The sequence below is a fragment of the Podarcis muralis genome, chromosome 9 (assembly GCF_964188315.1).
Source record: "Podarcis muralis chromosome 9, rPodMur119.hap1.1, whole genome shotgun sequence".
NCBI lineage: Eukaryota > Metazoa > Chordata > Lepidosauria > Squamata > Lacertidae > Podarcis > Podarcis muralis.
Genome location: NC_135663.1, coordinates 60553201 through 60697379, shown reverse-complemented (window position 1 = coordinate 60697379; position 144179 = coordinate 60553201). Strand labels below are relative to the sequence as shown.

At 41.5% G+C, this 144179-nt stretch overlaps 4 protein-coding genes and 1 long non-coding RNA gene across 16 annotated transcripts in view; 3 read left to right on the top strand and 2 right to left on the bottom strand.

Moving 5' to 3' along the window:
• Positions 1 to 48546, bottom strand: part of PDS5A (PDS5 cohesin associated factor A) — a 52361-nt gene extending 3815 nt beyond the window's left edge. The window contains exons 1-32 of one of the 5 annotated variants that reach the window (XM_077934377.1): positions 48452 to 48546; positions 46967 to 47137; positions 32271 to 32474; positions 31585 to 31671; positions 31105 to 31202; positions 29468 to 29603; positions 28200 to 28280; positions 27016 to 27156; positions 26544 to 26659; positions 25368 to 25462; positions 24735 to 24880; positions 23189 to 23340; positions 21297 to 21410; positions 20017 to 20098; positions 18980 to 19028; positions 18747 to 18886; positions 17432 to 17547; positions 16932 to 17037; positions 16007 to 16167; positions 15005 to 15128; positions 12480 to 12638; positions 12243 to 12311; positions 10615 to 10751; positions 9045 to 9168; positions 8399 to 8603; positions 7998 to 8112; positions 7046 to 7178; positions 5493 to 5612; positions 4275 to 4337; positions 3399 to 3544; positions 2397 to 2502; positions 1362 to 1717 (exon numbers count right to left, since the gene is read on the bottom strand). In XM_077934377.1, the coding sequence (XP_077790503.1) occupies positions 1362 to 1717; positions 2397 to 2502; positions 3399 to 3544; positions 4275 to 4337; positions 5493 to 5612; positions 7046 to 7178; positions 7998 to 8112; positions 8399 to 8603; positions 9045 to 9168; positions 10615 to 10751; positions 12243 to 12311; positions 12480 to 12638; positions 15005 to 15128; positions 16007 to 16167; positions 16932 to 17037; positions 17432 to 17547; positions 18747 to 18886; positions 18980 to 19028; positions 20017 to 20098; positions 21297 to 21410; positions 23189 to 23340; positions 24735 to 24880; positions 25368 to 25462; positions 26544 to 26659; positions 27016 to 27156; positions 28200 to 28280; positions 29468 to 29603; positions 31105 to 31202; positions 31585 to 31671; positions 32271 to 32474; positions 46967 to 47137; positions 48452 to 48466 (4067 nt within the window). In that variant the 5' untranslated portion in view covers positions 48467 to 48546. Of the gene's footprint in view, positions 1 to 1357; positions 1718 to 2396; positions 2503 to 3398; positions 3545 to 4274; positions 4338 to 5492; positions 5613 to 7045; positions 7179 to 7997; positions 8113 to 8398; positions 8604 to 9044; positions 9169 to 10614; positions 10752 to 12242; positions 12312 to 12479; positions 12639 to 15004; positions 15129 to 16006; positions 16168 to 16931; positions 17038 to 17431; positions 17548 to 18746; positions 18887 to 18979; positions 19029 to 20016; positions 20099 to 21296; positions 21411 to 23188; positions 23341 to 24734; positions 24881 to 25367; positions 25463 to 26543; positions 26660 to 27015; positions 27157 to 28199; positions 28281 to 29467; positions 29604 to 31104; positions 31203 to 31584; positions 31672 to 32270; positions 32475 to 46966; positions 47138 to 48026; positions 48283 to 48451 lie in introns of those variants that run through there. The other 4 variants (XM_077934375.1, XM_028744826.2, XM_077934378.1 and 1 more) reach the window with 4 other exon arrangements.
• Positions 48547 to 57976: 9430 nt separating this feature from the next.
• On the top strand, positions 57977 to 86245 carry N4BP2 (NEDD4 binding protein 2). Of its 6 annotated transcripts, none has more exons than XM_028745035.2 (19): positions 57978 to 58112; positions 59826 to 59867; positions 61147 to 61327; positions 61846 to 62192; positions 62815 to 63979; positions 64978 to 65105; positions 65571 to 65659; positions 66222 to 66298; positions 67258 to 67413; positions 67992 to 70138; positions 71012 to 71097; positions 71582 to 71627; positions 74285 to 74514; positions 76547 to 76665; positions 77450 to 77585; positions 77837 to 78025; positions 78928 to 79096; positions 80299 to 80422; positions 81850 to 86245. In XM_028745035.2, the coding sequence occupies exons 4-19, from the start codon at positions 61964 to 61966 to the stop codon at positions 81893 to 81895; spliced, it is 5136 nt and encodes a 1711-aa protein (XP_028600868.2). In that variant the 5' UTR covers positions 57978 to 58112; positions 59826 to 59867; positions 61147 to 61327; positions 61846 to 61963; the 3' UTR covers positions 81896 to 86245. The 6 variants fall into 6 exon arrangements, with proteins under 6 accessions (XP_028600870.2, XP_028600868.2, XP_028600869.2 ...); XM_028745036.2 differs by having other exon boundaries at positions 59826 to 59905; XM_028745033.2 differs by lacking the exon at positions 59826 to 59867.
• An 8186-nt stretch (positions 86246 to 94431) lies between these two features.
• On the top strand, positions 94432 to 117523 carry RHOH (ras homolog family member H). 3 transcript variants are annotated; one of them, XM_077934373.1, is made up of 3 exons: positions 94432 to 94636; positions 101270 to 101347; positions 114988 to 117523. In XM_077934373.1, exon 3 carries the CDS (start codon positions 115178 to 115180, stop codon positions 115751 to 115753), a length of 576 nt encoding a protein of 191 aa, XP_077790499.1. In that variant the 5' UTR covers positions 94432 to 94636; positions 101270 to 101347; positions 114988 to 115177; the 3' UTR covers positions 115754 to 117523. The 3 variants fall into 3 exon arrangements, with proteins under 3 accessions (XP_077790499.1, XP_077790500.1, XP_028600874.1); XM_077934374.1 differs by lacking the exon at positions 101270 to 101347; XM_028745041.2 differs by lacking the exon at positions 94432 to 94636 and having other exon boundaries at positions 101108 to 101347.
• Positions 103245 to 127451, bottom strand: LOC114604680 (uncharacterized). Its single transcript, XR_013394278.1, has 3 exons — positions 127212 to 127451; positions 121524 to 121698; positions 103245 to 103710 (listed from the first exon to the last, which is right to left on the bottom strand). It is a non-coding gene; the product is annotated as an uncharacterized LOC114604680 (long non-coding RNA).
• Positions 127452 to 129331: 1880 nt separating this feature from the next.
• On the top strand, positions 129332 to 143367 carry CHRNA9 (cholinergic receptor nicotinic alpha 9 subunit). The gene is made up of 5 exons (XM_028745039.2): positions 129332 to 129733; positions 131218 to 131363; positions 134687 to 134841; positions 137095 to 137627; positions 140784 to 143367. The coding sequence occupies exons 1-5, from the start codon at positions 129676 to 129678 to the stop codon at positions 141353 to 141355; spliced, it is 1464 nt and encodes a 487-aa protein (XP_028600872.2). The 5' UTR covers positions 129332 to 129675; the 3' UTR covers positions 141356 to 143367.
• The last annotated feature ends 812 nt before the right edge of the window (positions 143368 to 144179 follow it).

The following is a 144179-nucleotide window of genomic DNA, read 5'->3' as shown; positions in this document are numbered from 1 at the left end:
ACATGGATGGGGATGTCAAGGATTTTTTTTTTACCTGCCTCTCAACTTGCGTTGAAGAAAGCCATCAAGTTGCATAACGGCAGGTGAGTACATAGGGGACTAGAGTGAACCTTTAGGGTGCCAGTTGCCCATTCTTTTTTTAAAAAAATGTGTTTTGATTTTTCTTATAAAGCATACAGGATAAAAATAACGATACCTAACATTAGGGAAAACAAACCAGCTGATTCCACCAATAAGGGAAATAATAGTTCGTCTGTAGTAATATTACAGAATGTCTCTGTTTGATTTGTACTATTCAGCCCAGAGTTCCTGACCACAGTTGGCCATGTGTATCCAGAGGACAAACAAGCAATACTATGTTGCCTATTCTTAACAAGTAGGGACAGGAGTAGCTCGTATGTTTGACTGTCTGGATCAGGGGTCAGCAAACTTTTTCAGCAGGGGGCCAGTCCACTGCCCCTCAGACCTTGTGGGGGGACAGACTATATTTGGGTGTGGGTGTGTGTGTGTGTGTGTGTGTGTGTGTGTGTGAATTCCTATGCCCCACAAATAACCCAGAGATGCATTTTAAATAAAAGCACACATTCTGCTCATATAAAAACACCAGGCAGGCCCCACAAATAACCCAGAGATGCATTTTAAATAAAAGCACACATTCTACTCATATAAAAACACCAGGCAGGCCCCACAAATAACCCAGAGATGCATTTTAAATAAAAGGACACATTCTACTCATATAAAAACACACTGATTCCCGGACTGTCCACAGGCTGGATGTAGGAGGCGATTGGGCTGGATCCGGCCCCTGGGCCTTAGTTTGCCTACCCATGGTCTGGATTTTGGCAAGATCAGATCTCCAAGAGCTGGCCACTCTGCCGACTTATCAGCAGCCACTGCTGCTCTGAATATTCCATGTCAGCTGGCTTTTTAAAATGGAGAGTCTTTTGCTAATTGGTCTTCCACACTCCTTGACCCTGATGTTCATCTGCATTTGCATGGGGGGGGGGAGGATCTTATGAGGGATGTCTTTTTAACCATGCACACATATCTCTGTGTTAAAGAAAACCTGTGTTATGCAAATGAATTAGCTGCATTTTTTGAAAACATGTATTGCTCAGCAGTTGGATTTTGTGTGTGGTGGGGAAGGACTAAGGCTAAGTAAAGAGGAATTAAAGGGCACAAATAAACAAGAGACATGTGACGAGGGAGGAAAGCGTGCGGGGAGCAGTGTGCAGGAAAGTGCAAAAGAAGTTCCGTGGAGATGGTTAGGATTTACTGTGATGTCACTTGGCATTTCTGGCAAATTATAGCCAGTTCAGGACAACTTCCCAGAGAAAGAAAGCAGTGTATTTTGTGTTTACCTTTGTAGATCAATCTGTCTCTGTGCTGGTACTGCTTTTTTCGATGCATCTTGCTGTTTTGGTGCTTTGGCATTGCTTGCCTCTAAACTCCCTGGACCTTCCTGGCTGGGTGCTGCCCTTTTCCGCCCCCTACCAGATGGTTTACTTGTTTCAGCATTTTTTGCCATGGTGCCCTGAGATTCAGACTTGGGAGGACGCCCTCTCCTCGGCTTGGGAGGGGCAGGCTGGCCCGATTCATCTGTTTTTTTCTCTTCTGACTTTTGATGAATATTTTCTGCTCCGGCGGCTGTTGCAGTTCTTTTCTTTCCACGCTCAGTGCTAACATTTCCTTGCGTTGCCTGATCAGAGTTTATCTCCTAGAGGGGGTGAAATAAGGCTTAGTTTGTTGTCAACTGAATCCCTGACAGTCAGGTGGCAGTTATATCTGCTTCAAAACCTTGCAAGCATTTTAGAAAGAAGTTTCCAAGGGCAGCTACAGCAATAACCTTTCAAGTACCACAAAATAATCGGTCCAAGGGGACATACTGTTGCAATGGGGAATTCTCATTCCCCAAAATATAAAGCAGCATTTGGGAAACTCGTTATAGAAATACAACCAGCTTTGAAGTATTATTTCTCAATGTCGTGTCTACTGGCTTAGGTTTTCTACTTAAATTAAAATCCAACTTAAAACATTATGGGCATGAAACAAACTATCAGATGATGGCATGACAAGTCCTTGCATAATATTATTTAATGCGCTTTAAAAGTTCTCTCTGTACCACACTCAAGAGCAGCTCAACTGGAGCCAAAACATAGTACAACAACATTAAAGCAGGATATTTGAATAAATAAGGAAAATCTTGCTATCAACTGCTAAGCTGACTTCTTCCGCCTTGTTGGGAAACTGTTGACGTTCTCAATCTGGGATGTGTTTTCATGGAATGGCAAATAAAATGCAACAGTTATATTAAAATGTTAGTCACCAATTCCTGGATACATTTTTTAGCTGGATTACCTAAAAGTAGAACATGCTTTAAAAAATTTCAACCATACCTTGTTCTTTACAGGTTCTATTTTTGCTGGGGTGACAGAAATAATTCTCACTGGATTTTCATCATTTTCACTGACACCAGTTTCTGATATGTCTGAGCTCTGCTCTCTGTTGGAAGAATTTTAAAAATCAATGTAAATTTGTTTTCTGTTAAATTATGGAAGGGAAAGAAATCTATTTCCCTTCTTTAAGCCTAATTGGTAAAAGAACTGATCAAGAAGGTAAAAGAACTGATCAAGATTTCTTGTAAACTGGTTAATGCTAATGCAAAGGTTTTAATATGCCCCTGCCTGTGTGCTGGATTGTGATCCTGCATTAACTTTTTAAATTCATTATCTCCTTAACTACAGCAATCCCCAGGGTTGAAAGTGGAAGATGTTATTTAAAAAACCATGCATTTAAAATAAATTCTACCCTGAAATACTTAATTTCAATGTTAATCCTAATATTTAAAAATCCACGTGAACATAGATATGCACTCAATCGGTTCTGTTGTTTGATATTTAGTTTTTACACATTAATAACTGCTGATATATACTATTATTGTACTGTGTATTTTGGGTCTATGGACCACAATAAAGCTGTGTGTGTGTGTGAGTAAAAGAGTTAACAATTTGAGAAAAATGTGCAACTAGCAATGTGAACTTCATCCAAACCTCATTAGATATAATGCTGCAACTACATAAAACATTCTAACAGGTAATACAATTGAAAGCAGATGGTGAGACCAAATATATAAATGTTCATTTCAAAATTCAAAATGGAGGTGAAGAAGTGATTGGCAGACTTAGTTCATTAAAGGACTTGGAATTCTAAGAATTTGATATTCCTTTATGACACTGAAAAGTTTGCAAACTCTGAATTTTAGAAAAATAAAATACATAAACTGAAAAATAGCAATTTTCCACATAATTAAGAGAAGTAAAGTACAATCCTATATTGAGAGAATCCTTTAACATAATATGTTTTTAAAATCTGAATTATATTGCTGAAAAGTGTTAGACCTTGATTTGTTTCCTGCAGGAGAGCTCAGTTCAGAGTTTACGCTATTATTGCTTCCAGTTTCTGATCCTGCGCTTCGGATATATGGTCTCCTTCCAGTTGCAGATAAAGGTTTATTTACAGCACCTAATACACCAGTTGGTTTGGGCTAAAATGAACAAGAGCAGGCTTATTTAATAAGTTTGAAATACATGCAAACACACAATTCACAATGTATAATTTTATTTTTTTTAAAAAAACTCTACAATATATAAAATGGCCCCTTGCATTTTGGTCTATAAGACATATTAATTGGATATCATTAAATAGCTGCAGCTACAACTAGCTCAGTGAAAATTCCTGAACTTTATCCTACTTATAAATGTGATATAGCTCCAAGGTTATAGTGAAAGGCTTCATTTTCCCCACAACCTCAAGTTCACCACATGCCTAAATTATTGAGGTACAAATTGTCTCAGCATTGTTTCTCCTTACACTGCGTTAAAATGTACTCAGAGATTCAGCAGAAAGCATACATTTTTAAACCCTGTAGAATGAGAATCCCAAAGTCACAGCCCATAATCAATACAAAATCCTTACACCCTTTACATAAAAATAAAAGTTCTTGTTTGATCTTTGTGAAGCTGACCCACAACCAACGAATTAGCTCTGAAATCAAAGGGGCTAAGGCGCATTAGGTGAACCTGTAAGTAATTTAACAGTGTTGTCCTCTGCACTCTGAAAAAGTCCTACAGAATTCAATGGGATTTAGACTCAAATAAATAGAGCCTAAATGGGTTGCACTGAGTTAGTCATGTATACAATTTTATCATTTTTCAGAAACTGAAAGGGTTCATTGTTTATACAATGTGTCAAATAAAAAAAAGTAGAAACAACACCTTTCCGGTTAAGAGAAGAACTCTCATCTCTTCCGAAATGTAATTCCTTTCATTGCAAAAATCCTTTGGGGGGGGGGGAGAGAAAAAGAGAAGTTATTTAGTATTTTCAGGATAGATTATGTAATTTGACAGGGAGCAGAGACTCTGAAATGCTTTCCAGTTTTCAAGAACAAGTGCTTCTAAATCAGAGGTGAGGAACGTTTGGTCCTCCAACTGATGCTGACGACAATTACCATCATCCTGGCCACTGTCCATGTTGGCTGGGGCTGATGGACATTGGAGTCCTAACATCTGGTGGACCAAATGTTCCCTACCCTTATTCAAAATAGCTCCTCCCCCAAATAAACTTTGTTCATAAAACAGGACCGCAACCCAAGAAGTGTGAGACTTGTTTTATGAGCCCAGGGTCCTGGTGGGGTTAAACAGTGAATTGCATTTCAAGCAGAGGAGCATTTAGAGGCCTTTTCCACTATGTTCCAACAGAGAGGAAAAAACCTGTCTTGTCCAGCAGGGTTTTGTTTTGTCATTTAAGTTAAAACTGGTATCTTGGAAAGAAAATTATCTGCGGAACCTCTGTTTTGCATTATTATTCTATGGAACATTTTGGGGAGATATTCAAAGGTCATACTCAGAGCAGACTCACTAAAATAAATGGATTCAATGCGTCTATCCAAGGATGATTAAAACTGGGTAACACCTTAATACAATACATATTGGTTTCAACTGCTGCTAGCCACCCTGAGGTGCATGTAATCACTATAATAACAGGATCTAAACTCCTCTATAAAAGCTAAATCAGAAAACTAGGCAGTGAGCTCAATGTTCAAAAGTGGCCCACTAATGCAAGGTCCTAAAGCATATTTAAGGAATATGCACTAAGCTAAACAGAGTAAACTTTTGTCCCGTTAGGAGAGTGCTATTAAAAGTACTACTGATTTTGCATATTATAGACACCTGTAGATTTAATTTCTTTAGCTTGGCACTTTCACTATAATCTAGTAATGGCAGATTCAATACTGCTGAATGTCCAAAGAATACGACCACAAATAAGTTTTAAGAGCAATTTTGTTTCACTGGAGAGGAAAAGAACATGGCAATAGTAAGATAATTATCTAAATAGGTAATTTAGAAAATACAACCAAGAACAAAGTTCCCATATTCAAAGGTATGCTTAAGTAGAAGAGAACACAAAAAGATTTGTTTGTTCTATAAAATTACCTTTTCAGGTTGCGTAAAAAATTTGGTTGGCAATACAGGATCCTTTGGAGACTCTGCATTACATAAAGCACTTTTGCTGTTGATTACACACAGGGCCACATCACATACAGTATAGAGTTTCTGTGGGAGGGGGGAATTGTAAAAGGACTTTAGAAATCACTTTACAACTTAAAACAAATGGAACTATAACATATAGAAATCAGTATGCCAATTACATTGCAGACTTATTTTATGCTTTTTAAAAAAAAATTGTAATCCCCATAGACATATTATTTTCCAGTGCAAATCCTGCCTAATTTTCTACACTTTACTTTTGAACAAAATGAAGCAAGCTTTTTCTAAATTTTACAAACACACAGGACTAAGGACTAAGTAGCTTGCTGTAACAGCTAGTCCTACTCAGAGCAGAGCTACTGAAATTGAAGAATATGATGAAGAGGTTAGTTGAATACAATTCCTAGCTTCTTATTGTTTCAATAAATTAGTCCGTCCCCCCCCCACAGTAAGATGGTGTTTTTTTAAAAAGGTTGTAACATAAATTGATTACAGCTAGTTATATTTGAGAAATGTGATATCTGTGATCCAATCCACACTTCCTGAACTAATGTGCAGATCGGCACATAATTATCCTTTGTATTTTGCACTCCTCCAAATTCTGTGGCAGCTCTTTGCTCAAAATACCCCTACCAAAACATATTAACAATGAGTATTTCAGGTAATATATGCTTAGAAATGAGTACATAGAGATGAAATTGTATTTTATAAGAAGATATGTAATGAAATATGAATTTTTTGTGTTGATTTTCAGATAAACATGGAAGTGGAACAGGATGGACTTATGAATAAACATATTCAACAGTGACCTCACAGGCAGCAAAAGCTTCTTCCCAACTCTGTTAACCAGTGGCTAACCTTTACCCATAGCAAGGTAAGAAAATACTGAAACTTAGGTGGGAAATTCAGAGACTGCAATGTGAAGCCCCTAACAAGGCCTCCCTTTATGGCTTATGAGCAGGTTAGAGGGGGAAAGTCACTCCTCTCGTTTGATCCCAGATTCGGCCCATAACATTAGCCAATGTAGCTGATTTAGCACCTGTGCTGTGGCTGGACCATATCCTAGCCAGTGAAATAGATCAGCAAACTGCTGCCATATTAAGTTGGGGAGGAGAGAACTCTTATTTGTGCCAAGTGCTCAGAGAAGGGCCCCAAGTAAGAGGAGATCCAGGGCTTCCCCTTCTGTGGAATTTTTGTGGTGCTTGGCTTCTTTTGCAATCACAAAACAAACATTCAACGTGGCAAAGGAAGAAGAGGAGGAGGAGGAGGAGGAGGAACAAAGGAAACAAAAACAAGATTTTGCTTGCTTGAGGACAACTACATTCTGCTGGATTAACTCTTTTGCTCTGTAAAGATGAGATTGCTAACACAAAATGCTTACAACTAAAATTCTCTCTGGAGAGAAATGAGATTCTGGCTTATTGCTTGCTCTGAAGCATTCTGTCCATCTTGTTCAAAAACTGACTTCAAAACCAATCTCTTTCCACCACATTTCTTACTTCATTGGCTTTTGGCTCATCTGGAGACTGTCCATCCCGCGTAAGTCTGATACTTTCTGTCATCTTTTTCATGAAGGCATGGCTGTTGTTTTCATTTTTTGTCATTAAGACTTCCAGCATGAACCAAAGGCACCTAATGAAATCAAAACACCCCAATGCTAAGAGTTGCATGTAACACCACTAACAACATTCCCCAGAAAGAAAGCATACTTGAGTCTGAAAAAACCTCCCTTCCAGCTGGAAATGCTATGTCCCGGTATCCCACAATGCATGATTTTAGCAATACAATAAACTAGAAATTTGACCATCCCTACCCACCCAAATTAGGGCAAAAGGAGGGAATTGCAAGCCACAGGAAGAAGTCCTTAGAAGTTCTACAAAGCTAGGAAAAGGAATGCGGGGGCAGGGGTTGAAGCTTTGGAAAATATGGCCTGGAAGCTTAGTAAGTAGAATCCTCTCAAATTTGCAGATCCTGGTAATTTGAAAACCAACCCCCCCTGCCCCCAAATTAACAACCATGATTATCCAAAAAGGGTAGCCATCATGGAAACCAGTCTCCATCCAGCAACAACAGTGTGCTCAAGCCTGCTGTCATATAATTTTTCAGGTGATAACACTTTCTTCAGAATGCATTGAGGACACATGATGCGGTTCTCTCTACTGTGGAAAACAGGCAGGTCTGGTCCAGTAAGCTGCCTGGATGGCAGACTGCCTTTGAATGAATGTTGTTAAGTGTTCCTGAGGAAATCCTAAATTTGTGTTGTGAACTGCCCTATGATCTTCGGATGAAGGGTGATATACAAATTTAACAAATAGTAACAATTGTGAAGTTGACAGTAAAAAATGGGCATTGTTCTCTTTGTTAGAACTGCGAAATGAAAGTTTGGGGGCTGTTATCTATCCAACATCTAAATTAGCATTTTTCAAATATCCAATACAGAATGACACATACTCTTTGATATCACGAAGCTGATCAACATCTTGAGGTTTTGTAAAATCTGGATCATGGGCCAGCAAGTGAATCATGTATGGTACCACATATTCAGGCAGCAGGGATAGCAGCTTTTCTGGAATAACATAATATAAACATGTTCTAAGCATAATGTAAAGACACATAGCCAACACCAGAGATTTTGCTATTTTGCTATTATGCAGGTAAGCAATATAGCTGTAACACATTTTACAAAAATATTGTGAAGCTAATTCAATTGTGTGATTATTGGAAGATTTAAGGAATGACCTCTCAGAGCATATATGAACACAACTACTATATTCTTCAACCACAACCAAAAAACAGAATTTGAAATAAAAATGCCACAAGATACAATTTTACTTGCAAGCAAATTTACTAACCATTGGCCATGGGGTTCTGTTTAATGTACTCTCGCCGTATACTTATATTTTTAAGTAAGCACTGTCTTGCATGTGCTCTCCTTTCTTTTACGGGGTCTTTGGCACACAATGCAAATATTGCCATGTACTCCAATGGGAGCAGTAATTTTACCAGTGCTTTATGCAGCTTCTGAGCAAATATCTGCCTCACCTGGTAACATTCATCCTGCAAGAGAGGGGGGGAAATGGGACAAGTGCAACTGAGCAACTAAGCAAATCATATGGGTGTCAACAGAAACAATTCTGTGAAACAGTAAAATATGCTTGCAGACAGTGCAGTATCTGCAAAGTTTAAGGCAGAGCTTTCCAAACTTTTCATGTTGGTGACACTTTTTTAGACATGCCTCATTTCACAACACAGTAATTCAGGTTTACTAGCAAACTGGAGGTTAAACTAACCCCTTTCCAGTCCCGGGAGAAGTGCAAGGAGTGTCCACGTGACACACTGCAGCCGACACACTAATGTGTCATGACACACATTTTGGAAAGCTCTGGTTTAAGGAAAGAAAGACAGGTAATCTTAGACTAAACAGTAGCTTTATGATAGGGAATGTGCCCTACCTTAATTAACTGTTCCTCTCACAGCTCTTCAAAGACAATTACTTACGTTAATGACCAATGCACAGAGTTGGAATTGCTCTGGGGTAATAATTTCGTGATAACAGGGCTCCTGTGCAAGCTTCATTATGGCACTGCCAGCAGCCAGACGTAGACGGGACATATCAGATTTGCTGCATACAAGAGAAGACAATCATCTCTGTCTCTCAGAAGACAACCTTTTGTCTAAAGATGCATAAGCAGTATGAAATTTCTAGAATTTCACGGAAATGTCATGACTTCTAGCTGAGTAACTAACTTCCTGGTCACCATGCTGTAAACATTACCATGTAAATTTTACACACACTGCAACATAGATGAGAAAACTCATCCCAAAACACACTGTGAGCTGCCCACAAAAATAAATAAGTATATAAATAAAGGACCTACCCATGTGATGCTGACACAAAACCCCTGCACAAACACTATGCAATAGAACCAAAGATCATTACCCCCCCCCCAAGCTCTCTCTCTTCCCCCAACTGCACAATGCATAGGACAAGTGACTCATCCAGAATGTAAACGAAATGTGAAAAATACTCCATGAATTTAAAGTGGAAACACTATATGTACATTTATTTGTCTGTCTGGAACACTAGAAAATGTTAAAAACAAACACACAAACAAAATACTGTATTTTTCGCCCTATAGGACGCACCGTCCCATAAGGCGCACCTAGTTTTTTGGGGGGGAAATAAAGGGGGGGGGAAATTATTTTTCCCCCAGGCGCGGGGCTGGGGCGGGGGAAGCCCGAGCTTCCCCCGACCCCAGCCCCCAAACAGGCAGCTCTCTGCAAGCTGTGGGAGCCCAGCGCTGGCTCCCGCTGCTTGCGGAGAGGTGCGCGAAGGCTGGAGGCACTGAGCTCAGCGCGCGCAGGCTTCAGCATGCAGGCAACTCTCCGCAAGCAGCGGGAGCCCAGCACTGGGCTCCTGCTGCTTGCGGAGAGGTGCGCGAAGACTGGAGAGCGAGAGGGGTCGGTGCGCACCCCTCCAGGTTTCAGCTAAAGCCTGCATTCGCCCCATAGGACGCACACACATTTCCCCTTCATTTTTGGAGGGGGAAAAGTGCGTCCTATAGGGCGAAAAATACGGTAAATGTTTTATGTCCACTCTTTCAGATCTAATAAGGGAAAGAACAATTGGTCTTAACTGAAGAGAAGATTTATAAGGTGGACGATGAAGACACTTCAACCCTCCCTGCTGTGGTCTGCAGTTGTGCTAATTTCAGACTGCCGCCAAGGCTTTATTTAAGGGTTCCCTTTGTTCTGCTGTTTAAGGGGTTACATTATTTATTTTGGGGGCATGTCATCAGCCAGGGGGAGGTAGGCAGGTATGTTCAGATTTCTTTTCTAGGTATGTACATTGATTATTGCTGCTTGGCGAGTCTGAAAAACTAATTTAAGCCTGCCTACCACAATTCTGTGCTCCTGCCTCCATCATGTGATGAGGGAATTACCCAATCCAGTGGCTTCATCATCCACCGCAATAAATTCTATATACACAGCTCTTGCTTCTGAGCAACTTGATGGATCGGGACATAAATATGAACTGTTATCAGTGAAAATTTGGGGGAAGTCTTACCTAATTCTTTTCTGTTCTGTCAAGTCTCCTTCGCTGACCAACATAGCTGATAGTAACCGGAGTGTTGAATTTGCAGATTTTGACTGGTTATTTTTCATACCCAAAAGCCAACGTACTAGAAGTTTAATTGCTTGAACCTATTAGCAGATAAAATCAAGTCATTGATACTTCTACCAGCATTACTAAGTATATTTTAGTTCACTGCCTATGATTTGAGAGCCTCCTCTATTGAAATATCACGACTGAAAATTGTATTCACATTCAATTTCAGAATAGAAAAAAAACCTGTGTGAATTTCATGTTAAAAAAGGGTCACCAACCTTTCCGGACCAGTGGGCCCATTTCTAATTTTGAGAAAAAGCTCTGGGTGCCAGTCACAAAACGGCTGCCGTAAGTCAGAACACAACACGGCTGCTACGGCATAAAACAAAATTAGAGAGAGTGTGGTCACTGCTACTTCCTTCACCCCACTTGGACAAGCTCATGCTTGCTGTGGGATGTCAGCTATGTCTTCCTGGTTCTGACTCTGGAGGTGACACAATGTTTTCCACACACATAGACAATGATCCTGTTGCTGACTAGTAACAGCAGGGAGCCTGAGTATTGGGGGGAAATACAAGGTGGCTACACCACTCATTTATTCTTTCAAACTCAGCATACACACCTACAGACCACAGGAACACATGCATCTCTGCCAAGCACATCTCCCTCTCTCTTTCTAAGACCACAACATACAAACAAACCACACATGCATATATCCCTCCCTCTCACACATACACACCACAAATATCTTAGGCTACACATAAACCCATCCCTTCCCTCCCTCCCACATCTCCCCCCCCCCCAGCCAAGTGCATCTCTCTCAATCACACATGGACAGCATACTTGAGCACCCACACATTCAGAAATGCCCCACCAAGGGTGAAGGAAGCGCTTGCAATTTTAAAAAATCCCTCCCGACCCCATACACAAGGGTCACTAACTTGGTGCCCAATGGCACTGGGTTGGTGATTCCTGTGCCAAGACATAACACAAAAATCGGATTGGAAAAAAGGGAGATTAATACTTTTGCAACATGCTTCTCGCATTTTCTTTCAATTTGCTTTATCACATATTTGAATGTATGTATTCATGTACTGTAGAAACAACTGAAAAATGTGAACTTGTTACTTAAGACAGGTAATTCCATTTTTAAGACCGTAAAGCCTTCTAGTTTTAAGAGATGGTTATCTAGATTCTAAGCATTTATTCGTTTACTTACCTTGTTCCATTTTCATTTACATAAAAGTAACAATAAGAATTTTTTTAAAAGCTATTTCATTATAAGGCAAGAAGCAAATATCACATCATTTCATGTGTATTAGCTGAACAGAGATTAAGTAGGCATTTGTAACAAATTAATTACACCAACTTTGAAGAGCATTTAATGAAACAACCCTTTATCAGCAAATAAAGAGCAAAGTACTTGTACGACCAGACATACTGAAACTCATTTTTTTTGCAGGTCGATACGTTACAAAGGCCAAGCTATACTGTTTATGTTTATATTGACAAATAGATTTAATACTGTTGTACATTTTTGTGAGAAATTGCTATGCCTTACAGTTAAAGGTAAGAAACTAATGTACCTTTGCTAGAACTTCTGGAGAAACCTCTTCATCTGGGGACCACAATTTCCCATTTTTCTCACCTGTAGACTGCAAAGATTTATGCATGATTGATAGCAATTTTTAAAAATGCACAAAAGAATTTAAAAAAGAATTTTAATATATTTTGCCTTCATCTTGCAAGCTCATATAGCATCAGATATTTACATAACATTCTTCATTCTCACCATAAAGTCATTATATCGCTCTGAGCCTTACCCTGTCATTCATCAGGAGATCTTTTACAATGAAATTTGCAACTACGGATTTCATTGGTGATGCAAACTGGTCTGGTGCCAACATGGAAATGTGACCCAAAGAAACTAATGGTGTTATAAGTTGCTCTGGAACATCAGCATTCAAACTTCTACTTAGAGGCTGGAGGAGGAGAGAGAAGAATTATTGCACATTAATGTACTTCCAAAAGAAAAATACTAACTTGTATAGTTCTGTTACAAATATATATCTCAAGAAGACCCAAAATGCAGTACAAACTCAGTTTCTTACTCAATTTAATATACTGGTATGAACCAATATATTAAAAATCAAATACCTTAAGCACTCTACACCAAGAGAGCAACTTGTTCCCTATATCCCATCTTATTCTCAGAAGCGCTTTATGCTACACCATCTGCAATTGGGTAGAAGAGTTCATATCCAATGAGCTCCTTGGAGGAAGGGTATGATAAAGACATGGGATATGGTCCAATGTAATACAAGTGGGCATTTGCTCATACCATGGGGCTTCTCCTTCGTCTGTCCCCCCACCTCAAAATCTGCTCTGGAATATTGAGGGAACCTCTGGAACAGATTGGAGGGTGCAGGGGGCTTCAGGGGGAGATTAAAGAAACTGGAAGTACAGTTGCACAAGCAGGCACACATCACTCGAGGTAAGCGAACAGTTTGGGAAGGCTCAATTCACATTCCATTTTGCATCTTACTTTTGCCCCTTGGGCATGAGTGTGGAGTTGGAGGTTAATCAGAGCAGTATGTCATAAATATATATGTCGAGTTCCACTGTGACCTCTCACTGCTCAAGGAAGACATTGTATTACAGTGAATTGTAGCTTTTCTTGCCCCTTTAAAATGGGTGCAGGGGTCAATCTGGGAGTCAAGTTGCAAATGGAGAATTATATGTTAACATACATACCAAGTTGTGTTATGGTTCCTCAGTGCCCAGTATCAAATTATAGGGCTTGATCATCTTTCCTGCATCCTTAGGTAATGGTTATGGGGCAACATTGCATTATAACATCTAGAGCTGTGTCCAGAACGTGCACATTAAACTTCATTAAACCAAAGGCTTTGCTTGCTTGGCAAGCAGCTAAGTACACAATTTGTATACTTCCTGTTAAAACCCTAAAACTAAACAAAGTGCAGTACTGAAACTGAGGAATGGGTTTGGCATGGTCTTTTTCCTACTTTGTCTTCAATAGTCAAATTCATTAGTAAAGGTGTAAGTAGATAAACTGAACTTTCTAGAATTCATAATGTCTGAATGGTTTGATATTCAAACAGGAAAACACATTTGAATCAGTTCTAAGTGAGTAGAAAGTCTTGCAGGATATGACAAATTCAGGGAGGATACAGCTATTGATGGCTACTAGTCATGAAGGCTATGTTTTGCTTTTGCTGTTGGAAGCAGTATGGTAATATCTACCTACCTACCTACCTACCTACCTACCTACCAGGCTAGAAATCGCAAGTGAGGAGATCACTAGTGCACTCAGATCCTGCTTATGGGCTTCTCACAGGGATCTGATTGATCCCTGTGACAACAGAGTGATGAACTATATGAGCCTTGGTCTGATCCAGCAGGGCTCTTCTTATGTTGTAAAGTTCTTTCTATCACCAGGTGTCAAAAGGGCATGCTGGCATGAAGAACTCTTCCATTCCATCAAGACACTATAGAGGTGAGGAATAATGGAAGGCTTGAAGTGTTGTTGCAACTTGAATTGTATCTGAAGAACTTACCGAGTGAAACCACCACTTGTCAAGAGATGTTTAAGGTAAAGGTACCCCTGCCCGTACGGGCCAGTCTTGCCAGACTCTAGGGTTGTGCGCCCATCTCACTCTATAGGCCGGGGGCCAGCGCTGTCTGCAGACACTTCCGGGTCACGTGGCCAGCGTGACAAAGCTGCATCTGGTGAGCCAGCGCAGCACACGGAACGCCGTTTACCTTCCCGCTAGTAAGCGGTCCCTATTTATCTACTTGCACCTGGGGGTGCTTTCGAACTGCTAGGTTGGCAGGCGCTGGGACCGAGCGACGGGAGCGCACCCCGCCGCGGGGATTCAAACCGCCGACCTTTCGATCGGCAAGTCCTAGGCGCTGAGGCTTTAACCCACAGCACCACCCGCGTCCCATACAGAGATGTTTATCAGCTATCAATTACGTGCCTTTAACTGACTGTATTATATGCAGGTTTATTTAAACAGAAACAAAGTTCAATACTGGTGCGATCAACATTCCTGCTACAGTAACACACCAAAACAAAAATAGTTTCAATACATTGACAAATGTGCCCTTAACTTTCAGTGCTTCAGCCAATCAAATAAAGCATTAGTTAATTTTGTAGTACGTCTAATGGAAGTAAAATGTTGCTAACTACTAGTGGACCCTGACCACTTCTTGAAGTGTTATACAGTACATTCCTTGAAAACCCTGGGTTGTTAGAATAATTTCAAAAGGTCTGATAATTGTGATTCCATCCTTTCATGGCTTTTAAGAAGTCAGACAAACCTACCTCAAAAATCTGTGCAAGCTGAACTTCTTTATTTGAAAATATGGCATGTATACAGTGGACAGCTTGTTTTGCTTGGTGAGGTGTTCCTCTCTTTGCTTTCTGATGCAAAATAGGAATAAGGGTTCTGTACAGAGTTAGCACAAAAAAAATTATACCAAAAATAAATTCCTGTAATGTTTGCCGGAAGTCAGTGCAAGATTTTTTTGAAACATAGAGAACCACCAAATAAAATTAAATTAAGAGCACACATTATTGGGTGGAAAGGTAGTTCAAATGCATTGGTCATTGACAACCCCCACCATCATCCACATGAAATGGGATGCTAGATTAAGAGAGATCCAAGCATGGCTCTTTTATCGTCTTAAGACATACATGAGCACCCAAGGTTCACCGTTCTCCCCAACCCAGCAAAAAATGTAACTACAAATCAAGGCAGTGGTTTTCAACCAGTGTGCCGTGACACCCTGGGGTGCCTTGAATGATGGTCAGGGGTGCTATGGGCAACACTGGCCTCTGTCCCTTTTTCTTTCCTTCCCTCCCTCCTCTGATGCCCTCTCAGCTTGCTTAAAGCCAAAGCCCTGGCTATAAGCTCCGCAGGTAAATGGTACCTCTGGAAGACATCTCTTTTGGGGAAGGATGGGCAGCTCAGAGACCAGGGGTGGCAGCAGTGACTGCCTAGAGGACTCCCAAAGAGAGAGGAGGGGAGAGGAGGCTGAGGGAGCACTCCACAGGGAGGATGTTTGAAACAGGGTGAGAGGCTGCCAGCTCTGCAGGCAAGGGGTGACATAACTGGGCTCCTGAGCCCCACAGGGGTGCCGCAGAAAGAATGCAGTTGGTCAAGGGAGCCGTGGACTCAAAAAGGTTGAAAACCTCTGAATTAAGGGATGCAATAGTAATGGCCAATGAGGTTATATGTATCTGATATTAGATTGTCTAATATCAGAAAGCTGAAAGACAAGACAGTACCAACAGGATTTATGGTATTTGAAGAAATGCACTCACGATCGTATCTGGGGCAGATCAGTTTCTATTTTGTGCCCAGTGTTTCTGAATATTTGAATGGCTGCCTCTGCTACTTTATCATCTTCCATCCTGAGGCACTGCAGGAGAGATTCATACGTCTCTGCAGAGTGGAACGAGGTAGGATGCGTGAAAGACAGAACCTATGGACACATATCAGAACGAATTAGAAAAACATTCATGAATGAATCCTGAATATCTGGGAGTAGGGCAGGGTATAAATCTAAATATAGATTCATTTCCCTTTGTGCTTGTCTCAAAGGAAGGGGTGGGAAACACTAAGATTATCTTGTGGAAGTCCCAATTCTTGACTTTCAGAGTTTATTATTTTTTAATAACATTTTTGCATTAGCATTTCAAATTTTACAAATTCTTTTAAACAACCCTCAGACTAAATCTCTCATATCGATTGACTTCCCATCCACACTTCCATGGTGTTCTTTTCTTATCTTATAAAGCTGCTATACTGCTTATATTTTACTCATTATATTTTGTCTAATTTTGTGTTGTGCCACGGCCGCCTTGACACCCATGAGAATTGTTCAGTGCCCCCAGGGCAGACATTTTGTACCTCAAGCCCACAGCACTTTCTCAAAATTTGAACTGTGACCACTCATCCAAAAAAAGGCTGGCAACCCCTGATCTAATCCATCTACAGACAATGCAATTTATTGTGCTAATACCTAGGACAACATACATCTAAAATTCACTGCATTATGCAATGTACAAAGAGATTAAAAGGGATTGTAGCTGGCCCATTCCATAGGTTTCTTCAAGTGAATGTCAGCATTTGAAGAAAGGTTTTAAATGTCAAGAAGCAGCACTGACTCTTCAAAAGAATACTGAAATGGACTGCAGTGTAGTGAATTTAGAAGTATTACTAAACAAGTAATTTTACAGACAGTACCTTGAGAAGTTCAAGCCCTGAACGAATAGCTGTATCGGGGCTTACACCCTCCTCTTCATCATCAGCTGTCCCTTCTATTGATTTATTCATCAGCTTTACTAATGCACTAAGAAAAAAATGGGGGGGGGGGCTTAAATGTACACTTACTGCTTACATATTATGCACACATTCAATCTACTATTTCTTTGTAAAAAAAAAAGACATCTATGTAACCAAGTCAGTCTAATATTCCAGTTTTCTTCTTAATATTGCTTATTTTCCAATAATCTAGAATATTATTGAAATATTCTTATTTCAATAAAATTTTCAACATACCTTCACCGTTGTTCAATATGCCATTTTATTTTTCAAAGCAAATCTTATTTTTTATTAATTGGTTTAAACTCATTCCTAACTACTTTGAAGTGTACAAATCAGATTTTAAAAGAAACTCATATTAGCAACAGTAAAGAGCTGCCTTGCAAAAACACTAAGATGGGACAGCTGTCAGTCAAGCTTACCTGATGGCTTCTGAGTCAATGTGTACAGGGGCAATTCTTTCCAAAAGAAATTTTACCATCTCCAGGAAAGGATTGGTTGGCTGTTTAGGATTAGCAAGTTTCCGTGCAATCTCCCTCTGAATAAAAGAAAAGGATTAAGTTATGACAAATCTGCAGTAAATTTGTACAAGCAATACTCTGAATGAGACAAACAAACAAACAAACAAACAAACAAAAGCCACACAAGCTCCATAACTCAAATACTGCTAGGTAAAGGTACCCCTGCCCGTACGGGCCAGTCGTGACCGACTCTAGGGTTGCGGGCTCATCTCGCTCAAGAGGCCAGGAGCCAGCACCGTCCGAAGACACTTCCGGGTCACGTGGCCAGTGTGACGAAGCTGCAACTGGCGAGCCAGCACCAGTGCCGCACACGGAAACGCTGTTTATGTGAACTATGTGTGAACTAGGTACAACCTTCAAGCATGAATGACTATTTTTTTTGTGGGGGGTTTCCCACCCCCCACTAATGGCTGGAAGAAGGGGCAAAAGTTATATTAAAGTATCACCCTTTTTAGACTATCTCTCAGCTTTCAGAACTTGGGAGAGAATGTCAGTGAATCCTCTGCTCTAGTGGTGTGGTGATCATTGATAGGTCAGCCCAAAATAAAGTTACCTGTCCTCCATAAATTTCCTGTCCACAGCAAGACAGCAAGATTTTATCATGGTGGTTGACCTGGTGTGTTACTGAGACACAAGTGACTGAGCTGGGCAGATCACCTTTATTTTAACTGTGCCACACCGGGGTATCCAGTGAAGCAGCAGCAGGCAGATAAAAGTACCGTATTTTTCCATGTATAAGACTAGGTTTTCTTACTTTAAAATAAGGTTTCAAATATGGGGATGTCTTATACACAGATAGCGCATATGCCCATTTTCTAAATCTGGGGTCCCCAAAAGTAGGGGGCGTCTTATACACTTGAAAATACAGTACCTTCTTCTCACCAGAATAGGGGCCTTCTCAGGAGTGGAGGAAAAGCAATGTGCTTATGCACTTATTTAAACTATAGCTTATTTTAAACAACAGTTTAATATTTTGTGTGAACCAAGCCAGTAAAACTTGCTTGTGGGTAAACATTTAGGAGTACCCAGGCATGTGTATATACACTTCCTAAGGATTTCCCATTATCAGGAGCATCCCTGACTTCTTGGCTCATCTTTCTGACCCTTCCTACCATGTCAAAGCCCCATATTTTTATTGTGGTATTCCTGTTCAGAAATGCATAAAAGAAACACAGCCTATCTATACTGGAAACAATAGTAAAAACCTGGTTCTTACCACACAGACATCTGCTTGCTTACAGGAGCAGGTAGGACTGATTAATAGTTCAAGCTGAGAACGAAGCTTCTCATCATCACCAAGAACCTGATTGAACTTTTTCACAAAGTCTTGTGCCTTCCCAGGATCAGGAAGATTTTCTATAGAATTGAAATTCAAAAAGGTAGTTTATAGTAGCAGCTTTAGTTGTACTGAAAAACAACAACAATGTAATACTCATCTACAGATCTTACTTGCTATGGTCATCAGCTTTCCAAACATAGCAGCACTGTTTGCTTCTGACTGAAAAGAGAAGTTCAGAATGAGCATTTATACAGAAAGTTTCGCATACCAGAATTGCTTCTACTGTTGCAGAATCTCTCTTCTCTCCCCCCACCCCACATTGGTAAATGGATACAAGATTACAAATACACGATCATCAAATAAAATAATAAACAAATAAATGTTTAGCATTTTGCTATCCCATAAAAGCCGATTTCCAACAACAAAGCAGTCCTAACCTAAAAGCAGGCAGCAGTAGAATTTGATGGAGCAGCATAGTCGCCACCACATCCACAGCCCTACCAGTCACACTGGCCAGGGCTGGCATTCTGAGTGGGCACAAATTGAACTGAATGCTGTCAAGTGACTACAGTGAAGCTGAATTGGGATCCAGTGAGTCCTAGGCCCACTCAGCCTCTCTCTCCCCCGTTTTGGGCTTTCTGTGGACTACCGTAGGTAGGAATCATGCCAATGACAGGAATGGGAAGATCTACACCAGAGGAGTGATGCCAGCACAATAGTGTTGGGCTGTGCAGAAGAACACATTTGCTCTATCCCACTGCCCCCAAGCCAGCAGATCAGGAGTTTGGATTGCAGTGTAAATTACCAAAAAGAGATACTTTTGTCTTTTCCTCAAAAAACCCAAAGGAAAATGCTAAATATTATTTAGTGATGTATTATTCTGATTTATTCTATTAATTGTTGCTTCTAGTTTCTTCTTTCAAGAACATTAGAAAATTTTAAGGCAAGAAGTCACTGATTATAAAGGATCGACAACAAATATTTCTGAGCAAGAGTGGACCCCTTCTTTAAAGTTCCATTAAGATACTGATTACTAAGTTCTGAACTAAGAAAAAGGCAGTATTAGAATTTGAAATTTAAAAAAAGAAAAAAAAATTGAAATTAAGTTTCAAACCATCGTTTAATATATTAATTCTAAAATATATGCAGATGTGTTACAAAGCATTAAATGTAAAATGAGGCAATTAAGTTATTGTGAAAACCGTACAGTGGGTTGCTTGTGCAAATCTAGTAACTCCCGCACGTGACTCCTAAGCATGTTCTGGCATTTCCACATTTCATTCAGTGCCCTAAGCATAAAAGAAATGACAAATGTGTTAAAATCTGAAAAACCAGCGTGATTCTAAAAATACAACATTGAGTCCCAAGCTGACTGTTCTTCTATCACATTATCTCTTGTTGGCCCAATATCCTGCTCTCAATAACTTCTCCAGCAACAAGTCTGAACATATATTATGCCTTCCCACCTTTCAGCTGGTTTTTAATCAGTGTGTGCCTGCACATGCAAGCACACACACACAAAATTCATTGAGCTCTTTATTCAACTAGTAATTTCAAAATACCATGTCTTAAAATTGAAATACAGAAGCTAACCTTGAATAAAATACAACTATTGACAATATACTAGCAGTGAACACTGGTTCTGTGCATACTATGAACTATGAGGAAAACTGAGGTGATTCGGGGAAGGTCCTCACGTTTCTGAGTCGGTTTATGCTGTTAAGAATATATCATGAGGTGGAACAGGAACTCCCTAAGCTTTTGTGTGTTCTGTGGTCTTGACAGTCCAAAACTGTACAATCATGTATCTTTCTTTCTGACAAACAAACTCAAGCAGACTGGAGTACTGTCTAAGTTTTAAGAGGAAGGGTGGTGGAGGAAAATGGGATAAATCTTTATTTTGTTGGCTAGGAGGACAATCCCGCCCCTGTCTATTTTAGGGATTTATGCTATTTTTCTACTACCCTCTTCCCTATGATTTCTACTGTATCTGCTCCATATTGGTGAAATCTGCCCTTTTTCTTTGTTCTAAAAAAAATAATAAGCAAGCTACAGGAGCTTTCTGTCTATGATCAGGACAAGCTTAATCCACTCTGGAGGACCTGCTATGCTTGCAAATGTCATCCTCTTCTAAGAATAGAAAATAAAGTTAAAGTTGTGTTATGATCCCACATAATGGGGAGGGGGGCCGATTTAATTCTGTCCTAAATAATGAGTTCAATTGCAAAGGCACAGAGGGCACTTGAAACAGATAGGGCTGCTTCCCAAAGCAACAGATATTGATACGAATTGAATCTTATGGCCAGTGTACACTCCTAGTAGACACCCAGTTCAGCAAACTTAAACAAGTTTGCTAATCTTAACAGGTCAACCAATACGTAGTATTCTGAACAGTGAGGCATTTCGTTTTTGAATCTCCTACATAGTGTGTGTTTAAGGCGACTGCTAAAGCGCACTGAGAACTTCCCTGTGTAGAAGGATACTCACTTAACAGCATTTGGGTCTAAACTAGCATACAAATAATATAAGCACTTCATCCGCTCTTCTGTTTCCAAGTTATGTGGAACAAGATACTGAGCAAAGATTTTCTCCACCAATAATCTGCAAAGGAAAATAAGTTGACAGATTTTGTATTTTCCAAAATACTCATACTTTCGAATTATGAGCATAAGCCTATGTATACCAGGACATCATCCTCTCATTTCCACATTATCTGCTATCCCAAAACAAGCAGGTTTGGGTGGATCTCCCTTGGCAGTTCCTCCAAAAACCTCTGTCAAGAGTTGGGGGAGCCTGCTGAATGCGGAGGGGCTGAGGGGGGTGGAGTCACTTTCCGCAAGTATGAGCTCATGGAAGGAGCCTCTCCCAGTTTTCAGCAGCCCCTCTCCCCCACCATGACACAGCTCACTCTTTGATAAGAGTGAGGCCCTTGCAACCCTCAAGCAAGGATTTTCAGCAGACTGACTGGTGGAGGAGGGGGAAAGATAGTCACCTTCTGGCAACCCCCTTCTACCAACACTTCTCAGGATCTAAACCAAAGGAAATATTGTATCTGCTTGAAAGACTGTAGAATACCCCTTACTATTATAGATTATAATATTAATATCAGTAATGGGAATCCTCACTATTAAGGTATAGGAATTAACTAGCCCCTGTAGTTCATCTGGAGAAAACAAATACACTTCTCGGCAAATTCAACAGTGAGATGCCCTGAAAACATCTAATAAAAGGACAAAGTAAAGAAGCCACACACTTTTCCTTTATGAAAATAGAGAATCAGCAGAAATTACCAAGAGACTAAAATTCCATTTTTAAAAAGGAATCTTACGACAATGTACTATCACAAACATGCATTAGGGAAGGATGCTACTGTATCTAACCTTCGTTACATATCTTTAAGAACTAGGCAAAAACATTCTTCTTTTCCCAGGCCTTTGGCTATTTAAAAATCTTATGGCCTTTTAAACTTTAGGGGCGGGTAGCGTTTGTGTGTGCTACTATGTTGTGTAATTTTGTGTTTTGATACTGTAAACTGCCCTGTGATCCTCGGATGAAGGGCGGTATAGAAATTTAATAAATAAATAAATAACACACGCCCCGATTATATAATTGTTTGTATACAGACAAAATTAATCTATGCTGCATAGGAATGTCTGCACCAGGGTGTTTCTTGCAGCACGCTAGTATTCTGCAGTTCTTCCTTTGGAAACCATTTAGAACAATTATATTCTGTTGTTCTATCAAGATCCTGAAGATGGCCATCGGAAGAAAAACATACAAAAGATGTGAAACACAATGGGTCATTTCAGACATCAATAATCCCTGCTTGCAGAGTTTAATAACTGTGGCATGCCTTAATGTCTCAACTGGACGAACTATTTAGCACTAACCAGAGATTATTATCACCAAACTGGTTTTGATCCATGGTTTTGAAGCAACTCATGGTTAGTGATGACCATAGTTTGCTCAATTAAAGTATCCTGGCAAATTACCATCATCTCAAACCATAGAATGGAGAAAGGAATATGTAAGCCTATAGAGTTTACCAATTACCCAAACTATTGTTCAGCAATAGCTCCATGCTGGCCAAATTGAGCCATGGGAAATTTTATTTACGTTTCTTTGGAACAGCAGTTATTTCGGAGTACTTTTGCCACCAGTTAAAGGCTTATTTACCCTGGATTTCCCTGATCATTAATAAGGGTCTTGGCTGCTCTTGGTTAATACTTTTGTGATGTTTTTACAGGTACTTTTATTGGATTTGTGCATTGTTTTACATTGTAATGTGATTTGTAATTCACTGTATTGAAAAAGAAATAGGTTTAGATAAATAAATTGGATATTGTGCCACATGAGGAAATGGCTTAACACTGACTTACTTGTCATCAATGCTATTCTGATAATATATGTGCAAAAGTTTATCCTTTATCCAGCTCACTTTCTCTGCTGCATCTTTTCCAGCTTCGGCATGAAGACAGTATTTCTTGTATAGCTGGGCAAGACCCATCATTGCTTCTTTTCTTACTCGCCACTTAAAAGGGAAAAAAGGAAAGCATTTTTAGGTTTACAGGATTACATACTCTCTTTTTCTTATTTAATGAGTGCCCTTGATCTGTTCAAAGTGGGGTGGTTTGTAATTACCCTTTGGTGAATATTTTGGAACCTTTATTTTTAAAAAAACCATTTTAATTGTTTTTCTTTCATCAGTCCCCCTATTTTTATCCCCGCCCTTGTTATGGATATAATAGTGACTTCTAAGAGATTTTGGGGTTTTTTACTAGGTGAATGTGTTTAAATTTTCTTACTTTTCCTAATTTTTAATACTGTTTTTAAACAAATTTTTAACAGTGAATTTCTGTTTACTATCAGGTGACACAGCATATAAACTATTGTTTCATAATATCTGGCAAAATAGACTGTGATGCAGGATACTGTTTTTTGTATGTTATATGAGAAATGGGATTTTTGTGACTTTGCTAGATCACTGAAAACCTCCCAATATTTGTGGTTATAGAATCTCATGGATTATAAGATGTTTTTGAAATGTATTCTACCTATGATATTATATACCACAACTTAGTAGCTTCGAATTTCCCTGTATGTTTTCCAATGACTAGAATGTTTCTGAAATATCTAAAATGTAACTTACTATGGAAGAACCATCATTATGGTTTTTCCTCTTTTTCATAGCCTGCAGGACCATAGAAATCCAAAAACATTTTACTTTTCCCAAAACAAAAGCCAGACAAGAACACTATCCACAAAAGTAACCCTGTTCGGTTTTGCTTACTTTGAAGAAAGCAGACAGGACTAATACAATCTTTTGTCTAAAATGTCATTGTAAGTTTCTAAATAATTAAATACTGAGAATAGAAACTGACATTTGGCAGCTTAAATGTCACAACAGGTCAGCAATCACTTTTACTTTGAAAACTGTCAATGTGGTGATAGTAAGAACAAGTCCTGATGTGATGCAGATAATATAGCATTTAGACAGGACGTGTTGCTGTTACACTTTTTCAGCATGCAGGATCACAGTCTCAGCCTGGAGTAAAAAGGGATTCTGAAAGTTGAATGAGCATTTCAGTAACTGGTTTTTGTCTGTTGTTGTGATGTGACGTGCAATGAAAAAAACTTAAAATATCCATACAACTTTGAAGCATGAAACTGCTAAATTTTCACAGTTTTATTCTGTTATAGGATTTCTGCTTCCACATGAGAATTCCCTTCACCCCCTGTAGTGCCTGGTACAGCCACAACACCTGCTCTGGAAGTTCCCCTGATCCTCTAGCGTAGATTCTGGGGGAACACAAGGGACTTCAGAGGAGAGGAAGGGGAGGTCCTATTGCACAAGCAGAAATCCACTCATGTGACACTGGTTGTTGCCCTATGAGTTTTAACATTATAGCATTCCTTTCATCTTACCCTCTTGTCCAGTGTTCTCTCTCTGACAAAGCCAAGTAACTGGTCATTGACTAAAGAGAGGTCCCTCTTGCCAGCCGTTATTATTGTAACAATGACATCATGTCGAATGGCTTCTTCTGGATCATGTGACCTAACCTTTAAGTACTCTAATACAAAAAGAAAACATTGTCAGTTTTATGCTTCTGGCTTGGTTTCAATCAAAGAACAACAAATTAGGAATACTAAATGCCTATCCTTAGCCTACAATTGTAAACACACGAGTTTAGGGAGAGATTAATATTATGACTTCAATTAGGAAAGCAACTGAACAGAGGAAAGTCATAGATTCCACTTAATGAAAGGCCTGCTGTGTTAAACTAAAAATTGCAAGAATATTAGAAATGATAAGCTACTCCATTTTGTATGCTGAGTCATGCAAAATATCAGAACCACCACACCAGCTCCAATTTTATATGAAAATTTGCCTTGAACAATCCTTCTAATCCTTCAACTGATTAAAAGAATAATCAAGTCAAACATTTATATATATTATAATTATGTTAGTATTTGTCATGCCACCATGTTATGTACATGAACTATTATCTTCATGCTCTTCTGTCTAATGAATCTAATCTAGGAGATAAGAGATCTTACCAGTGAGGTCTTTTGCTAAATCTGGATGGTTCATTAAACAATGGCTTGCAAATTTCACGCTTTCTAATCTCACAGGAACATGGATATCATTAAATCTGGAGAAGGGGAAATTAATTTACAATTATAATAGACAAATAAACTTAGTATGTTTTCATAAACTCCATCATTTCAGAGTGCAACACATTATGACACCATAAGGCAAAGCAAACTCAAAACAAGTAGGACAAAAAAGTATGGTAATCCTCTGAATAAAAATGCAATAAAATGCATATAAGGTTACATTGAAACAGCTAAATGTATTGTCATTCGCTTGACCCCCTAGGGGAGAGCAGAACCTAACTAACTAGTTTACATAGTAGTGCTGAAGAACCTCTGCCCATTTTTCTCAAACCACACCCATCCACCTTCACAGCTAATTTCCTATGTATGCCAAATGTGGCTGCAAAGAAGCAATCAGGAAGTTAAAGTATGCTCCTGATTGTTCCTTGGCAAGCATGGCTTGCTACTGTTATTGATCAGCTTAAGTTTTCCATTTGCACGTGCAGTTTAAGCCCAATGGTCTTCAAAGGGATTTGCTTGTTGGTGCCCCTCACCTTTCAAAGTTGGCCCGTAGCCACCTGTGCTATATATAACTATCAAAAACATAAATGCTACTACTTGTATTTAGTGAACATAGTTATTCCAAGGAAACTGTATACTGTAACAGCATATAAAGGCAGCAGGGAATACAGTGGTACCTTGGTTTAAGAACAGCCCTGTTTACAAACGATTCAGTTTATGAACTCCGTAAAACCAGAAGTAGTGTCCCAGTTTGCAAATTTTACCTCGGTCTAAGAACGGAATCCAAACGATGGAAGGGCACCAGCGGCAGGAGGCCTCATTAAGGAAAGCGCGCCTTGGTTTAAGAATGGTTTCGGTTTAAGAATGGACTTCCGGAATGGATTAAGTTCATAAACTGAGGTACCACTGTATACTATTAGGCAAGACCTAAACTGAGCTTTGCTTCAAGATGTGAACTCCAGTCCTATCTGAAAATAGAAGTAGGTCTAACAATATGTAGCAGATAACCATGACCATATGAAAATAATTACAGATTTTTTTAAAAAGAGATGAATGGTAGGAAGAGAGCTGCTTTGAGAACAGAACAATTAAAAACACGTTTGTATGTTTTCTCACCGGCCAAGAAAGCACTGCCAAAGCGGACGGTTCTGCGTTGCGAGGTCAGAATCCTTAGAACCAAATAGCTTAGCTAAAAGGCGAACAACAGCTAAACGTTCCTCTCCATCGTTGCTCTACAGTTTGAAGACAACAAAAAACAGAATTGGAATTAGATACTATCAAAATGAAACAAATATACAAAAATCAAAGTCATGTTATTCAACTATTGGATTCTTGCCTTTTGAAAAACCAAAGCAATACAAACAAGTATTTCAGCTCACAGACTCCTATGAAGAGCTCTCTCCCTCTGTATTATGAAACGCCATCTTAAAGCCATAGAGCATGCAAAGCTACTGTTTCAGAAACATGAGCCAAAGCACCACTAAACAGGTGGATCAAGTTGCTTGGTTTTTTGGAACCTAAACTGTTGTTACAGCCTTATGCTGAGGACCTCCACATATGTTAATATTAAATAACTAATTTCACTTACCTTCAGTTTGAACTCAAGCTGTGGCATGACGGACAGCAATAAATTAGGATCAACAGCAAAAAGCTCCTGAATTAGATCAAATATATGCTCTGACAAGTCACTTACAGAAGACTTTCCTAGTACCAGGACCTGGTTAAAAAACTAGGAAAAAAAGATATTATTAATAAGGTGCTTTTTTAAAAAAAAAAATGAATAGAGATCCACAAATTTTGGCTGGTTTTTGTAGGTAAGTATTTGTGCTTGTCACCAATCTTGTTTGTCCCACAAACTGAAGGAAGGGCAGGCAAAGCCCGATGTCTGACATCAAGCAGAGCTTCAGGGGGACTCCGTAACAGTGAAACATGCCTCCAAAGCACATCACAAGGTGAGCTTCCACGTTCTTGTACTATGGCAGGCTACAGGGTAGGGGGGGGCATGTTCAAGGACACAACAAAAGCCACTGAGATTGCCTGCCCAGAGCTGCAGGAAGGAACCGGAGTAGGTTGCAACAAATCCTACTTAAGCGCATTAATTTTAGGGCATAACTGCTTTGCAGATTCCAATGTTTAAAACCAGCTTTCAACTAAACCAGCTTTCAGACTCTTACAGAATTCACTATCAGCATAAGCAGTGTTCCAGCAGGAGACATTCACATAATTCTATGCCCACATGGACATGACTCATTCTCTGTCTGTGCTTCATCAATATTATTTGCTGAGTGTCTTCTAATCAGGAACTTGCCTGGCAGCCTGTGGAAAGTAGCAATAGCCTACAAGCAACCAGGCAAAGCCCCATGTCAAATTCTCTGTCTCCTACCAGGAGAAAAAAGTCCAATGTTCAGCCACCACAATGTTGCCCTGTTTCCCCCAATATGCAAATACAGCATATCAATACTAGCAACAGCACAATTCCATATGCTATATATCTGTCAACAACACGATTGTTGGATTTGTCTTCTCTGACTGAAATAAGGAAAGGGAGAACAGGATGTGCACTGAGAGTAGCAGAGCCACATTATCCACTGTGATTCCATAGCTGGGTAGACACAGAAGAGGACTGTGGCTGCTGTCCTAACACAGAGAGAAAAGGGGAAAGGAAAAATCCTATTCTGATGCTTTAAATTGATTCAATCAAACAAAACAGTGATATATCAAAGCAGTTAAGAGGGTGGCAGTTAATAGTATGTTGATGCATTTATTACTTACATTGGCAATGCATGGCTCAATGGTCTGGACCGTCCTTTTCAACAGGACTTTTGAAAGATCAAATGCCTGTTTATTAAGGTTCTAGAATACAGAGGGGGAAAATTAAGAGGAAAAAATCCAGCTATTTGTTAGTGAGCAGCATAAAATAGTATTATTCATTCTACAGAAATGGATCAGTTTGAGCAGAAAATAAACCAAAGGTTCTAAAAACTCCCTCTTATACGAATGTCTTATACATACTTCTAATTAGCTAAAATATGTCACTTAAAGTTTTATATAGCAACTTATCTTTAAAGCAAAACATTTTAAATGTGAAATGCACTATATAATGAGCATATAGCTCATAATATTAATCTTATTAAGGTTAATATTTGCCTTGATGCCGAAATAAAAAATACATAAATGACTGGTGTAAGGGAGAACAGATATATATCCCATATAAAGCAAGGCAGGGGTTCTGTTGGTACAAATTCTTTCTCCCAGAATGGAGTGATCCTCACATTCACATACGCCTTCACTTCCCCTGCCCCGCTTTTTTTTTATATACTCAAAATAGTCTTAAATCCATTATCTGAACATTCAATTAGAGAACAATATTTCACATTTTCTAATTCATATCTTTGAATAGAAGCAATTGTTTTATCTAGTCTGGCAACCCTATTGATTCACAAGTTGTCAAGTGCACACACCCAAGATTAAAACATGGCAAATTTCTAGGACAGCTGTTTCCAAGCCGCCCACTAGATGTTGTGAACTACATCTCCCACCATCCCAGTTTAATTGGGCATGATAGGAAGGTGATGGGAATTGCAGTCCAAACCATCTGGAGGGCACTAGGTTGGAGAAAACTGCCTTCTTCTTTACCTAGCTTCCCATTTAATGACTTCCCCTGTTCTGTTCCCATGAAGCCAAGCACTACCCAGCACCTAACCTAAACTGAATCTTGAACAGATTTGTTGGGTCGCAGGAGAAATGTTGTATGCAGCCTACAGGAAGAAAAGCAGAGGGCAGACATACCTTGGGCTTCTCCAAATCAGCACACTATAATTGCTCAGCCCCAGCATCTCTCCTATGAATCAACTGAGTACCTCTACATCCAGAATTGAGGAAGCAGCAACAAGGTATATGCACAGAGGGAACAAGGAAGGACAAAGGAGGGAGGGAACAAGCAACTTTTGCAGTTCTCTGGACAAAACATTGAAATGGACACAGAAGTAAAGCTATGCTACTGAAGCACGAGTGGGGAGAGGGTTGTTGTTGTTTTTTACTTTGCAAACCTTGTGGGCAGGGATGAGGTTGATAAGAATTGAGTCCAATAGTTCTTGAGTAACTCCATCTCCTTCCATGATGATAGAACTCATCAAATCTAGCATGTGCATTTGTACTTTCTGGTTGTGGCTATTGCTAAATATAACATCAAAATTAGAATACATTGATTTAGCAGGACCAATATAACCAACTAATAACAGATCCTTGTTACTAAATGACACAATTAAATCTCACTCCTTTAACATATATCTGTTAATAAAAGCAATTAGGTCATTGTAACTGACATTTTCCTCTTGAGTCACAATTGGTCACATGATGACCTCTCCCTGACCAATATACCATGCTGGGAAGTATCTTGGATGGAGATTACACCACACTAATTATTCCTCGGTTTATTCCCTTAAATCACACCGCCTCAATACAGCTTTGTATACTTTAACAGTCTTGTTTCCTTTAATGGCAACATTAATTCATTATCTAAATCTTATTTTTATAATGAGGTGAGGAGGGTATCTATTACAAGAGTTCCTGAGGGAGTGTTGTGCTAGTTTGCGCATAGAAACACAAACTCCCAATGGACTCCCAGTCAATTCAGAATGAGACTACCCAGTGTCAGGGTGATGGTCAGGTTTTGCTCCCAATGAAACAATGCCTCCAATTGTAGCATTCCACTAGATTGACAGAAGTAGGCCCCAAGAGTACTTTGACACAGAACCCGCACACGCTGCCTTGTTGTGCAGAGGAGAGGGGGAGTGAGCCCAAAATTTGACACCCCTTACCCAGCCCTCCTGCTACCTTCCCAAAGCTGGCTAAGCAAGGCACCAGGCTTTGAGAAGGAGGTGTGAGACTCAGGCATGGTCCTAGACCTAGAGCAGTCACACCTCCTTCCCAAAGCTGGGAATGTGCTAACTAGACTTTGGGGAGAAGGTGGGTGGATTATAGGACCCTGCCAGAGCCCTCACACTTCCTTCCCAAAGTGCAGCACCTCATTTCCTGGCTCTGGGAAGGCGGGGGGGGGGGGGGGTCAAGTGTTGTTGAGGGCCGCCAAAAAAGCACTGAGGGCCCCACATGTTATGACTGTCCTGGAATAGAGGAACTAAAATTGTCCCCAGTTCTGTGGGAAAGTAAATTTTGCCACTCCTCCAACTGTCTTGCCATTTAGAGCTCGGGTCTTTTGTCCCACAAAATTTAATGGGAAAGATAATGAACAAAGCCCTCTCCAGTTCTCATTAATGATCACATTAGACTCGTTGTAGAACTCTGAAAACTAGCATTTCTCTCTCTCTCTCTCTCTATATATATATATATATATACACACACACACACACGTGCATGCACACACACACACTCTCAACATAAATATAGCTATGGGTGACAAGGTACAGTTCTCAGCTATATAACTATAGCAGAACATAGAAAAACTGCAACTCCTAAGGTACTTTTTTTAGTGTTGCCAATATTGATTTATAATATAAAATTGTAATAAATCTTAATCAAGTAATATTTCTTTCCTGGATCACTAAAACTTTAGACAATCCTGGAATACATAAACCGCAATTATATTATTATTTCAACATGTTAAAGTTTTTAAGTTGCATGCAAGGATTGCACAAGAGGTCAAAGTAATCCAACTTACTTGATAACTGAAAAGAGTGTCCTAAAAAGCTGGATAAAAATTTCATTGCAATCTTCCAACTCAAAGCAGATGTTGTAAGATTTAACCCAAGCTAAATTCTGTAACAAAAACAAAGCATTAAATTACAGTTTTGATCTGAACTGTGTATACGCAAATGTTGATAATATACATTAAAATTTCAAAGTAGTCTGCCAGTATGATCAACTAAGCAGTTCTGTTAATTAATTAAAAGGCCAAAACCCTAATTTCTAAAGTCAGGAAACATGGATTTATCCATTTATGTAATCTTTTGCTCTAATAATATCCAGATAGCTTCACAGGTTGACATATCTGGATGTCATCAATATAAATCTAGCATCAGAGCCCGAAGTTTGGTTTCTGTAACAAGCATATACACTATTAAACTGCAACTTTCACAAGTCAAAATTCCTTTGACCACAAGGAATTAACATGTGTAAATAAAGTATAGGAAAAAGTTACCTCTAGTAAGTAGAAGTATCTGTTAAATTGGGGGCTCTTTGTATCCTCCAATCCTTTTAACTGTCTTGTAATAAACAAGAATATATCCTGCAAAACAAAAAGGAAGTGAATGTTTTACAGATGTACTCTGATATGTTAACATTGCTAACTGTATAGTTCAAGTTCTTTATATTATAAATATAATAATCGCTATTGGGGAAGTTTCACAAAGGCCTTGTTCAGACTAACAATGGTTTCAACAAGAATAAGCCCCAACAAGCCTTTCACACTTCTCCAACACAGACATGCTCATGGCTTCCACTTCCACTTTTTATTAACCACAGGTTGTCAATATATGTGAACCCGAACAAATGGTGACTAATCTTAACTATGGTTTGCACTAACAAGCTAAATACAAATGATGGGTTACAAATGATGGCTTGTTTCTATAAATCATAGTTAAGATTAACCAGTTTAGGGTGAATCAGAACAGTAGTGAAAGTTTTTGAATTCTTTTGTGCAAATGCACTAGAGAGGGGCAAGCATGCCAACCTGAGACTTATTGCAGTATGATCTCATAATGAGAAACCATATTTTTATCATTACGTCCAAAGGAGGCTAACGTCTCAGTCTTTGGTGCAGTGAGACAACCCATGAATTTCCTGAATATACAACTGAAATGGGTTGAGATTATTCGCAAAGTTTACCTTGAGTTTGTCATGGGAAGTATATGGTGCTTCTGGGGCATAAATTCGAAAGATATCAGCCAAGCAACATGCTACAAGGAGACGGACATCTTTATTGGGATTCCTGAGGAAGAATTCTGATGCAAGGTGCAAGGCTAACGGGAGATATTGTTGTTTCTCATCTTCTGAATCCTGGTCCATGTCCATAAACGTTTTCACTACCATCTAGGAGTAAAAATATGAACACTTCTAATTTTCATTAAGCATTGCTCTCTCCAACTTCTACTGCAATCAACAATTTATTCAACATATTGACACTACAAGTTTATATAACATACACCAATTCAGTATTTGTTAAGCTTCTTTTATTTACTATTATTTACTGTTATTCGTTACACAGGGTAGGCCTGAAGTATGCACAAAATCTGCAGTACAAAAAAACTCACATGAAAAACCCAAGTGGAGACCCCAAAAATAGTCTAATAGTAACGGAGGGAGGAAACGGACAACTGGATGGAAGGGAATAGAATGCATGGCTGGAACAAGACAGAAAATCGTAGACAAAGGGTAGACAGAACCATCTCATTGTCTTGATAGTTCACACTTTCTGATTCACACTGAGATGCTACTTTGAAATGTCCTCAGAGATGGAAGAAAGCTACCTACAGATATCAACTGAAAAATAAAGAATTTACTAGAGCTGGTACTAAACACAAGAGTGTCCATCTCAACCTTACAAACACACAAGCAAACATATCCCAAAACTGCCTGATTAGGAGGACCGAGTATGCTTAGTAAGCATGAAATGTTGACTGATTGTTGCGGGAGGAGGGATAGAATTAGGTGGCTGGGACCTTGAACAACAACTCTTCACAGTACAATATTTTGTTGCAGAGCCCTACTTGTAAATACTAATTTATGGAGTTTGTTGAACTTTCAAGTTATTGCTCTGATTTCTAGAGGAAAAGAAATGTTAAATACCAATGGGTTAATGATCCTTTAATTCTGATTCATCTAGATGACTAGGAAGAGTCCTATCAGAAAAACTACAACAACTGCACAACAAGGCCACAATAGCAGTATTTCTCTCATGCACAGTCTACTTGACTATCCTTCCCCTATGTCTTAATTGAGATTAGCAGATTTTCTAAAGAATTAACTGTTGAATAACTGCACTAAATAACACTGGTAAATTACTTTTTTGTAACTTGAATTCAATAAAGTAGATACTGATTGTTGAACTATGTAATTATTTAATTTCTACTAAAAATATTTTACAAGACATTTGTGCTTTCTGTAAACCAGGATATCAAGGTTCTGTGGGGGGAAACACCCACCTACACAAAAACACAAGCCAAATACATACAAAAAAACCACTAACTTCTCCCTCATGTTGCACTATTAGGAATTTGGGAATACCGTACAAACATTATAAGTAAGCACTAGTAGATCACTAGATTACAATTTGTAATGTTATCAAGACATGCAACAGGATTAGTTAATATTTCTTTTACAAAACAGCATGTACTCATTAAGCAATAAGCACATGCCTGTTTAGAATGTGTTACAAAGACAACTCAAACAGATACGTTTTGAATATCTGGACACTTTGTTAATTATTTCTCCCCTTTAATAATGTTTGCTTTCTACAATGTCCACCCCCATTATACACGATCCAAGTGATTATTTTAACTGAGCAACAATTGTGTGTAAAGCAATCTAACACGGCCTCATAATTTGCTATTCACCTGCTAGCTTGGAACGAACAGCCAAATGGCAAACAGCCCAAGCAACATGTGTGCCACTCACAAATATTATGCCAAGTTCACGTTTGCAGGTGATGTGTGCAAGTGCTACAAATATCAGCTACCATGTCAGGTTGTACATATGTCTCAATCATAATTTCCCCGAAGAACTACTAATTCTTGAAAGCAGAATTAAGTTGGAGCGCACATCAACAGTTTAGTCTGGAAGTAACCAGTTTGCTTCAATTCACTACAACGCTCAGCTTCTGAACTTGAAAAACTGAAAGAAAGAAGTATGCCAAATTTCAATAGCCAAGATATGGTTACCCAATTTGGCACAATGGCTCTTGAGATTAAGAAGCAGGATTTTATATGCTTGGATACCACAGGACCCCATTTTGAATCAAGATGACGGATCAAATTTTTCAAAACTTTTTCAAATCTACACTGATTCTCAGTGAGAGTTACTGTTGGCTTCTCAGATTCCCAACCCATACCAGGCACTCTCTCCCCCCCCATGCCTTTATTTGAATATTACTAACTTCAGAAGGACGCGGGTGGTGCTGTGGTCTAAACCAGTGTTTCCCAACCTTGTGCCTCCAGATGTTTTTGGCCTACAACTCCCATCATCCCTGACTAGCAAGACCAGTGGCAAGGGATGATGGGAATTGTAGGCCAAAAACAGCTGGAGGCACAAGGTTGGGAAACACTGGTCTAAACCACTGAGCCTTGGGCTTGCCGATCGGAAGGTCGGGGGTTTGTATCCCCATGATGGGGTGAGCTCCTGTTGCTTGGTCCTAGCTCCTGCTAACCTAGCAGTTCGAAAGCAAGCCAAAGTGCAAGTAGATAAATAGGCATCGCTCCGACAGGAAGGTAAACGGTGTTTCCGTGCGCTGCTCTGGTTTGGCCAGAAGCGGCTTAGTCATGCTGGCCACATAACCTGGAAAAACTGTCTGCGGACAAACATCAGCTCCCTCGACCAGTAAAGCGAGATGAGAGCCGCAACCCCAGAGTCGTTCGTGACTGGACTTAACTGTCAGGCGTCCTTTACCTTTTAACTTCAGAAAGGCTACATTGGGCACCCTCCAAAAGGCCCCTTCCCCTGGAAATTATATTAAGGTTCCATTTCAGTTTCTACTGGGGGGAGGGCAGATAGAATCACTAAACATTGTGGCAAAATGAAACTTTGATCCAATCTACTGGCAATTTGATTTAGTTTAACTTTGTAATTCCTGGTAAACATCTACATATTTCCCCACAAGGGACATCTCAGTCATCAGACTTTATGTTGACTAGCCACTGGGCTGAGATCCCTTGTGATTTCACTGCAACTCAGTGGTGAGGAAATTGAATAGTAATTAATGACAGTTCACAGCTCACAACCTTTCTCCTTTGTAATTTAATGCCTCTTCTGTCTAGCCATATTCATAATGAGTGTTTGAAATTAGCCAGCCGCATTTTGCACCTGGCTTTAAACAACTTGTGACCAAGTGATGATGCCTGGGTACCTGGATGGCACTTGACGTCTCCACCATCAGGAGGTGCATGTCTGGAGTCATTGTATCTGGGCTGTTTTCACACATCAATACCCCTTCCTGTAGAATTCTATCAGTTATATTTTATCTGCACAATCTGAATGAATATTTGGAACCAAAATGCTTTTTCTGTGCAGCCTGAGCAGGAGCAGTCACCATCCAGAAAAAGAGGTAGGAAAAGGCCAAGATATATGTGGATTGTCCCTGGATCAAATGACTTTTCAAGTTCTCAAAGCTCTTAACCTAGCTCACGGTTGTCATCTGAACTAGCCAGATGCTTAACTGAGAATCAATCACGCTGGTCCATCATTTGAAAAATAAGATTTTAGAGCTGTCTTGCCCCAAAATGGCAACTAGACATTCCCTTTTGGTGACCGTAAAGAGCCATTTGGTGACTGTAAAGAGCCACTGGGGCCTAGCTTATATATCTGAGTTTCTAACAATGAAAACGAGATCACCCTTTTTCAGGAAGTATATTCCTATACCTGAGTAAAGGTATATATTTGCATTAAATATAGCAAAAGTAGTATTTAAATTATGTTCCGTGAGAAGTCTGGTGCTCTGGGAGAAGAAAATACATTGTACATCAACTATTTAGGGAGAACAACCTATTTCAAGCAACATTGCCTTCTGATATTATTTTGAAATAGGACTGCTCTCATTGCTCGGAACAAAACCAAAACAGATATAGTTCTGGGGCATGTGCAAATTTCCAATTCAAAGGAGATTCTTGGTAATGAAACCCGCAAAGTTCCTCAAATTAATTTAAGCCATCAATTAAAAGAAAATCCTATATGTAAATACTGTGTATACATTTTTCACATATTGGAAGTATGTAAGCTAACAATGAATCTAGATGAATGAATCTAATTTAAAAACAACTAACGGTTGTATCCAATGCTGTGCCAGCATGGTTCCACATGGAACTTTTGTTTCCTCTCCACCCCCAGGCACCTCCTACATCTTCTCCAGAGGGCCCCCAAACCCTTAGGAGCAGACTTTGAGAGCAAGCAAGAGGCTGGACTGGACAGAAAGTGGAAGCTGTGTTGCACAGAAATATGTTGCATCAGTAGGGCTGCAGTGTTACACATGATCCTAAAGCTTGCATGGATAAAACTTTGTACTGTTTTCCAAAAAAACAAACAAAAAACACACCACCCCTGCATACTGGTGTTCAGACAGGTCATGCTCAGGAAAGGAGAACACACTGTCCTATCACATATGGGCAGAAGAGGAGATCCATTAAGAAGACTTTCTATTCTATTTGAAAGTTTAATTGCTGTTGGCACTCATAAATGGTTTGGTAAGACTACTCTTACGTTTTTTTCATAATCAAGGACACAATGATTATGAAATTAATAGAAATAAATCAGCAGTAAGAAGTAATTAAGTAGGTAAAATACTTAGTGATTCATTTTTGGATGGGCACGAGACAAGTGATGTGCTAGCATGTACTGTACTTGATCCATTACAGTAAGACTAAATGGGGCACTTTGTAGTGCTAAAAATATCTTCCTCCAAATCCCAAGGGAAACCAGAAGACGAAGGATATGAAGAAAGTATTTTGAATACACACTTCACATCCAAAAACAGAGAAAAGTGGGTGCCTACCCATTTGATATCAGGAACTATTCTGCCACTTTATCTTGCTGGGTGGTAAGCCCAACTCTGAGGAGTTTCACTTCAGAGTGTAGATGTGGCCTCCCTGAATGCTGCATGCCATGCAGAAAGCTAAGCTAGAAATCTTTTCCATTACACAAAGCTCCCTGTACATAGAAGCCTAAATGTGTCCAGAAGCATTCAGTCATGAGAGCACCCATTTGTAGTCTGAAGTGGTACTGGTTTACCACTTTAGTAAGAAGCAGGCCTTAAGCTCAAACAACTTTTTACTGCAGAGATTTACTACAATAAGCAGCAGCTGGGTCCTGTAGAGCAAAGACTCCTGTGTACCTGTGAGGAGGGACAGCACCAAAGGTTCTACATATAAAGGACACACCAAAGTCTGTAAGTGACACAATTTCAATTTAAGAACTAATTTATCCAAAGCAAAACATCGCTAGATGCGGTAAAAAAAATAGCACCCTGAACAATTTGGTATCATCAGCAAATCTGGCTACTTCACTGCTCACTTCTAACTCCAAGCAATTTATGAACAAATTACAGTGGTACCTCGGGTTAAGTACTCAATTCGTTCCGGTGGTCCGTTCTTAACCTGAAACTGTACTTAACCTGAAGCACCACTTTAGCTAATGGGGCCTCCCGCTGCTGCCGCGCCGCCGGAGCACAATTTCTGTTCTCATCCTGCAGCAAAGTTCTTAACCTGAAGCACTATTTCTGGGATAGCAGAGTCTGTAACCTGAAGCATATGTAACCTGAAGCGTATGTAACCCGAGGTACCACTGTAAAAAGAACCGGCCCCAATACTGATCCTTGGGGGACTCCACTTTTTATATCCCTTTAATGAAAGAACTATCCATCTATTTCTACTCTCTATGAGAGGACCTTCCCATGATTCCTTTTTAAAGATTGGGATTACATTTCCATTGTGCTATTTTTCTGGAAAAAGAGTTGCTGGAACTCACCATGAATGCCTTTCTCTTTCTCTTAGAATGGCAATGGCACCCACTGAAGAGGTGCCGGAACTGAGTTCTGGAGAGTTCCCCCTGAAAAAAAGCCCTGCATTTCCAGCCCTCAGGTACGGAAGCTGATAGGACAAGTTACATATTTTTGTTAAAAGATCAGCGATTTCACTTTTGAAATCTTTAAGAACTCTCAGATGGCTGCAATCTGGACCCTGTTATTTGTCAGTTTTTATTCTGTCAATAAGGCCTAGGATTTTGTCTCATCATGACTATTTGTCTTAGTTCCTCAAACTCACTTCCTGTGAAAGTCAAGGGAAAATTACATGGCATCCAAAATTATTCAGGAAGCATTTCCTAACCTTGTCCTTGCTACTGTCTTTTGTCATGCCAGGGGACAGCTTCCACCAAAATCCTGAGGTAGGGAAATGGAGTGGAAGTGAACAACTGGAAGTTGCTCAGTCTATGATAGAGTTTTATGTAGTACACAAACTAGCAAAAATAAATAAATAAATAAAAATGTGATGGCATTTTACACAAGATATTCAAAATCAGCTTTGCAAAGTCATTTGTCTTCCAGATGATGTCAACTCAGAACTGCTGTTCCTTTAATTTTAATAAGTGTACATATGACGGTAGCCTTAGAATATTAAGTCAAGCTTAATTGGAGATGAAGAGCAAAATATTGTTAGGCTTCACTAGACTAACAACTCAGTTTAATCCAGGCACAGGCAAACTCAGCCCTCCAGATGTTTTGGGGCAACAACTCCCATCATCCCTGACCACTGGTCCTGTTAGCTAGGGATGATGGGAATTGTAGTCCCAAAACATCTGGAGGGCCAAGTTTGCCTATGCCTGGTTTAATCCATGCTAATATTTTGCTTATCTCTTTCCTAACTGCAACACAACATAAATGTAGGAAAATAGGTTAGAAGCAGATACAAAACATTAAAACTTCCTAAAAAAAAAATATAAATCTGGTATACTACTTTAACTTTTGGTATATGAAGGGCCCTGTCACATGGTTTAAAAGAAAATACTATTATTTTTTCTATTTTCCCCTGACTCTTACCAACATAAGAAAACTTCAATAGCTGGAATGAAGACTCAATCATTGCATCAGGAAAATAACATTTTTATTTTTGCTTACTTCATTGTACCAGCTGTTGAAACCAGTAGCTGTATCAACTTGTGCAAAAAACACAACAGATCAAGAATGTGGGTCAGGTTTTGACCTACGGCATGGATGGCTTATTGGCTCAGTGCCAAATTTATCATTAAAGGTCTGGATTTCCTTGAACACTTCTGTAATGAATTTATATTTTGTTAAATATGGTGCATGCTATATTTAATACCCGTTACATATTTCAGCTAGGTAAAAGATCATTTCTCCATTTTTGTTAAGTTCTCATGTTTCGGGGGGAAACTCTTTGTACACAAATAACTGGCACATGTAACTGTTGAAGCTCCTGTTTTGAATTTAGTACATCCCTTTATTGTTGCCCTTACTGTCCATTTCATTGCATTTTTATATGACATGCTATTGTCAGATGACTGTTAAATTAATCAACTGAAATGATATAGCCTTATGTCATTTGAAGATGTATTTTTAAACAAATCTATTTTCCTTCTTTTTTGGTCTTATTTCTTATAAAGAAAACATTCTTGCATTTACCAAACTTTTTTGAAGACCAAATGTAAGCAAGTACTTTAAAATGATATCCATATTAAGTATCAATTAATCAATCTTTAGGGACGCAGGTGGTGCTGTGGGTAAAACCTCAGCGCCTAGGACTTTCCAATCGCATGGTCGGCGGTTCGAATCCCCGCGGTGGGGTGCGCTCCCGTTGCTCAGTCCCAGCGTCTGCCAACCTAGCAGTTCGAAAGCACCCTCGGGTGCAAGTAGATAAATAGGGACTGCTTACTAGCGGGAAGGTAAACGGCGTTTCCGTGTGCTGCGCTGCCTCGCCAGAGCAGCTTCGTCACGCTGGCCACATGACCCGGAAGTGTCTGCGGACAGCGCTGGCTCCCGGCCTCTAGAGTGAGATGAGCGCACAACCCTAGAGTCTGTCAAGACTGGCCCGTACGGGCAGGGGTACCTTTACCTAATCAATCTTTATTGCAGTCAAAGACCAGACAACAAAAATAACATAAACAACATGTACTACAACAGCATCAAGGGGCAGACACGGTAGACAAAATAGAAAATTCCCTATATACTTATTTACATTAAGTATTAAGTATACCATCCTAGATATATCTGTAATTTCATGCTAAAACACAGGTTGTTGTTCACATTGTTACAATCAGAGAGTTACCTCAAAGCTGCCTTAAAAAAAAGAGAGATGCAATCAACTAAGTCCTACTCAGAGAAGACCCGTGGAAATTAATGAATCCAAGTTAGCCATGTCCATTAACTTCAATAGATTTACTCTGAGTAGGACTAGCACTTAATAACACTGTGTTTTCAGAAAGCAGACTATGATAAAGACAATGACTTAAAAGATCACAGAAGAAGCTGAACAATTTAATGCAGTTGTCACTCCAAATATATGGTTGCTGCATATGTTCAGTCTTTAGGGACCCTGCTTGCTTTTTGACACTTTTGCTTATGTTGCCAGGAGACTATCACAGTGGTGCTGCTGCACATGCAAGTTTGCCATTATAATTACTGCTGTGCATATGACAAGAATGTTGCTATAGCTGATGAAATACTTTCATTTCCAGTACACCTCAAAGACTCGAATGAATTAGTCTAAAAGCATTTCCTTCAGGACCAATGACATAATGATGCTCACAATCAGGAATCTATTTAGAAGCACATACGCACAAATATAATCAATATGCTTTTACTTCCAGACTACTGTTCTGTCCCAGTGAAAATCAGGCGGCTGACTAGTGCAAAATGAACACAACTTCCAAGTAAGAAGACGGTCACCCACACTCTGTTCTACTTGTTTACACTTCACTTCTCCTAACAAGGGACTAGCTAGGAGCCTGTTTCATAGCTGACATTGCTCTGCACATCAATCTCCAACACTGGAATATTAAACAGTGATATGGTGACTTTATGCATGGTCCACATTTATTCTTCCAAGTCTTGTCTTTAAATTATTACAGACAGGACGGAGGGGAAACAAACCAGAGAGCAGTTACATGCAAAGAGTTTGTGACTGGAACACTGGTATACCTAGCCCTGACGTTGTACCAAGGCACAGAGTTCCCAGTGAATGAACCAAACCTCTTAAAAATCAAGGAACTTGAAGAGCAAGCTGAGTCCCCTGAATCCAATGCTGAGGATTCTTCTGAGGTGCCCTCTGGGCTGGTACCTAAAGATGAACCCATGAGACTGGATCTCTGCCTCCTTGTTCTTGATTCTAATCTCCCTGCACTGCAGCCTTGAAGAGCTTCCTGAAATATTTGGGCTGTTGGACCTAGACTGATCCTCAGTGCCTGAACCTGCTTTGTTTGGACTTTGCTGCATTTAAAACGCTTGTACATTGGTGAGTACCTTTGGTGAAAGGCTTAATTCTCCTGTAACTAGGACACTAGCCCCTAAAGGAATCCCCTGCATGACAAACACATTTAGAAGACCTGCAGAAAGTGTTTAGTGAGTTAAGCAGTCTATTAATTGACTGTTTAGTGGTAAATTGTTCAATCATCTACAAAAATACAACATACTCTAATGTCTATAAGTCTTATGAAAAAACAACTGTAGTTGCAGTAGAATGCAGTAAGTGTTGAGAATTGAGTGTCCATAAGCAACAAATGTTTACCATTACCACATGGCACTATTGGCATAATAATGAATCACATGACTTTCATTTTTAGGTCTGAGGAATTAAATTAGATAGCCAGCATTAAAATTGAGCCATGCTCAACATAAAGTAAATTACCCCATCAACTGAGACATGAAATTAAGCTCTAAATTCCTTAGAAATTTTATCTAAATAAATGATTATGAACTGCTAATCAATTGCATTTAACATTGCCATTCACAGTTGGAACAAGTGATAGTATTGTTAAGAATTCTTTCTCAATTAAAGCAATCAGCAACTACTAAAATGCAGATGTTTTACAGCCCAGAACCCTCTCAACTAAAGTGTGAAAAATGGATTGCTCCTAGTTGTTTCTTTACCACATACAGACAATGACCACTTTGTACATGTTCAAAGCACACACACATCGTCACATACCCAGAAGTAGCAGGAAAAGGGAGCAGAACAGAGTGAGCTTATATGCACTCTGCTGTCGCACACGTTGACCCAGAATGCAACCCCCCCACAAATTTGGACTTGCCTGTATATGGTTCCCATCATTATTTTATGTGCATACACATTTCCTTTGTACCACACTACCATGTCTTACCAATACATTTCTCTGTGACATCCTTTATCAGATATATCTATCCATATAATTTACATTTTTAACCACCTAACTCAAGCATGCACAATTACCCCTTTTCCACATTTTCTATCTTCTCATCATTTCAGTCAGTAGAATTCCCATTTCCTACAGCTGCATGTCTTTGATTAACAAAATACACAAACTTTAATGCTTGTGTTTCCTGTGCCTTTTAGCCACACATTCCTTGTGCCATGCATCTTACACCCACCCACCCATCCTCTCATATGCCTGCCTTTTCCTTTAATACCATTCTTTCATGTTCATCTTTAACAGACATAATTTAAGCCAGAAAGCCTGGAACATGCAAAGTAACAATATAGGAGAGTGCCTCTGATTATGTGCGAAAGGCACACAGTATTTCTCAACCTTGGGTCCCCAGATGTTGTTGGACTACAACTCCCATCATCCCTGAACTCTGGCCTTGCTAGCTAGGGATGATGGGAGTTGAAGGCCAAAAACATATAGGGACCCAAGGTTGAGAAAGGCTGCTATAGAGTATACAGAACAGTAATCTAACCCAACAGTGTGACAAAACTCTCTGCTCAGAGTACTATATAGTGCAACAAGGGAAAGTTCCGCACATGTAGTAGGCTTGTTACCTTATCCTAATGAATCAAAAAGAGTTTCAGCACTCACAACTTCCTCAAACCTTCATAAACCTTATCCCCAAATTGTATTTGTTATCAAGATCCTGCAAATAGGTAGAGAGTGACAAAGGAGTGGGGTAGTTGGGGACGGGGAGAGAAACCATAGTCAAGCCAAAACAAAACAAAACACCACACGCTGTGCTTCTCCTTCTCCCAAATGCTTCTTGTGAAAATGCTGACCCCAATTTCATCATCTGCACATGGAGTAGCAAGTTGGGGTGTTTGTTTCAAGACTGGTTCTCACCAACATTTTAACTTAGTTGAGAACTTGAATCTTCATATCACTGGCAATGCTAATGTTATTAACCAGTGTTGCTCAAAAGTATGCCAACATTTTTATGGTTGACTTAAATTATTTTTGCTCAGCTCATGTCCCCAGATGCATCCTTTACCTGAAGCATGAATATGACATCATCATCTGGATTTAAAGGCAGGATGACCTTGAAAAATTCCCTCTGGATTTCAACAGTTTTCAATCATCAACAGCCTGACCCTGGGAAAGTGCCTGCAGAATGCTTACTTCTAGGACGCTACTGTGCAGCTACACTGAACATGTAAGAACCATCTTATGAAATAAACTCACTGGTGTTTACATGTATCTGCATGTTTCTGACTTCCACCCAGAACATGCCAGTGTCCTTGCTTACAGGATGTCTCCTTTTTAAAACTACTTACAACAGGTAACATAACAGAAATACAAACACAAGGACCACCAGATGCAAACTCTGTTCTCATTTTCATTTTGGCAACATAATATCCAAAAGAACCAGCGAGAACATCAGGAACTCATTCACCCACTCATCTTCCAAACTGCAATGACTGCCTCTTTTTTACGTAAGAAAAACTGGACAGTCACTTACACAGATGAAAAGGACAGAAATCTTGCATCAGAACTGTCAACATTCAGAAAGCGGTGGAAGATTGTCTCAATCCCTCAGGCTACTTCGCCAGCAACATGACCATTACCATTCTCCAGTAGCACCTTAGAGATCAACTAAGTTTGTTCTGGGTACAGTATAAGCTTTCGTGTGCATGCACACTTCTTCAGATACCTGAAGAATCTGAAGTATCTAAAGAACTGTGCATGCACACGAAAGCTTATACCCAGAACAAACTTAGTAAGTCTCTAAGGCGCTACGGGACAATATTTTATTTATTTTGACTGTGTCAGACCAACATGGCTACCTACCTGAATCTATTACCATTCTCTTCCAAGAAACTGCAAAGGGAAACTGCCATGTGAAATTACTAAACTGAATCAAAGAATTTTAGAGTTGGAAGTGACAACTGCAGGAATCTTTTGCCCAACATGGGGATCGAACCCCCGACTCTGATATTAAGAGTCTCATGCTCTACCAACTGAGCTATGTTTATTTATTGTTTCATTTAACAAACCAACTTTTCTTCAAGGAGATCAAAGTGTACATGGGTCCTCAACATTTTATCCTCATAACAACATTCTGAATTAGGTTTGACTGAGTGAGACTGGCTGACCCAAGGTCACTGAGTGGGAATTTGAACTTAGCCCAAATATGACACATTAACCACCACAACATATTGGCTCTCCACCTGCAGCTTCCACTCTCCTCTTATGTGCAAAGGAAGGGCAGAACAGAGAGAAAGCAAGTCAGCCAAGTCTTGCCATGGCTCATGTCCAGTCTAAATTAAACTTCAGAATTATTGGCTGAACCTGGACATATAGGGATCAAAATTTCATTGCCCTTAGGGATCAAAATTTCATTGCCCTTGGGAAAGGGAACATAGTAAGTCAGGCCACAGTTATATTAGAACCACAGGCTCAGCAAAAGGAAATTTATTTAAAACACACACAAACACACATCTTAGCAGGTTGCTAAGTAGAGAACTAATAATTTTATCATGAGTTAAAAATTATGGAAGGAGCCAACACAGCAGACCTTTGCAGGAAAGACATAGAAACACTTTAACTTCACCAGAAAACTCCCCCACTTGTCCAAAATTAGTATGGAAACCAGACAACATGCCAAAGATACTGTAAACTGTTGAAGAGTGGAAGAGGATCAGCATTAGCAACAAGATGATACAAGAGCTAAACTTCAGGGCCACTTTCAAGAGACATGCAAGCACAGTAATGCTACCTAGTTAAAGTGTCCAACTACAACATTAACAGAAGATACTGATAAACAATAGCTACAATATGAATGTAAGACCAACTGTCATTTTAAGCATCTGTATTTGCTCCAGCTTTGCAGACTATTCTGTTACAAGTTAATTTAATTGTTTAAAAGGCGGTCAGGACAAACCCATGGTTTCTATTTTGAAATATACTTATTTGGGATTAATTAAAACCAAACTGAAACATACAAACTACACATTTCACTGTCATGTAATCTGTAACTAATGACAAGATAGTGTTTTCTCTTCCGTTTGCCACAACTACCTCATTGGCAGCTCTCTCAAAACTTTTCAGAATACAGTATGGGCAAAACAGAATTCAAGCAAAACTTCAAATGATGGTGCCGGGGTGAAACATATTGGTTTCCTTCTAATATAGTATTAACTATAATATAGTATTAACTATGACAGCACTTGGATATACATGAACTACTACCAAAATCCTGACCAGACAACTGTGCAAAGGGAGACATTACCATGATGACATAATATACACAGTGTTTGTTTCTTATGGCTATTGCAGTCTTTCACTGTTGCAATGTAAGAATAGACTCACATTAAAACTACAATCAATAAATAAATCTACTCACAGTGTGTTAATGAAACTGACATGTTGCCTTCCCAGAACCCTAACGCCTGAAAGTTTCCCAGAGCTTGTAGGTCCAGAGGACTACAACTCAATTGCCCAAACCACTGTCAATCTTTCCCTTCTTAGGGAAGCAGAATGCTTACATGTCCAGTTGCCTTGATAACCAAGCTCATGCATCCCTCTTCACTGGAGCTAAAGGCTCCACTGGATTGCATCCTGGTTGACATAAGAACCAAGACCCTGCTTCCTTACCAACATTCCTATGGCAATCCATCAATGATCTTTCCTTTAGCCTTTCAATGAATGATCTCACCCTTACTTCCCACTCTCTTTAGTGAAGTGTGTGACATCCCAACACCAAACAGGCTTTTGCAGAAGGGGGGGGGGACGCTACAAAAATAAGCAGGAAGATTCATTGTTCACCTTCCCAATATTAACTGCAACTGATCAGAAACTTTGGGAAGAGTAGCTGTCATTGGCAAGGCTGTGAAGAGATCTGTGGAGCCCCAATATATGATTCAAGAACATCTACATTCAGCAATTACTTCCTTAGATGTGACAGCATATAAAGCATTCCTAAACGTATCCCATCAGCATCTCAAAAGATTATAGTGACTTTGTGAAAAACAGCTATTTTACAATCAACAGGAACTAGAGATAATTTTATGTAACAGTTTGTCAACCAAGCAATGCTTGAGCTATGCCACATTTCTGAAAAAAATAGAACAAGAGTTCTTAAAAGTTATATAAACAGTCTCCTCTCGCCTTTAAACTTTAGAGATTTTTCTACTAGCTTTAAGGATCATAAGTGTCCTATCTCCAAAAAATCATACTGGCATCCCACAACACTCTTGAAAATGAAAGTAACGCTGCAGATGCAAGAGTAAAACAACAGCGCAATCCTTAAGCAACAAAGCAAGATGAATCACTGTGACAATAACATCTCAAATCTTTCGCTTGCTCAAAGCCAGTAAGACAATGGGTGGGAGAAAGAGCAATGGGAAGAGCGCAGAAGAAAACCTGATGAAGGGTGTATTTTAAAATGAAGAACAACATCTTACCTTCAAACGTTTGACTACTTCATCGTTCGTTATTTTATCTGTGATCTCCTTAACTCCAGGAGGGTAGAAGATGATTTTGCCGTCGGCAGGAGGCTTTGGTTGGGTGGATGGGAAATCCATCCTAGTGCTGCTGGTTATAAAGTTTCCTTCTCCACAGTCCTCTACCGGCCCCTATCGGTCAGAAAACAAAAGTTCAGCGGAATAGAGGCGACTTTCCGAACCTTTTTTCCCCTTCCCTCCCCCATTTCTAAACCTCGATTCAAAAGAAGGCCCCTGTGTTTCGCAGCGGCGAGGCCCAGGGCTTAAAGTCCGCCTGACCGGGGTCTCCCCGGATCCCCACGCCAGGTCCAGCCCGGCGCTCTCCCTCCCTTCCCCTTTCATTGGGCGGCTGCTCCGAAGCCCAACACGATTACTTTGGCTGCCTCGCGGTTCACAATGAAATGTTAACATTTTTTAAAACAAAAAACAAAAAATAAAGAAAAGACGGAAAGATCGCCTCTCCGCGCCCGGGCGAGAAACGGGTCTGCGGAGAGGAGAGAAAAATAGAGCCGATCCCGAGACAGGCACTTCTTCCACCGAAGCCAGGAGGCGAGGCCTAAACAGTTAGGCCTCAAAACTATCAGGAGACGGGGAAGCCGACCGGAGGAGGAGGAGGAGGAAAGGGAGTCAGGCGGAGGGGGGACCCCGAAAACAACGCAGCCCCAGCCGGCCACCCCATATTCCCCCCGCCCAGCCAAATCTTAAAACTCTTTCCCTCCCTGGCCGGGCCTGGCCTCCCCGCCTCAGGGACGGCGCTGCTTCCCTCAGGGGAGGGCGCAGGCCACTCTCCATCCACTTCTCTCAACTTCCACCTCAGGACCCCCTCCTGCAGCCCCTCGCCTCGTGTGAACGCCCGCCTCCGGCCCAGAGGGTCTTCCCGGCTGGTCGAAACGCGCCACGCCGGCGGGGAGAGCCGGGGAGGAAGGCGATGAGCAAGCGGCGGCAGCGGCAGCAACAAGAGACCCGGACCCCAGGGGCGGCCGCCTCGCTCTCTGGCTCGCCCGCCCGCCTTTTTTTTTACCTCATGCAGCTCCGGAAGGTGCAGCATCGAGCGGCCTCCGGGGGCGGCTGGAGCCGTGGAGGGAGGCGCGGGAAGGGGCTGCCGCTCTCGCTCCGAAGACGACGACGACGGCCGGCGCCCTGCCTCGGCGACTCGCTCGCCTTCCCTCCCCCCACCGCGGCGGCGGCGGCGGCCTCAGTCCCGGCGGCGGCTGCTCAGGCTCTCAGGGAAGGAGGGCTCGGGCAGAGCGTGCGCCTGGCTCGGCCGCCTCGCCCGCGGGGAAGCAGCGCCGCTCCCTGGCCGGCCTGAGGAAGAGCAGCCCAGGAGGAGGAGGAGGAGGAGAGTCGGCCGCCGCCGCCCCCACTATACCGGCTTCTCCGAAAACCGCCTCGCGTTTCCGCGGAGCCTGAGGGAGCCCAAAGGTGTGCGGCTCTGCCTGTACCTACCCGCCGAAGTCCCATGCCGACGACCGGTTTGCCCTCACGGTTTGCTGCTCCCGGGTCGTGCGCGCGCGCGCTGGCGCCGAAGGCTGAGGCAACTCGTTTGGCGCCAAAACCAGGCGCTGCCGTGAGGCGGCCCGCAGCCCTGTAGGAATAGCTGGAGGGGCCAAGTGCGCCTCTTTTTTTAGATATATAAAAATTTATTTACTTGGTTTTCAGATTAAAGTCTTAAAATCACATAGCCAACATACAAGATTCCAAATAATCTCCTCCTCCCCTTTGTGGGTCCTATTGTTAATCATTTCTCTCACATCTTTTATGATGATCCAAATCTTTGACATCTCCCCTTATGTCCAAAATTCACAAGTGTTCCAGTCCCACTAACGGTTTTACGTGTTTACGATGGTTTTTAAGATAAATTATAAACTTTCCCCATTCCTTATTAAAATTTTGTTTCTTGTAAAAGTTGTTGCTTTTTCAACTCTTTCTTTCTTTTGATATGCATTTTGTTGGATGAAAAAGCCCCTCATCACTGCTTTACTTGCATCTCATACCACTTTCAAGTTTGTCTCCTGATTCAAGTTAATTTCAAAATAATCTCTTAATTTCCCCCCTTCTTTTTAAAATTTTGGTCTTCCTGATTTTTTATTCTTCCAGTCATTTTTGCCATTTCGCCATCATCCATCAACTTGATCTGCCATTTTTCTCTGGTCAGGTCTTTATCTTCTTTCCATCTCTGGGCCAATAACATCTGTGGTTGCATACATGAATAGTCTTTTCTGCTTACTTGCGATTTCAGGACCTTGGATTCCTAAAATAAAGGTTTCGGGTTTTAGAAAAAGTTATTTTCAAGTATGCCTCCTTTTTACCCCCAAAGTGTACTTTAAACAAGGTTGTGAAAGCATCGCTGACACGCTATGTTTCCGAGTGTCGCTGCTATATATGCTCTCCCTTAGTTGGGGTCAACTGAGCAGGATCCGGCCGTTTTCTCTCCTGAAAGCGGCTTTCTTATGCTTTGTTTTGTTTTTAAGGCTGCTGCAATATGTTATGTGCAGAGTGTGTGTGTCCCTGTGGAGCTCAGTGGGATTTATTCCAGAGTAAACCACTGAATCATGTTCAAGATGGAGGGCCATCCAATTGCCTCTGCAAATGCGACATTATTGCTTGTGTCCAATGCTAGGGCTAGTCTAGAATAGACCCGTTGAAATGGAGAGGCTTCATGGGCCCATCAGTTTGAATGCAGCTATTCTGAGTATAAAGTACTGTAGCTGAATATACCCCTATAGGTGTATGCACTATATACCTCTATATAAGGTAAAGGTACCCCTGCCCGTACGGGCCAGCCTTGACAGACTCTGGGGTTGTGCGCCCATCTCACTCAAGAGGCCGGGGGCCAGCGCTGTCCGCAGACACTTCCGGGTCACGTGGCCAGCGTGACAAGCTGCATCCGGCGAGCCAGCGCAGCACATGGAACGCCGTTTACCTTCCCGCTGGTAAGTGGTCCCTATAGGTTGGCAGGCGCTGGGACCGAGCAACGGGAGCGCACCCCGCCACGGGGATTCGAACCGCCGACCTTTCATCGGCAAGCCCTAGGCGCTGAGGCTTTTACCCACAGCGCCACCCGCGTCCCATATACCTCTATATACACCCAGTTGAATACACGAAGGGAGATGGAGGCATAATAAAATGAACTCAGTATTCAGGCAAGAATGTTACTTGCCCCAAAATGAAAAGAAGCAGATGTCCAGCAAAGGAAGTATGGATACAAAAACTTATGGAATATGCAGAAATAGCGAAAATGACTGGAAGAATAAGAAATCAAGATAACTTTTTTATATATAAAAGAATGGAAATGGTTTATTGAATATTTACAGATAAATCGTAAAGAGATAAAAACATTGGCAGGATTCTTGTAATAACCTGCGGTTTCATAAGAGTATATATTTAAAGAAGATGAGTAAATGAGCAAATTAAGTTAATTTGGATATGCAGAAGATATTAAAAATAAATTTAAGGAACCGCAGAAAGAGGGGGAAGGAAGTCAAGTTTTGAAATGTCAAAATGATTGTAAAATTAGTGAAATGTAGAAATGTATAAACTTGAAAATTATTTTTTTTTAAAAAAAAAAAAGACCTGTGGGGGGGAAAATGAACTCAATATTCAAAGCTTATAGATGTGCATCATTTTGAAACTCACATTATAATTTATGCACACAAAAAGGAGAGGATATAAAGATTTGAAGCACCAAAGATCAAAGCCGAACGCACTAGCAAAATTGAATTCTTAAGGTTAGGATTTAGAATGGTTTCTTGAAGATCCATAAAGTCAATTCCTTCCCGGAGTTTCAATGAGTTTTCTACACGATTGCCTTCACTCTGATCCTTTGAAGGTGAAATTGTGGCACCGCATCTGGGCTGCTCTAAATTGTGATGTTCAATCCAGATACAAACTGAGTGGGGAATTAGGTTGTATGGAACACTTACTAATGGATAGTTTATTTAGGATCTGTATGCAATTTTCCTGTTAGATTTAAGATTGTGACTGATTTGGGGCATCTTGGAATCCACAGTGTTTTTATAGGGAGAAGCTGGCTTGTTCAGATGGACGCTGACAATGTAATGATAATGTATATTATGTGTGTATTATGTTCGTGTCTCCCTTTTGGTCAGAAATTGTCCTTACAGTGGTACCTCAGGTTAAGTACTTAATTCGTTCCGTAGGTCCATTCTTAACCTGAAACTGTTCTTAACCTGAAGCACCACTTTAGCTAACGGGGCCTCCTGCTGCCACCGCGCCGCCAGAGCATAATTTCTGTTGTTATCCTGAAGCAAAGTTCTTAACCTGAAGCACTATTTCTGGGTTAGCGGAGTCTGTAACCTGAGGCGTATGTAACCTGAGGTACCACTGTACTAACTTTGTTTTGGAAAAATTCTTATTTTGAGATGTTCACGTACTTTTAAATTATATTCCTGTGATGTGGGGTCCAACAGACGGACAGCAAAAGTGGATCCCGTATGTAAGCCCTCATGGTTGCATATATAAACGTACTTCCAGCTTGGAAGGACAAACACCCACCATTCATTAGTTAGTGGTCTGAAGATTTAACACATCTAAACTACTAATAACAGGTAACATCACAATAATACAAACACAAGGACCATCAGATGCAAACTCTGTTCTCACCTTCATTTTGGCAATATTAAATCTAAAAGAATCACCCAGAACATCAGGAACTCATTTACCCACTCATCTTCCAAACTGTGATGCTGGCAGTTTTGTTTTGTTTTTTTACGTAAGGTTAGATTTGTAAGTGTGCTTAAAAAAAACTACCATCAGGGCTCATATTGGCTTTCGTATTAATAACTACCCCTTAAAACATTTCCCCTTCACGCTATCTTATGAAATCTATGGAGATAACCACATTGGGAGGGAGAAATGTAACTTCCTCCATTTGTTTTGCAGCACAATTTTGTGTCATTCCACATGTAACTGACCAGCCTGCAGTTTATCTCTTATTCAGGTTCTGATTTTAAAATATGGTTTTCACACGTGTTGCAGTAAATTCTATTGAACGTTCATAGCACACACACCTTATGGAAAATAAATCCAATCTGCCTATTACTTGTTTTCTGTTTGCCAGGAGCAGCTTTGGAAATGACAATCAATTGATAGGAAGAGAAATAGCTGCAACTGCAACTGTGGGATGTGTGTATGTGAAGTTCCTTCTTCATTCTTAAACTGATTAAAAATCTAATTGGCAAGACAAAGAGAAGATTGATTATGTGAATATGTTTGATTAAAAAACGTTTTTGGTGTGGATTAGTACATTATTTGTCCATGAATGATTTACAAGTTGGTGATGAGGGGAACAAGAATGGATTAATACTGCTGTTGAATATTTTTTTGTATTTAATGGGTGAAAGAGTTTATTAGTTCAACTGAATATTAATTCATTTTATGCATTAAATGATCATAGCCTTTTATAATTAAATTGTACAAGAATGCCACTTATTCCATTCCTTTGCTCTATTTTGAAGCAAGACAATCAGCAGACCAGAATGAATAATCCCAATGCCTACAAATAAATTAGGGTTTTGAAAGGAAACTCTGTTGTGGGTTATTTAATCCTTATTTATTCAATCAATTTATAGACTGCTTAATATAAAAAAAAACCTAAGTGGTTTACAAAGCAAACAGCATAAAGTCACACAGCTAAAATACATACTGGCCTAGTTTACAAGGCAGACTAAACCAAACTATAGTTAAGTGTGAATGAGGAGGCAAACGGGTACTCAGGAAATAAAACTTGGCTGCTTTGTTCCTTTCCTGTTTTTGCTGCTGTGTTGTTACCCAAAGCTAAGCCATGGTTTGGCTTAGTGTGATGTCCAGACCAAAGCTTGTTTCCTCCAAACAAACCTTAAGTAGTAAGCCAAGGACAAACCATGGCTACTGTTATGTACTGAAGTTCTTACCCTTGGCCAGCAGGGGGATACTGTAGATAGTTATGCAAATGAAGGATCGAAAGTGACGTTAAGTGATTGGATAGTTTGTATGCAAATGAAGGATCGAAAGTGACGTTCAGTGATTGGATAGTTTTAGAAAATGGCAACAGTTACATTGTTCTGGAGCTCCATATAAGCAGGCTGACTGAGCTCCTCAGTCAGTTCTGTTCCAGCTTACAAATAAAGAGCTGCTTTGGAAGAATCGCTGTGTCGTCTGATATGTTCGCCCACAACTTAACAGCTACAGTTTGTGATTTGTTTGGAGCAAGACAAACCATGAGCCCCGATTCAGTTGAGCCCAGATTTTCTTCTAGTTGGGAAGGTGGGGGATGGAGAGAGGCCATAAGTGGAATAGGTATAAATATATTTGGACATAGCAAGTATACCTGGTGTTATGTTCCTGTTCATATGTTGTGAACTTAAAAGTTGACAATCTTTATTACTGTGTAAAGTTCTTTACAATGTTCCTGACATATTTCAGCTTTCTGGATTTATTTTTCATCTGGCCTTCAGATATGAAAGTAGAGTCATCCATGTGACAAAATGAAAAGTATGTCATTTGCAATAAACTTTGCATTTAATTTTAATTATTCTAAGAATGTCAGGTAAAATGGTCGGGCCTTGCGCATGTTCACTTCATCAAATCATGCGCTAGTTCTCATACTATCTGTTGTTGTTGCTGCTGCTGCTACATGTTATAGTCTCCATCATCTAGGCTAGGGCAACAGGTTGACAAAGGCTGCTGTAGAGTCTCAGGAGTTGAAGCAGCCCAGGAAAGGAAATGCCAATAATAATAATAATGGAGAGCTTGAAGTTTGACCATAGTCACTGCTCCCTTTTGTCTCCTCAACACCTAACTGTAAATGTAAGTTAAACCCAAAATTTCTGCAGGGCAAAATTATAAAAAAAGCTCAACAACTCGCATGTTCATCAAATCTGGCCCTTTGAAAAAAGTTTGGACATCACTGAAGTAAATGGTTGTTTCCCCAGTGCTTACTTAAGAGGTAACACACTTGTATATGAATACATCTTATTTACATATAAAACTGCTGGTTGTGCTATTGGGTGCACTCTACAGTTGCTTTTTCTTTTCTCTTTATGGCTTTTATTCTTATAGGATTGAAGGATCATCCAAATTGTCCTCAGGACGCCCTCCAGTCCTGTGATTTTGTAGCTATGAGATTGGATTCTGCTGAAGACTGCTAAAAGAAGTCAAACCAGTTGTTATGTAAATGTCCCTGCCTAGTCTCGTATCTCTTTGCATATCTAAAGAGTACAGGTAACTGGTTTTCCCAAAAGCCAGGACAGAAGGGGGGGGGGGACATCCTCACTCACTTGGGTGGAGTTGGTTGACTCCAGTGTGCCAGGCAGAACAATACCCCAACCGCTGACCCCACAGAGCCTTGGGGGGGGGGTTTGCAAGAGCCGGATAAGTCATTGCACAAGCAGAAGTCATTGTGCAGAGGCAGTAATGCTTCTGAACAGTTGGAAACCACAGGAGGGGAGAGTGCTGTTGTGCTCAAATCCTGGTTTCCCACAGGCCACTGTGAGAATAGGATGCTGGACAAGTAAGTGGAAGGGGCAAGGTGAATATAAAATGAAAGAATGGTACAAAGAGGTGTGGGGTATAGCTATTCATGATAAATTAACCTGTACTATTAAGCTAAGACGGGGAATAGGCAGGAGAAATGATTTTGAGGATATACGGAAGGCATTTGTAGAATTTGCACCATTAAAATGGAAAGCGGTCAAACCATCGCGAGAGGCAATGAAATTTTGGGAGGTTGGAATAGTTCCAATGGAATGGTCTCGGGGGTGGGGCGCACATTTTTATTTTTATCTATTTATTATTACTTTGTTGAAATTTTAAAAACCCCTCAAAAATAAATAAATAAATTCAATAATAATAATAATCAGGAAGAACTGTCCGACAGCAAGAGTGGTTTGACCATGGTACAGACTCCCACAAGAGAGGCGGCAGCCTCTCCTTCCTTGGCAGGTTTTCAAGCCGAGGCTAGACCACGTATAAACGCCAACTCCTCGAAAAATTCCATCAACGGCGTCTCCAAAATTTTTTACACATCACTTGGGAAGACTGGTGAACTAATGCCAGTGTACTGAAAGAAGCAAAGATCATCAGTGTCAAAGCAATGATTCTTCAATATCCACTTTGTTGGACTGGTCATGTGTGGATGCCTGATTATGGTCTTCCAAAGCAACTACAGTGGAACCTCGGGTTAAGAACTTTATTCGTTCCGGAGGTCCGTTCTTAACCTGAAACTGTTCTTAACCTGAAGCACCACTTTAGCTAATGGGGCCTCCTGCTGCCGCCGTGCCGCCGGAGCACGATTTCTGTTCTCAACCTGAAGCAAAGTTCTTAACCCTCCTTATGGGGTCTTCGCTGCGAGATCACATTCATCCGGTGCTATACCAGCTACACTGGCTCCCGGTGGAGTACAGGATCAGGTTTAAGGTGCTGGTTTTAACCTTCAAAGCCCTATACGGCCTAGGACCCTCGTACCTACGGGACCGCCTCTCCTGGTATGCCCCACAGAGGAACTTACGGTCTTCAAATAAAAACATCTTGAAGGTCCCAGGCCACAGAGAGGTTAGGCTGGCCTCAACTAGAGCCAGAGCTTTTTCGGCTGTGGCTCCGATCTGGTGGAACGCTCTGCCATAAGAGACTAGGGCCCTGCGGGACTTGACATCTTTTCGCAGGGCCTGTAAGACAGAGCTGTTCCACCAGGCCTTTGGTCAGGGCGCAGCCTGACTCCCTCCTTTGGCAATCTCTACAAAGCTTTAGTCTATGGTTGCCATCAATTTGTATTTTAATTAATTTTTAGAATGTATTTATAATGTTGTACTGTTTTAGTGTTGTTAGCCGCCCTGAGCCCGGCTTCGGCTGGGGAGGGCGGGATATAAATAAAATTTATTATTATTATTATTTATTATTAACCCGAGGTACTATTTCTGGGTTATGGAGCGTATGTAACCCAAGGTACCACTGTACAGTCATACCTCGGGTTTAATGTGCTTCAGGTTGAGCGCTTTCAGCTTGTGCTCCGCAGCAACCCGAAAGTAACGGAGCTCGTTACTCGTTACGGTTTCGCCGCTTGTGCATGCGCAGACGCTCACTTCGCGCCTGCGCAGAAGTGGCAAGACGTGACACGCACAGATGCGCCGTCGCGTCTTACGTTCCATTCAGGATGTGAACGGGGCTCCAGAACGGATCCCGTTCGCATCCCAAGGTACCACTGTACTCTATTCCGAACTTATAAATTGAAAGTGTAATGCTGGTGGTCAACAAAAGAGGTTTAAAGACTCTCTCAAGGCAAATCCAAAAAAATGTAGCATAAACACCAACAACTCAGAAACACTTGCCTGTGAGAGCTCCAATTGGAGAACAGCCTTTACCAAAGGTGTCACAGGCTTTGAAGACACTCGAACTCAGAATGAAAGGGAGAAGTCTGCGACCAGAAGGAGGAGTAGTATCAGGAAGAGTGGATTAAATTTAATGATTACTTAGTTAAATATGTTAAGTTAAATTAACTGAAAACAGCTTGCAGATACTTAATTGGCTTAGGATTTTATTTATGTTAAGTGATGAATTAATATGTTTAATTTCATAATGTGAAGATCTAAGGATGTTAATGTTTAAGTTAAATTTTATAAGAACTGTGATTTAGAAAACCGTTAAAAGGATATGGAATGAAATTCAACCATGGGGAAGCAGGTAAGTACTTAACAAAGTTAATAAGTGTAATTTTCAATAAGGCTATGATTTATGTTTGTTTGTCTTGTGTGTTTGTTTGTTTGTTTATAATATTGTGAAAACCAATAAAAAAATTTGAAAAAAGAAACAAACAACCGTGTTCACGGAAGACAATCTTACTTGCCTACGAGGGATCGCCAAAGAAGGAAAGAAGAGGACAGGATCACACTTCAAAACGACCTTGACAGATTAGAGAACTGGGCCAAAACAAAGAAGATGAACTTTAACAGGGAGAAATGTAAAGTATTGCACTTGGGCAAAAAAAATGAGAGGCACAAATACAAGATGGGTGACACCTGGCTTGAGAGCAGTACATGTGAAAAGGATCTAGGAGTCTTGGTTGACCACCAACTTGACATGAGCCAACAGTGTGACGCGGCAGCTAAAAAAGCCAATGCAATTCTGGGCTGCATCAATCGGAGTATAGCATCTAGATCAAGGGAAGTAATAGTGCCACTGTATTCTGCTCTGGTCAGACCTCACCTGGAGTACTGTGTCCAGTTCTGGGCACCACAGTTCAAGAAGGACACTGACAAACTGGAACGTGTCCAGAGGAGGGCAACCAAAATGGTCAAAGGCCTGGAAAGGATGCCTTATGAGGAACGGCTAAGGGAGCTGGGCATGTTTAGCCTGGAGAAGAGGAGGTTAAGGGGTGATATGATAGCCATGTTCAAATATATAAAAGGATGTCATATAGAGGAGGGAGAAAGGTTGTTTTCTGCTGCTCCAGAGAAGCGGACACGGAGCAATGGATCCAAACTACAAGAAAGAAGATTCCACCTAAACATTAGGAAGAACTTCCTGACAGTAAGAGCTGTTCGACAGTGGAATTTGCTGCCAAGGAGTGTGGTGGAGTCTCCTTCTTTGGAGGTCTTTAAGCAGAGGCTTGACAACCATATGTCAGGAGTGCTCTGATGGTGTTTCCTGCTTGGCAGGGGGTTGGACTCGATGGCCCTTGTGGTCTCTTCCAACTCTATGATTCTAAGAGGAGAGGATCCAGCCCCGCCCCCTGCATCACACGGGGTTGGACTAGATGACCCTCGGGTTCCCTCCCTGGATTCTCCGAAACCCAGCGGCGTTTTTCTCTAACTGGGAAGCCCCGAGGCCTCTTCCTTGCCGCCGTCGCCTCACACTTCCCCTCCTGGAAGTAGCCCGGTGTGAGGCCTAGGCCGCCCCTGCCTCGCGGCGCCTGTGCCCGCCCTGGACGCGCGGCCGCCGCCGCGCCGCTCCTCCCGAGCTGCAGTCCCGGGACCGGCCTTGGAGAGGCGCTGCGTCCCCGGCTTCGAGGCCTAGCAAGCCCGCGAGCCTGTGGATCCCTACGCGACTCGCGCCTGGCCGAGAGCAGCGCAGGCACGGAGACGAAAGGGTCGGAGGCGGCCGCCGCGGCCGTGAGGTAAAATCGAGCGCGGGGGTCTGAGGGGGGGGGGGGAAACAGGCCGCTCGCCTCCCTCGGCCGCCGGACACCTCGGCCGCCTTCCTCGGGCCTCGTTCCGTCCCCTTTGGAGGCCGGCCGGGGAAATGCCTCGACGACGAGCGGGGCTCACGGCTTCTCCTCAGCCCCCTTCCCTTTGTCTCGCCTTTGCCCCCCCCCTTTTTCCCAGCGGCGGGAGCGGGGCTTGCTCCGGAACTCATGGCCTCTGAGCGTGTGCAGAGTGCCATCGCTTTTCGCCTCGCCGCTCCTCGGCCCCGCGGCTTCCTCCTTTTTGCTGGAAGGGAAATGTTCGCGGGGATGTGGCAAGGGAGGCTGTCTGTGTCTCTATTCCACGGAGAGGTGTTTGTTTTGTTGGTTTGTTTTGCATTCTCATTTATTTATTTTTAGATTTGAAGGTGTGCGAATACTTCAGAGGCTCATCTTCAGAGTTTTCTGCCGGCCCCTAGTCTTTCATAGACCGAGCTCGACCATGATAAAACCAGCAGATACATTTTCGGGATCTGGATTTTTTTATCAGAGATCAAGCGCCTCTTCCCTAATTGCTTGTCAGTGTAAAGGGAGGTGTATAAAAAGCTGGAAACATGGCTGCAATGAAAGGAAAAAAATCATTCCAAGAGTTGCTACGTTCCGTTGCCTTGACTATCTATTTTGGGTTTTTTTTGCAAGTGTACAGAACTCCAAAAGTTCTTACAACTACCTAATTACAGTATAAGGCATTTTTAAATTTAAATGCTAGAACTGTAGTACAAGGAAGACAAAACGCAAAGAGTGCCCGATTAGTATTTCTCTCTCACATTATTTTGTTTAAATTTTGAGAAACACGTAGTAAGCTTTAAAGCACTTTTCAAGTTTATTTATTACGGAAATACTTTCATTTGTATGCAGCTTTTCCATTTAAATATGCTCAGAGCTCACAACAGAACATAAATTCCAATCAATAAATCCTTACAATAACGATTAATTACTAAATCATTTCAAAAACTACCCAGCCAGATGGGTGGGGTATAAATATTGAAATATTAATATTCATTATTAAATAACTTTATTATATGAACATTATATAACATTTAAAAAATCACCCTAAAAGCATATTAATTAATGACTAATCAGTGCAATTGTAAGTGCACAGTTTGTAACAGCTTAAAATAAGCACATGCTCATCCTGAGTTTCAGCAGAAAGCAAAACAACCCCCAACCAAAAAAAGATGTGTTTTCCGGTTATTTAATATGTGGAGGCAACAAATGACCTTTTAAAAACAAGTGACACATTTAAGACCAGGTTTTAATTTTGTTGCCAGACAGGTCGGGTAGATAACCATGTTGCAATTAAAACACTCAAGTCCTCAGATGATTCATGTAGCTGGCTTGTAAAGATGGAGAAGAGGAGCCCTACTTTAAATTGTTTTGCCTTTTTAAAAAGTTTCTTTCCCCTGCTTGATGCTAGCTTGGGTAATAATTTTTAGGAGGGGTAGTTGAACACTTAGTCATGTAAACATGCAAAAGTTCACTTCTCATTGTTTTTTAAAAGTAAGTTTTGAATAATCTGTTCCTCTTCCCCAAAAGTCTAAGAGGTAGCCATAATCTATTGAGTAAATAAGCCATTGTAAAACAAGAGTCATTTGATTAATGTTACATAGTTATAAATCAGCGAAACATTTATGTGTTTTTTTGTAGGGGAAACACTCTTGGGCAATAGATACATCTGTGGAAAACATGGTAATTTTATGACATGATCTTAAAGTTATATTTTCCAGGTTTATATTCACAGATACTTTGTGTGCTTTTGTTAAGCTGCCATGCTTGATGAAAAGTTCATAATAGGTTTTTCTGCTAGGAAAGCAGCAATGAGTGAGAATGTTTTACACGGATTACTTTGTGAGTTCTGTTGGTGCTAAAACAAACCTGTGTAAGTGGGCTCAAGGGTAAAACTCTGAACTCTTAATTTGCTGCACTAATGCATGAGTCATCATAATCTGTTAAGCAGACACCTCTCTACAAGTAGATTCACTCATTATTTAATTTAAAAAGTTTTAGTCTACCTTTCAGACTCTCACAAGGCAGTTTACAAAATTATAAAATTCATAAAAAATACAATTATGAAAAACGTAAAAATTAGCAGTAGCTAAATATTTGTTTCCAGGTGCAGCACAATTCACAGGCATACTTTTTTTCAGGTGCAGCACAATGCAGGGTTAAATTAAAGTGTCATCAGGGTTGTTCAAGGCCACCCATGATAAGGCTATGTGTATTTGTCTGCAAAGGGTGTTCAAAAGGTGTGGAGCTACTATTAAGAAACCCCTGTCCCAGAGAATTGCTTGCCTAATGGTTCTGACTGGTGGATTGGGCAGGCTTATGCATGTGTAGGTTATCCTTCAAATAACGTGGTCTCGAGCCATGTGGTCTCGAGTCGTGTCCGACTCTTCGTGACCCCATGGACCAGAGCACGCCAGGCACTCCTGTCTTCCACTGCCTCCTGCAGTTTGGTCGAGCCATACAGGGTTTTAACATTCAAAGCCTTTAATTGGACCCAGAAATGATTAGGCTGCTTGTGTAATCTGAGTGCCCAGATCACATAAGTGTTCTAGCCGCTGCAGTTCTCATGTCCCTCCAAAATGCCACATGTCAGAGGAAATGTTGAGTCTGAAATAGCAGTTTCAGCTCGATGGAAGGACTGAATGCCATTGCAATAAGGTATATTCTTGAATGAGAATGTTTGGTCTAGGACAGATATGACCTACGTGTAGCTATCAGAGAAGAGCAATGCATAAAAACAATTAATATGGGATAGTTATTGGGAGGAAGATGGTTAACATTCCACTGCTGAATATAAACAACTGATTTGTCTGCAGCTAAGCTCCCCAGAATTGAAGGGTGTGTGTGACAGCAGATCCTGGCAAGGAAAAAATTAAATAAAAATCCACGTCTGTATATACCAGTATGCTCTGAATTTAATTGCATCAGAATTCTGAGCCGTCCTGATTTTTTCTTGTTGCAGGTTAATGAACCTTCATGAACAAAAGGAGCGAACTCCAGACTGGATGATACACACAGGAGTTTTAAACAGAAGTGTGGCCTGATGTAGCTTCCTGGTGTTAACTTTGTTTTGGCAATTTATCCGAAACTGATGAAATGTGGAAATAGAGGACCAGCTAATTTTATCTTTATCAAATTTAAAGGTATGCTCCTGAAAGTGAGTAAATATTTGCCCCTTTAAAGATGTTATGTTTGACTGTCACAATATTGGTGTTTAATTCCTAAAGCACTCTTGTTTTCTGTGTACCCTGTACTAATTAATGTGTGCTTTAGTATAGTTTTGCTATACTAATGTAGTATGTGTTGTCACAGCATTGATACTATGGATAATCCTGTGAAGCTTGCAGTTTTGTGAATGCTTACTAAGACCTGAATTTAAAATATCTGCCATACAATGTAGAATTTAGGCACCACTCTAGAGTCTGAAATGTTCTTGAATTTTGTTTATTATGAAGATTGTATTTATTATGACTTTTGGCAACTTGATATATGGGATGAAGAGCATTAGCAGCCTGTGCCAATAAAATGTTTTTCACTTACAGTTTAGAACTAGACTTTAGAGTTTTTAAAAAATAAAGAATGTCACATCTTTGGTGTACACCAAAGAGTTTGGAAAAAAGTGACTCAATTGCATGTTTGAAAATACTTGTCTTCCTTCTAGGTTCATTGTTTCTGAACTGAATATGTGCTGTGTACAAATGACGCTGCCTTGCTCATGACATAATCAGTGTTATGTAGACGAAATAAAATTCGAGGGAAAATATATTTTGGAGAAAAAAATGCCAAAGAAAAAGAAAAATCTTGGTGTGAGCCCATCAAGAAAGAGCATAAACTCAGAAGCGACGCCTGCTGCATCTGCCAACTTGGTACCGCCTTCAGTAGATCTAACAATGTTACAAACACCGCATGGGATTGATAAAGAAGAACTCTTCAGCAGTCTTTCAGAAATGTTTTCTGACTTGGATCCTACTGTCATTTACATGGTGCTATCTGAATGTGATTTCAGAGGTAAATCAAATTCTGTTAATATTGTCAGCATTTGTGTTTAACACAGTGATAAGGAGAGAGAGGTGATAACATGGGGTATCAAGGACTGGAAGCCTGAACAGCAGGAACACTCTATATTAGGACATTTTGTCACAACAGCCACTTGTTAATAATCAATGCACAAGTTCACAAACTACTTCCTAATAGTTACCCCAATTAGCTCAGGGCATTGCTCTTTGGCTCTTCTTCCTACAGATTTGCTTACCTCGTACTGGCACTAATTATGTTACACAGCCTGACATCAGGCATTGCATCTTGGGGAATCTAACATAATGGCTGGGTAAGTTAGTCAATGGAGAGCAGAGCATAACTGAATGTTGGTAGCAGTACCATGCTACAGTTCTTATGACAGAGAGGTCAGTGATGGCTTTTCTGAGCCCTAGGGCCTTTGGCAGGTGCCTGACTATATTGATCCGTGTTGTTGGCACTGCAACTGGGAACTTTCAGGTTGTCTGAAGAACAAGGTAACCTTGAAATAAATCTTAAATTCAATGTCTATTTGTACAATGATCTTTATACTTTCTGTACTTTAGAATGAGTTTCATATCGCTTCCAGTGACTGTGCTTTTTCTTCATTTCATAGTTGAAGACACTATGGATTATCTGCTAGAATTGTCTACAGCTGCTAAGGGAATAACATCTTCACCACATGTCTCAGGTTTTGATTCCATATCTGCATCATTGGTTGGTGAAAATCAACCAAGCTGTGTTACTAATGAAATAGAGGGCCAAAGTTCTGCTGCAATAAAAAATGTGAAATCTAGTGAAGAATCAGAAAAGTCTTCATCATCTGAAGAACTGGTTTTCTTGCCGTGCCATCCTTTTGAGAAATATAATCTAAATAGTGAAATGAAGGATTCAAAAAATGACCATATCTCAGGCAATCTGTCTTTGGCTTTGGACCACGGTAGCTCTGATCAAGTTAAAGAGTTATCTGGGTGTGCAGAGTCCTGTTTGGGTTACAATACTGTGCTTTCTTTGCAGAAAAAGGAAACAGACAGTGAAAAATTAGAAACCTCCACTTCTTTAAATCCAGATTGTGACAAACCCTCTGAAGTAGTTTGTGGAAAATCAGGCATTCAGACAAATGATGTGGATATTTTTGCACAAATCCCAGAGAACTGTAATTTACCTGAAGTTGTACTTGACAGTGGTGCAGTTCCAGAAGTTGTTTTGGACCTTACAACCCTAAATGACGTGTCTGCTCAACACTGCCAGGGGATTGCAGAATTTCAAAATAGTGTGGTTGACAATTCTCGTTCTTGTTCACACAAGACTGAAAAACAGGGAAACACAGTGACTGTGTGTAATAATTATTATAATACTTCTGTTCCTGACCTATGTGCAGAATCCACTTTCAAACTGACACCTTTTACAAATGTTGACCAGTCTCAGCAGATGTGGAATTCACAATTTTCTGTGCTTCAGAAACAGTCTCAGGAGTGTACCTGGAACCTAATGGCTCCTGTCTTTTATCCTCAAAATGCAAGCCATAGCTTCGTAACTCCAGTCGCTGTCAGCCCTGGGAAATGGAGGCCTGCTTCAAACTCTAGGAGTCTTGGGAAAATATATTCTTCTCAAACAACTTCACAGTCTTGGGACAGCAAATCCTCTCTGCCGAAAATGGACATTTCTCAAGTACACCAGCTTCCTGTTTGTCACATGATGAGAAGAAAGATTCCTCTCGCAGGTCATGTGCTTGTTCTTCTTAGAGGGGTTCCTGGATCAGGCAAATCACATTTGGCAAGGTAGAGTATTCATAGATTTTTCTTTAAAAATGCATCATTTCTCACACTCATGTATGTGCATTAACTGTGACTTTGCATTATGTGTATACACAGACACAAACCTCTTTTCCATAATTTTCAAACCCTCACTATCTTTTTATCTATGGGGGAGGCCACTGTTTTGTGTCAGTTAAATATTATAATCCATGGTCAACTTTAGGAAGTGAGAGAGGATTGCTCTGGATAGGAGAGTGTGAAGGAGCATACATTTCCAAAGCTGATTTCCTGGTTTGCATGGTTTTTATATAGCGACTACACTCCTGATCATGTGCTTTGACACCGAAAGTTGCTGTCATCATTGTGTTGCATTGTGACAGCCCGAGAATGGTGCTGTGTACTCTTGGCTTTTTTTTATATATCAGGAGGACAGAAATAATGTTTGAAACTTTCCCCAAGATTTAAAGTAAAGGTAAAGGGACACCTGACCATTGGGTCCAGTCGTGGCCGACTCTGGGGTTGCGGCCCTCATCTCGCTTTATTGGCTGAGGGAGCCGGCGTACAGCTTCCGGGACATGTGGCCAGCATCACTAAGCCGCTTCTGGCGAACCAGAGCAGTGCACGCAAACACCGTTTACCTTCCCGCCGGAGCAGTACCTATTTATCTACTTGCACATTTGACGTGCTTTTGAACTGCTAGGTTGGCAGGAGCAGGGACCGAGCAACGGGAGCTCACCCCGTCACGGGGATTCGAACTGCCAACCTTCTGGTCGGCAAGCCCTAGGCTCTGTGGTTTAACCCACAGCGCCACCCATGTCCCCAAGATTTAGCTACTTTTTAAAGTTAAAACGTGTGCCACATAGATAGCACAAGCCCTGATTTAGAATGGCTTATCCATATTACTACACAATGCCCCTCTCTCCCAGCTGAGGCTCAAAATCGTGTGTGCACAATTAAAGAGAAATTTAGAGTGGGGAAGGGAGGGTAGATGATTGATTCAGCATTTTTTTGTTTTTTTGCAGGGCTTTGCTTGAGGATAACCCTGGTGGTGTTATTCTTAGTACGGATGATTATTTTTACCAAAAAAATGGACAGTACCAATTTAATGCTGATTGCTTAGCAGACGCGCATGAGTGGAACCGGAAACGTGGTATGTGCTAGATGAAGTCGAACAATTGTTGATTAAGAATATTGGAATCTATAAATAGAGAAGACTTAATGAAGTTCTTGTGCCAGAATTGAGGCTTGCCTATAAGCACATATTAAACAACAACTAACTGGGTTGGATAGGCCAGAGGGCCAGATCCTGAGCTCTCCCTCATAACACAGGCTGTTTTGACAGGTCGACAAGACAGCCTACCTGTCAGTCACCTGATGTCACCATGATTACAAACTTTGGTCATACTTCTGGCCATATTGCTAGTATTGTATATTGAATAGTTGAACGTAGGTTCATATATTTTAGTGCATATGACAACTTTGAGTATTTTGAGTGTTTCTGCAGTGGTTTGTCATGGTTATGCAGTGCTTTCTATAATTTTCTTTTAACTGAGTTAACATAAAAATGCTGGTTTTATTAATACATTAAAAAAAAAATTACTGGTATGTTTTTCAGCCAAAGAAGCATTTGAAAAAAGCATCACTCCAATAATCATAGACAACACAAACACACAGGCTTGGGAAATGAAACCTTATGTTGCATTGGTTAGTATTCCATAAGTTATTATTGTTGAACCAAAAGCCCATTAACATTTTCTCTGCATATTTGTAGACAGTATGGAGGTATTTGAGCTCATGCTCTCTATAGGCTGTTGAGATGATGGGGGGGGGGGGAGATTGAGTTGGCCTAATGCTTTCACACTCAATGCAGTGAGGATGGAGAAGCAGAACATGAGCTCAAGACATACTTTCAGTCTGCCTGGGTACAATTGCAAGAGCAAGCATCATTTAATGGAGCCCAGATATTAGTCATTTGGAAAAGCTGCATGTTTACTCAGAAGCAAGTCCCACTGAGTTTAATAGGGCTTACTCCTAAGTAAGTGTGTTTAGGATTACAACTATAAAATCTATAATCTTAGATCTCTTATATAAGCACGAGACATTTATTATGAGTGCTTACGTTGTACAGTTTTGATGAAGATCTTGTTCTTTGTGACCAGCAATGATGGTGCGTGAGATGTGTTCTGAACTATGACTTGGTTCATTTTTAACTGTATTCTTAACCTGCTGAGGGATGTATCTCAAGCGTTTTTACACTTTTATTCAGTCCCAGGAACACAAATATAAGGTTATATTTCGTGAACCGGATACCTGGTGGAAGTTTAAACCGAAAGAACTGGAAAGGTAAAAAAAAAACCCTCACGATTCTGTTATAGCATATTTGAAAAGAAATAATATCTTCAGATAAATGAGCTAGTAGGAGTGAGACCAGCTTTTATTGAACCCCAAAATGCAAATGCAAATTATAGGGATTGCTGCAATACTATGAATTGTTCTCTCTTTTCTTCCAAGAGAACCTGTGTGATTACTTGGACTAATTCATTTGCGAATTGTACCTTTAGTTCATGTAAAGCTTCAGTTGCTTCAAAAATATTCTGTGGCTGTCAGCTACAGAGATTCTTTTAAAGAGCCTCAAGAATAGATACTATTATTCAAGCCCATTATCTTCATTGGTTAAGGATAGGGAGGTGGGATGTTGTGACAACATGATCTTCCATATATAAGTGGCGAGCAAAGTAGCACCTAATAACTGTATTTTGTTTCTCCTTTTTCCTTTATAGTTTTTAGTTTTTAGATTATTGTTTCTTTCTCTGGTCCATTGCTAATATAAGTTAAAAGTTGGCACGGGCAAAAAAATACCCAAGAAAATCTACTCTTTCTGGCCATTAATTATTTCCAAAGCTATAAGAAAAGTGGTTTAAAATGTCATGATTTGTAGCAGTGGGTTTTTCCACATTTAGCAAGCTGTTCCTAAATAGTCAAGTAGAAATTGAAAGTAAAGGGTGCCAAGATCTATTTTACCCAGTTTGGAACTCTACCTGTTTACTACTTTTTATTTATTTATTACTTAGGCAACGTGATATGGCAGTGTAGGTTTTCATGTTGCACAAACCTTTATTTGCTTGTTTATGCACCATCAGCTGTTGGGAAAATTCTCAGTACCTGCTCCTTAAATTGTAACACCACGGAAAACAGCTTCAGTTAAATGTTTAATAGTTGCCTCAAATGTTTTCAACCAAAGTTGGAATATGCCTTTTACTGTGAGATTCATTCTCAGATATTCTGTTCTTTTTAATGTTCAGGCGAAATATTCATGGCGTATCAAAAGAGACGATCAAAAGAATGTTGGAACGATATGAACGTTGCCTGACTGTTAATTCAATTTTGAATTCTTCAATCCCAGATGAATTGAAAAGTGCCACCTGTGATGAAGTTCTTCACCACAAAAAGGGAGAAGGGTAAAATTAAAGTATCAAAAGTATTGAAATACAAAACTTCAAGCCAGTTTACTTGGTTAGTTAATGATGCTGATAATGCCAAGGTCGCAGGTTCAATCCCCATGTGGGGCAGCTGCATATCCCTGCATTTCAGGGGGTTGGACTAGATGATCCTCAGGGTCCCTTCCAACTCTATGATTCTATCTATATCTGTAAAGTGTGAAAGCAAATGTCTGTGAGTCTAACTAAGACCTTATATCACAGAATGTGCTGAACTTTCAGTTTCAGAAGTAGCATGGAACTTCAGGTTTTATATATCTCCATAATCTAACAACTTCCACTTTGACTCCTTCCCTTCAGCATCCAGTTATCATCTTAATAATATCCCAGTTACATCCAAAAGAAGGTATTGACTCAATAGAAGTCCGTGATTTTTTTCCCATCTTGGCCCTTCTATCTTTCTAGGAATATGTATATAAATACTTCAATATATATTAGAAGATGTTATGACTTAAACGCTTTAGCAGAAGTAAAGATGATTAAGGTGTGCATTTTTTCCTTTCAAGGTCCATTTTAAAAATCCATTGTTTAATTTACAGGAAGGAAGATATGCCTCATTATGGGAAAAACAAGGAACATTTTCCTTCACCTTTGAAATGCATAGAATTAAGTATGGAAGATAAGCATCAGTCGGAGAAAGTTACAGTGGAAAATCAGACTCTCCTGAATAAAAAGAGAGAACTGGAGCATTGGGTTCAAGACTGTACTTCTAAATGTAATGTCTCTCTGGAAGACATAGATCTCAATGCATCATCAAGGACAGACAAAATTGATTCTACTCTTGAAAAGATGGACTTGGTAAAGTCTGAGGAAAGTGAATTCTCAAATTCCAGTGAAAATATTCAGAAGTACAATAACAAGGACATAATAGCTGAAGTTGAAGCAAATCAGTGTGCTGAAGTCCTAACAGAAGCAGAGTTAAGACTGACAAAAAACATGAATAAGTCAGATTCAGGCTGCGATAAACCGGTAGGGCCAGAAACAGTAAATTTTGTGGGAGACTGGCCAATAGAACAAACTATGGGGCAGAGAGTGAAAAGAGCTAGAAGGTCAGAAAAACTGACTATAAAGAATGGCAAAGAGGATAAAGGTCTAAGCATACCCAATTTTGATGCATTAGCAATTCTAGATGAAGATGAAAAGGTAAATCCGGTTAATATTCATGAAGAGGAGCTGCCACTTTCGCAGAGTAAACAGGAAGATATTAAACAGCCCTCTGCCTGTATGTCTGTTGATGATACGGAAGAAGATGCATCACGACTGCTGATTGTAGGAGACTGGCCTGTCCAAAACTCTTTAGAGCAAAGACAGCACAAAATGAAAAGAATACTTAAGAGAAACACTGGTGAATCAGAAGAGATTATAAGTAGTCAATGCAGTATTAACGAAAGTACTCTGAACACAGTAACGGTACTTCCTACAACATCTGCAGGTGCTGGAGAGCTACTTGTCTCATCAAAGAAGGAAAGCCTTTTGGCACCTGAAATCTCTGGCTCTGAAACTCTTAGTGAGAAAAAGTCTGTGCAGAACAAAAGGGCACGCAAGCATCATAAATTAGCTCTAACATTTACCAACAATTTGGCCCTCAGTAAACCAGAGGAAGAATTGTGTCTGTCTAATTTTCTGGAAGAGAAACCTGATGAATGCATCATGGCAGAGGCCAATAAGTATTCGCAGACGGAGCCCCAGGATTTTGCTCTCCTGTGGAGGCTTGAAAGGAAAATTATTGTTTCGGAAGATACCAAAGTATTAAATGGCAGACTGGATGGATTCATACCAAAAGTCATTCATACTGCTTCAGAAAAAATACCATATAAAGTAACTTATGAGAAAAGCACATATGTGGAAGAAAGTGAACTTGTCAACATTGATGTATCTGAGAATCTGAATATTTTGTGTAAACTCTTTGAGTCCGTTTCATTTGATGCACTGAAGGACTTGTATGAAAGATGTAACAGGGACATTGATTGGGCTACAGGGATCTTGTTAGATTCTGCTGAGAAGTTATGCAGAGATGATGAAGTTGGACCCTTGCAGGAAGCACAGATTCAGCCTTCTGGCAAGTCTCTTGACTCTAATGAAAATGCTGGTTATAGAGAACGACTTGCAGATTCTGAGGAAACCACTCAAGGAACTGTGTCTTCTAGAATTGGTCAGGATTCAGAAATAACAAATCTCTCTGTTGATGATGGAGGTGATGAAGCTTCCACCGTTAAAGATGAACACAACTTTTCAACTGCTTCCCCAGCAGAAAACAAACAGTTAATGCCGTCTGCTCCAAGAACTCATGTCGAAGAATCAGGAAATGAGAAACCACTTTTAGATACCACACATACAAAAGAGATGAACTCTGTTATTCTATCAGAAAATGAGCAGCCGAACAAGATGTTGCATACTGAAGTGGAGTGTTCAATTATAGAAGAGCTTCCATCTCATCTAATACTTACAGAGGGCTCTGCAAGCAAGGACAGCAAATTTGAGGTGGATAAAAAAATGAATTGTAAACCAATGTTTCTAATTGCAGCAAAAAATGAAGAAAACAAAATACCCAATCAAGATAAAAGCAAGTTAGTGAACCCCACACCTGTATCAAAATCTGTGAATATAAATTCCCTAGAACTGGTCTTACCTCCTGAACTAGCCATTCAATTAAGTGAAATATTTGGACCTGTTGGTGTTGATTCAGGTAATAAAACCATGATTTTTTAAAAAATGCTAGGAGTTAAAAAACCCAAAAGTATTGGTTATTTGAAGCTACAGCCGTTGATAGATATTAGAAAAAAGACTCACCCGTATCTTGGTGGTGGTCAGACTCGGTAGTGGTCAGCAGTTTTTACTCATTTTGCAAAATCTTCCAAGTCATTGCTCTGTTTTCCACCATATGAGTGAATGGCAGCCATTCACTTACATAAAGTTAATTAAAGGTCTATATTTGGGAATGCCAATAGGGTAGAGATTTAAGGTGCCCCTGTTAAGTCCAGTTTCTAGACAAGCGATAGATCGTAGCTCAGTGTAGAGCATTGAGCTCTGCCTTGAATCCAGAAGGTCCTAGGTAGGCCTAGGAAAGACCCTGGGTTGAGAGAGAATCCTGGAAAGTCAGTCGTTGTAGACAATATACCAGCTTTCATTAGTCCCAGCCAGCATGACCAGTTGTCAGAAATAATGGGAAGGTGTAGTCTGGCAACGCCTGGGGGGGCCACACGGTCCCTATCACTGGTCCAAAGTCTGTCTGTCTGATTAGCTTCATCATCTCCATATTCTCACTTTGGGTCCCTTCCTTAGTGAAATTTGGACCTGGTCAAACTGATTTTTGTTGTTGTTTAAAAATACTCCTTTGAGTTAATTTATTTCCTATTCCACGTTAGAATCGTGGTTTATAAATTAAGCTGTGTTTCAAAGTGGTGTTATATTGCTCTGTTTTGAGACAGATTCTCTGAATTATTTCAGGAACTGATGCTTTATCCTACAAAAAAGCCAAGATATTTGATTAAGAATAAGCTTGGCTGAACTACATTTAATTTGTACAGTGTTTTAACCTCTAGCTTTTTTATTCAATAAGGATCTCTAACTACTGAAGATTATGTGGTTCATATCGATCTGAATTTAGCCAGAGAAATTCATGAAAAATGGAAAGCATCTATTACAGTAAGTCAGTTTCTTTCTAAAGACAAGTCTATGGCATCTTATGCTTGCATTAAAAAGCACTGGTATTTATTTATTAGCTGACCCCTGTTAAAATATTTCTCAGAATTTATAGTGCATGTAAATAAGTGGCATGATTACACTGAGGTCACATATACTCCAAATAAAAGTTCTTAAACATACAATCAAAATTTTGAACCAACTAACTTTTTAACTTTTTAAAGAGGAACATGTCAAAGGTCTGATTCATGTGCTTTTCATGCAGCCGCAAGATAACGCAGGCAGAAAAACTTAGTTTAAAAACATGGTAAAATGTTTATAAACAAATGGTCTGGGCTTGAAGTGATAAGCATACAACCTGAACCTGTTGTAAACTGAGTACAGTTGTCCAAACAAATTTTATTAATCCTTTTTTTAAAAAAAACTAATTGGAGATTCATTAAAACTTAATAATATGATTAATTGAATTTAAAATGTTTTAATTTAGAAGCGACAGAGGAGAGAAGAGGAGCTGCATAAGCTTCTTGAAGAAGGTAAGCTTATGTTCTAATTAACCACTCTGGGCCTCCCATTATTTAGACTGGGTGCCCTTTTAGATGTGCATCCAGATTCTGATCACCACATGGTAACAAATACAGCAGGAATGGCAAAGTTATTCAGTCTTCAAAGTCATTCTATCTAAAATAAATATAGCAGCACATTTGTTGTCATATGGGTAATCCCATCTTATCATACAACCACCTTAGGAGGTAGGGTTTCAGTTTAAATTGCTCACAGATAGGAGAGAAAGAGGGGGGGTTTGCTGTTCCGAATTTGCAATTATATTATGAGGCTGCAAGCCTATGTTGGGTAAAGGAATGGATAGTTTTGGAAAATTCAGATGTGTTGGACCTGGAAGGATTCGATGTTAGATTTGGCTGGCACGCTTATTTATGGCAGGATAAAGAAAGGGTGCATAAGGGATTCTCCCACCATATTGTCAGAGGAGCGCTGCTAAAAGTATGGAATAGAACTAAAAGATTGTTGGAAAAAGGCATACCTTGGTGGATATCGCCGGTTAACATCTCATCAGTGATAAATGTAAATGGAAGAACCCAAAGATGGACTTACGAAGATCTCTTGACTAAATCGGATAAAGGGTGGAGAATTAAATCATATGAGGAATTAAAGGACAAGTCAATAGGGTGGCTACAAGTTCATCAAATTAACGCCCTATGGAATGAACACAAAAAAATAGGGATGAACGAGAAAAAATCCAAATTCCAGGTGGAAATATTAGAAGGGAAAAGTAAGCTTTTATCCAAAATGTATAATCAATTACTGGATTGGGAGACTAAGGATGAGGAGGTGAAGGAGGTCATGATAAAGTGGGCCATAGATTTGGGATACAGCTTAGAATATGAGAGATGGGTGAAACTTTGGACCAAGGATATAAAATTTACAGCATGCGTTAGCCTCCGAGAAAACATAGAAAAAATGATGTATCGTTGGCATATTACCCCCGTTAAGCTAGGAAAAATGTATAAAACTGGAGACAAAAGATGTTGGAAATGTAAAAAAAAAGAGGGCGACTTCCATCATATGTGGTGGGCATGCGAAGAAGTAAAGAAGTTCTGGGGTTCTATTTATGACGAGCTGAAAAAGATTCTGAAATACACATTTCCAAAAAAACCAGAAGCTTTTCTTCTGGGAATGATCGGTGAGGAGATTAGGAAAGAAGACCAAACCATGTTCCAGTATGCAACGGCAGCAGCCAGAATATTACTGGCACAGAACTGGAAATCATCTAAAACCCCAACTATTAGTGAGTGGCAAAGCAAGCTATTTGAGTACTCAGAGTTAGCAATAATGACACAGAAGATCAGGCATCAGAGTAATAAAACTTTTATTAACGATTGGAATAAACTTGTATCATACATGGAAAAAAACTTAGGTAACATTAAAATAACAGTAGGTGAACTATAGAATCTGTGAAGTAAAGATAAAGGTTGAAAGAAGGAACTGCAAGATGGTTACTAAGGTGATATAGCTCACATCGTGGTGGAGGGAAGTCAGAGCGACGAAACGATAACCAATACTTATGGAGAAATGTATTTATGTTTTGATGTCTTACTGTCTATATTTGTCTATTTTTTGTGTGTGTTTCTTTTTTACTCTTTGGTGAATATGTGATTTTAAAAGAGTATATATTGGAAATAAAATTTAATTTTAAAATTAAAAAAAAAAAAGGAGGTAGGGTTTCAGGACCTAGCAGAGTGTTGTTTTTGACTTTGCACAGCTCTAGCTTGGACAATATTATTCTTACTCTCCCCCGCCCCTCTGTCTATCTCATCTACACTCAGATTAAGGTTTATTTATTTCTTGTCCTTTTATATGTGCAGCAAAATTTATTTGAAATAGGGATGCACAATTATCTATGTATATATTTAGTTGTTGCTTTTTTAAAAAAAGCACTACCTATTTGTGAAAAGAAAGAGCATGTACAGTGGTACCTTGGGTTAAGTACTTAATTCGTTCTGGAGGTCCATACTTAACCTGAAACTGTTCTTAACCTGAAGCACCGCTTTAGTTAATGGGGCCTCCTGCTGCTGCTGCACCGCCGGAGGACGATTTCTGTTCTCATCCTGAAGCAAAGTTCTTAACCTGAAGCACTATTTCTGGGTTAGCGGAGTCTGTAACCTGAAACGTATGTAACCTGAAGCATATGTAACCCAAGGTACCACTGTATGTAGTAAAAATGCTGTAAAGAACAGCATGTGAACACAAAGGGACTGAGCAAACCACAAAGCTTTGCAACTAAGAGGCCAGAGGTGTGGAATTACCTATGTGTGATCTACTTCTCAGACCCTCAGAACCACAATCTGTGCTTCAAGCCACTGCTTTTGAAATTAAGTTCCCCAAAAGGAGGAGGAGCCAGCAGAGGAGTGTGAAATCAGCCATGTTTTTTCAGGTGCACAGACACAACATGGAGTAAGGCAGGGAGTAAATACTAATGTGCCATCAATATACATGTGTCGTAGTTAGAAAAACACAGTAAAATAAAATAGTGTTTAACAGTCTGTTTTTATTTACGCCTTAATAGAAGTGACACCTTTCAAAATGCATAAAAAATACATGTATTTGGGTTATCTGTATTTGAAACTGTTCCTTTAAAACAATTCATCACCTTCCGGCTTTGTTGCTTCTGTAGATCCCATGCTGTTTGAGCAATTCTGTCTAGATGAGCTGGACAGCCTTCTTTCTCCGCACACAAACTGTCAAGTACAGAAGACCGAAAGACTGCCTACAGATACGCTACCTGAAAACTCAGCTGCTTCAGAGTTTTTTCCTTTCATGGATCACTGGAATGTCCAGACGCAGAAAGTGTCACTCCGGGAGATAATGTCCGAAGAAATCGCCTTACAAGAAAAAGAGGACCTGGTATGATTAATAATAATAATAATAATATTTTTTCATTTATACTCCGCCCTCCCCAGCCAAGGCCAGGCTCAGGGTGGCTAACAAGCAATAATAAAACAAGTTGAATGAATACAACTTAAAAACAAGATTAAAATATAACATTAAAAATATCGAAACATTAAAATGCAGCCTCATCACAGGAGGAGAAAGGAAAAAGAAAAAAGAAAGAGGGGGAGGGAATCGTATTGGCTCCAAGCCAAAGGCCAGGTGCAACAACTGTCTTATAGGCCCTGCGGAAAGAAATTAGATCCTGCAGGGCTCTGGTCTCATGAGGCAGAGCGTTCCACCAGGCCGGAGCCAGTGTTGAAAAGGCCCTGGCTCTGGTTGAGGCTAATCTAACTTCCTTAGGGCCCGGGACCTCTAGGGTGTTGCTATTTACGGACCTTGAGGCTCTCCGTGGGGCCAGTGGCGTAGCGTGGGGGGTGCAGGGGGGGCCGGCCGCACCGGGCGCAACATCTGGGGGTTAGGGTTAGGGGGCGCAAATCCACGGGTTAGGGGGTGCAAATTACTTGCCTTGCCCCGGGTGCTGACAACCCACGCTACGCCACTGCGTGGGGCATACCGGGAGAGGCGGTCCTGCAGGTATGACGGGCCTAGGCCGTGAAGGGCTTTAAAGGTCAAAACCTTTTACACATACGTTGCCCCTTAGCACTATGCACTAAGCACGCATCAGGGCATCAGATCAGCCACTAGGCTCCCAGCGTAATGGACCTCTCATTCTCTGGTTCTAGTTCTCAGACTTGGCCCACCCACCACTTCCTTATGCTATAACAGTAACCGCTTTGCAAACACTCACAAAGTTTCACTTGCAATGCAGCTGCACTGCCTAGAAAGTTGGTTATTAGTTTAGGTCAGGGAGCGGATGGCAAGTGACTGTTTTCTAGCACATAAAATCTGTAAGGGTGGCCCTGCCATCTTGCTCCAGGATAACTTTCCACCAGTGATGTTGATGTATTAAGCTGATAGGGGAGGATTAAACAGAAAGTGGTGCTGTACAACAACTATGTGGTTCTGTTGTGCTTGTGAAGCTAAAACAGAGAGTAGGATGGGCTGAAATGTGATTTAGCCAAAGTCTAGAGCCAGAAACTTGCCTTTAATTCCAGTTTCTTGGTATAGTTGACTCTCAAAATGAGATGGGCATAAATGAAGTAATTGGCACCGATGGGAGCTTGTTTTCTGAGGTGAATAACGTGGGAGAAATTTCTGTTAGAATCCCAAGTCAGAAGGGAAGAGTTAAATCTTTCCTCACTGCACCCTGGTCATGATGAAAATTACCCCCTCCCCCCACATAGGCAACAGTATAAAAATAATGGATGTAGTTGTAATGTCACATTTAGCACCATGTGCAAGGTTTTGCTTCTAATGCATTTTCCCCTGTTTTGTGTATTCCTGAAGACCAAAAGTGTGGCATAGTGCCTGAAGACCAAAAGTGTGGCATAGTGGTCATTTGACTGTTAATATGTACATTGGTGCTAAGATTTAAATTAGAAACGGAGATTTTTAGTGGTATCCGCCATGAATCATCTTGATTTACCCTAATTTATTAACTTCAGCTTATACCCACCATATTGTGCTACTTTATCTCCCAAACCAAACAGTCTCTTCAATACAGTTTTGCAAGCAGCCTTTTATGATTTAAATTTCAGGTGGCTGAAGCTAGAAAATGTCTCCCTATAAATAGTATTGCCAGCCCTAAATAATCTGGAACCAATAACAAAGGGTGGTATCCAATGTTGTGAGAGAAGAAGTAGCACAATTACTATACTTCTTCCTCTGCATTGCCCCCCAACCTGCCCTGTGATTTGCTCTGGAGGTTGCCTCTACCCAGGGGAGCAGATTTGGGAACAGGCAGGAGAGAGGAGGAAAAAATTGGTTGTCACCCACCCCAAAATGTGGAAAACTCTGTAATTTTGAAATCTTTTTATTAGATCCATTTTTCTACAAAGCCTTTTCTAATAATATAATTATAATGTCAACTTGTTTTCTGGATTAGAAACGCTCTCCTTTCATGGCTAGAAAAGACTGCGCTGCCAAACTGAAAGAGAAGCAACTCCTGGAGTTATTCCCAGCTATTAACCCAAACGTATTAATGGAAATCTTCAAGGACCACAAGTGAGCTCTTGCATGTTCATATGATGCTGCTAAATTCAAAGAACTAAATGGCTTGGATCTGAATACCTTTTGAATTGCTTTATACTGCACAACGGGTGCAGGGACGCGGGTGGCGCTGTGGGTAAAAGCCTCAGCGCCTAGGGCTTGCCGATCAAAAGGTTGGCGGTTCGAATCCCTGCGGCGGGGTGCACTCCCGCTGCTCGGTCCCAGCGCCTGCCAACCTAGCAGTTCGAAAGCACCCCTGGGTGCAAGTAGATAAATAGGGACCGCTTACCAGCGGGAAGGTAAACGGCGTTCCGTGTGCTACGCTGGCTCGCCAGATGCAGCTTTGTCACACTGGCCACATGACCCGGAAGTGTCTCTGGACAGCGCTGGCCCCCGGCCTCTTGAGTGAGATGGGCGCACAACCCCAGAGTCTGTCAAGACTGGCCCGTACGGGCAGGGGTACCTTTAACTTTATACTGCACAAGTCTGTTCAAGACTACCCTTGAAGGCTGTTCTCCAGATCTTCCTGTTGCCTGAGATAAGGCCAGTAGTGACCAGAGACAGAACCTTCTTTGTTGTGATGTTCTGGCTCTGGAATTCTTTCCCCGGGAGACTTGCCTGGTGCTAGAATTTGATTTGAGAAATTAAAGATCAGGTTTTAGAATGCAAGCTTCTCTCTCTTTCTTGTGTGTGCGCGCGTGTGTCTTGCTTTTTCCTTTCTTGTTAATTAATAAAGTTCTGCTGTTCTGTGATATGTCTTGAATCATTCACTGGCTGCTGCTTCTTTTTTTTACCTCAGTTATTCTTTGGAGCAAACCGTCCAGTTTTTGAACAGCGTTCTAGAGTCAGATCCAGTAAAGACAGTTGTAGCCAGAGAAACTGCCCAGGGTGCCATACTCTCTTCTTGCAGTGCTTTAAAGACACGAGAGAGAAAGGTAATGACCATTTTGTACATTTGTTGCAAATACGTTTAAATAAGATGCTGTTATAGTGAAATATGGGTCCTCAGCATTTTTAACATTTTAGGGAAAGGACTTTATAAATAGTAAATAAAAGTCAGTTTCAGTAGGAGTATATATGATTGCTTCTTGTTTTGAACTGACCAGATAGAAAATGTCTTTGGTGGAGGTGTCTTACTTTAATAAGCCTTGGACCATGTCCTAAGTGTAACACTTATGAATTATAGGCCAGAAAGTGCAAGGAACCAGAAGACATTCTTGGTGCAAAGGCGTTTCAAGACTTTGAATATCCAGGATATGATGATTTCAGGGCCGAAGCTTTTCTTCACCAACAGCACAAGCAAGAGTGCCTGAGAAAAGCTGGGGAGGCATATCGCATGGGAATGAAGTCTGTAGCAGCATTTTATGTTCAAAGGGTAAATTTGTCTTAATCAATTCTGCAATTTTTGCCTTCTTTACTGGAAATGTTGGCCATTCGTAATCATGTAAGTTTTTGGTGTTTGCACTGATAACCACCACATAAGCAAGTGTCAATGCTCTTTTTGAATCTCCAATAGCAGAACTAGTGGACTGTGTGCTGAAATATCCCCCCCCCCCCCAATAAGGTCAGAAACATTTATTTTGTAATAAATTGGAAATATGTGGACATGGCATTTTAATTCAGAAACAAGCAACTCATGGCTTTCAAAGTGCTGTTGGATTAGAATATAAGACGACAATGGAAGAGCTTATTCACTAACAATGGCTGGAATTCAAAGTGCTACATTGCATGCAAATGAGTGTTTGGTCATTGACAATAGAAACTCTGACTTTTTGCTTATTGAGTAACAGGCCATATCACAAATTACTATTGAATGTCCCCTGCATTTCAAAATAGCCATGGAGCTACTTGCATAGTTTTTTGGACCCCAGCATGCATTGTGTACTTCTACAGGTGGGATAGTGTTTTAAACCATAATTGCCGTACTGAAACCTTCAGGTGATTCTCTTAGCATGCTAAGGCAAACTGAGTTGTTTTTTTACCAGTTGTATATATGCACACAGTCAGGGAGCACAAAGTTGACTTCCTCTCTCTTTTTCTTCCTACCTTTATGATCTCTGCTCATTTCACACAGTCTCATTGTGACTTACATCTTCCTGAAACCCACCTGATCAGGCCTTACTTGACCTACTTTTGACAAGTTAAGTCTAAATGCACATGTCGCTGTTCTGAGACATTACAACTCCCTGCCTATAGCGCTGTTTTGAAACCTGATATCCAGTGCTGCACTCAGGTCGCTCCTCATGATGTTTACAGTAGATATGTGTTTGCATCAAGGGTCGCCTTCACGAGGAGAAGATGAAAGAAGCCAACCGCGATGCTGCCATGCAAATCTTTGAGAAAGTGAATGCATTGAAGCTTCCTGAAAACCTGTTGGACCTACATGGTCTTCATGTGGATGAAGCTTTGGCTCACCTGGGTAGAGTATTGCAGGAGAAAACAGAAGGTACAAGAACACTTCTTTGTTTACAGAGATTAAACTGGACTTGTGTATGTGGGCAACATCTCGGAAGTCGAACGTTTTGGTTTCCGAACGCCAAAAAACCCAGAAATAAATGCTTTCATTTTCGAATGAGCCTTGGAAGTCAAACAGCTTCCGCTGAGTTTTTTCAAATTTTCTCTATTGATTTTGCAGACCGCCCTTTGCGGCTTTGGTTTTTGAATGTTTTAGAAGTTGAATGGTCTTTTGGAACGGATTACGTTCGAAAACCGAAGTACCACTGTATTAAAACGGACGTGTTGCTTTCCATGTTAGTGGATGGGCTAGCCTTCATGGACGGAACATATAATTTGCATATAATAATAATAATAATAATAGTTAATATTATTATTTATACATACATACATACATACATACATACATACAGTGGTATCTCGGGTTAAGCACTTAATTCGTTCTGGAGGTCCATTCTTAACCTGAAACTGTTCTTCACCTGAGGTACTACTTTAGTTAATGGGGCCTCCTGCTGCCGCTGTGTCGCCGCCACACGATTTTTGTTCTCATCCTGAAGCAAAGTTCTTAACCCGAGGTACTATTTCTGGGTTAGTAGCGTCTGTAACCTGAAACGTCTGTAACCTGAAGTGTCTGTAACCCGAGGTACCACTGTATATACATACATACATACATACATACATACATACCCTACCGATCTGGCTGAGGTTCCCCAGCTACTCTGGGCGTTTCCCAACAGAATATTAAAAATACGATAAAACATCAAACATTAAAAATTTCCCTAAACAGGGTTGCCTTCAGATGTCTTCTAAAAGTCAGATAGTTGTTTATTTCCTTGACATCTGATGGGAGGGCATTCAACAGGGTGGGCGCCACTGTCAGCTTCGGAGGGGTGAAATCTCCTCAGCCACCACCGAGAAGGCCCTCTTTCTGGTTCCTGGTTTAACTAAGGTTAAATTCCTGGCATCTAGTTAAAAGGTTCTTAAGTAGCCGTACTGATACAGATACCAGCAAGCTGCTACCAATCACAGTAGACAGTACTTGGCTAGATGGACCTGTAGTCTAAGGCTACTTTGTATTTCAAAATTTACCATATTGAAAGATTTTAGATATATTCTAAAAGAAATTTTTAAATCTGTTGAATGCAGAATTCATAAAGAGAGTATATTGTGACCATTCTTATTCTTGTGTAACAGAATGCAACCTGGCTGGTGGTAAGCCATATCTCTACGTGATCACAGGAAAGGGAAACCATAGCCAGGGAGGAGTTGCTCGCATCAAACCAGCAGTTATGAAATACCTCACAAGCCACAAGTTCAGGTGAGCTGAACCTACCGTTACTGACAACTTGCAATCTGCATTTAACCAATTAAAAACTGGTGGTAATTTCACTAGAAAGCGTAGTAGACATAAGCTCCTCAGGCAGGCTTATTGCCAGGTCTGCAGAGTGCAGCAGGAAGTTTCTATCTAGGATCATAGGTCATTCCTAATGACAGTTCTGGCTGTTAATGATGGTTTTCTTTTTATTTGCCTATGGTGGTAAACACGGAATCAAGTGAGGAAGGAGATTTGAGATTGAGTTACATTAAATCTGATGAAAGGGTAATGGGTGAAGTCAAGAGTGGAAGGCTGGAGCTGGGAGAGAATTCAGGAATAATAGAAAACGAGTTGTTATCACTCCCTTAGCTCTCTGGTCTAGCCCAAATACACCCCACCTTGTGCTTTGCCGTGTTTCTCTTTTGAACACCTCACTTTTAAGTCTAAAAGAAAAGCTGTTTCATTTGGTGGTCAGAGAGCAACATTAGGTATGCACAGGGGCTTGGGCAATGGCAGTGGGATTTTTTCTTCTGTGAACAGTGAACCTCTCTTCCACATGCTGTGCCCCAATCTGATTTTTAAATTCCCATCAGTGGTTTGTTATGTGACATGATGGTGGAGGCTGCTTCTCAGTTCACAAGCTCCAGAGCATCTTTGGGCACAAAGAGCAAGCTTATTTGAGGCTATATCTCTTTATTAGGCTTATTTCTTAAGTTACCGTATTTTTTGCTCTATAGGACACACTCAACCATAGGACGCACCTTGTTTTAGAGGGGGAGAACAAGGAAAAAAAATTCTCTCCCTCTCTGCGCAGCGCCCCTTCAGCGAAGCGGCAGGAGAAACGGTGCCCCTTCCATTTCTCCTCCCGCTTCGCTGAAGGGGCGCTGCGCAGAGAGGGAAAGCTCTGCAGTGCCTCTCCAGCGAAGCGAAGCCAGGAGAGCAAGAGGGATCAGTGCGCACTCCAGGCTTCAGCGAAGCCTCTGGAGCATGGAGGGAGCGCTCCCTCTGCGCTTCGGAGGCTTTGTGTTGCTATCACTGAAGCCAAGGAGCCTGCATTCGCTCCATAACACACACACACATTTCCCCTTAATTTTTGGAGGGGAAAAAGTGTGTGTTACAGAGCGAAAAATACGGTAGTTTCTTTCATCCGGCCAAAAGGATGGTTTAATTTCAAACTTGCCCTTCTATATGGTGAAAGTGTCATGTAATGCTGTGTAATGCTGAGCATTGTATGAGAGATTAAAAAACCTTTCCACCTGCACAAGCCCTTGCACAAATGAGCATGAGAAGTGCTGTAGAATTTGTCTCTCATACCACTGTGAGGATTCTTATGCAAGCATTTGTGGAACAATGCTAAAGTCTGTTTTCCTACCCCTTGCAGTTTGAATCAAACCTTAAACGGCTGCTTACAATATTATCCTGATTCACAGGTTCACAGAAATAAAGCCAGGCTGCTTGAAAGTTATGCTGAAGTAAAAAGATGTCACCAAGAGGACTGGAAAAGCTGCTATAATTGACATACAAACAACTTCAAAATATAATGCCGTTCCTGCGCTACTTTTAAATAACAATATTTTACTGGAAATATTTTAACGTTTTTAGCAGGTGTGTTTTTTGTCAGCATGTTTTCCTCGCCAAAATTGAATGGATTTTTTTTCTTTTTAAGGGAAATAGTTTTTTGGCCTCTTGATATAAAAGGAGTCCATGTGAAGAGAACTTCTGTACAAGAAATGGACTTTCAAAGGGAAGGCTCCATTTTGAAACACTCTGCCCTTCTCAGATTTAAAGATTTAAAGAACATCACAAATATCTCAAGCATTATCTTCTTAAAAACTTGCCTTGTTCTGTATAAGAGGGGTAGCCAACATAGTACCCTTCAGATATTTTGGACTACATTCCCCATCATTCCTGGCAACTGGCCATGGTGGTTGGGGCTGATGGAAGTTGTAATCCACATTTGGAGGGTATCATATTGACTACCTCTGCTCTGTCAACAGTAGGCTTACATGTTTTTAAGACTTGGAGCTAAGATTGCTTCAGATGCTTTGAAATAATTAAAAGTTTTGGGGGGAGAAAATGATGCAGTGGATTGAAGTAATGAGCTAATAATTATTTATGTTCCTTGGGGAGAAGTGGAAATGTTAGGTGTTAACATTTCCCTGGACTTAAGAGAAATACAACGTCTCATACCTCAGTGAGTTATCTGCTCAGATTGTCCCAACTCTTCAACTCTCTTCATATATTGAAAGTGTTGACCATACTGCCTGATGAGATGGTTGAGCTTTTTTGGTGAAATGGGTACCTAAAGGTCTTGACCGTTATGTAAGTAATGAGGAGCCATTTCCTCTTTTATTTATACAATTGCCACTAGAATCAACAAAATTTTAGAAGTCCCAGTTTTTGTGATGTATAAAGAGCTGGATTCAGCTATATATTTGTGCTAGTGGGAGCCAGCATAATGCAACGGGTCTTCCCCTGCTCTTGCGCTGATGGAAAAATTCCTCCATTTTCGCTTAAAATATTAAGTGCACTGGCTCATGAGTGCAACGAGAATATGTACTGAGAGCTGCTGTGTGAATTGAAATGTACAAGGGTACCTGCAGTGAAGCTCTTTTTGTGCATTGTAACTCCTGAACGTGTGACTAAAGTCTCTGGATCGGGGTCGGCATTTCCATATTCTTTGTGGTAGGAGAAAATGTAAAGAATCTTCATAGACTCCATCCTGTCTGTATAAAAATTACATATGGTCTATTAGAGAAGACACCAGCAAATTGACGCCATGTAAGGGTTTGCCAGCTTTGAGCAAGCCCATGTGCCATTAACGACAATACTGGATAAAACATTTATCAATGGCAGCTACTACCATTGCAGTACTGATGGAGGGAGCTACATCTACTGACATTCTCATGTTCCTACTGCTGCTGTTAAAACATACATGGTTTCCTTCAGATCAGGAAGTACAGCAATGTGTGCATGCATATCTCTCTTACAGGGATGCAGTTTCATTTGAAAATGTATCATTGTTATTGATAGTATATTTTGTGTGGATTTTTAAATGTTAATTCATGGCTGAGAATAAGCAAGCAACTCAAGGTATTTTTTAAACATATTTTAATATCAAAACTGGATGATCCTAGTTGCAAATTGAATGACATCTCCCATGATATTCAGTGCCTCTGTATCCAAACAAATTAATACATATAGAAATATTTTAAAAACTGATAGGTGACATTTATTTTCAAGAATATGCAAATAATGTATACATGTCTTTCAGCGTGGACATGCAAGTGCTCTTTAAAATTGTTTTATAATAATGAAGCTTTTAAAACAATTGAGGATTACATGTGAGCCGTTGTGTAAATAGGTGAGTGTGAAATATTTCAAGTTACAACCAATTGTGTCCTTCCACTGATGGGGACTTCAGTGGAAGGAGGGGGGTGGCAAATTTTGTCAGTTTCCCCCTTCCCTCCTGCAGTGCCACCTCCTATGCTGATCTGAAGGTTCTCCCTAGCCTCTGGAGCAGATTGGAAGGGCACAATAGTCTGTATGGGGGAGGAAGAATATATGGCAATTACCTCCCTCTCCATGCCACTGATGGAAGCCTCTTAAGTGCTTTCCATCAGTGGAGAAAATACAATTTGTACAACCCTTCATATCTTAAAGGTGCCATTTCAGTAGAATTTTGAAGCAGCCAGTTTCTTTGACATATAATGCAACAGAATTTGCACACACATGTTATGGACACCAGTTAAATTGGGACATTATAGTGCATGTGCAACTATTGAAAAGTTCCAACCTGCAGTTAACTATGATCCTTTCAAAGAGATATTTGAGTGGGAACAGATTCCTGCACATTGCAGGGAGAAAGGAAACTCATCCAGTCCTTAGTATGTTATTTACAGGACTTACCACCTGGATCAGAGCTTCAGAATTTCCTACTAAATTGATATCTAAGCTTAATGAATTTTAGAAAAGATAGCTTTTGAATCTGGAGGAAAAAAATGATGATGGAAGGAGTGCCTGGTATAGAAATCCAAACTGCCTTTTTCTGCTTAGGGGTGTATGTCATTATGGGAGAAAAACAAAACCTTTTCCTTCTATTTTTATAAATCAAGCACTTTTAAATATGTGAGTTGCTTGGTAGCTAGATTCCCCCTCCCCTTTTTATGTGGACTGCCCTGTAGCCAAAGAAACTACTACTGCTTCCCCCATTGAAATAATTGGCTTTTTTCAAACACCTTCCTATGTACCAGAATGGGTGTGTTCATCAAAATACTTATTCAGGAACCTAATGCAAAGAAGGGATGCTTCACCATTACCATTGTACAGATGTGTCTGTATGGCCAGGACATGCATGCATGTTTTGCTTCATGTACAAATCATGGGGAAACCACTATTGACTGTGAGATCTTCACTCCATGTCCAACTAGCCTGAGCAGCTGCATAGTGTTGATCACACAAGAAGGGGTAACGACACACGTGGAAGAGCTACCCATATTAGGATAACCATGATGTGAAAGGCCCCAAGGTAGTTTCTCTTAATGCGATGGCAGATTTATCTTTTCAGATGCTGGTCTATTTTTGTCCTTTTTTCATGAACGGAGTTCTTCTCGCAGGAACTTTGGATCCAAGCCATTGTGACATTGTAAAAATTTCACTCCTTTCGATAGAACCTGCCAAGTAGAAGTGGCTGCTGGATTATAGCCTCCTGTTCCCTTCTACACTTTAGTAGTTTATTTAAAAATAACTGTGAATAACTTGTATATTTTCTTAGGGGAAAAAATACAACTGAAGAAATTAAGACTAAACCTGAAAATACCTGTAAGGATACCTAAGGGAAATTTGTTCTTTTCAATGTCTCAGTACAACTTTCATAATTGTTTTCTTTGTTTTGGTATTTTTACCATGCTTAATTTCTTAAAAAAGGTCAAATGTCTTAAGATGAGGAAGAATTATAATTTCTGGGTACCCATTTTTTTATTATTAACGTCTTAAATCAGCCTCCAAAGAAGATGTCATGAGCATATGCTTATATCAATTAGGGTCATTGCTTAGGCTGCAAAAATTGTACTCTAAATGTTTTATTGAAAAGAGATTTAAATTTACTCAGGGCAGTGGTTTCTGTGAAAGTGCCTATGGAAATGATAGCCTTCCCAGTGTCAAATATTTTCAACAGATAGATATTTTGATTATAATTGATACTAAGCTCGTATGTGCAGTTCAGGTTTCAAAACATTACTTATCCTTTCTTCATTTCTTGAAAAAGAATGTACCATCCCTTAACTATATGGACTTTACGTAAACTTCAGCTTGCTGTGGTGAAACGTTAAAGGCTAGCACACATGCTATATATTCGCATACGTGTATTTACTACATTTTGCAAGGATGAACATGCGAAACAGGTGATGGCATAGATGCCCTTCCTGTGATCCCAGCAGCACTCTTTCCTGGCCATGACAATTGTGTAAACTGCTGTGAGTCATATGTGAGATGACAAACGTTTTTCCATGTAAACTTATGTGTGAGGATGGCGGGAAATGTTTACATGGAGAAAATCTTGCTCTTTTCAAAAGGGGAAAAAAAGTTCAACTCTCAACTACTGACTGGGATTATACTACTCTACTATAATAAAAAAGTACGATGAAAAATCCAGTATTGTGTCACAAAAATATGGCCAGTATGTAAGTAGATTTCTTGACTGTTCATTTTTTTTTAGGTGTATAAAGCTCTTCTGGTTTCCTATCATTTTTTTTGTAATGTTTGGTTGTTAGCACATAAAATTTCTTACGTGAATAATTTCAAATAAAATCCAGTTTAATAAATGCACATTCGTTTTATGAATTCTTCGTCATCAGATGTTTGAGCTAAAATGAAACTGAAGTTTGGCGTGGGAGATCTCCCCCCCCCCCCATTTAAGGAAATTAATGAGATATAACCTTAACATGCGGGTGGCGCTGTGGGTTAAACCTCAGCGCCTAGGTCTTGCCGATTGCATGGTCGGCGGTTCAAATCCCCGCGGCGGGGTGCGCTCCCGTTGCTCGGTCCCAGCGCCTGCCAGCCTAGCAGTTCGAAAGCACCCCCGGGTGCAAGTAGATAAATAGGGACCGCTTACTAGCGGGAAGGTAAACGCCGTTTCCATGTGCGGCTCTGGCTCGCCAGAGCAGCTTCGTCACGCTGGCCACGTGACCCGGAAGTGTCTGCGGACAGCGCTGGCTCGCGGCCTATAGAGTGAGATGAGCGCACAACCCTAGAGCCTGGCAAGACTGGCCCATACGGGCAGGGGTACCTTTACCTTTACCTTTAACCTTAACACACAAATAACCTGTCTTCGTGAACTGTGGAACAACCTGATTTTCAGAGAGAGACACCTGGTTCTTAACTGAGATAATAAACCTGGGTCTGGGCTATGCTAGCTCAGATTGTAAGTGGTGGAAAAAAATTGGATGTGTCACCATACCAAAAATAAATAACCCTCTGCACAGTAAACTAGAAGTTGCGGGAAAGGGTTCTAACTTGGTGATCTCCTTGACGTGCAAGTTTTTTATGTCAACGGTGAGTTTTAGAGAAGTTTGCCATACGATGCCCATCTCACCTGCAATGGTACACCCCAGAAACAGGTTTAGCACTTAAAGAGAGAACTAGTGTACAGTTTCTCTGAAAAACCATCAGTGAAGTAGCACTTCTCAGTTTCTGGTGGTTGTTCCAAGAACTAACAAGTGCTTTTCCCTCCTGCTTTATAACCAGATGTTACTGGTGAAGAACAATAAATTGGGGGAGAGGGGAGACCAGAAAGAGATTTGGATTCTGTATAGAAAGCCTGTTCTAACCTCACAAACCTGGAGTCCTCCGGTAGGGTTGCCGTATTTCAAAACTGGGACACCCCAAAAGTTGTTTTACCCAAAACGGCAAAATAACACAATTTTTAGATTGACTTGTCTAAAATCCAGGACAAAGTGCCACCTTTCAGAAATATTCCCCTCGTCAATTGTGCTGTATGTGTGTGTGTGTATATATATATATATACATACATACATACATACATACATACATACATACAAATAAAATCAGGAGATGAGCGGCTCAACGTGGAGCTTTTAAAGAACATTCAGCCAGACCCAGAGACTTGCCCCTGGTGAAAAGGTGATTTTTGGAATCCACGTATTGTTGGGGAGGCTAGCTAGTTTTTCAAAAAAGACATTTTTATTCGGTTTTCAATTCAAAACAGTAAAGAGCGACAGAACATTGTCAAGAGACCCGAGAAATCAAGGGGTGGAGGAAGGAGTGGAAGAGGAAAATCTGTCAGGATGGCAACACAAGATTAATTTGCTTTTAAATATGAAACTTAAGAAATATGTACATAAAGGCATTCACTGTATTTTCAAAGCATGGGGATGCAGAATGAAAGCAGGTAAAATGTTTGTATGCTCAATTAGGAGACTAACAATTTCCATTTAAAATGGGGGGGGGGGGCTATATTGCGTGTTTCATTGTTAACAAAAGCAGTAAGATAGTACAATATCAATGCAAAATTGTCCTTGCTTTGTCCCCTAGCCACTTGGAGTTTGTAAGTTAATTTTTTCCAGAAGGGATATTTCCTACACTTTGGTATACCAAGTTTGTACGTTCACCAATGTCTAGCCATAATTGCTCTTGCCACTTTTGGTAGTTATGACACTAACTCTTTGCAGTGCAGGGTGTAGTTTTCATCTTCAAAATAGTTAAGCAGAGCTAGCTGGGGAGATGGGGAAAGCTCTTTGCCTATAATTTTACTGATTTCCTGAAATACTTGAATCCAGAAAGTTTGGGCCTTTCCATATTGCCACCAAAGATGGAGGCAAGTCTCCACTGCAACCCCACCAGTATCTCAACGAGAAAGAGATATCTGACGGCTTACAAGGTGTCATAGACCATTTGTGTATTAACGTTAACGCCTTGTTTCTTGGCGAGATTGATTTTAAAGGAAGACAACTCCATAATTTGGTCTCCTGTTCTTCCATCAAAGATGAACTCAAGAGCTTTTCCCCACATTGGCTTGATTCCGTTTAAACTGCTTGAATGCGGGACTTAATTAGTTGCTTATCAGTCAATGCTTACAAGAACATGAGAACTTAGAAGAAAACAGAAGTAACCGTTCAGAGGAAGGAGACAGGAAGGTGATAGTCCAAATTGCTCCACTTCCTCACAGTGCTGATGCAATAAGGTCTCCGGTGAAATATTTCCAAGCTAATTTTATTTGCATCTTCACATACTGCCGCTTTTTCTTGCTTGGTTTGTTCACCTGTATGTTTCTGGGCACAATTGCCTGATCATGACCTATAAAGCCCTACATAGCTTAGGTCCAAGCTATCTGAAAATCTGTAATCCCTCATACAATTTTCTGTTTTACAATTTAAAACACTCATTTTACATCCTTAAGATATCAATGACTTCCCTTCTTCTCTTTCCATGGTTCATTTTACACATGATAAATCCCTGCATATTTTACAAAAACTATACCATTCAGTGTTCCATTACTGCATCAATCAAAACTTGTTTACATTGTTGAATTTATCTTAATAAATTCCTTTGGCAATCCTGACAGAACTCTAGCCCAATGGTTGCCATTAATCTGATTTGAATTGATTTTATAATGAAATGATTTTAGAATGTTGTATCATTTTAATGTTGTTAGCCGCTCTGAGCCCGGCTTCGGCTGGGGAGTGCGGGATATACGGTAAACAAAATTTTATTATTATTTATTATTAATGCTGCCAGTGTTTTCATCTGTACACAATTATTTCCCATATATTCAATAAACGTTTTCTAATCCTCTTTAGACGTATGTTCTTCTTGTTCTCTTATTCTATATATTAAGTCTGCAAGTTGTGCATATTCTGTCAACTTAAGGTGCCATTCTTCTTTGGTTGGGACCTCGCTTGTTTTCCATTTTTGGGCTAACGAAATACGGGCCGCTGTAGTGGCATACATAAATAACCTTTTTGGACACCTGTGAATTTCAGTCTGAGAGGGGGTTTCTCAGTGGCAGCTGCCAGACTTTGCCACTCCCTCCCTGGAGAAGCCAGACTGGGTCCCTCCTTGCTGTTCTTTGACTGACAGGTGGAAACCTTTTTGTTTCAACCGGCTTTTGGGAACCGACTGCTTTTAATGAAAGGGCTGGTGCTTTGCTGTTTTCATTGTAACCATTTGTATGGTTTTAATAGATTTTAATACATTTTATCTGACAGATAAGATAAATGCATGTGGACAGGTCTCTCAATGGCTACCAGCTAACTGAAGCTTACCTCTGCATAGCAAATGCTTGCAAATATATATTGGTGGGAGAGAGCAGTTTTATTTGTGTCATTATTTGAGGGCTTCCTAGAGTCACCTGGCTGACCACTAATGGAAAAAGGACATGGTGCCAGATGGTACTTTGGTTTGATCCAACCAAGCTCCTGTGTTCAAATGCTGCTCTTACGACCTTATGGTTAAAAGCTCTTGCAATTAGGGTGACTTCCGTCTTCTGCTACATTTTTAGCCATAGCCAGAGAAGATAAAACCAGTGAGGGATGCAAATCAACCGTCCCTCAACTTGTATTGACATGGAACATCTCAAGCATGTCGTAGGCACACAATCAGCGCACTAACCACAAGTAAATAACTTCTAACAGGGAAAGCTATTTGAGTCTTGGAACCTGATTTGCATCTTGATTTGCCAAACATATATATATTAATTCTTATTTATACTTTTCAAATTTATACATTTCACTAATTTTACAATCACATAGAGAGTCTCCCACTCTGCCAATCCTCAAACATTCTCCACTCTTTCACTCAGTGATAATGGTGGGAAGTATGATGGAGAAATGTGCTAAGAGGAAGGCACGCTTGGCAAACCCTCACCATCATCAACTCCTGCCCAGAAACCTATGTCCCCACTGTGGAAGGACGTGTGGATCGAGAACTGGCCTCCACAGTCACTTATGGACTCACTGTTAAGATCGTGTTCATGGAAGACAATCTTACTCAGTTACGAGTGTTTGCCAAACAAGATAGATGATAGAGATAGAGATAGAAATAGAGAGATAGATAGATAGATATAGATGATAGATAGATGATAGATAGATAGATAGATAGATAGATAGATAGATGATATAGATAGATACTGCCTTATAAGATGCAATACATACAAGATACAATATATATATAGAGAGAGAATGATTTCCAAGCTTTCACTATACAGTGGTGCACCGCAAGACGAATGCCTTGCAAGACGAAAAACTCGCTAGACGAAAGGGTTTTCCGTTTTTTTGAGTCGTTCCGCAAGACGAATTTCCCTATGGGCTTGCTTCGCAAGACGAAACGTCTTGCGAGTTCTTGCGAGTTTGTTTCCTTTTTCTTAAAGCCGCTAAGCCGTTAATAGCCACTAAGCCGTTAATAGCTGTTAAGCTGCTAATAGCCGCTAAGCCGCTAATAGCCGTGCTTCACAAGACGAAAAAACCGGAAGATGAAGAGACTCGCGGAACGGATTAATTTCGTCTTGCGAGGCACCACTGTACACCATATTTTATATTTTACAAAATGGCGGGGCATGTACATACCCTCTCTCTATGCACAGATTATTATATATCCACCAGTACTTACTAACATAGGTAAGTAGGTAAAAAGTAAAGGACCCCTGGAGGGTTAAGTCCAATCAAAGGCGACTATGGGGTTGCAGTGCTCATCTTGCTTTCAGGCCGAGGGAGCCGGCGTTAGTCCACAGAAAGAGGATCAGTGGTTTAGACCACAGTATATGTCCTACCTATATAATCAAAGTGATCAAGGTGCACTCAGGAATGAATCATAGAAGTTGGAAGGGACCCCGAGGGTCATCCAGTCCAACCCTCTGCAATGCAGGAATCTCAACTGAAGCATCCATAACAGATGACCATCCAACCTCTGCTTGAAAACCTCCAAGGAAGGAAAGTCCACCACCTCTCGTGGGAGTCTGTTCCACTGCTGAACAGCTCTTACTGTCAGAAAGTTTTTTCCGAATGTTTAGTCGGAATCTCCTTTCTTGCAACTTGAAGCCATTGGTTCGAGTCCTATCCTCCAGAGCCGCAGAAAACAGCCCTTAAGATATTTGAAGATGGCGATCATATCTCCTCTTGGTCTCCTCTTTTCCAGGCTAAACAAACCCAGCTCTTTCAAGTGCTCCTCATAAGGCTTTGTTTCCAGACCCTTGTTCATCTTGGTTGCCCTCCTCTGCACACGTTCCAGCTTGCCAACGTCCTTCTTAAATTGTGGTGCCCAGATTTGGACACAGTATTCAAAGTGTGGTCTAAGGCAGAATAGGTCCAGTCGTGGCCGACTCTGGGGTTGCGGCGTTCATCTCGCTTTATTGGCCGAGGGAGCCGGCATACAGCTTCTGGGTCATGTAGCCAGCATGTCTAAGGAGCTTCTGGTGAACCAGAGCAGTGCACGGAAACGCCGTTTACCTTCCCGCCAAAGCGGTACCTATTTCTCTACTCGCACTTTGACGTGCTTTCGAACTGCTAGGTGGGCAGGGGCTGGGACCGAGAAACGGGACTTTACTCCATCGCAGGGATTCGAACCGCCGACCTTCTGATCAGCAAGTCCTAGGCTCTGTGGTTTATCCCACAGTGCCACCCGCGTCCCTAAGGCTGAATAGAGTAGTACTATTACTTCCCTTGATCTGGACACTATACTTCTGTTGATGCTGCCTAGAATAGTGTTAGCCTTTTTTGCTGCTGCATCACACTGTTGACTCATGTTAAGCTTGTGGTCCACCAAGACCCCCTAGACCCGTTTCACATGTACTGCTAGTAAGCCAGGTATCCCCCATCCTATATTTCTGCATCTGGTTCTTTCTGGCTAAGTGCAGAACCTTACATTTGTCCCTATTGAAATCCATTTTGTTAGCTTGCGCCCAGTTCTCCAATCTGTTAAGGTCATTTTGGATTCTGATTCTGGCTGTAGGCACATGACTGTTGTTTCAGACAAAGGTTCTACCCATAGTTGTGATAAGTGTGTGAGCATATGTCCCCCATAACTTGTAGAATAGGGATGGGAAACCTATGGCTCTCTAGAAGTTGTTGGACCCACAACGCCCATCACTGCCAGCCAGCAGAGCCAACGGTCAGGGATGATGGGTATTGTAGTCCAAAAACATCTGGGAAATCACAGGTTCCCCATCCCCTTTGCTGAATTTGTACATTTCATGGTACAGTTTGAATTGACCTTTTGTTTCTGTTCAATGCTCAATGGTTTTCACTGCAGAACTGAAACCTGCGTTTATCCTCACCGGCATTCTTCACCGAAATAATTGGTTTCTGCAATTCGCAGATGTTATGACTCAGACTGGCTTAAAAAGCTGTCAACATCTGATCCCTTAAGTGTTAATTATTCTCACTGGAGCCAGATGTTCTTCTCTGCTGCACGTCAACATAGAAAAATAGCAACCAATAACAGCTGCACTGCTCTGATACAGTAAAATATTATTTACCGAATTTATATACCGCCCCATACCCGGAGGTCTTCAAAATATACAGACAAACTAGTGTCCTGCATTTTGCCCCGATGCGATGTAGAGGTCTCTTGGATATTTGTGCTGTTCCAGTTATTTTTATGTCAGCGGAAGCAGCAGATCTGCACATGTGAAGAGTCTGGTTGTTAATATTAATTAATTAATCTAGTTCAATCCCCTGCAATGCAGGAATTTTTCACCCAACACGGGAGTTTAAGCCACAACCCTGGGATTAAGAATCTCATGCTCTAACACTGGGTTAAGCATATCTGCAAAAGTTAGTCCTACAAGTCTCGGGAAAAGCCAACAATCTCATAAGAATCTTTCACATTCTGATAACTGGTCATGAGGAAGTGACCAAAGGTGGAGAATCCTAAGTTACAAATCTTTTGCCCCAAGTGCAGAGCTGCACAGAAACAACCTGCCTTTCCCACATTCATCGGGTCCAAAATCAGCTAAACACCAATACGGAATATAATATTTCTACTATCTTTTCCAAACGTATACAGTGGTACCTCGAGTTAAGTACTTAATTCGTTCTGGAGCTCCGTTCTTAACCTAAAACTGTTCTTAAACTGAAGCACCATTTTAGCTAATGGGGCGTCCCGCGCCGCTGCTGCCTGATTTCTGTTCTTATCCTGAAGCAAAGTTCTTAACCCGAGGTACTATTTATTTCTGGGTTAGCGGAGTCTGTAACTTGAAGCGTCTGTAACCCGAGGTACCACTGTACAAACCCAGAACCTCCAAGTGTCCCTATTTTCTAGGGACGTCCCTGATTTAGAGAAGCCGTCCCAGTTTCTGATTTGATCCCGGAATGTCCCGCTTTTCCTTAGGACATCCCTATTTTCATCGGAGAAATGTCGGAGGCTATGCAGTTATCTGACCCCCAAGCCACCTGAAGGCAACCCTGTATAGGGAAGACTTTTTAATTGTTTTATGATGCTTTTGTATATGTTGCAAGCTGCCCAGAGTGGCTGGGGCAACCCAATGAGATGGGCCGGGTATAAATAGTAAAATTATCATTATGCAATGGGACGCTATATTTCAAAAAGTAAAAACCAGGACACCCCGAAAGTTGCTGAGCTTTCTTTAGGAAGACCCCAACATTCTTGAGCTTTTTTACAAAAATGCCCCCCAAAAAACTCCAGCGATTTTTCTATTGATTTGCCTAAGATCCAGGACAAAGCACCACCTTTCGGAAATCCCCCCAGGACTTCAATGCACCTTTGAAATCCTGTGAATGTCTGAGGAAATCTGGACTTATGGCAGCCCTAAGAGAGAGCAATGGAGGGATGTGTGAGAAAACAGATTGCCTCCAGACCTGACTTTTCCTTCCCCTGCCTTTGCGCCTCTTAGAGTATTCAGGTTGTCTTGATCTTCTAAACCCACAGCGAAACCCACACAGGCAGAGCTGAGAAGCCCTCAGGAAACTGACACAAACTCAACTGCTGACTTATCTCTCTCCTCTCCTTCGCCCTTCCCTTCACACCAGTTTCTTCTCTGCTGAAGCTAGTAAAGGGCGGTGGTGCTTATCTGAAAATTAAGACGGCCGCATTGGCTTCTTTTTTGCTGCTTGAAATGGTCAATCATTGCAAAACGATGACTGCAAGGGGAATGGAGAAGGGGCCGTAATTTTTAATTATCGCCTTCCTAAGAACACTGTTGGTTGCCAAAGTTTACAAGTGACCCTGTTTATCATCCTGAATCTGGTAAGTAGGTTCTTTCTTTCTTTCTTTCTTTCTTTCTTTCTTTCTTTCTTTCTTTCTTTCTTTCTTTCTTTCTGAAGGTTTATCTACCCACTTTCCTTGCTGATTATTAAGGATATTTCCAAGCACTCCCGCTGAACGTCTCCACCTTCATCGTTCAGCCCGGACACTGAGGTCCACTTCTGAGGGTCCACTTCTGGCGGTTCCCTCACTACGAGAAGCCAAGTTACAGGGAACTAGACAGAGGGCCTTCTCAGCAGTGGCGCCCTCCCTGTGGAACGCCCTCCCATCAGATGTCAGGGAGATAAATAATTGCACAACTTTTAGAAAGCATCAGGGAAGTTTTTAATGTCTGACATTTTGTTATTTTTTATATTTTGCTGGAAGCTGCCCAGAGTGGCTGGGAAAACCTAGCCAGATGGGTAGGGTATCAACAATAAAATTATTATTATCATTATTATCATTACAGTGGTACCTCAGGTTACATACTCTTCAGGTTACAGACTCCGCTAACCCAGAAATAGTGCTTCAGGTTAAGAACTTTGCTTCAGGATAAGAACAGAAATCATGCTCCAGTGGCGTGGCAGCAGCAGGAGGCCCCATTAGCTAAAGTGGTGCTTCAGGTTAAGAACAGTTTCAGGTTAAGTACAGACCTCCGGACAAATTAAGTACTTAACATGAGGTACCACTGTATTATCATTATTATGATGATTTGAGTGGGACTTGAAACAGAACAGATTTGTCTAATTGCCTTCTTCATTTCTATAAAAATTATTGTTATAATAACAACAACAACAAAAAGAAAAAAGAAAAGAAAGGATACTTGGGGGGCTGTCTGCTAGCCTGTTTGATTTTTTTAAAAAATATATATTTATTAAAGATTTCTTAGTTTACAAAAATATGTGCTTTGTCTCTTGACGTGTAGTATATTCATAGGTTTGTATACGTTCGGCAGCTCTGCCTGCGTACGACTCTCCCAGTATCACACAGCAGAGGGCTGTTGGATCCGGGACGAAGTGCAAAGCAAAGTTTTAAAGCAAAGTTTTGACAATTAGTGTGATTTGGGTTGCTACAATTTAAATATGTTGTCAACTTGAATTTTATTTGTACACCGCCTCAATGTGTGCGGCACTTTACGGAGGAATCAAGAAAATGCTAGTTCCTAGGCAGAAAAGTTTGCAATGTACCCTTTGCTCAGGCCTGGCAATAAATTGAGGAGGGCACATTGTCACTTCAGGCTATAATTCTCTACTTGAGAGTAGGCCCCACTGAGCTCAATGGGACTTACTTCTGAGTAGACATATATAGGCTTGCCCTGTTGGCAGGCATACTGAGAGTTACAGTGGTACCTTGGGTTAAGAACTTAATTCGTTCCGGAGGTCCGTTCTTAACCTGAAACTGTTCTTAACCTGAAGCACCACTTTAGCTAATGGGGTCTTCTGCTGCTGCCGTGCCGCTGGAGCACGATTTCTGTTCTCATCCTGAAGCAAAGTTCTTAACCTGAGGTACTATTTCTGGGTTAGCGGAGTCTGTAACCTGAAGCGTATGTAACCTGAAGCGTATGTAACCCGAGGTACCACCGTATAAGGAAGCTGCTTTATATTGAATCAGACGCTTGGCAGCAACTTTCCAGGACACTCTCTCAGCCCAGGTTCTCACCTGGAGATGCTAAGGACTGAACCCAGCGATTTCTGCATACAAAGCAAACACTCTTAGCACTGCTCTTTCCCAGGAGGGGATGAGGACTAAAGGGCTGGGCCAAATGCTTTGAGGGAAAGGTGAATTTTGAGTGGAGATTTGAAGAGAGAGAGTTTTGCTGGTTTTGGGGGAAGCAGTTCCAAGCAGGAAGGGACAGGATGGGAGAAAGGATGGAGTCATTTGAGGATGCAGAAGAAGGGGCCTTCTGACTCCTCAGGGTGGTGGAGCTGCAAAAGCAATGGGGCCCCATGAATGGGACATGTGTGGTCAACTAGCACCGATTCAAAACTATCACTATTTCAGAATAAACTTCAACCGTAGTTCATGAGGTTTAGACACGCTACAGCCTTTCCTATACCGTTGAGTGTTGTTTGGCTAACCTTTAGGGATTCCACACTGACCCTCCAAGTGTCCCTATTTTCCAGAGACAGTTCCGGATTGACAGAAGCCATCCCAGTTTCTGATTTGATCCTGGAACGTCCTGCTTCTCCTTAGGATGTCCCTATTTTCATCAGAGAAATGGTGGAGGGTATGGAGTTATGAGGCCAATGAGATAATTATACAGCATTTAGAAGACATCTGAAGGCAGCCCTGCATAGTGAAGTTTTAAAATGTTTCGTTATGTTTTATATATGCTGGAAGCTGTCAAGAGTGGCTGGAGCAACCTAGTCAGATGGCTGGCTATGATGATGATGATGATGATGATGGAATAGGACATTCCTATTTTCATTGGAGAAATGTTGTGAGGTTATGCAGTGATGGAGATGAGAAGCCAAATATACCAGCAGTAGAGGGCACAATCTAGTTTAAATGTTCTCATCCCAGTGATTTCAATAGATGTTTAAATATATGCTTATCTGCCTCTTTGAAATTAAAAGACTTCGCGGCCACTTAACTTTGGTTGGATAAAGCACATGCATGCATCCATACCATATATTTGCCAGCTCAAGTTGATGCATTTGGTGTTGTGGGTCCAACTCAATTAAACTCCCTCCCATCAGAAATCAGGCAGGCACTGCCCTGCTGTTTCAGACGCCAGGTTAAGATGGTTTTATTTCAGGAGATCTTTGCACCCTGAATTTTATTCTAATGTTGTATTTTCCAGTGTTTTAATGGGGGTTTTTAATTTTGGGTATCGTATGTTTTTATTTTCATAACTCACTCCGAGTCCCGCAAAAGCCTTCTTTGGAATCAACAGTAACACTGCGGAAAGAGCAATCTCAATCGGGATATTTGTCCTAAATTCAGATCGTGTTCAGAATACACACAGAAATAGATTTATCTTAGGGGGTAAAGGAAGCCGAGGAAAGCAATCAATATCTGATCTTATTTTGGATCCTGAAAAAATTGGGAGGAAAGTCTTGCTGCATTCCTCACTTCCCCTTCAATTGCAGGACTTGTTCTGGGAAAGATCGGGGGGGGGGGGTATGATGTCAAACGTGCCACGCAGAATAACCTGGAATAAACAGGCAAAGAAAGAAAAATGTTCCCCTCTGCCGCCATGTATAAAACAATCTAAATGATGAGAGGCCCCACTACAGAATTAGGAGTGTAAAGTTGAAATCATCAGTCGGCTTCTGTGCATCTAAATCCATGTATGATTGTAGCCTGGAGATTTTCACAGGTTACATGATTCTAGTCTCGTCTACTTACAAGTGAGCCCTACTGAATTCAGTGGGGCTTACTCTCGGGTAAGTGAGTTTAGAAATCCTGTCTTGCTCTGTAAGTGCTTAGCGTTAACAGTTCTAACAAACATGCTAGCATTTACTGTATTATTAGGCTGTATTATTAAAGTTTGGGGTTGTTGTTTTTTTAAAAAGGTATATTTCTCTGAAATGATATCTGGCCCATAGAAGTGACAGTGATACACCATCTTCTATTCTTCCAATTTGTACAATGAAATGCCATCGATTTAAGTGGGAGAAAGTTAAGAATGCACTTGAATATTCCATTGAAACCAATGAGATTTGAAGTTGCTCAATGTGATCCTGTCCTTATCTCCTGACGAGCCGGTTCCTAAAAGATGAGTCGAGGGTCGTGAGCCGTAACTTGAGGATACAGCTGATGCCAAAATTTTAGCATCCACTGATGGGCCGTGGGAAAAGGCCACATTTGAAAGGAAGCCTTCCTAGTGAATTGGCTGAATGCTCTGTTCTAAAAGGCTGCTGACACAATTATTATTTTTCTTTCTAGCGCTGCCACACTTCACCCCTATATTTTATAAAGTGTGTGTGATATGTGCACATATACAAACATGGCTGAAGTTCCAGATTCTTCTCTGAATTGAACAAGTTGATAGTGTACAGAATACTAAGCAATGTGCTTTGAGAAAATATCAGTGGTCATTTTAAAAGACGCCACCAGACCTTACAAGGGAAAGATGGTTGCCGTCAGATACATTTTGTATCAAAAACCCAAGGACTGGAAAGTCAACGTGCCATTCCAAACTTTGGACCACAGTTTGCAGTGCTTTTTACACAGTCCATAAACCAGTGCAGTTAGGTGCATGAGCCTTAAGTTTGCAGAAATCACAAAAGTGTTCCTGTGGTGGGTTCCAACTATGTTTGTCCCACCCAGAGATCATTTCTTTGTGAGAAAGAAAGGGGTCTACTGTCTCTTGCAGATCCTCCAAATGTCCCTATTTTTCAGGGACATTCCTGATTTAGAGAAGCCGTCCCGGTTTCTGATTTGATCCCAGAATGTCCCGCTTTTCCTTGTTGTTGTTGTTTAGTCGTTTAGTCGTGTCCGACTCTTCGTGACCCCATGGACCAGAGCACGCCAGGCACTCCTGTCTTCCACTGCCTCCCGCAGTTTGGTCAGACTCATGTTTGTAGCTTCGAGAACACTGTCCAACCATCTCGTCCTCTGTCGTCCCCTTCTCCTTGTGCCCTCCATCTTTCCCAACATCAGGGTCTTTTACAGGGAGTCTTCTCTTCTCCTGAGGTGGCCAAAGTATTGGAGCCTCAGCTTCACGATCTTAGGACATCTCTATTTTAATTGAAGAAATGTTGGAGGGTATTGAGTTATCCGACTCCCGAGCTGCCTGAAGGCAATCCTGTATAGGGAAGTTTTTTCTTAATGTTTAACGTTTTATTATGTTTTCATATATGTTGGAAGTCGTCCAGAGTGCTGGGGCAACCCAATAAGATGTGTGGGGTATAGATAGTAAAATTTTCATTATGGAATGGGACTTCCCCATTGTCATTGGAGAAATTTTGGAGGGTATGCAGAGGTCCAGAGGAGCTCAGGCCACTTGCTGCTTTTGAGGCCCCTTGGAATAATAACAACTAAAAACGACAACACACAAAAGCAAAATAAGGAACAACAAATGATGTGGGGACACTTGGAGGGTCTGCCTCTGAGGAGGACTGAGGATTCCTGCTTCTTCTACAGAATATTCATTTTAACCTAAGCTGCTCCCCACAGATTCTGTTAGATTGGGGCACACACAGGTTGGGAAACGAAGATATACCAGGGAGCCCAGGTGGTTATAGACATGGTGTCAAATACGTGTAGCGGCCTAATTTAAAAACAGATGGGTTTGGCTAGCGGAATATGGATGCACAGAACCAAAGGTCAGTGCTGTTTTTTAAAAGGCGGAATTGACGTCCGGGAGAATCTCCAAAAGATGACTCCCTTTCCTGGATCTTTTTATGGCCATTTTGTAAAAGAAGCTCGACAACAGCTCCAGGTTTTCCTTAAAAAGCTCAACAATTTTGGGGTGTCTTGGCCTTTTACACCAATCCCATATCCTTCTGCCTAGTGACCACACAATTCAAAAGCATCTCGTGTGATGTCGGTGTGGCACAGCTGTGAGTCTAGAGGCGCCATTTGCCCTGTCTATGATGGTTTCTCTTCCTCCTCCTAAGCAGGAGTCAGAGAAGCAATACAGACCCATTGCAGACAGCTCAGTCTCTGAGTGCATCTGCAGATTATAGCTTAGGTTCTCTGTAAACTGCATCTGAATCTTGCATCCCACAAGTACAATAGGCATATTTCCTAAACGTGTTTATACACCTGTACCTACTGATTTATAATATGTCCCGGAAATGCTGCAATTGTCAGGTTCAAACCTCATAATCTGGAAACATACGGGTGTACCAGTAAATGACCCGCAAATGGCTACAGAGGTACGATTTTGCTATGTGGAAATGAAACAGATGAGCTGTGCATCTGAGCTGTACATATGGCAAAGCTCCTATGAGCTTTCCCATCATTCACACACCTTGGGCTTGCCTCAGATTAATCCATGCATTGTAACCTTTTTGACAACTGCTTCTTTCCATTTTCAGTACAAAAAAGGAAGGTTACCATATTTTTACCAGGTTTCACTTATGTGCCTTTAAAAACAGCTCTAAAAGCAGAAATTTATCAGGCGATGGTATCCCCACAATCAATCTCCAGACCAAAAAAACCCCCCAAACTCCTTCACCTATTACATTTCTATGTGTCTGGCACTTCTTAAACACACATGAACAATATCAGAAAAAAGAGATGAAAATCTTAGGCCAAACTAAACATGACTTTGACCGTGCAGTTTGGTTTCGCATAGATTATTTTGGTTTAACAAAGAGCTGCTTCAGGGGACCCCTGAGCCAGAGTAGGACCATTGATGCTTTCCTCCAGTTGCAATGCCAGGCAATTCAGATTAGGACGGAAGAGAGGAAAAGGGTTAAAGACCACCACCCCTCACCCCAATCCAGTTCCCCCCCTCTTTACCTCTGGTTATTATATAACTTAACTAAAACAGCTATACAAAGCCTAACTGTCCCATAGACTTCATGTTTCACTTGACGCTTAGCAGAGAATGAAATGGTTGTGATTAAAGTCTACGTTAACATTCTCCTCCCATAGACCCAGAAATTCCTGTTTTCATAAAATTCATAAAATAGAATGTCATTCTGCTAGTGACCCGATTTTTTAAATTTTTTGTTTTAGGGTAGGGGGAAGGAAGGAGTATTTCACGAAGCCGTTTTGATCCAAAGCAGTCACTCTGGAAGATAGGTGCAGAGGAAGGTAAGGAGAACTGTGAACTGCGCTCACAACGCAGGCATTGCGTTGCTTCTTGGGGTTGTTTCTTGCCTGTGGAAGTCCAGTGCACCATAAATTTATCAGGCTTTCGGAGGTGGTATTTAACACCAGTCAGATTAAATCAAGTAAACAAGGAATATTTGGTGTGCATGTTGGAGGGGATGCCAGGAAACAGGGAATTATGTTCACATGTGGTGGGGGTGTAAATACGTACAATTTTTTTTTACAAAAGGGTGTTTAAGGAGATAGCAGAAATCACTGGGTTAAACCTGACCAAAAGTCCAGAGGTAGCATTACTATCCATTTCCGATGGGGTGGAAGCTTCTCAGGCTATGAAGGGCTTGCTCACAAATTTATTGACAGCTGCACGAATTATGAAAGCTAGAAAGTGGAAGGGACAAGCAGAATATAAAACGGAAGAATGGTATAAAGAGGTGTGGGATAGAGCTATTAATGATGATGATGATGAAGATGATAATAATAATAATAATTTATTTATACCCCGCCCTCCCCAGCCAAGACCAGGCTCAGGGTGGCTAACAACCAATAATAAAAACAAGTTGATTAAAATAAAATTTAAAAGATTAAGATACAACATTAAAACATTAGGGTGCAATCTCTTCATAGGAGGAGAAAGGAAAAAGAAAGAGGGGGAGGGAATCAAACTGATTCCAAGCCAAAGGTCAGGTGGAACAACTGTCTTACAGGCCCTGTCGAAAGAAATCAGATCCCGCAGGGCCCTGGTCTCATGAGACAGAGCAAAATTAACATGTTTATTAATGGAAAATTAACATGTGCCATTAAGGTAATGTGCAATAAGGAATATGTAGGAGAAATGATATGGAGGGTGTTTGTAGAATCTGTACTGATAAAATGGAAAGGAGTCAAACCATCGCAAGAGGTGTTTACATCTTGGGAGCTTGGATAGTTACAGTGGAATGGTCTCGGTGGTGGGGTGCAAATTTTTATTCATATTTATTTATGATTATTACTTTGTCAAATTATAAATTTTGTTATCAGGCTTTAAGATGGATTGATGTAAACAATACAGCGTGACCACCTTTCATTGCTGTTTTTAGTTAAAAGCAGCTGGGCATGTGTGGGTGGATTTCAGCATCCCAGGGAGTGGGTTAGCTCTTTCCACATGTCATTTCCCGGACCTGGTCCCGCATCCTGAAGCCATTGCTGCAGATTTGTGGGTTGAAGATGTGCTGCGGCTTCTAATAGCGGTTTATACATATGCATGTGTTCAACTAGGGGTGCCATACGCCCAGATATTTTATTATTTCTTTCTTTTATTTGGACCATTTATATACCGTAGTTACACAAAGCTCTTTAAGCAGCTTACAACATAGGCTAAAACATCTTAAATAAAAAGCAAATGCCAAAACGAAAGGGAGAGAATTTCGATAAAACTTAAACTAAATAAAGCATCCTCGTCTGTATCAAAATAAACATTGCCACATAAAAATCAGCTGCAAAAAATGCAAGGAAAATCCACGGTAAAGGACTAAATCCAAGTATCCTCTAACGATCAGGAAGCAAAATAATTAAAAATGAAAGTGAGCTAAAAAGCATAAATTTCACCTTAAAAACACACACAAAATCCTGATTCACAATGAAGCAAAAGAAAATGTACAGCACTTGTATAGATTTCCCATAGATCAGTGCTGTTTCAAATATACTTTAAATGGTAATCTGACCAGTGCAGGGCTGCCATATGAGTGTTTGTAACAACTTTTGGGGTTTCCTAAGAAAAAAGCTCAACAATATTGGGGTGTTACTTTTTGAAATATGGCAACAATAATGATGATGATGATAATAATAATAATAATACCCCAGCCACTAGTCAACCCTAGGACTTGTCCACAATTGAGCAAAAACTAGACCGCATCACCTTTTGTCCTGGACTTTTTACCCTTAACTGCAGAGTTTTTACCCTTAACTGCAGAGTTTTTCCGACTCCGATTAGACTTCCCAAGGATTTTTTATTTATTTTTATTTTTAAACCTCTGCATTTAAAGGGGAAAGACTTTTCAGAGTACAATCTGGAGTCTAGGCAGGGAAATGAATATTCTTTTATTACCTTTAGAGCCAAAGATGCTACTACCGAGTTATTTAAAGGGATTACAAGGAAGGATGTTGACTTGGAAATGACTGTTAACCTCCTTATTGGTGTCAGGATCCGTATAGCCGCAAATTGGAGGTGAAATTTCACTCCATCTGTTCTTGGAATGATGTAATAGAAAATGGAATATAGTAATACTATTTAAATTAACTTACCAAAGAAGGAGTAACAAACAGCAATCAAGTAAGTTTGGTAAAAGCTGGATTTTAATTGGGATGCTCTGGAATAAAAGAAGCAGGACAGTGTTCAGCTTTATGCTTCCTTTGCTGTATAAGTTGTAACACATGTGCTTAAAAGGTACAAAATCTTACAGCCAAAGGTCTTGGGCTGAACCTTCAAATGATATAGCACACAGTTTACAGTATGAAGGCCATTTTTAGGCAAGTGCTGAAGCTGAAATCTGTCTTTTTTTTTTCATTCAAGGGAATGATACACCCTGACTTTTCATTTGAGTGGTTTGAATAGTTGGGGAACCGCTCCATAAACATTAAAATTCAGGGTTCTGCTTCGCTTCCCAGCTTAATTACTCAGAAATAGCAATGGATTCTTTTGTTTGTTTATTCATTTTCCAAAATTGTATACAGCTTCATTGTTAAAAACCTCAGACCTCTAATTAAAATATGCATCAAAATGATCAATCAAAGTCAGAAGTTGAAACAAGCTGACCTAAAAAATCTGAATTATACATAAAACCAGTACTTTGATAATTGCATAAGGTAAACACACATACATATGTTTAGTGCTTTTTTCTGGGGGGTACGCAGGGGTACACATACCCCTAAACACTTGTGAATCTTTGTACTTTTGTCCATTTACTGTATTTATTTCCCCCAATTTGAACTATAAAATGTTGATTTTCTTGAGTCAAAATGAGAGTACCCCTAAACAATTTTTGTTTAGAAAAAAAGCACTGCATAAAACCAGTAGTCAAATGTGAGAGAGAGAGAGAGAGAAGAAAATGGCCTATCAAAATGCCTGTCAACCTTACATATTTTCCCCGCTCTTGTACTGACTGCATGGCGGGTTGTTCTGAAACTGCTCCCCTGAAGAGCTCCAACTTCTGAGAGACTTTGCAGCCTGCCTACTTTTATTGTGCAAGTCTTTTCTAACTTGTTGAAACAGTGGTGTTCATTGCACATTGGAAGCTATTAGAAAACTCTGCTATGAAAACTTTAGTGAACCTGTTTGCTGCAGACTAGAACCCTCAGGTCCACAGTCAGATTCACCGAAGCAGGGGGAAAAATATGAGGGGAAGCAGTGATGCGAGTCTTGGACAAGTCTGAAGCTTCTCACTGGCCCTTTTATTTTAAGCTGAAGCTGTGGAATGAAAGTCAGAACTAACAATGGAAGAAAAAAGCGGTTAAATAGTACTAATGTACTATGTCCATGAATGCACAAGTAAAACGGGGCTTCCTTTCCCTATATAGACTTACCTGTCATTGCTGTTCATTGTTGCTACGTATTAATTTCATACACGACCTAATCATTAGCCTTTCTAAGTGGTGTGCATAAAAATAAACCATGCAGAAAACCAACACTGTGAAAATTCTTCCTAAAACTAGACAAAGACACAAATACTAGCTTAATGGGTTTGCAGGTACAAGAAACCCTTTCCTTGAAAGTTCAGCAAGGGGGTGCCTGCCTAATCTCTCTTTTATTAAAATAAAATAAAAATTATTTGGTTTTTCAGACTAAAGTTTTACAATCCTATATCCAACACACAAAAACAAGATTCCAAAGAATCTCCTGGACTTTCCCCTTCCCTAATGTGGGTACTATTGTTAATCATTTCTTCCTGCATCTTTTTAAATAATCCTTTTTAAATAATCTTTTTAAATTTTACCCCTCCATTGTGTCCAAAATTCACCATTAAACTACAAATGTTATTCCAATCCTACTAATGATTTTAACTGTTTACAATGGTTTTTTAAGATAAGTTAGAAAATTTCCCCCATTCCTTATGAATATTTTGGTTTTTCTGATTTCTGATTCTTCCGGTCATTTTAGCCATTTCGGCATAATCCATCAATTTAATCTGCCAACCTTCTCTGGTCGGGACTTTGTCTTCTTTCCATGTGCCTGCCTAATCTGTTGTGAGGGACCTCCGCAGGCTACGGCCCTGAATGCACAAACTTACAGGGAAACACTAAAAGCAGCGAGAAAGGGCTTTAAGAGCAGCCCAAATGGCAGTGGCTGACGATAGGGTTAAACCAGGGGTCAGCAAACTTTTTCAACAGGAGACCGGTCCACCGTCCCTCAGACCTTGTGGGGGGCCGGACTATATTTTGAAAAAAAATATGAATGAATTCCTATGCCCCACAAATAACCCAGAGATGCATTTTAAATAAAAGCACACATTATACTCATGTAAAAACACCAGGCAGGCCCCACAAATAACCCAGAGATGAATTTAAAATAAAAGGACACATTCTACTCATGTAAAAACACGCTAATTCCCAGACCATCCGCAGGCCAGATTTCGAAGGCGATTGGGCTGGATCTGGCCCCCAGGCCTTACTTTGCCTACCCATGGTTTAAATGAGGGGGGGCGTGGGGTGAAATTTTGCATAGGGGGACAGTTAGGGCCAGAGCTGTCAGCTTGCAAGAGCAAATTGGGGGGTTTATGTGCGCATGAGCATCGCGAGCCTCTGACGGGATGCCAGAGCCCTTCTGCTTCCTTCTCAAAGGCGGGTGGGCTATGGGATTGTGGCAGGATGGCTCTTGGAGCCATCAGAGCATCGTCCCAAGCTGGGCAGAAGCTTCCCGGGTTTTGGGATGGAGGCTTCAGGGGAACATTTAGGGGACTGGCCTAGCCCCCCTAGACCACACACCACTGGTGGCAAGGGACTCTTTTCATTCATCTGGAAAAGCTGACCCTGACAAAAACGTCTTCCAGAAAGTAGAGACTGTGGGAATCTGTCATATCTCAGACAGGGATGCTTTTCTGCAGGTTAGGGGCAGCCAGGCTGAAAGCCCTGTTCTGAGTTACTGTGGAGCAGGATTCTGGTATGATGAAGAGTTTAATGAGAAACTTTCTTGCAGAGCGCAGTGACCTACCGGGTAATATAGGGGAGAGCTTATCTTCTTTAGAGGCCGTTCTTCCGGGATCTAAACCTTGTGTGTGTATGTGTGTGTACACCCCCCCCCCCATATATACACACACAGTGGTACCTCGGGTTACAGATGCTTCAGGTTACAAATGCTTCAGGTTACAGACTCCGCTAACCCAGAAACAGTACCTCGGGTTAAGAACTTTGCTTCAGGAGAACAGAAATCGTGCAGCGGCAGCAGGAGGCCCCATTAGCTAAAGTGGTACCTCAAGTTAAGAACAGTTTCAGGTTAAGAACGGACCTCCAGAACGAATTAAGTTCTTAACCCGAGGTACCACTGTAAAAGGTAAAGGGACCCCTGACTGTTAAGTCCAGTTGCGGACGACTCTGGGGTTGCAGCACTCATCTTGCTTTATTGGCCGAGGGAGCCGGCGTACAGCTTCGGGGTCATGTGGCCAGCATGACTAAGACGCTTCTGGCAAGCCAGAGCAGCGCACGGAAACGCCGATTACCTTCCTGCCAGAGCGGTACCTATTTATCTACTTGCACTTTGATGTGCTTTCAAACTGCTAGGTTGGCAAGAGCAGGGACCAAGCAACGGGAGTGTGTGTGTGTGTGTGTGTGTGTGTGTGTATATATATAGATAGATAGATAGATAGATAGATAGATAGATGATAGATAGACAGACAGACAGACACACACACACACACACACACACACACACACACACACGTGTGTGTTTTATTGCTACTTTATTTTTGTTTTGGGTTGCCAAAAAGTGAAAATCCAGACACAAATGCTGTTGAGTTTTTTTTTGCAAAAATTGCCAAAAAACCAACACTTCTGATGTGGGTTTTCCTGGATATTATTGACGCTTTCCCAAAATTACAACAATGTTAAAAAAAATCATAGTATATCCAGCTAAAGGCAGGGCATACAAAACCTAAACGTATTAAATGACAACCCCTGTTTTAGGACATAATTAAACAACAAACTCATATCCGTTAATAACAATGTAGCTGTTCAACAGTCCTCCAGAGAATTCTGGGAATTGTAGTTTAGTGGGAGCCTTTTACCAGTTTGTGTCTGGGATAGACATGCTCCTGGAATGCATCAGAGTAGATTTTTCTTTTGCACAGTCAATCTTTACAACTGATCCTTGGCTCCACCTTCGGTCCTTCCTGGCAGAACCAGAGGATTGTTGTGGCCAATCTACACAATTTGAAGAGCTGAGACAGTGCCGGATTCTCTCAAACCACCTCCTTCCTTTTTTCTCAGAGGCTTTTTTCTCACATTTCCTATTTAACACGAAAGCACGAGCATGGGAGCCCACAAAGGTCCCCAGCTTCCTCTGTTACTGCTGCTTTCGTGCTGTACATAAAGTTGCATTGACACACAATGACCCTTCGCTATGATATGGCTGTAATAAAATTGCAGTCAGGCAAACTTCCGAACTCTGAGCTTTTAAAAAGCACAGCAAACATTTATTTATTTTTTAAAAACCATGCAAATAATATAAGCAAAGGGTGCAAAATAAACCCAAATTAATTGTGCTAGCCCAAACTAATTGTGCTAAGAAACCTTTAGAAATGCAGAGGCAAGTCTTATAACTTGAAAAACACTTCCTTCAGTTAACATGAAAAACTGAGCACAGAGATGCTAATCTTCGTACCCCATCTGTTTTTCTTTTCTGTAGTGCAGGGGGAAGGTAGCTTGTGGCTCTCCAGTTATCACTGAGGAAAGACTGTGTTATCTGTTGTTGTCGTTTAGTCGTGTCCGACTCTTCGTGACCCCATGGACCAGAGCACGCCAGGCACTCCTGTCTTCCACTGCCTCCTGCAGTTTGGTCAAACTCCTGCTGGTAGCTTTGAGAACCCTGTCCAACCATCTCATCCTCTGTCGTCCCCTTCTCCTTGTGCCCTCCATCTTTCCCAACATCAGGTTCTTTTCCAGGGAGTCTTCTCTTCTCATGAGGTGGCCAAAGTATTGGAGTCTCAGCTTCAGTATATGTCCTTCCAGTGAGCACTCAGGGCTGATTTCCTTAAGAATGGATAGGTTTGAGCTTCTTGCAGTCCATGGGACTCTCAAGAGTCTCCTCCAGCACCATAATTCAAAAGCACCAATTCTTCGGCGAACAGCCTTCTTTATGGTCCAGCTCTCACTTCCATTCATCACTAAATTTTATATCCATATTCCACAATCATTCTCATTCACTACTGGGAACACTACTGTGTTATCTACTTGCATGCAAAAAGTCTCAGGTTAATTCCCCCATGAGGCTGAGAGGGATGCTGTCTGAAAAATCCTGGATGTCATGGGACTGGTTAGGCACACAGGAATGGTGGTAGTCACTAGCTGGGGAACCCCCAAGGCAAGAAAGCTCAAAGCCTTGGGAGTGCTGGTGGGTCAGCAATGAGTGGTCAGAAGGAGAAAAGGGAGCAGACTGGGAGGAGGAGGTTCAGAAGCTGAAAAGAGTCTGTGGCAGAGAGCTGTCCAGAATCAAAGTCAGGAGAGGAGGGAGGTCAAGAGGTGGAGATGAGACAGGCAGGGTGTCTCTTCCTGCTGCTTCAACACTCTAGTCTCTCCCATGATCTCCCAGGACCAGAAGAGGTATGAAGAGGGAACAGCAGAGACAGGCATGCTGGCCTAGTCTCAAATTTCTTGTAGATGTAAAAGGTAAAGGACCCCTGGATGGTTAAGTCCAGTCAAAGGCTACTTTGGGGTTGCGGCGCTCATCTCGCTTTCAGGCCAAGGTAGGGGGCGTTTGTCCACAGACAACTTTCTGGGTCATGTGGCTAGCAGGACTAAACCGCTTCTGGCGCAACAGAACACCATGACGAGTGCCAGAGCACACAGAAATGCCGTTTACCTTCCCGCCACAGCGGTACCTATTTATCTACTTCCACTGGCATGCTTTCAAACTGCTAGGTTGGCAGAAGCTGGGACGGAGCAACAGGAGCTCACTCTGTTGCAGGGATTCGAACCGCCAACCTTCTGATCGGCAAGCCCAAGAGGCTCAGTGGTTTAGATCACAGCGCCACCTGCTTGGGAAGGATCTGGAGGAGGAGGAGATTTAGGCAGCTGTGGGAAGGCGAGGACCTTCAGCCTCCACAACTGCCCCATGGGGGCAAGACTCACAGAGAAGGGTTGCTGTGCTCATTAGGCATGGCTCTCCGAGCAAACCTTGCTTCTTTGAATAAAGAGTTACCGGTAACTTTGCGTACCCCGTGTGATTTATTGCTGGCTGGCTCCCTGTCACCAGTGTAGGCTAGGCATTAAAGAGCTAGCTAGACCAAGGGTCCGACTCTGTATAAGACAGTTTCTTATGTTCCATGATCCTTGGCAAAGGGCATTGCTTTGAATGCAGAAGGGCTCAGTTTCTTTTTTCATTTCAAGACATTTTTTTAAATTTTACAGATAAAAATATACAAATAAACACACATCAATAAAATCATACTGTATGTAGAGATTCTCCGAATCTCGCAACTTCTCCCCATCTCGTCCATGGAGTCTTATCTTAAACATCCACAACTGCATATTAGTCCATAGCCTAGTTTTTATATTAAACCATATTATCCATAATGTTTTTTACACTACAAGTGAGTCAAAATCCTGCTCTTGTTTCCATCTGCTTACAGTGGTCTCCTAGATAACTTATAAATTCTTCCCATTCTTTTATAAAGTTTTTGTCCTCTTGGTTTCTGAGTTTTCCAGTCAGCTTTGCCTTCTTGGCATAATCCACCAACTTGGTTTGCCATTCTTCTCTGGTAGGGACTTTATCTTCTTGCCATCTCTGGGCTAGTAGCATCCAAGCCACTTTTGTTCCATACATAAAAAGTATTTTCTGCTCCTTCGGAATGTCGGTATCTGTAATTCCTAATAAAAAAGCTTCTGGTTTGGTTTTTTTTAAGCAAAAGTTATTTTAAACATTTTTTCCATTTCATTATATATCATCTCCCAGAAAGCTTTTATTACCTTACAAGCCCACATATGATAAAAGGCACTTTCTTTTTCTTTAAATTTCCAGCAGATATTTGAACTTGTCTTGTACATTTTTGCTAACTTTGTAGCAGAAGGGGTCAGTTTCAATCCCTGCCACCTCCATGGTCTGACTTGTTCAAAGGCGCCTTCCTATGTTCTAACTGAACTCTAATTCTTATCAAGCTCTGTTAGCATAGCCTGTGGTCAGAAATGATGGGAGTTGTAGTCTGACAACATCAGTCTGTTCCCCCGCTCCTTTACCGTATGTCTTGCTTCCAGAGAAAACTCTGAAATCTTAACCTGGCTGGTCTTCCTTCCTTTAACCTCCCTCATATTCAGTTAAGTAGCTTTCTTTTTATATATATATATAATTTTTATTAGGTTTTTTAACATATCATTTTCAACAGTAATTAAACATACTTTTACATCTTATTCAAATTTTTGACTTCCATCAATCCTGTCTGAAAATTTTCCAATCTAATCTCTCAACATGCATTTCTTATCTTCCCTATTACATTTCAAACTCATAACCAATATCTCTATCTTTTTCTACTTTGTAACACTTCGTATATTTTCCTTACAAAACTTCTTGTAGTCCTACTAGCGTAATTTGTTGATTACAGCTGCTCTTCAAATAATTCATATACTTCTTCCAATCTTCTGTAAATCTCTGGTCTCGCAGGTTTCGAATCCTTCCTGTCATTTTGTCCAATTCTGCATAGTCCATTAATTTCGCCTGCCATTCTTCTTTCGTCGGAAAGTTAAAGTAGCTTTCTGACATCATGTAAGTTTCCCACGTTACGTTCTGACCGTTCCCTGAACGGATCTGCCAATCCGTTCGCATGGTCGGTTCGCAGAAATAAGTGTCCCTTTCGAAAACTTTCCAAGAAGGCTTGCGTGCCACATTGGGTCAGACTTTATCTCAAGCCATTCATGTTGCACACATGCATAGCAGGAAGTGCCTCTTCTGATGCAACGATTGCCTTATAAACGGTGACAAGCAGAAGTTGGAGTGCTGGGCAGTCACGTCGCCGAGGATCGGACGTTGCCTACGAGAGGTTCACAATCCGCTCCAGAGGAATAGCTGTGTTGGTCTCTTAGCAGCAAAACCACAATTGCCAGCGGCACCTTATTGTGGCCGGAGCTGTTAAGGCAATAACTCTACAGATGGAATGAATTTTGTTTGCCTTTGTGGTTAACGAAAGAATAAGGAATCTGGGTTGCAGTGAGTCCTATGGGTAGGTAAGATGCATCTTTCTCATAAAAACGATAGGATTTAGTGCTGCTCCTGCCGAAGTCAATCGGAAAATGCCATGCTCAGTGGCATCTGAATGCTTTGGAAGTACTTGTGTGGGGAGAGGGAGAGGGAATTTGTGAGACACCCAGGCAAATAAATGCTCAGGGAGGTTCACTTGGCACCTTCATTATACACCTTTAGGTGCCAGGCAAAAACATTCCTCTTTAACCAGGACTTTGGCTGATTCACATTCGATGCCCTTTAAAAATGTGTTGTTGTTTAGTCATGTCCGACTCTTCGTGACCCCATAGACCAAAGCACGCCAGGCACTCCTGTCTTCCACTGCCTCCCGTAGTTTGGTCAAACTCATGCTGGTAGCTTCGAGAACACTGTCCAACCATCTCGTCCTCTTGTCCCCTTCTCCTTGTGCCCTCCATCTTTCCCAACATCAGGGTCTTTTCCAGGGAGTCTTCTCTTCTCATGAGGTGGCCAAAGTATTGGAGCCTCAGCTTCAGTATATGTCCTTCCAGTGAGCACTCAGGGCTGATTTCCTTAAGAATGGAGAGGTTTGATCTTCTTGCAGTCCATGGGACTCTCAAGAGTCTCCTCTAGCACCATAATTCAAAAGCATCAATTCTTTGGCGATCAGCCTTCTTTATGGTCCAGCTCTCACTTCCATACATCACTAATGTGTTAGGAGGGGGTTATTGGGTTGATTTTGTTTTTATTTCAAATGCAGATTTTGTGTTTCTATCTTGTGAACTGCGTAGGGTTGCCATATGCCCTCTCTTCCATGGGTAGAGTTGTCATAGCGACCCATCCTTAAAAGGAGAAGTCGGCAAATGTGCCCTCTTTTTTGCTCTTCGAAACATGGCAACCCTATTTGCGATTAAAATGTGAAAGGCTAACTACGGAAATGAATGGACTATGCAGAAATGGCGAAACTTACAACTTTCCTTTTTATTAAGGAATGGAAATCACTTGTTGAATATTTACAAACAAATTGTAAACAAATTAAGACATGAGCAGGATTATTGCAAAAACTTGCAGTTTCTAAAACTTATATGAAACGGATGAAGAAAAGAATAGAGTAAATTGGGATATGCACAGGGGGGAAAGTAAATTTAGGGAACTGCAGAAAGAAGGGGAGGGAAATCAAGGTTTGATATGTAAGAATTACTTTATTTTTTCCTGTTGATATATTTGTTTGTTTTAAACGAAAGTTATAAATAATTTTAAAAATGTGAAAGGCTAGAAGTAGGAAATACAGTAAGTTAGGAGTAAGTGAGGAGACCCTGACAAGGAAGTACTCGATCGAGGAGCCCCCAACTCCTATCCAGCAATAGGAAGCCTCTGGAGAGAGAACTTTGTGTGGCATTTTCCTTAAATTTTTGAAAAGCTGCATTTTTTAAAAGAAGACAACAATTGAAGTAGCTCACTTACAAGTGAGTGGCCACATTCTCTGTTCAGCTACAGGGAACAGGTTTTTTTAATTGTTTATTTGAATTTTCTGCTTTATCATATTATCAGAGCATAGTATGTTACAGTCAAACACATGGTAATAAGAAAGGGGGGAGAACATAAGACATATATTTGTAAATAATAATAGTAACATAGCTTGTTTCTCCAATTTAATTAATTCTTATAAGCCTCAATTTAAACTCTCCTTCCACTCTTTCTCTGGTTCCCTATCTGTTGTCTTATTGACTGCATTTTCTTATTTTACTAAATTATTTTCATTACCTTACACTGTCCCACTTTGTCACATCTACTGCTGAGTATTTCCCCCTGTCTGTTACACTTACTTTCTTGTTATCATATTTTCCCATATATTCTATATATAATGTCCAGTCCTCTTTTAAATCTTTACGTCTTTATTTCTTAATCTATTTGTCATGCTGGCAAGTTCTATATATTCTAATATCTTAAAGGTGCCATTCTTCTCTTGATGGTGCCACATCTACAGGGAACAGTTAATTCAGGGAGCATGGAAAGAACTTTGTGCGTCATCCAAAAATGGAGGCAGACTGTATTACTGTCACAAAATGATACGGTCGCCTCTGTATTCAGCTTTCCTTTCCCTTTGAGTTGACGGTGGATACTTCCTCTGGGTTCTGTGTGTCTGTTTTCCTCTAAATTTTAGAAAACGACATTGTTAAAAAGACGACAAATATTGGAACAGCTCACTAATAAGCAAGCAGCCGCATTCTTATACAGGGAACAGTTAATTCAGGGAGCTGTAGAGAGGAGTTGAGGGAGGAGAAATTGGCAGGTCTGTGGAGGGTTCAGCACTCCAGTTTTAAAAGGCTTTTGCTGCTGCTAGACAACTCAGCGGCAGACCTGAATTCTAACAGAAGGATCTAATGCTCACAGGGGAAGCCAACTGAGTGCCTTCTACATGTTCTTGGGACTACAATTTCCACCTTCCTGAACCATTGGGCTGATGGGAGTTGTAGTACGAAGGTGCCTGGAGGATCCAACATTGACTTCCCCTCTAGAAGGTCCTCCTGATGGTGCCAGTATTTTGCCAGTACTTCTATCCGTCATGTATGGGATGCAGGTGGTGCTGTGGTCTAAACCACTGAGCCTCTTGGACTTGCCGATCAGAAGGTCGGCTGTTTGAATCCCCATGACGGGGTGAGCTCCCGCTGCTCTGTCCTGGCTCCTGCCAACCTAGCAGTTCGAAAGCACACCAGTGCAAGTAGATAAATAGGTACCGCTACGGCAGGAAGGTAAACGGTGTTTCCGTGAGCTCTGGTTTCCATCACGGTGTTCCACTGCACCAGAAGCGGTTTAGTCATGCTGGCCACATGACCCGGAAAGCTGTCTGTGGACAAAGGCCAGCTCCCTCAGTCTGAAGTGTCATGAGCACTGCAACCCCACAGTCACCTTTGATTGGACTTAACCATCCAGGGGTCCTTTACCTTTACCTTCATGTACATTAGAAGCATGGTAGAAGTTTAAGAAAGCGGACTTGGGTTGGAAAAAGTGCTGTAAGACCCAGCTTCAGATATGTGCTTGGCAACAAAGCTTACCAAGTGCTGATGCTGCACCAGGGGTAATATCTCACCATCAAAGCTACTACACAGGGGTTTTTATAAGGATGAAAAAAGGTGTGGGGAGAATTGTGGACGCAAACTGGACAGGGAAAATGTAATCACAATAAATCTCTAATGACCTGTGACTTGCAACAAAAAATCACATCTGTACTCTCTTCTTGTTTTTGTAGAGAACGTATTTAACTCTCTGAAAAGCGTCAATATTGAGTGGGAGAGCAGAAGATTTCGGCTCCTGGAGCAAAACTGCCAAGAAAACACTGCGGAAACCTGGGCAGATTCCTGCTGAATGGCGCTCACAGTAGCGGGACCACAGGAAGTCCTCATCCAGGTTCTCTTTTAGAATAAGTAACCTTTGAGGAAATGTTGGATTCGGTCAAATGTGTCCTGGTAGGAGATGCGGCTGTCGGGAAAACGGCTCTGCTGCTGCGCTTTACTTCGGAGACTTTCCCGGACACTTACAGACCCACTGTTTATGAGAACACTGGGGTCGACGTCTTCCTGGATGGCGCCCAGATCAGCTTAGGCCTTTGGGACACGTCTGGCAGCGATGCCTTCAAAGGCATCCGCCCCCTTTCCTACCAGCAGGCTGACGTGATTCTCCTGTGCTACTCGGTGGCCAACCAGAACTCGTTCCTCAGCTTGAGGAGCAAATGGGTTACGGAGATCCGGACACATTTGCCTCGTATTCCCATTCTGGTGGTGGCTACCCAGATTGACCAGAGGGAGACGGGACCTCACAGCGCCTCCTGCATCAGCCCGTTGCTCGGGAAGCGGCTGGCAAGGGACATCCGAGCAAAGGCCTTTGTGGAATGCTCATCTCTTGCCAACAGGGGCGTCCAGAAGGTGTTTGAGTGTGCCGTCCGGACAGCGGTGAACCAAGCAAGGAAACGAGCCCGGAGGAAGCTTTTCTCAGTCAACGAGTGCAAGGTCTTTTAAACTCCAACTTGGCCTTTTCCGCCTCTCTCACAAAACAGACTCCCTTTTGAGCGACAGAAGGGCACCGCCGCGAAGGCTGACAAACAGGAGCACACCGTGTTAGCATTCGTGGTGGGCTGTGACCAGCATGGTGGGAACTTCGTTTGCGAAGAACGGAATGGGATTGCCCTTCCCCATAAGGATGCGATGGTCCCATTTGGCTCCCAGCGGCATCGACGGAACAAAAGCTGAACTGGAGACTTTTGAACAGGAGCGCGTTGTTAGCATTGTGGGGGATTTTGGAATGTATTTATTCCATGGCGGTCGAAATCTTGCTTTTCAGTGAAGCATCATGGATTGGAGAAATCTGATGGAGACTTGCGCACGTTTTCTTCCAGGGCCATGGCTTTCATCAAAGTACGACCAGGGTTTTAGTTTGATACTGGTGCTGGAGATTAGGCTCCTGAAACTACCAGCCAACCCACCTCACACATGACAGCCCTCAGGATTACCTGGGGACTCAAGTGGGCAGGGGGATCAGTGGCTGAGCTACACTGTTTGATTTTGTTTAACTTGGTTTAATTTATAACTTGAATTTGGTGTCAGCCCGATGTCTGCGGAAGCAAATTCCTAGTGTGAAGAAAATCGGACAAAACTATTCTGTCTACTCAAGTGTGGAGGGTTAATTCTGATCATTCTGACGCAGCTGAAGATCAGTGGTGGCGAGACATGCTTTTAATAGCTATGTGGCAGAAAGTTATAAGTCCTGCAAGCATAAATTACTGTCTTGGTGGTATTGTGATGAGACAAGCTACTCTTACTTGCTTCTTCATACCAGTTCAAGGCAGAGATTCTCCCTTTAAGAAGTAGGCAGCTCTTCTGTCTGCCCTGGGATATGAGCACAAAGGAATTAGTAAGGTGGCCATTTATTTTATTTCTTCTGGTAGGCTTCCTGTGTGTGCCACAGGTTCCAGGTGGGCAAAAATTCAATAGGATCAAAGCGTTCCTCACCACTGGAACCTCATTCCTGACAAAGCTTCACCTGTAGAAATTCTGCCTGCATATCATTAGTAAAGGCCAGAAGAAAGACAGGAAAAAAGAGAGCAACCTTTACAAAATACATGGTTTTGTTGGAGGATCCAAAAGCTGGGTTGAAAATGTAACTGACCATTTATATATGAGACCTGAATATGTGAATCTAAAGCTAAGAAGTGTGTAATACATATTTCCCAGGATGAAATTTAACGCCCTTTAACAGAAACTAAATGGGAATGTCAGTAGCTTTCCTGCAGGGAAGTCATAGAAAACAATCCATGAAGTTTATTAGCTGGGATTGTTAACAGCTCGAACTGTTGGCTGTTTAGATCTTGCCATTAACCTTACTAGATACAAGGATGTAATCTGGTAGCAGTTTTGTTGGAGAAGGAGGGTGGATTTGCCTCCAACACTCATGTGTTCCCTACAATCTACACGCATTCTAAGAAGATCAGAATTATCTTGTTAGGTGGGTCATACCAGGGTTTATCGTTCTGGCCCAATTATCCTGTATCCAAAAATGGCCAGTCTCACACCTCTGAAAGCTCTCATGCCGGACATGAACAGTTCTCCCCTCTTGTCTCCACTTCCTGTTACTTGCAAGTAGACTGCCTCTGCACATGGCAACTTAGATATCATGATTTGCAACTTTCATGGATCCTTCAAACTACTTGTTATCGCCACCTACGGTGGGGGGGGGGGGTCCCTTAGCTAATTATCCATTGTGGAACTATTTCTTTTTAAAACTATATCCTGGAATTACCCCACATGGCCTTGCCAATCCACACACCACAGATGACTGCAAGTGCAGAACGTCTGCATGGGACTGCCAACTTTTTAAGCAGCTCCTGCTCCTGTGCCTTTGACAACAGGCTGCTGTGCAGACGCCACTTATTCTTGTGCCATAAAGGGCTTCTCCTCCTGATTTTTGCAGAACAAGCTTCAGGGAAAGGCACAGGTTCAGACCAAGACATCTTTTCCCCTGTTCATTTGGCAGTCCTGTCTACACATGTAGTGTCATAGCGTAGAATATATTCTGACATTCCCTGCATATTTGAATCAGCATCACAAATGACAGGCTGAGAATACAGGAAGTTGTTATCGAAACATGTGACCAGAACATCCTGAGAACCTCTTCAGTGCTTTATCATGAACTTTGCTTTGCGGTCTCAGTTCAACTACCAGTGATTGCACCGATGAGATAATCCATATTTAATTTTCGAGAAGTTCTTTGCTTGCTGTGGCAACCAAGGGTGAGTGGGCAGAATGGAAACTGCTTCCCATTTTGAGGGACCATGCTTAAATTAGACACCTAGGTGGAAGAGATTAAAGGAGGTGCTCATAAATGCTCTTTCCTGTAAAAACAGGAAGCTTTTAGGGCACATAAAGTAGTGCTAATGATTTAAACGGAACAGGTGAGATACGAATTACAGCCTTCTGTTTCTGATGTTAAATGTCCATTTTAGATGAGCACTAAAACAGCATATGCACCATTTCCTCATGTATATGTTTCTGAACTCTAGTTTTCTTGAAATAAAAATCATATAAAGTCATTTGTGGCAAACAGCGTCTTTTCGTCCCTTAAGGAGGGTCATTTGGGGTGACGAAATGGCAAGGCAAAAAGTGGTCTGCTTTGTTGCCGGTCTGTAGCTTCTGGCTGAAATCCGCTTTTAAGTTCTTACACCACAAATGTCCGGGGTTCTTTTCCTAGTCCTTTTGCTGCTCTATCGGGCAAGTGTGCTCCTCCAAACAGCAATGACGCAGCAGCATGGGGAAAGTATTGAAGCATTAATGAAGCTGAATACTGTGTGGATGTCAAGGACTGGACTGAGAAGGAATGGTGGGAACCACCCTCCCCCTCTTCCTGCACCTTCCCAAGAAGAGGAGGACAGTATAGATTTAGAACAGTGGTTTGCGGAAGGGCACAGTTCAGAGGCTGCAGAGGGGAGAAGCTGGGAAATATTGGGAGAGCAGCAGGAAGAAGCAGCACCAGGGGAGAGACAGCTAACAGACTCAGTGTCTCAGGAAAGTATTCCTGACCCCCCTCTCCCAGGAGTGCATTGAGAGTAGGAGAACAGAAAGCTCAGAGGCAGAAAGCACAGATCAGCTGGCGCAGGGATGACGTAGAATAGGAGAGACGGAGGGGGTGGGACATTACCTGGGCAATGCCATTATCTAAGAGAGACTGCATTCCTTTGTTTCTCGCTGCGAATATTGAATAAACTACTTGATAAGAACTCTTTTTCTTTATCTGCTTCTTTGCTGCCACAGTGGAAGGGATAGGATTCCCTGAAGCCTGACAGTGGACAGTCCAGTAAAATCCACTACCAAAGACCCTCCAGGGTGGAGTGGCTCAAAGCCTCTTGATTCATGGTCTCACTGAGCAGTGAATGTAAAGGTGCAAGAGGACTCCTGAGTTTGCAACCTAGCCAACCCACATGAGGTTGCAACCTGATATATCCACATGGCATATCAGAATCATAAGTTGTGCAATGATTTTAGGACTGGGAGAGGCCTAGGTTGAAATCCCAACTCAAAGCAACATGCTCATTCCTTACAGTGCATTGAGCGACCTCGGATCAATGACATATTAACATATTAACATACTGTATATACCTTGGATGCTCTCTTCAGCTTCAATAGTCATCTGGTAGGCAGGAAAAGGAATAGACTGAGTTCCTCCACCTTTAATAGTAGTGTAGAAGGAAATCCACAAAATTTCTCACATCCATTTATGAAAGGTGGAAGAGCTCGATCCACTTTTACATCTGGCCTTCCTAGGAGGGGAGGACGGGGTCTTATTCGAGAAACAGCAGGCCATAATAACACAAGAACTTCTCTGCTGCATTGGAACAAAGATATTTTTTCCTTGTGCTGCCTAGACAGTTTTAATGGCTGGCCACATAACCCGGAAAGCTGTCTGTGGACAAACGCCGGCTCCCTCTGGTACCCTACCTGCCCGGAGACTGTCTCGCTAGAGTGGTGCATGCTCTGGTTATCTCCCGCTTGGACTACTGCAATGCGCTCCACGTGGGGCTACCTTTGAAGGTGACTTGGAAACTACAACTAATCCAGAATGCAGCAGCTAGACTGGTGATGGGGAACAGGTGCCAAGACCATATAACACTGGTCCTGAAAGACCTACATTAGCTCTCAGTACGTTTCCAAGCACAATTCAAAGTGTTGGTGCTGACCTTTAAAGCCCTAAACAGCCTCGGCCCTGTGTACCTGAAGGAGTTTCTCCACCCCCATCGTTCCGCCCAGACACTGAGGTCCAGCTCCGAGGAGATCATCCCCACATCCTTCAAGGCAGGCTAGGGGTCTCCATAGCGCAGGATTGGACCATCTGCTTTGCGTGTAGCTCTTCTGTCCTGGGCGGCATATCTGGGGTGGGCTGGGAATGTCCCCCCCCCATCCAAAACCCTGGAGAGCTGCTGCCAGTCAGTGCAGGCTAGTTGAAGAAGGATATTGAGCAGCTGGAAGGTGAGCAGAGGAGGGCAACTAGGATGATGAAGGGTCTGGAAACCAAGCCTCATGAGGAACGGTTGGAACCAAGCCTTGTGAGGAAAGGTTGAGGCAGTTGGAAACCAAGCCTCATGAGGAACGGTTGAGGCAGTTGGAAACCAAGCCTCATAAGGAACGGTTGAGGCAGTTGGAAACCAAGCCTCGTGAGGAACGGTTGAGGCAGTTGGAAACCAAGCCTCGTGAGGAACGGTTGAGGCAGCTAGGTCTTTTTAGCCTGGAGGAGACTGAGAGGAGAGAGGAGAGCCAACTTCCAATATCTGAGGGCTGCAAGAGGGAGCAAGCTTGCTTTCTGCTACTCCAGAGGGGAGGGCAGGAAAGGAGATTTGGAAGAACTTTCTGATGGTAAGACTCTCTGGGATGGTGGTGGACTCTCCTTCCTTGGAGGTTTTTAAGCAGAGGTTGGGTGCCAATCTGCGAGGGATTCAGCTGCAATTTGGGGAGCACATAGCACCAGCCTACTTTACAGGGTTGTTGTAACCACACAGGGCTGCTGAGCATCCGAAAGTGCCTGACAAATGTTGAGCCTTCCATTTCATTGTGGGGAACAGCTGCAGGACATCAGGAGGCGTCCCTTAACTTCTGTTTCTTCTGTCTCCTGCAGCCAAAGGGGCCGGGCTGGATTACCAAATAGGCAGAGTAGGCACTGGCCTATGGGCCCCACACTTTTTAGGGGTTCCACAACAGTTCAATGTTTCTTAGTTCAATGTTATTCCAGCGTGCACATGAGGCCTGCCCCCCGCCCACATTTTCACCGCCAAGGGGCCTCCACAGGGTTTAATTCAGCACTGCCCTGTGAACGTCCCAGTATATCTGAAAGAGCGTCTCCACCCCCATTGTTCAGCTCTACCCCCACCCACTGAGGTCCCGCTCCGAGGGCCTTCTGGTGGTTCCCTCGCTGCTAGAAGTGAGGTTACAGGGAACCAGGCAGAGGGCCTTCTCAGTGGTGGCACCCGCCCTGTGGAACGCCCTCCCACCAGATGTCGAGGAAATAAACAACTACCTGACTTTTAGAAGACATCTGAAGGGAGCCCTGTTTAGGCAAGTTTTTAATGTTTGATGGTTTCTCGTGTTTTTAATATTTTGTTGGGAGCCGCCCAGAGCGGCTGGGGAAACACAGCAAGATGGGCGGCATATAAATAATAATTTCCTTATTAAAAAAAAAAGAATTGAGATGAGTGCCGCAACCTCGTAGTTGCCTTTGACTGGACTGAACCGTCCAGGGGTCCTTTACCTTTTTTTATAGTTGAGATTCCTGCATTGCAGAGGTTTAGACTAGATGACTCTTGAGTTTGTTTCCAACTCTACATTCAACACATCCTCTCTTTTGCAAATCCTTTTGCGCAGTGATTCTTTTAAAGAATGCTTTTTCTTGTAATGCGGCGCTGACCTGGGTAGCCGCTGCTAACCTGGAAAACAGGAAAGGCAACATTCATTAGTATGGCTCTGTGAGAAATGTATTTGCCACTGCTGTGTGCTGTGTCTGGAGGACACTGAAGCACTCTCTCCTGGATGACGAGGAACCAGTGAACTTCCAGCAGCCAATGGACTAAAGCAGCTGTCATCCCTGTCCACTGGCCACATTAGCTGGGGCTGAATCTTTGCCGGCAGTCTCAGGTAGCAGTATGTGCAGGTAAGGGGTGCAGCTGAAAGGTGCGGAGACTCCTTACTTCAGCCAATCACTAGGCAGAATGGGCAAGCAATATTTCAAAAAGTAAAAAACAAGGACACCCCCAAAGCTGTTGAGCTACTTTTAGGAAAACCCCAAAATTGATTACCTTTTATTAAAAAAACAAAAAACCCCACGCTTGCCTAAGATCCAGGACAAATCACAGCCTTTCGGAAATTCCCTCTGGACTTCAATTCCGCCTTTGAAATCCCAGTAATGTCCGGACATATGGCAGCCCTATTTAAGATGGCTTTGCCCCTGCAGCCAACTAGCCAGCTAATGAAAGTTTTTCAAAAGAAGTAGGCATAGCTGTCAACTTGTCCCTTTTCTTGCAAGGAATCCTATTCGGAATAAGGGAATTTCCCTTTAAGAAAGGGAAACATTGACAGCTGTGCGTAGGACTCACACCTATGATTTCCTTCACTTAAAGCTGTCTAGACCACAGCGGCTGTAATTTCAAGACACCAATTTTGCTACTTTTAAAACACTTAAATTAGCCAGTCCATAAACCACACATTTGGCCTAGTGTAACAAAGAAAACATAATACAACTCGGTTCTTGTTGTTTAAAAAATGCACTATAGTTTTTGTAACCCAAATGAAACTCCAGAATCACTCCATAAAAATGGCTGAGAAAATATGAGTCTTTTCAGAAACGGTTTAAATTGTGCAGGGATGGTACTGCAAAAGCCAGGACACCCTGAAAGTTGTTGACCTTATTTTAGGAAGACCCCCAGAAACAAAGGGGATGGGGAATTGGGGTAGAGAACATACTCCCTTTCTTCAATATAAAATGGGTCGTTTTTGCATCTCTATGCTGGATAAAGTTTTGCCCAAATCTCAAAAGGCTATTCTAGAGTTGGGAAAGTTTCAGAAATTGCCAATCAAAATGATCAAGCAGTTGGTGCAACTCACTCTTAAGGAAAAATTGCAACATCTGGAGGTTTTGGCTTTATCTCAAACATCTTTTTATCAGGGCAACAGCAGAGTAGGTGTAATAGCTAAAGGGCAGCCTTTTAACTATAATCCTTTTAAGAGCAACAGCAGGTACTGTAATAAAATCAAAGATGCAGGAGATTACCGTACCTCATTCTTATCTAGTTTTTAAGTGCAAAACAACAGAATAACAATTGTGCCCTCTAGGTCTAGGTCTAGCAATTTCTGAGGACTGCTCCCCAGTCCCCATGTTTTTAACAAATGAATAACAGAAATTCAACAAGACAATGCAATTGCTGCATTTCAACAAACTAGAGTTTTTATCAACTCTCAAAAAAGCTCTACTAGAAAAATTATAGCAAAGCTAAATAGGATTGCCACTTTTTACACAAAGAATTGCTCATTCAGCATAAGTAGAACATGGGCAGAAATTCCTAGGTGAAGCTTTTTAAAAAATAATAATAATCTGCCTATTACGCAGTTTATGTTGAACACTCAATTCAGTTTTTAAAAGAAGAATAGGAGAAGTTTATCATGGTTTGAGCGAAGGCATAGGAAAATCTCTATGTATTGGGTTCTGCCCACTATGTAGCTATTAAAGGCAAAGACTATTTGCATGCAAGCATGCATGTGACAACCCAAAACTTTAAGTTTAGCACCTAGCAGAGGCTATTCTAAGTCAACACAATTCCTTCTGCTTTCTCTTTCTCTCTCAAAACTGACTTAGGGGCTTTCCATCAAGCCTATCTTGCTCTCTCCCCCACACTTCCCGAGTTTTGATAAAGCTCTGAGTAATCTGAAAGATTGCTCATCTCATTTTGACATTTTGGTTGACCCTAACAAAATCCTGCTGTGGCTGTTGGATTTTTCCCAATGGACCTATAATATTGGTTTGCATCAAAGAATGCCAAATGTAGCCATCCTTGAGATTGTAATTGGAGATAAACTATATTCTACCACCTAAAGATGAGAATTTATGTCTGATGGGTAGGATACTTGACATAAACCAATAAGCAATGTGACTTCCATAAAAGTGAACCACCTAAAATTACTTATAGGAGTGTTTCTCAAACAGTGGGCTGGAAGGCACCAGTAGGTGTCAAATCTCCCATTCCCAGGCAAGGTGAATGAGCAGGGTGGTCGCTGAACAATTCCAGGCACATCTGGAGGATGTGGACCATTTGGAACCTTTTCAATTGGGATTCAGGCCTCATCATGGGACTGAAACCACCTTGGTCGTGCTGGTCAATGATCTTTGGCAGGCTAGGGACAGAGGTGGAAATCAGTGGCTTTTGATACCATCAACCATGGTATTTATTTTATTTTATTTTTAATTTTTATTTACGATTTTCAATTGTATACATTTCAATAATTTTACAATGCTTTTAACATTTCAAAACTCGACTTCCTTCCCCCTCTTTCTGTGGTTGCTTAAATTTATTTTTTAGATTTTCTGTATATTCCAAATTACCTTAACTTAATCCTTTATTCATCTACTTTAATGTATACTCTTATAAAACTGCAGGTTATTACAATAATCTCGCCAATGTTCTTATCTGTTTACAGTTTGTTTGTAAATATTCAACAAACCATTTCCATTCTTTTATAAAAAAGTTAGTTATCTTGATTTCTTATTTCTCTGCTAAGTTTTGCCATTTCTGTGTGTTCCGTAAATTTTTGTATTCATTCTTCTTTCGTTGGGACTGTCTAGGGGATCTAGGGGCACTGTTATACTGTGGTTCCGCTCCTTCCTCCGGGGCCGTTTCCAGAAGGTGAATTCGGGGGTTGGATGTTCAGACCCCTGAGCTCTCACTTGTGGGGTGCCTCAGGGTTCCGTCCTCTCCGCCATGCTTTTCAACATCTACATGCAGCCACTGGGAGAGATCATCAGGGGGGTTGGGCTGGGTGTTCATCAGTATGTGGATGATACCCAGCTTTACCTCGTTTAAATCAGAACCAGAGAGAATGTTGAACATCCTGTGTGAGTGTCTGGTGGCAGTTGGAGGATGGAGAGTGGTACATGCTCTGGTTATCTCCTGCTTGGACTACTGCAATGTGCTCTATGTGGAGCTACCTTTGAAGGTTTCTCAGAAATGACAACTAATCCAGAATGTGGCAGCTAGACTGGTGACTGGGCGTGGCCATCGAGACCACATAACACCAGTCCTGAAAGACCTACATTGGCTCCCAGTACGTTTCCGAGCACAATTCAAAGTGTTGGTGCTGACCTTTAAAGTCCTTAAACGGCCTTGGTCCAGTATATCTGAAGGAGCGTCTCCACCCCCATCGTTCTGCCTGGACACTGAGGTCCAGCTCCAAGGGCCTTCTGGTGGTTCCCTCCCTGCGAGAAGTGAAGTTATAGGGAACCAGGCAGAGGCAGTGGCGTAGCGTGGGGGGTGCAGGGGGGGCCGGGTGCAACATCTGGGGTTAGGGCAAATCCACGGGTTAGGGGGCGCAAATCCACAGGTTAGGGGGCGCAAATCCACGGGTTAGGGGGCGCAAATTACTTGCCTTGCCCCGGGTGCTGACAACCCACGCTACGCCGCTGGGCAGAGGTCCTTCACGGTAGTGGCACCCACCCTGTGGAATGCCCTCCCATCAGATGTCAAACAGATAAATAACTTTGTGACTTTTAGAAGACATCTGAAGGCAGTACAGGGAAATTCTTAATGGTTGATGCATTGTTGTGTTTTTAATATTTGGTTGGGAACTACCCAGCGTGGCTGGAGTAACCCAGTCAGACGGGTAACAGACTGGTGACTAACAGCAGCAGCAGCAGCAGCAGCAGCAGCAACAACAACAGCAACAGCAACAGCAACAGCAACAGCACTTTCTAATGATGAATGCTTCCATATGGCTGTTTATTGTGTATGGGTGTTTATTGCTCTTGTAAGTGCAAGTTTTTGAAGTGCCTACCCATCACAGTCTTCTTTAGGAATAAGTCAAGTTTTAAAGGACTGTGGTACACGTGAAACAACAAACATGCTTGCCTATGAAAAAGACGGCTTCTGTTTCCCCCATGTGTGAAACATTTCAGTTAGGGGATTCTGGTTGAAATCAACCATGCAGATTCAATCTAATTTTAAAGAAATTTGCAGAAGGAGGATTATTCTGTTTCTTTTCTACAGAGTTTGACTGAACCGTGTTTTTTTTCTTTTCTTTTCTAAGCAGGTGTTTCCGGCATAGAAAGAAAAACATCTCTGTGGTTAGACTATTTCCGTAAGTGTATGAACCATCACATTCACCAACCTGCTGCTTTTGCACTAGACTGAACTACGTTTGAGGTCTATATGAAAAATCCAGTGCTTTGAGTTTGCAGTGTATCATCGTAACCCTGTGCCAAGTTTTATTTCTCACCTTTTGGAGACTTCCATGGTTTTCCAACAATAAATGCATCATCATTGTATTTTATTAGAATAGAAGGCTACCTGGTTTCTGAGCATAGGAGCTCTGCTGGCTCAGGCCACATGCTATCTGCATGGTGACAGAAAACAACTTCTGCCCTGCTCAAAATGTACAGTGGAACCTCAGGTTACGTACCGTCCTCCTTACCAATGCTTTGGGCGACAAGCTCCGCTAACCTGGAAATAGGTGCTCCTGATAATGAACTTTGCCCCGGGATGCAAGCGGAAGTGGTGCGCCGGCGGCGTGAGACCCCATTAGTGAAAACGCGCTTCAGGTTAAGAACGGTTTTGTGTTAAGAACGGACCTCCGGAATAAATTAAGTTCATAACCGGAGGTACCACTCTACATGGAAGACAGAGGGAATTGACCCAACCAGGCCTCTTACATTTAATATTAAGTACCTTTAAGGTTTGCATTTTCTGAGGTGAATTCCAGGACATATGTATGGCAGCCCTAGAATAGTAGAATAGTGCTTTATTTGATCTTGATCATTGTTTATTTTACAGGTATTGTGACTTTTAACATAGGATCTAATTATTAATATTAATGTCTGATGCTTTATTATTTTATTATTATCTAATATATAAATTATACACACACACACACACACACATATATACACACACACACACACACACACATATATTTTACCATTCTGTGTATATATGTGTGTGTGTGTATATTGTTTTATTATTATGTTTTTTTATGTTAATGTGTGTTGTAAGCCGCTCAGAGTGGCTGGGGCAACCCAGCCAGATTCGGAGCGGGGTATAAATAAATTATAATTATTATTATAATCATCATCATCATCATCATCATCAAATCAACCTTTGGAAAGGGCTACGTTCCTCGCCAGTGTTTTCCTTGTGGCAAAGAGTCTCACAGCTCAGCTTTCCTCCACCTCAGTACGTACATTTCCTGTGGAGGCGCAGCGACTCAGCCTTCGCATTTGAGGCAGGACAAGCCAATAAAACGAAGTCCTTCGCGGTCCCTCGAACAGAATTCTCCGCTTCCCCTTTTCCCGCATGCGCAGGAAGATTTTGCGCACGCGCGGAGCAGTGGGTTCCCCCCCACGCCAAGCGAACTCGAGAGGAGAGGGCAGCGTGGGCGCATGCGCAGCAAAAGCTCGAGAAGCTCGGCGGCTTTCTGGCGGGAAGCCTCGCGGCGGCGCACCCCCCCCCACCTGTCTCCTGCGTGGGAGAGTGCGGCGCGTGATGTCACAGAGCCTGCCCTTTCGCGCCTGCGCTTGGTGGTGGTGGTGACGTGTCGGGTGCTGGCGAGCCGGTTGGTTGGTTGGATGGAGGCGGCGCTTTGTTTTAACCCTTTCCTCGGCCGCTCCCCTTGCCCTTGCCCTTGCTGTTTCTGAGAGTGGCGAGTTGAGAAACCATACACCCGGAATTTCACGGACATCTAAATTTATTTATTTATTTATTTATTTATTTATTTACTCATTTCCGAACACACGCCCTGGAGATCTTTATGACCTCCTTATTTAAATGTACACCTAAAAGTATAGCTGCCAACTTTTCCCTTTTCTTGCGAGGAATCCTATTTGGAATAAGAGTATTTCTCTTTAAAAAAGGGAAACGTTGACAGCTATGCCTAAAAGCATATCAAAATCCAGCAGTAGCGGACAGTAGTAGTTGACCTCCTGACAGGTCAGTTGCTCCCTCCTCCTCCTGCCAGCTGGTAAGCATCAGTAACTCACCTGGTAAGCATCTCTGTCGCACGACAGGAATTCCAGATAACAACTTCTTGCTGGTCTTTCTTAACGTTTCACATTGGTATCCCTTCCTTGCTGCCAGGAGCTCGGCACTGCCTTGCAACAACGACCTTGCGAGGTAGTACACGATCGGTTCCGACAATCCACAGAAGCACTTTATTCCTCCCTGCTGCCTCAAGATGAAAAAACCCAAATGCTGCATGCTCTGCTGCTAGATTCTGCGCTTCCAAGATGAATATTCGCCGAAGATGGTTTGCACCACAAACTAGGCCCCAAATGCAAGACAGGTCATCACTTTTAACCATTTGTCCCTGTTTTCTATTGTTATAGGAATTCTAAGGTCTCAAATATAGGATAAATGTTGGTAATTGCACAAGGTAAACACACATACATACGTACAGTGCTTTTTTCTGGGGGTACGTATACCCCTAAACATTTTGTGAATAGATGTGGTGTCAAATACATATTTGTGGCCTCATAATGTGTGTAGTGGCCTGATTTAAAAACAGATGCGTTTGGCTCGCAAAATATGGATGTACAGCACTTACATCCTATAGATCATTTATAAATTATGCATACATAAATAACATTCTCTGACACCTAGGAATTTCAGTCTGGGTTATCCCCAACAAAAAGGATTCTTTTTTGGGGGGAAAGTAGTTTTAAACATTCCTGCCCCCCCCCATTCATTATAAATCATTTCCCAATACACTTTTACCTTTTTACATGTCCACCACATATGAAAAAACGTTCCCTCAGCTTCTTTACACTTCCAACACATATCTGATTCTCTTTTATAAATCTTAGCCATCCTACTCGGAGTTAAGTAACATTTATGAATCATTTTCGAATAATTCTCTTTCCATGAATAACATGCAGTAAATTTCAGGTCACTTTTCCAGAGTTTCTCCAAGAGGTTGAGATTTATATTGTGTTTTGTATCTATTGCCGAGTGTGTCACTGGAGTTTTAACAAGCTCGTCTTTTGTTTCCCATTCTAGTAGAAAATTATACATTTTAGACAAAAGTTTATCCTTATTTTGTAAATATAAGCGCAACAACTTTGCCAAATATGCACCAATATGTTGCCCTTGTCCGTATGGTCGCTAAATCAGTGACACAGGTCATGGGGTGGGGGATACTCCCTAGGAAAAATATTGTAGAAATTATATATTGGCTTGCAAATATGAAAATATAACAATGGAGCCCCAATGCTCAGCATCCTTTTCCAGAGGCAGAATCTCTTGCGCAGCTCTATGCGTGGAGGCAGGCGATAGACGGAAAATAGGTGGGAACAGAGCTGGTCTGATTCTTACTTTTGTGGTTTTATTTGCAGAGAAGAAATGTGATCAGCGAGGACTTAGAGGAGTTCTGGCGGAATAGTTTCGTGGTGATATCCCTTCACCTTGTCACCCGGCACGTCATTCTCAGGTTACCAGATCTGTAAGGGCCATGAGAAAACAGAGGATGACTGATGATTGTTGGAGCTCTAGAGGACGATGCCACTCTGACTATAGCTGCGGGAAGAAGTATGGCAGAGTCTATTGCTTTTATGCTCTCCGTGTGAGGTTGCACTGGGCATGAATGGTTTCACCTAGAGAACGGCTTGGGATATATATTTTTGTCTACAGCCAGAGGAGCAAAGCTTCTCCACAATGAAGCTCCGCTTTGCCTTTAGCCTCTCCTTGGTTTTTGCAGTGGGAATGCTTCATGGTAAGAGACTTTTTCCATAGCAGGGAGGCATGAAGGAGGGTGTTAGGGTTGAAATATGGCAACCCTGCTACAGACTCTCAACAATTTCAGTATGCAGAGATGCAGATGCATAATTTTAATAATTCTAGGAAACTAGGAGGGTGTCACTACATGGCAGCGTAGTCTCATGGAAAGAAACAGGGTTAGCAATGAGGTGGAGGGAACGTTCTTTCACATGTGGTGGACCTGTAAAAGGGTAAAAAAGTATTGGGAAATAATTTATAACGAATTGGAAAAAATGTTTAAAAGCACCTTTCCAAAGAAACAATAACCAGAGTCCTTTTTGTTGGGGACAATTCAGACTGAAATTCACAGGTGTCAGAAAAGGTTATTTATGTATGCCACTACAGTGGCCCGTGTTTTGTTAGCCCCAAAATGGAAAATAGGAGACGTCCCAACCAAAGAAGAATGGCAACTTAAACTGATGGGATATACGCAGCTTGCAGATCTAACTTGTAGAATAAGAGAACAAGAAGAACATTCGTTTAAAGAAGATTGGGAAATGTTTATTGAATATAATGGGAGGAAATTGTGTACACTTGAAAACATTGGCAGCAGTAAGATAAATTCAACAGTGTAAATAGGTTTTGATGGATGTAACAGTGGAATACTGAATGGTTTAGTTTATATAAAATATGCAGGGATTTATGCTATGCAGAATGAATCAAGGAATGAGAAGAAGGGAAGTCACTGATATTTTAGGGTTGTCTAAATAAATATTCTAAATTGCAAAACAAAAAATCACACACACACACACACACACACACACACACACACACACACACAGCACTCCCCCCCAAAAAATGTTTAGGGGTACTCTCATTTTACTACTCCTGTTGAATTACTGCCCCTCAATGAGGCCAAACTTAGATTCACAAAATGTTTAGGGGTATGCATACCCCTGCGTCCCTCCAGAAAAAAGCACTGTATATATATAGAGAGAGAGAGAAACGAGGTTAGGGTTGAAATATGGCAACCCTGCTACAGACACTCAACAATTTCAGTATGCAGAGATGCAAATGCATATTTTAATAATTCTAGGAAACTAGGATGGTGCCACTACATGGCAGCGTAGTCTCATGGAAAGAAACGGGGTTAGGACAGAGTTTTAGCACCTGAAGTTTAACCTCCATGGTTTCCTTTTAAAGAACTCTGGGAACTGTGTTTTTGGGAGGTGCGAAGAATTCTTTTTTAGCAATCCCATCCCCGTTATTGAACTACAGTTTCCAGGGTCCCTTGACTTGCAGCTGTTTTACATTTCTATTGTAGAAATGGCACCAAGTGCTTAACAAACTATCCCCAACAACCAACCTTGCCTTTTAAAATGTATAATACTGTATACTACTGCAAATATCATAATCGGCTCATGTGGCTCTGGAAGTCAGAAGCCAAATACTGTAAGTTTACAATGGACGATGTAAAATAAATATATATGTTTTATACAGTTGCTAAGGCAGCACAAGGGAAATATGCTCAAATGCTCTTTAATGAGCTCTTTGAAGACTATTCAAATGCTCTCAGACCAGTGGAAGATACAGACAGTGTACTGAATGTCACTCTTCAGATCACTCTCTCCCAAATAAAGGATATGGTAAGTAAAAGAGGTCTATATTCTACAGATGGAAAGCCCCTGATCTTGTCTGTCAATTTTGAATTGCAGAGGCTTAAGGACTTTTGTTTTTATCTTGCTGCTTCTACGTACTTGAAGCATAGCTGTCAACTTACAGATTTGAAAATAAGGGATCAGCAGCCAAAATAAGGGATCAACAATTACTTTGATAAAATACATATTTTGTTGCGTGCAAATGGCTTTAGATACCTATTAGGTCCATAAATGACCATATAGAACATATTCAACACAAAAAAACCAGCAACAATTTGTTATTGACAAAAAACAGCTGGACATAGAAAGGGCCCCATTACTTTCAGTAGCTTATTTAAGGGACATCATCAACAAGGGACAGCAGCGGGACATGGCACTGGGATAAGGGACTGTCCCGCCAAATAAGGGACGCTTGACAGCTATGACTTGAAGGAAGACTTTGATATGGTTTGTTTCTCTTTTTCTTTGCTAAAATCCCATGGTTCCTTCTCTGACTCACTGAAAGGGAATTACAGGCTGAAACTTACATTGGGTTTTGTTAGGATCTGTAACGCGCCTGTCATCCTTGAGCTGCCTAGTTTATGGTTCTAACTGCAATACTCTATTTGTTTTTTTAATTATAATTGAACATACATGCTATTGTTATAACCCCCGCCCTGAGACCTTATGACAAAGGGTGGCTAAGAAACAGAATAAAAAAATTCCTGTATTAATGTTAGTAATGCACTCCGGTTTTCATTTTCCCATGTAGACAATTAAGACACTCTTTATGATAAGAAGCAGTAGTTGAGCTACAAGTGAGTTACTTTTTTTGTTACGTGATTATATCAGGCCAACACAGAAATACCGCATTTTTTTCTCTATAAGACTCACTTTTTCCCTCCTAAAAAGTAAGGGGAAATGTGAGTGCATCTTATGGAGCGAATGCAGGCTGCACAGCTATCCCAGAAGCCAGAACAGCAAGAAGGATTGCTGCTTTCACTGTGCAGCGATCCCTCTTGCTGTTCTGGCTTCTGAGATTCAGAATATTTTTTTCCTTGTTTTCCTCCTCCAAAAACTAGGTGCGTCTTGTGGTCTGGTGCGTCTTATAGAGCGAAAAATACGGTATATATTGATCACAATCTAAAGAGGATTCTCTCTGCCCCGTTTGCCCCATAGTCCTTCCCTGGGGTGCAATCTGAGAAGAATATGGGTATTCTAATTATATTGGTGGAGCAAATTGTGGAACTCCTTCCCTTTTGTCTCAGTTAGTCATGCCTACATCCTGTTGAAATCAGTGTGTCAGGGGAGCTCAGTAAACCTAGCCCAAACTTTGCCAACCTAGTCCCTATCAGATGTTTTGAACCACAACTCCTATCAGCCTCACCCCAGTCGCAGTCCAAAACAAAAAGCAAAATCTGACTTAAGCAATATATATGACTGAAGATACTGCTGAGCTCTGGCTCCTCTGTGTGATACGTTTTTATGAACACCAAAAAATGTAAGCAGACCACAAATGTCTTTGCAGATGCATATTTTAATAATTCCAGGAAACTAGGACTGCTGCAGCCACCCACTGTGTCGATGCATGATGGAAAATTGCCATCATGACGTGACAAAGAAAGCACAATCTATAATTATGTCACCGAGGTTCTAACTATGTCAACTTTTCTGTGAATCAGCTCTGTGTGTTGCCACAGAGCAGTACATTCACTTTTAGATCCACAACATGTTCCAAAATAACCTTCTGGATGTGTTGACTTGCAGACATGTTCATGCGAGAAACTTTAGCTGATTGTCAAAGCACATGCAAAATGTCCCAGGTTTAATTCTGGACATCTCCTTTTTTATTAGTTTTTTATTTATATTTTTCAATTTTACACATTTCATTAGTTTTACAATCAATTTAACATTTCCAAATTTTGTCTTCCTTCCCCCTCTTTCTGCGGTTCCTTAAATTATTATTATTTATATCTTCTGCATTTCCAAGTTCATTTAACTTGCTCATTTATTTATCTGCTGTAAATATATACTCTTATAAAACTGCAGCTTATTACATTAATCCCGCCAATGTTCTTATCTGTTTACAATTTATCTGTAAATATTCAATAAACAATTTCCCTTCTTTTATAAAACGTTTGTTATCTTGATTTCTTTTTCTTCCAGTAAGTTTCACCATTTCTGCATACTCCATAAGCTTTTGTATCCGTTCTTCTTTTTCTGGGACTTCTGCTTCTTTCCGCTTTGGGGCAAGTAACATTCTTGCTGCTGTAGTAGCATACATAAATCAATTTCTATACAATTTAGGTAGTTCTGTCCCTATAATTCCCCAAAGAAAAGTTTATGGGTTGTGGTTTTTATAAAAGTTATTTTGAACATCCTTTTCAATTCATTATATATCATTTCCCAATGAACTTTAACCTTACTACAAGACTACCACATATGATAAAAAGAACCTTCTTTCTCTTTACATTTCCAGCGTTGGTTTGATTTAGATTTATACATTTTTGCCAGTTTGCTTGGAGTTAGATACACCATTGATATATCATTTTCATATAATGTTCTCTTAAAAGATTTGTTGTTGTTTAGACGTTTAGTCGTGTCCACCTCTTCGTGACCCCATGGACCAGAGTACGCCAGGTACTCTTGTCTTCCACTGCCTCCCGCAGTTTGGTCAAACTCATACTGGTAGCTTCGAGAACACTGTCCAACCATCTCGTCGTCTGTCATCCCCTTCTCCTTGGGCCCTCCATCTTTCCCAACATCAGGGTCTTTTCCAGGGAGTCTTCTCTTCTCATGAGGTGGCCAAAGTATTGGAGCCTCAGCTTCAGGATCTGTCCTTCCAGTGAGCACTCAGGGCTGATTTTCTTAAGAATGGAGAGGTTTGATCTTCTTGCAGTCCATGGGACTCTCAAGAGTCTCCTCCAGCACCATAATTCAAAAGCATCAATTCTTCGGCGATCAGCCTTCTTTATGGTCCAGCTCTCACTTCCATACATCACTAAATTTTATATCCATATTCCACAATCATTCCCATGCTTCCATATCTATGTTATGAGCGATATCTATTGCTAATCCCATACATCTCCAGACAGGACTTTGAGATACTGTTTTTCAAGGGAGCACAACCTATGGCTCCTTACATGTTTTTGGGTCCTTAGCTCCCATCATCCTCATCCAGCATAGCCAATTGTCAAGGATGATGGGAGTTGTAGTCCAGAAATACCTGGAGGGCCACAGGTTGCCCACCCTTGGGGTGGACAATATGTGGTCTGATTCTGTATAAGACTGCTTCCTATGTTCCTAAGTTTAGGCCTCCTGTCATATTCCAGGATGAGAGAAACCAAATTTTGACCGCCTACCTATGGATTCGACAAACATGGTACGATGCCTATTTGAAGTGGGACAAGGATGAATATGATGGGTTGGATTCTATCCGAATCCCCAGCAATCTGGTATGGAGACCGGACATTGTCCTTTATAACAAGTAAGTTTGGCCCGGGAAGGTTTCTTACAAATGTGCAAGCAAGAATCTAGCGCTATGCTTATTTATCTATTCATTGGTGGGGGGAGTGAAGGATCTGGGGCCAGCTTGCAGAGAGAAGTTGCCTGGGGAAAGTGATAGATGTGTACCTTGTGTAAATTGCATCCCTTTTGCAGTCGGGAAGAGGTGACCGCCAGGCATTTGGAAATAAAAATTGGCCGGCAAAAAGTACCGTATTTTTTGCTCTATAAGACGCACCAGACCACAAGACGCACCTAGTTTTGGGAGGAGGAATACAGTGGTGCCTCGCAAGACGAAATTAATCCGTTCTGCGAGTCTCTTCATCTTGCGATTTTTTCGTCTTGCGAAGCACGGCTATTAGCGGCTTAGCGGCTATTAACGGCTTAGCGGCTTTAAGAAAAAGGAAACAAACTCTCAAACGTCTTGCGAAGCAAGCCCATAGGGAAATTCGTCTTGCGGAACGACTCAAAAAACGGAAAACCCTTTTGTCTAGCGAGTTTTTCGTCTTGCGAGGCATTTGTCTTGCGGGGCACCACTGTACAAGAAAAAAAAAATTCGGAATCTCAGAAGCCAGAACAGCAAGAGGGATCACTGCGCAGTGAAAGCAGCAATCCCTCTTGTTGTTCTGGCTTCTGGCATAGCTCCATAAGACGCACACACATTTCCCCTTACTTTTTAGGAGGGAAAAAGTGAGTCTTATAGAGCAAAAAATATGGTAGTTCTGGTTTCAAACGATCTTGTGAGCTTAGGCCCAACAAGCCACCTACGGTCACCTTTCATCTGGTTGAAAGATCAACTCATGAAATCTTCACTTGCCCCAAGCTTTTATTTCCTTTGGTAGGAAATCTAGGTTATTTCACAACACTTGTGTTACTTCCATCAGACATCTCTAGTCACCAGATAGGTTGTTGACACATAAAATATCTTCTCTTTCATCTACGTAAGAAAAAGGATGTGAAAATTGTACGTGCCTATACCGAAAGGTGTTTGAATGCCACAGTTTCAGAAGTGCTAAGGAAAAGCTCTCTCATGGTCTGGCAGACATCCAGGAATGTCATGTTTTGAATGTGTTTGTTAAGGTAGCTCAATGACAGTTCACGCACTGGCCATTTCATTCCGATATTGACTCTTGAGTAAAGTCATTCAGAAGGTATTCAAACTCTAAACACCTTTAAAGTATATATTGTCTTTTATGTGGGCAGTATGTTGTTGATGTTATCCTTAGTATTTATGAAGCATAATTAGAATCACAGAATGGTAGAGTTGGAAGGGACACCAACAGTCATCTAGTCCAACCCCCTGCAATGCAGGAATCTCAACTAATGCATCCATGACAGATGGCCATCCAACCTCGGCTTAAAACCCTCTCACATAAAAGTTTGTTCAGCTTCATACATCTTCAGTCGATTTAAAAATCTGCTATTAAGCACATTTAAAACTGTGGTTCTGCCTTTCACACATGCAGCTCACAGTGGGACAGAGGCTCAGAAGCACTTTACGCAAGATGTGTGAAGCCGCCTTTAGTAAAATTATAGGCGAGCTGAGATGTGAACTGGGAGCTTGTGGCTTCCATCCCCTTTGAGCCTGTCTTGTGCTGTAATAGTAATAATAATAATAATAATAATAATATTAATATTGTTGTTATTGTTATTATTATTATTATTATTATTATTATTATTATTATTATTATTTGTACCCCGGTCATCTGGCTGGGTTTCCCCAGCCACTCTGGGCGGCTTCCACAAAGACCAAAAATACGCTAAGATGTCACACATTAAAAACTTCCCTGAACAGGGCTGCCTTAAGATGTCTTCTGAATGTAAGGTAGTTGTTTATCTCTTTGACATCTAATGGGAGGGTGTTCCACAGGGCGGGCGCCACTACAGAGAAGGCCCTCTGCCTGGTTCCTTATAGCTTTGCTTCTTGCAATGAGGGAACCACCAGAAGGCCCTCGGCGCTGGACCTCAGCGTCCGGGCAGAACAATGGGGGTGGAGACGCTCCTTCAGGTATACTGGGCCAAGGCCTTTTAGGGATTTAAAGGTCAACACCAACACTTTGAATTGTGCTCAGAAACATACTGGGAGTTATGGGAGGGTGGTGCTGTGGTCTAAACCACTGAGCCTCTTAGGCTTGCCGATCTGAAGGTCGGCGGTTCGAATCCCTGCGACAAGGTGATTTATCTGTATATACTTATTGTTTTATATGTGTTTATGGTGTTGTTGTTGTTGTTTTAGGGCTGATGATGACTTTTCCGAGCCCGTGAACACTAACATTGTATTGAGGCATGATGGCAAGATTACTTGGGATTCACCGGCTATAACAAAAAGCTCATGTGTGGTGGATGTATCTTACTTCCCCTTCGATAGCCAGGAGTGCAACCTAACCTTTGGCTCTTGGACCTACAATGGTAATCAGGTAGATATTTTCAATTCTTTAGACAGCGGCGACCTCTCAGACTTTATAGAAGACGTGGAGTGGGAGATTCACGGCATGCCGGCTGTTAGGAATGTGATAACCTATGGCTGCTGCTCAGAGCCTTATCCAGATGTTACATTCACCCTTATTTTGAAAAGGAAATCATCTTTCTATATATTTAACCTGCTGCTTCCTTGTCTGTTGATATCTTTTCTGGCTCCACTGGGATTCTACCTCCCAGCAGACTCTGGAGAAAAAGTGTCTCTGGGGGTCACTGTTCTGCTTGCCCTGACCGTGTTTCAGCTAATGGTTGCGGAGAGCATGCCTCCTTCTGAAAATGTACCCTTGATCGGTAGGTATCTGAGCGTTTATACTTTTTATGTAATTGAGCTGTGAGGGGTCCATTATTTGATGATGTTGTTGCCTGCTATGGAGCAAGCCAGACCCATCAGAATAAAGTTGTACTTTGGTTCTCAAACCTAATCTGTTCCCGGAATCTGTTCAGCTCCTGAAACCGTTCGAAAACCAAGGCACGCCTTCCGATTGGCTGCTGGAGCTTCCTGCACTCAAGCGGAAGCCGCGTCAGATGTTCGGCTTCCGAAAAATATTCACAAACTAGAACACTTACTTCCAGGTTTGCAACGTTCAGGAGCCGATTCGTTCAACAACTAAGCCGTTCGCGAACCAAGGTACCACTGTATGTGATGACACCAACCTCACTTCCTTTGCTGTAACTCAAAGCCAAACATAGTCTTTAGGCTAAGATGTCACGAACCTTTCATACAATAAATAAACTTACATATCCAATTCATTTCCCCTTATTGGATACAATGTGGCAAAACTTAGCTCAAGTCCCATTGATTTTGATGCTTCTACTTTAAGCAAGATTTAGTCTGTGTTATGCATTTATTTAAGTTCCTCAAACATGACACAATCCTAACATTTGGTACAATGCATTGCAAAAATTGTAGGACGTGGGTAGCGCTGTGGGTTAAACCACAGAACCTAGGACTTGCCGATCAGAAGGTTGGCGGTTCGAATCCCCATGATGGGGTGAGCTCCCGTTGCTCGGTCCCTGCTCCTGCCAACCTAGCAGTTTGAAAGCACATCAAAGTGCAAGTAGATAAATAGGTACTGCTTTGGTGGGAAGGTCAATGGTGTTTCCGTGTGCTGCTCTGGTTCGCAAGAAGCGGCTTAGTCATGCTGGCCACATGACCCAGAACTGTACGCCGGCTCCCTCGGCCAATAAAGCGAGATGAGCACCGCAACCCCAGAGTCGGCCACGACTGGACCTAATGGTCAGGGGTCCCTTTACCTTTACTTTTGCAAAATAGCAATCTCGTATTGAATGGGATAATTATCCCAACAAGTCCCGCTACAATGTGCCATGGGAGGGGGGTGGGCTGCAGAGGATGCATCTGAGCCAATATAGGATAAGAAATAAAACTCAGTCCTGCCTTCTTCCTGATCCCCTATGTTTGCCTTGCAGAGCTGGTGGTGCTTTGTCAGAATGCCTAAGGGGCATCCTGAAATTATAACTTTAGGGCTATGAAGTAGGGAATCCTTCCTGGGGGGTGGGGTTGCCTGGTGCCAGCCTAGGTATCTTTTAGGCACTGAGAGTTGGAGTCAACTAAGTTGTTCTGCTACTGGAAGTTGGCCCAAGGATTCAAATTAGTGCACTGGGACTTCACCATCTCCCTTGCAGTGCCCCGCAACTCACCCAAATCCACTCTGAAGGATTGGGAGAACCCTCAGATTGGCGCATAGCGTTGCCAGACAGGACAATTGTCATAGCGCAACATTGAATTCAACTCTGGGCAAAGACTCTCTCCGTGCTGTTGCTTGTTGTATGCTATTTGTCTTAGCATGCTTTACAGTGCTTTGGAAGTATTAATGAAGGGCAATATTGATTTTGTAGAAAACAAACCAACAGGGTCTAGCTGGCCACTTTCGGAGACAGAGTGATGAACGAAGAGCCCTTTCGTTTGATGCCATAAGGCAATTTTTGTGCAAGTTATAGTTCACATATGGACAGATTCCCTAGACAAAAGGAAATGTGGTCCTTTCAATGATGCTAATGTCTTGTAATAAGGTAAAGTTAAAGGGACCCCTGACCATTAGGTCCAGTCGTGACCGACTCTGGGGTTGCGGCGCTCATCTCACTTTATTGGCCAAGGGAGCCGGCGTATAGCTTCCAGGGCATGTGGCCAGCATGACTAAGCCGCTTCTGGCGAACCAGAGCAGCGCACGGAAACGCCGTTTACCTTCCCGCTGGAGCGGTACCTATTTATCTACTTGCACTTTGACATGCTTTCGAACTGCTAGGTGGGCAGGAGCAGGGACCAAACAACGGGAGCTCACCCCGTCGTGGGGATTCGAACTGCCGACCTTCTGATCAGCAAGTCCTAGGCTCTGTGGTTTAACCCACAGCGCCACCCGCGTCTTGTAATGATGTCCACCAAATTCATTGCCAGCTCTGGTTGTCATGAACACAATTGTAACATTGGATTCTGCTTAGGACCATTCTAATACGAGGCCAGATTCAACTACCTGGTCCTGCTAGTGAAAGCCCACACAAGGACTTCTGCTAGCACAATGGGGCATTCCCCTCTCCAAGAGATCCCTTAGAACACTACTCATGTAGAAGAGAGGGGAGTTTGTTTTGTTGGGCCGGCAGAGATGCTTTCACAGAAGGAAAGGTAAAGTGGGTGGCGGGTGATGCTGTGGTCTAAACCACTGAGCCTCTTGGGCAGGCATAGGCAAACTCCGGCCCTCCAGATGTTTGGGACTACAATTCCCATCATCCCTGACCACTGGTCCTGTGAGCTAGGGATGATGGGAATTGTAGTCCCAAACATCTGGAGGGCCAGAGTTTGCCTATGCCTGCTCTTGGGCTTGCCAATCAGAAGGTCGGTGGTTCGAATCCCCGCGACAGGGTGAGCTCCCGTTGCTCTGCCCCAGCTCCTGCCAACCTAGCAGTTCGAAAGCATGCCAGTGCAAGTAGATAAATAGGTACCGCTGCGGCGGGAAGGTAAATGGCATTTGGCGTGGTGTTCCATCATGCCAGAAGTGGTTTAGTCCTGCTGGCCACATGACCCGGAAAGCTGTCTGTGGACACACGCCGGCTCCCTCGGCCTGAAAAGCAAGATGAGCGCCACAACCCCAGAGTCGCCTTTGACTGGACTTAACTGTCCAGGGGTCCTTTACCTTTTACCCTTTTTTTACCACAGAAGAAACCATGTCCTGGGATAGCTCAGGGCCATGGGTTCAAGTCCCATGTTGGGTGAAGATTGCAGGGGCTTGACTAGATGACCCTTGTGTTCCCTTCCAGTCCTACAGTTCTATGATTTTGTGACCCTATACCACTTTGAGCTCCTTGGAGGAAAGGGACAGAAACGTAATAAAATAAGCAATAAACATTTAGAACAGCGCAGTGTTGAACTCCTCCCGCGATTTCTTGTTGACGTCAATTCAAGCATTTGAGCTGTCTTTTCCCCTCACCTCTTAGGTAAATATTACATTGCTACTATGACAATGATCACAGCATCCACAGCACTGACCATCATTATAATGAATATCCATTACTGTGGATCAGGAGCCAAGCCTGTCCCACAGTGGGCGAGGGTGGTCATCTTGGACTACATGTCAAAGATCTTCTTCGTTTATGACGTTGGCGAAAACTGCACAAGTTTGCAACGTGTCAAAGAGCGGGACCCAAAGGTGGAAAAGACGAATAGCGCTTGTCGAAAAGACCAAGACAGATACGAAGGGACGAGGAGGCCGCTTGCCAAGGTCCAACACGGCGGCTGTGACCTCAAAAAGAAGCCCCCAGATGACGTTTGTGACGGCAGTGGAGTCCCGGGTGAAAACGCCAGGGATATTGTTAGTTGCTGTTCCTGCTACAGAATCCTGATCAAGAATATTGAATATATCGCTAGCTGCGTGAGACGCCACAAAGCCAACCACGCCAAAGGAGTGGAGTGGAAGAAGGTAGCCAAAGTGATGGACAGATTCTTCATGTGGATCTTTTTCATCATGGTCTTTTTCATGAGCGTTTTGGTCATGGGCAAAGCACTTTGAGGAGAAATGCAACCAGGGCCGCATATTCCTCAAGCGCCCCCATGTTATATTAAAAGAGCTTCGCCTGTGATGAAAGTGGATGACGTGTCTCCCCCAACCCTAGAACTTCATTCTTATCGAGTCTTCTCCAATTCCACGTGGGGGCAAAACTTGTGCTTTCAGGATGAAGGTCTGCGATCTGAACCACACCTGACTTGGAAATAAACTGCATGGTCCTTCTAAGTAAATGAGTACAGAACAAAAGTGCATATGTTTATAGTTTTCCCTACTGTGATGGACATTTCCTAAGGGGAAGAAAGGAACTATAGAAATCCAATTATCTCCAACAAAAGCCAGTTTGGTCAAGGACAGAGTCCTAGACCTAGATCAAGGAGGCTGATATCTATATGTACCTGTCTGTCTGTCTGTCTGTCTGTCTGTCTGTCTCTCTCGTCTTCACTGAGCTTGTTAGATGGTTTCGTGCAAGTTTCTGTCCCTCATTCTCAGTTTTGTGCAAGCTCCTATCTCATTCTCTCTTGCGGTGGTGGTCAGGATAAAATTAGATGACTGTACATTAACCTCGAGCTCATTGGAGAGAGCAGATCTGAGAAATACTGTAACAAATTCCTGCATTGAGTGGGTTCTATGATCTTATTATTGTACATATCCACATTCATCAGCTTGACATCCCATCGTCCAATTATGATAGCTATGAAAGATGCTTAGATTAATCTTGTCTCTTTCCCCTTGTTACTTGTTTGTATAGTTAATGTAAAAAATAAACATAATAAAAAGCAATGCCTTTTAAACCAGCAACCTTTTGAAGATTTATAGATTTAAGGTTAACTTTTAAACTAACTTAGCTTGCAACATCGAACTCCTTTTAATTTTTTTTGGTTCTGCTTAAATTTGTCTAGCTCTTTCTCTCATTCTTTCCCTTTTTTTCTCTGCTGTCCTTTCCCCTCTCCCTCTCTCTATGCTTTTTTCATTTTTCTCCTTATGCCTCTCTCCATATCACGGAGAGTGGCAACTCATGTGCAACCCAACATGTGTGAGGGTGCAACCCACGAGTATTTAAAGTGAATTATGTAATGTGACTGTAGAAGTGCCATATTCCTAACATCTTGTTTTGTGTGTGTCCAACTTGTTTTGTGTGGCTTTTAATTCCTCCTGTGCTACTTGCAGGACAAAAACCTGGAAATGTGTGTTTGCCTATTACAATTCAATGAATTCGGGTTTTATTACTGCAGCATGCTGCAAATTTGCCGATGCAGCCTAGGTCATAAACTGATGCCGTTAAGTATTTCCATTCAGCCAAGTAAGATACCTGTTTTGTAGGTTTGGAAACCCTGATATTCTAGACAGACAAATGCAGGGTGGCACTGAAAAGAGATCGCAGTCCAGAGGTCATGCGATAAAACTCATTTTCATAATTGTTATAGCTAACGGGGAGCACGCTGGCAAAGCTGTCATTTAAGATGCCGTGGAATCCAACCGAGCTTGCGAAGCTATATGCCTTTGTCATTGTGGTTTGTCCCTTCCACCCCACCCAAGATCTCTTCGGAGGAAGGCAATCTTGGACGATCGTATAAATGAAACATAGAATTTGTAACGGTAGGCTTGGCCTTTTGTGCAGAATAATTAAAGATGTAACTGTATCGGGACTCTCATGTATAATGCAAGCTCCAAAGGACAGGTTGGATGTTAAAGGAGCATGCGGCGAAGGGCCACATTAAGTGCAAACTTATCGATTACAAGGGTTTGAAAAATACCCACTTTCCTCTTTCACAAAGAGGTATGAACCTTGAAACGGGTATACCACAACCAAGAGGCACTTATAACTGGCCACGTGGGTACAAAGCAAGCCTATCAGTCTTCCTAATACCGCAGGAGGCATCAGTAGGATACTGATTTTTATAACAAAATGAGTCAGGGTGCTTCTTCTTCTTTGGCGATCACTCGTAGCCGAGTAAGATTGTCTTCCATGAGCACAGTTTTAACAGTGAGTCCGTACGTGACTGTGGAGGCCAATTCTGGATGCACACGTCCTTCCACAGTAGGGACATAGGTTTCTGGGCAGGAGTTGATCACGGTGAGGGTTTGCCAAGCATGCCTTCCTCTTAGCATGTTTCTCCCTTTCGTCCTGAATTCGAGCATCTTCAAAGTCCACGACACCTTTGGTAAAGGCTGTTCTCCAATTGGAGCTCTCGCAGGCAAGTGTTTCCCAGTTGTCGGTGTTTATACTACATTTTTAAAGATTTGCCTTGAGAGAGTCTTTAAAACTCTTTTGTTGACCACCAGCATTACGCTGTCCATTTTTAAGTTCAGAATAGAGTAGTTGCATTGGAAGACGGTAATCAGGCATCTGAACAACACGACCAGTCCAACGAAGTTGATGTTGAAGAATCATCGCTTCGACACTGGTGATCTTTGCTTCTTCCAGTAAACTGCCATTAGTTTGCTTGTCTTCCCAAGTGGTGTGTACAATTTTTTGGAGACACTGTTGATGGAATCTTTCAAGGACTTGAAAATGGAATTTATAAATGGTCCACATTTCACAAGCATACAGTAAGGTTGGTAGTACAATAGATTTGTAAACAAGCATTTTGGTTTCCCTGCTTTGCCCGACCCCACAGCTTCCCTTCATGGCATGTTCTCTACCCTAAAGTCACTTTTCCCTCAGCTAAGCTCTGATTCCAGGAGGTTCATGCTCACTGCACAAACAGGAGCAGACAAACCAAAGGGACCGAAAGGATGGGAATACCCTTTGGTTTGTGTGTTCATGATTCTTGGGGGACTGTCTATAAGGAGGCACAAAGATTCCAGATAAGTAGGGAATTGTCAC

Coding starts and splice junctions, on each gene's coding strand:
- RHOH (XM_077934374.1), top strand. CDS start 115,178: ATGTTGGATTCGGTCAAATGTGTCCTGGTAGGAGATGCGGCTGTCGGG.
- CHRNA9 (XM_028745039.2), top strand. CDS start 129,676: ATGAAGCTCCGCTTTGCCTTTAGCCTCTCCTTGGTTTTTGCAGTGGGA. Junction 134,842..137,094: donor GACATTGTCCTTTATAACAA/GTAAGTTTGGCC, acceptor TTGTTGTTTTAG/GGCTGATGATGACTTTTCCG. Junction 137,628..140,783: donor TGAAAATGTACCCTTGATCG/GTAGGTATCTGA, acceptor CTCACCTCTTAG/GTAAATATTACATTGCTACT.
- N4BP2 (XM_028745033.2), top strand. CDS start 61,964: ATGCCAAAGAAAAAGAAAAATCTTGGTGTGAGCCCATCAAGAAAGAGC. Junction 67,414..67,991: donor CACCACAAAAAGGGAGAAGG/GTAAAATTAAAG, acceptor TTTAATTTACAG/GAAGGAAGATATGCCTCATT. Junction 77,586..77,836: donor TAAAGACACGAGAGAGAAAG/GTAATGACCATT, acceptor TATGAATTATAG/GCCAGAAAGTGCAAGGAACC.